The sequence below is a fragment of the Salvia hispanica genome, chromosome 3, assembly GCF_023119035.1.
Source record: "Salvia hispanica cultivar TCC Black 2014 chromosome 3, UniMelb_Shisp_WGS_1.0, whole genome shotgun sequence".
Taxonomy (NCBI): domain Eukaryota; kingdom Viridiplantae; phylum Streptophyta; class Magnoliopsida; order Lamiales; family Lamiaceae; genus Salvia; species Salvia hispanica.
In genome coordinates this window covers 42925295-43030571 of record NC_062967.1, presented here as the reverse complement: position 1 = coordinate 43030571, position 105277 = coordinate 42925295, and the positions used below count along the sequence as shown (strand labels likewise).

At 35.0% G+C, this 105277-nt stretch overlaps 14 protein-coding genes and 1 pseudogene across 15 annotated transcripts; 4 read left to right on the top strand and 11 right to left on the bottom strand.

Annotated features, from left to right (window-relative positions):
* Nucleotides 1–4199: 4199 nt before the first annotated feature.
* On the bottom strand, nucleotides 4200–6464 carry LOC125212278 (UDP-glycosyltransferase 83A1-like). The gene is made up of 2 exons (XM_048112389.1): nucleotides 5938–6464; nucleotides 4200–5197 (listed from the first exon to the last, which is right to left on the bottom strand). The coding sequence occupies exons 1-2, from the start codon at nucleotides 6443–6445 to the stop codon at nucleotides 4317–4319; spliced, it is 1389 nt and encodes a 462-aa protein (XP_047968346.1). The 5' UTR covers nucleotides 6446–6464; the 3' UTR covers nucleotides 4200–4316.
* A 7778-nt stretch (nucleotides 6465–14242) lies between these two features.
* On the bottom strand, nucleotides 14243–16205 carry LOC125213144 (UDP-glycosyltransferase 83A1-like). The gene is made up of 2 exons (XM_048113522.1): nucleotides 15398–16205; nucleotides 14243–15231 (listed from the first exon to the last, which is right to left on the bottom strand). Exons 1-2 carry the CDS (start codon nucleotides 15957–15959, stop codon nucleotides 14360–14362), a joined length of 1434 nt encoding a protein of 477 aa, XP_047969479.1. The 5' UTR covers nucleotides 15960–16205; the 3' UTR covers nucleotides 14243–14359.
* A 251-nt stretch (nucleotides 16206–16456) lies between these two features.
* On the bottom strand, nucleotides 16457–18635 carry LOC125213145 (reticulon-like protein B2). Its single transcript, XM_048113523.1, has 5 exons — nucleotides 18275–18635; nucleotides 17647–17827; nucleotides 17416–17557; nucleotides 16903–16972; nucleotides 16457–16826 (listed from the first exon to the last, which is right to left on the bottom strand). Exons 1-5 carry the CDS (start codon nucleotides 18477–18479, stop codon nucleotides 16660–16662), a joined length of 765 nt encoding a protein of 254 aa, XP_047969480.1. The 5' UTR covers nucleotides 18480–18635; the 3' UTR covers nucleotides 16457–16659.
* A 4184-nt stretch (nucleotides 18636–22819) lies between these two features.
* Nucleotides 22820–27586, bottom strand: LOC125210241 (protein PECTIC ARABINOGALACTAN SYNTHESIS-RELATED-like; the record flags this gene model as incomplete). Its single annotated transcript, XM_048109806.1, has 11 exons — nucleotides 22820–23607; nucleotides 23678–23869; nucleotides 23961–24084; nucleotides 24226–24369; nucleotides 24478–24594; nucleotides 25036–25155; nucleotides 25567–25655; nucleotides 25929–26005; nucleotides 26647–26737; nucleotides 26826–26876; nucleotides 27140–27586. Coding segments are annotated over 11 exons (1812 nt in total), but the record flags the coding sequence as incomplete, so codon positions are not given.
* Nucleotides 27587–27662: 76 nt separating this feature from the next.
* LOC125214422 (50S ribosomal protein L25-like) lies at nucleotides 27663–29641 on the top strand. The gene is made up of 3 exons (XM_048115445.1): nucleotides 27663–28155; nucleotides 28494–28623; nucleotides 29265–29641. The coding sequence occupies exons 1-3, from the start codon at nucleotides 27736–27738 to the stop codon at nucleotides 29483–29485; spliced, it is 771 nt and encodes a 256-aa protein (XP_047971402.1). The 5' UTR covers nucleotides 27663–27735; the 3' UTR covers nucleotides 29486–29641.
* Nucleotides 29642–29850: 209 nt separating this feature from the next.
* On the bottom strand, nucleotides 29851–32447 carry LOC125210240 (annotated as a pseudogene).
* Nucleotides 32448–34364: 1917 nt separating this feature from the next.
* LOC125210239 lies at nucleotides 34365–34991 on the bottom strand. The gene has a single exon (XM_048109804.1). The coding sequence runs from the start codon at nucleotides 34989–34991 to the stop codon at nucleotides 34365–34367; it is 627 nt and encodes a 208-aa protein (XP_047965761.1).
* Nucleotides 34992–36906: 1915 nt separating this feature from the next.
* Nucleotides 36907–37651, bottom strand: LOC125209754 (late embryogenesis abundant protein At1g64065-like). The gene has a single exon (XM_048109337.1). The coding sequence runs from the start codon at nucleotides 37641–37643 to the stop codon at nucleotides 37026–37028; it is 618 nt and encodes a 205-aa protein (XP_047965294.1). The 5' UTR covers nucleotides 37644–37651; the 3' UTR covers nucleotides 36907–37025.
* A 9166-nt stretch (nucleotides 37652–46817) lies between these two features.
* LOC125209013 (protein LURP-one-related 17-like) lies at nucleotides 46818–48104 on the top strand. Its single transcript, XM_048108583.1, has 2 exons — nucleotides 46818–47096; nucleotides 47680–48104. Exons 1-2 carry the CDS (start codon nucleotides 46842–46844, stop codon nucleotides 48046–48048), a joined length of 624 nt encoding a protein of 207 aa, XP_047964540.1. The 5' UTR covers nucleotides 46818–46841; the 3' UTR covers nucleotides 48049–48104.
* Nucleotides 48105–49401: 1297 nt separating this feature from the next.
* On the top strand, nucleotides 49402–52791 carry LOC125215799. Its single transcript, XM_048117350.1, has 6 exons — nucleotides 49402–49467; nucleotides 50335–50777; nucleotides 51170–51468; nucleotides 51547–51594; nucleotides 51745–52172; nucleotides 52263–52791. The coding sequence occupies exons 2-6, from the start codon at nucleotides 50518–50520 to the stop codon at nucleotides 52524–52526; spliced, it is 1299 nt and encodes a 432-aa protein (XP_047973307.1). The 5' UTR covers nucleotides 49402–49467; nucleotides 50335–50517; the 3' UTR covers nucleotides 52527–52791.
* A 999-nt stretch (nucleotides 52792–53790) lies between these two features.
* LOC125216843 (probable WRKY transcription factor 43) lies at nucleotides 53791–54824 on the bottom strand. Its single transcript, XM_048118619.1, has 2 exons — nucleotides 54399–54824; nucleotides 53791–54072 (listed from the first exon to the last, which is right to left on the bottom strand). Exons 1-2 carry the CDS (start codon nucleotides 54752–54754, stop codon nucleotides 53895–53897), a joined length of 534 nt encoding a protein of 177 aa, XP_047974576.1. The 5' UTR covers nucleotides 54755–54824; the 3' UTR covers nucleotides 53791–53894.
* A 5044-nt stretch (nucleotides 54825–59868) lies between these two features.
* On the bottom strand, nucleotides 59869–61059 carry LOC125216250 (WRKY transcription factor 22-like). The gene is made up of 3 exons (XM_048117907.1): nucleotides 60632–61059; nucleotides 60455–60568; nucleotides 59869–60368 (listed from the first exon to the last, which is right to left on the bottom strand). Exons 1-3 carry the CDS (start codon nucleotides 60970–60972, stop codon nucleotides 60014–60016), a joined length of 810 nt encoding a protein of 269 aa, XP_047973864.1. The 5' UTR covers nucleotides 60973–61059; the 3' UTR covers nucleotides 59869–60013.
* A 16195-nt stretch (nucleotides 61060–77254) lies between these two features.
* LOC125214827 (meiotic recombination protein SPO11-2) lies at nucleotides 77255–79311 on the top strand. The gene is made up of 10 exons (XM_048115996.1): nucleotides 77255–77332; nucleotides 77418–77501; nucleotides 77643–77772; nucleotides 77847–77984; nucleotides 78169–78257; nucleotides 78361–78489; nucleotides 78564–78658; nucleotides 78735–78797; nucleotides 78873–78949; nucleotides 79029–79311. Exons 1-10 carry the CDS (start codon nucleotides 77255–77257, stop codon nucleotides 79292–79294), a joined length of 1149 nt encoding a protein of 382 aa, XP_047971953.1. The 3' UTR covers nucleotides 79295–79311.
* Nucleotides 79312–79397: 86 nt separating this feature from the next.
* Nucleotides 79398–83898, bottom strand: LOC125214826 (G-patch domain-containing protein 1-like). Of its 2 annotated transcripts, XM_048115994.1 has the most exons (12): nucleotides 83738–83898; nucleotides 83339–83423; nucleotides 83180–83256; nucleotides 83052–83079; nucleotides 82873–82966; nucleotides 82701–82767; nucleotides 81932–82022; nucleotides 80670–80821; nucleotides 80124–80348; nucleotides 79936–80049; nucleotides 79755–79825; nucleotides 79398–79675 (listed from the first exon to the last, which is right to left on the bottom strand). In XM_048115994.1, exons 1-11 carry the CDS (start codon nucleotides 83813–83815, stop codon nucleotides 79763–79765), a joined length of 1074 nt encoding a protein of 357 aa, XP_047971951.1. In that variant the 5' UTR covers nucleotides 83816–83898; the 3' UTR covers nucleotides 79398–79675; nucleotides 79755–79762. The 2 variants fall into 2 exon arrangements, with proteins under 2 accessions (XP_047971951.1, XP_047971950.1); XM_048115993.1 differs by having other exon boundaries at nucleotides 79398–79825.
* A 3744-nt stretch (nucleotides 83899–87642) lies between these two features.
* Nucleotides 87643–89780, bottom strand: LOC125211868 (1-aminocyclopropane-1-carboxylate synthase-like). Its single transcript, XM_048111814.1, has 4 exons — nucleotides 89541–89780; nucleotides 89330–89461; nucleotides 89076–89236; nucleotides 87643–88908 (listed from the first exon to the last, which is right to left on the bottom strand). Exons 1-4 carry the CDS (start codon nucleotides 89700–89702, stop codon nucleotides 87927–87929), a joined length of 1437 nt encoding a protein of 478 aa, XP_047967771.1. The 5' UTR covers nucleotides 89703–89780; the 3' UTR covers nucleotides 87643–87926.
* Between the last annotated feature and the right edge of the window lie 15497 nt (nucleotides 89781–105277).

The following is a 105277-nucleotide window of genomic DNA, read 5'->3' as shown; positions in this document are numbered from 1 at the left end:
TATAAATTGTGTAACTCATCCAAGTAGTGTTAAGTGAGCAATTGGATGAAATTCATATTGATGAACTTGGTTTGTTGGTTGATACACCTTCTTGCAAACTTGATGTGAATTGTGATGAACCTACTCAATGTGTTAAATATGGGATTGTCAATTTGTGGAGTATTTCTCATGTGAGCAAGAATGATGTATCAATGGTTCCTTATGATCTTTTGTTGCTTAATCTTGAGAATGAAAATCTTGTGAATAGACCTTGTTTGATTACTTTTGAATATACACCATATGAGGATCCATTCTTGTATATGCCTAGTCTTGTTGGGAATGCCAAATCTTTTGTAAAGATGTTCAAGAATTTGGGCATCATTTGTATGGGGATGGTCAAACCAAATAGAAACAAGGTGCTTGGGGCATGTGTGTTTTGGCATGTTGATTGCTTTTATTGCATGTCCATCAAACCATGCAATGGAGTTGGGATGTTTTATGGTCTATTTGTGAAGAACTTCATGTCTAATGGCTTTGTTTGGGACTACATTATGAAGGAATGCCTATGTTTATTTGCACTTACATCTTGTACCTATATTGTGAGATTGTTTGAGTTTTGGTATGAAGGGTATCTTGATGAGTTTGTCTTGATTCCTTATGGGTGGGATTTGGACATGAAAGGATTCATTAATTTGTACTCTCATATTTATTCTGACTTGGCCTTGAGCTTGAGGGAACATGAATTTGGAAGTCCATACAACGTCTTTGGTGTAGTATTGTCTCTTAGAGTCGTTAGTGGTCTCAATCTTTATCGTCGTACTTTGATATTTGATTTGCTCTCATTCTATTTTGTAGTTGTGCGTAACCCGGATTTGAGGGCAAATCCTTTCCAAGGAGGGGAGGATGATATGACCACGGTTGCTAGACGTCAAGAGTGTCCCTCTCGGCGTGAGCCATGGATCGATTGGGGTCCAAGGATAAGAGGGAAGTCATGCCACATACTCAATACAGCTCGAGGGATGGCCAGGAATGCGAGGAAGAGGGAAGACTCAGATTTGAGGACAAATCCTTTCCAAGAAGGGGAGGATGATATGACCATGGAAGCCGTGCACCAAAGCTTGTACCTGCAGCTGTCTTCAATCAGTATTATGCCCATCAAGATGACTTCCAAATGCTTTGAAACTGCCACAATTATCTTCGCCTTTGAGAGAGCTTCGCATGGGTATCTTACACGCCCCAATCGGAGTTCGGGGAGAGAGTTATGGACGATTTACTAAAGCCGCGCAAAACAGGCAGAGAGCTCCAGAAGGAACACCCGGGCGGGTGTTTTCACCATGAAAATCACCCCGACCGGGTGAAAGTGTTGTGAAGCATTTCTAGATTCCAGAAGAAACACCCGGGCGGGTGTTTTGGACCGCACAATTCACCCGACCGGGTGAATCATCCGAGACTTAGATTTTGTGGGTCTTTTTCCACATTTTGGACCCTTAGTATAAATACCTTTTGATGTCATTTTCATTCTAGATAAGATTGTGATTAAGATATCTCCTTTGTGAGTTTTTCCTCTTTGAGGAATGTATCCAATTCCTTCCTTAAAGGTTGCTTGTCTCAATTTCATAGATTGATTCAAGTAGAGGTATGCATCAATGGAGTGTATCCATTGAGTAGTGGAGCCAAGGGGTGATAGAGCTAATGAAAGTTGCCTAGGGTTGTCTCCATCCTTTTGGTTAAGGTCCTATGGTTGTAGCTCTCTTATCTCATCTTTATACACATGCTTTTCATTCCTAATCTACCATCCTTTCTTGTTTAGATTCAATTTTTGTTGGTTGGATCATCTATTATCCTTTGTTTTATTAATAAATTGAAAATCAATCTCACAAAAATAGTTAGATCAAGCATCATCAATGGATAATCCTTGGAAAATGGATCATAAAATACATGGATCCTTATCAAGTATATATTAAACAAAATATAATTTATAAATATTATTATTTGTTGCCCTTTATAACTTCTAAAGTCAAGCTATATTGACATCCCCAAAATTTAGTAATTACTACGTTCCATAATATCCATACAATATATTTATAATTTGAAGGATAATAAAATGTGCAAATATATGCAATATAATATACATGTTTTGGGTCATGGATGTTACAAAGTGGATCTAACTCGCCAATCTCCTCTTGCCAACCTCCTCTCACGATTATATAGCTAGTTATATTAAATCAACCAAGATTGTGTCACTCAATTATGAAGCATTATACAACAACTTAGGAAAGAAACAAAGTAAAAACAAAACGAATATTAAATAGAAAATGAATTGTACAACCAAAGTCGTTACTAACACATCCCTAGAATCCTATGAATTTAGTTAGACATAATGTAATAATCTAAAGATATAGATTGAAGGGGAAAAAATTGGAACATAAAACTAAAACAAATAAAACCCAAAGGTTGAATCCTTGAAGCTTTGATGCTCTTGACTCCTTCTTCAACTCCTTGCACCTGAAGCACTCTAACTTTTAATCTCTAGAAAATATGTTGCAAAATGAGGATTATTTTGATGAAGCTTGAGGGCCTATTTATAGAGGAGAATTCGAATTCTTTAAATAAGGCAAATGATTGTAAAATATGGTAAATCTTGGAGAGGAATCTAGGGCAAATCTAATAACCACTATTCAGTGGCGGACAGCCGCACCTCAGCCGGCGGTCTCCAGACAATGGTCCGAAACTCTCTGACTCTTGGGTGGCGATCGCCACGCCTTTCCCGGCAGTCGCCGGGCGTGTCTTCATTCCATGCACAAATTTTCCGAAACGGACCGCTGCAGAAGTGTTGGTCGCCGAGCCCCGGCGGTTGCCGGAAGTGTTGCGGCGGTCGCCAGACGCCACCTGAAACTCCATATCTCCCTTTTTAGGATCAAATATGCACATTTCACACAAAACATGTTAAAATACTAAAATGTACTCCCACCGTCCCTCAAAAGATGTCACACTTTCCTTTTTAGTTTATCCCACAAAAGATGTCACATTTCCCTTTTTGGAAAAAGTTCTCTCACATGAAAAATTATATTTTCTCTCTCTATTGAACACACAAAATAAAACCTCCTAAAATCTCGTGCCGTCACACAAGTGTGACATCTTTTGTGGGACAGAGGGAGTATATAATATGCAAATAATGGACATGTAATGCAACTTTGACATTAAAAATGGACCAAATAATGGTCTTAAAACAGTAAAAAATCCGAGCGTATCATATAACCGAAAGAAAAATAGTAACGATAAGTGGAATGAAGATTGCAACGAAATAATAAAAGAAAGCAACAATAAGTCGAATTGACCCTTTTTTCTGCAAGAAAAATTATGCCATGACTAGTGCTCACGGGTTGACATATTGCCCATAAAGATAAAACAACTTCCTCTTAGAGTGTAGAAATACCTCAAATCCACTAGATACCCACTAATTTGTTGGAATTCTAAGAATCAACTAGACAATGCACCTAAGATACATACAAAAACATAGAGAGCTAGAGAATAAATGAAGATTGCTTTATGGTGTGGTCTCCTATAGTCCAAACTCCTCACCTATTTAAACTACAAAATACCAAATAGAAACTCTTGCAATTAAAGCACCTCATAGAGTATTTGTAGGTTACACTAGGCGAAAGCGAAAAGACCACATGGAAAAGCCTAAAGCCCTCCACTACCTCACTACCTCACGATTCCTACAATAGCATTATTTAGTGAACTCCAAAATAATGAAATGTGTATTATGTCGTAGGACAAGCTATAACATTTTTTAACCAAATACAAATACACTCAATGGTGAGGATGGATTACATTTGATAAGTATTGATAAAACATGATTAATAAAATAATTTAATAAGTATTCAACTCCGTTTTAGTTAAGATGACACACTTTTCTTTTTGATTTGTCCTAACCGAGATGACACATTTGTATAATTTTCTATCTACAATTAATACACTCGATCACTTTTTTCTCACTCCAATTAAATATTCAACTCTTTTTCTCACTTCATTTTAACACATTAACCAACAATTCCCAAAATCCATTGCCGACTAAAAATTGTGTCATTTTGCATACTAAATTGATATTTAAATATTGTTGCAATTCAATAATAGACACCATAAAAAGTTTATCGATTTCATTTATCAAATCAAACACTCTTATAAGGTAATCTCATTGATACTAGTTCCACACGTACATACACAAGCATTTTTATACTTATTTCATAAAAAGAAGTACTAGTACATATCAGAAATCATTAGTACATAGCAGTGAACACACAAATTTTTGGAATAAGAAAAACCCATACCCTTCATGCCCTATAAAGATGACCAATAAATTTCTTCAGATTGTTGCAAGACGTCCCACCTTCGCCAACACTCTTGCCACACATTTCCTTCAGTTTCAGTGCATTTTCCCTAAACTTATTATCAGAAAACAACGTATCAATTTTGTTCTTAATTTCATATCTTGATCTAACAATCCCCTCTTCATCAAAATCAATTTTTAATCCAATCCCCCATTTTTCACAAATGTACCTCTCATCATGGAACTGGTCAGAAAAATAGGGCCAACATAGGAAAGGGACCCCATTGGTCACGCCTTCGATAGTCGAGTTCCATCCACAATGAGACACGAAACAACCAATAGATGGATGCGACAAGACTCTATTTTGAGGTGCCCATTCCACAATTTTCCCGAGCCCAGTCCCGAACCCGGGAGGGTAAACGACTGGCGACCCATTGGCGAGGTCAGGTCGGACAACCCATAGAAAAGCCCGGCCTGATAGCTCGAGCCCGAGAGCCAACTCATCCAACTGGTGCTGAGAGAAAACTCCAGAGCTTCCGAAAGAAACATACACCACAGATCCATCCGGTTGGGTATCCAACCAACGTAAACAGGATGAATCTTCAGAGAAGAAATTGGTGGATCTGACATTGTTGGAGTCAAGTAAATTTAAGGGCCCGATTGGCAAGGCGTTTGGGAGCAACTCAGTAGCTGCCGGTTCGAGCTCACGACAAGAGTTGCAAAGCCACCACTTTGCTTTACTAGCTTCTTTTGATATATTTTGTGTAGTTTCGAAGAGAACCTTTTCTAATTTCGGGTCGCTGGATAAACTCCAAGGAAGCTCATCTTTCCTCCAAGAAGGTATATCGTTTGAAAGACTAATTACAACCCCATTTTTGAGAGATCCTGCACTTAATTTGTTAGTATATATTGTTGACTTGATATTGTCCACTTTGAGTTAAGCCGCACGAATTTTTTTTTTTTTGACATTCAAATATTCACACAAACCAAATGGCAAACATAACACAGTTTTTGCATTATCACTACTTATATTCAAACATACGTAATCGAATACAGAATAAGAACTCCAAACCATACAACGACGAAAACAACAACAATAACAATTCTTGAACAGAAATTTCTTCAAATTTCCAATTTTCTGAGTTCTGGTCATTTTAGCCACCAATGCTAGCTTTCAAACAAAACTAAATGAAGAGATACAGCAAAGCAAAGAAAGAAAGGAGACAAGATTGGTTCAATTGGATAAAGATAACCTCAATGTTTCCACACACAAGCATCCAATTTCAGCAATTTCAAAGTGGGCCCCGCACAAATTATCCTCACATTCATCACTAGCAAAAAGAGCGCAATTTTTATTTATTTTTTTAAAAACACATTTTTTTTAAGAAGAACCCATCAACAAATTCAAGAATTCAGGAACAAAAGAAATTAAGAAACACATTTGACAAATCAAAACCAAAATATAAAATTCTAAGGTGCATTTAAGCGAATTACTCACAGCAAATAATATTTATTTCATTTATTAATTAAAAAAGCAATTTCATCATCAACTATTCCACCAACAAATTCACACAAGAGAGTAATACAGAATGATATAAAAAACTAAAGGGATGATTATATATTACCATTTATATTGAGATTTCCTTGCTCTAAGAGTTTGGGAATGTGAAGCACGATGGCCAAGCTAGCGACAGAAGACGTCAAGAAGCCGACAGGCTCGGCTCCCATCTTATCTGCAATTTCGAAAATCCATGAAAATGAGAGGTCAGCAATTACACAGGTAACCTTCTCGTTAGGATTGGAGGTGTTGATTCTTTGAATCAAATCTGTTAAGTTTTGCGGCATTGTCTTTGGGAGTGTTTCGAGCAGCGTAAAGAGGCTGTTCGGATCGTCTTCAGGAGTGAGACCGTCAGGGACAGTTTCCATCACTATATTGTGGCAGGAATCATCATCTTCTTCTTCGTCTTCATGTTTTTTAGATGCAGAGAGTATTTTGTGATGAATAGAATGGGCATTGACAAAGGTTACTTTAATGCCGTGTTTGGCTATTTGGCGACAGAGGCTCATCAGCGGCTTCACGTGGCCTTGAGCAGGGACTGCAACGGCCAACACATGAGGTCTTTTGCCGGCCATTGGAGCTCCTTCTTTTCAATTCTACCGACTTGTTGGACATGGATGCAAAGACGCATAATGTAGTATATATAGAGTAAATATTATTTAGGGGTGGGGAAACGGTCGGTTCGGTTCTAACCGAACCGATTAGTCGGTTAACCGATCCCTATTTTTTCAAATACAAGAACCGTAATCGAACCTTTAGTCGATTCGGTTCCTTGAGGAACCGACCGGTTCTTCGGTTCCACCGAAGGAACCGAAGGAGAGAGTTCACGAGATATTTGAATTGACATTGCAAACACTAGGTAATTTTTTCATGGAAGATAAGTTAATGTACCTATATCAGTATGGGAATTAAGTTATTTGCTAATGATCCATATTTATCTAATACATTGAAGTTCCAAATTTAATAAATAAAGTAGCTGTCATGAATTTTTGGTTATTGAATCAGAGAGATGATTTGTGTTTTCTTTTGTTTGAAATGAAGACAAATTATAGGGATATAGAGTTTGGTTTTTATCACATCATTGTTTTTTGAAACTGGAAATGCGTAAGGATTATGAAATTAAAATGAATCTAAAAAAAATTAAAATTAAACTCACTAATCGGTTCTTTGGTTCTAACCTTTCGGTTCTCGGTTAGAACCGAGAACCGCCTAAATCCTAAATCCACTAACCGGAACTGAACCTTAACCTTATTTTTTCGGTTCTTAGTTAACCGAAAAAATAAGATTCAATTCTTGGTTAACCAAGAACCGAGAACCGTTTCCCCACCCCTACATATTAAATTTCAACCACCTATTTCTCTCCATTTTGAAGTGGTGTGCCATGAATTAATTTTTGACAAATGCAATATAAATGAACTAGACAACTAATAGAATTAATTTTAAAAACCACTTTTGAAAAATATATTCAGTAAATCATTTTGTAGAATATTTATATATTTAAATATAAAAATTATCAATAACTTTTGCCTCCTACATATAGTAGATACATGCTTATATATACATGATATCTAGGATGTATTTATATTCATATGATAAATATTGTTCAATAACAAAACACTTGTAGTCCATTGGATCTTGTGATCTAACGGTTAGATTAATGTCACGTGTCATCTAATAATGTAGATTATTAACTTAATAATAATATATTATATAAATTCATCATCTTTTTAGCAAGACAACAAATAATATAATCACTCAACACTTTGTTAGTATTGTTTCAGATTTGACCGTTGTAATTTTATTTATTTATATATAATATATAACTGAAAATATACACAAATAAAAAGTAATGCCATAATTTCATTTTTCATATTTCTATTGCATTAAATGGTTATATGTTTAGTAACTTAATATGAAAATAAAAATTAAATTTATATAAGTATGTAAATATAGATACAACGATGTTGAGGGTCATGGGTTGATTGGGGTCCGAGAAGAGGGTGGAGACACGACAAGAAGAAAGCCGAATTCGAAGGTCTGATTCAAACTGGAATTTCACTATTAAGATAAAGTTCAAATGCTCTCATTAGACCACCATTGTCTTCATCGTCGAAAGAACTTCGCGTGAGTATCTTGCATGCCTCAATCGGAGCTCGGATGAGGAAGTTATGATCGTTTTAAGAAAGTCGCGTAATGCAGAAAGAAACACGCGGACGGGTGTTTTGCCAACCCGAAAAATACCCGGTCAGACGTTTTTGTCGAGAGGTCAATTTTTGTCCAGAAACTTCACGCGGGTAGGTGAAATGAGCCGTGGGAAACAACCGGTCGGGTGTTTTGTCCGGAATGTAACTTTTTGACCAAGAATTGTTTTATGTTGCTCATTTTTCACTTCTAGTATAAATACTACACTAGGGTTTGTTCTTGGGCAACTTTGAACTCATTTGTAAACAAACCAAGTCTCAACATTGAGCATCCTTCTTCTTTTTGAAGATCTATCCAAAATCCCTTGTGGTTGCATTTCAATCTATTGTCGGGCTTAGATTAAATGTTAAGGTATGCAATTCTAGTTCTTATGTTACTAGTTTTGTGGAGTCATTAGATTTTTGCTTTGATGAAAGTTGCTTTGGGTTGTCTTCATTGTTTTGTAAAAGGTCCATAGGTTCTAAGCATCTATTTAAATCATAACACCTTCATCATCTTCCTTTTCCACTATTTTTATTGTTTCATTTTCTTGTTGGGTTTGTTTGGTTGTTGAAATATTTACAAGAGCAAGTCTTTGGCAAACATATGTGTCTTGAATCCCTAAGATTCACATTATAGTTATATATAGGAGAAAAAAATATTGGCAAATTTGCATATTTTAAGATTATGCAATATTCCATAAAAGTGGTTATATGAATATCTTCTAAAAGAACTCTATTATTAGGCATGTGAGCTATTTATATTTCTATTGGTCAGAGCTTAATTAATTGGGCACTCCACCTCATAATGTCATTTTGATATGAAAAGTCTACCGAATATTTTCTCTAAAAGAACCACTTACAATCTTACATCATAATATCTTTTTTTGGCTTCCTAGTTATTTTTATTGTAAAATTAATTCTCAATGTAAAAAAATTAGACTCACGTATAATTAAATTTTTCTAATCACTTTACCTTACATTTTCTCAAAACCTGAGCAGGTAATTTGTGATAATTAATGGCGGACAAAGGGAATTACTCCATCTGTCCATAAAAAATAGTCTCATTTGTGGAATGCTCCAGTTTTACTGAAAATTTGATAAAGTAAGAGAAAAGAAGAAAAAATTAAGTGAAGAAAGAGAAATATGGAAAAAAAGTGAGTTAACTGTGAGAGAGTGGAGCAAAAGTGGATAAAGTATAGAAGAGAAACTGTCAATTTATTGAAATGGAACTATTTTTTGTGAAGATACCAAAATAGTAAAGTGAGACTATTTTCATGAATGAAGAGAGTATAAGTAACTTTTTAATTATAAACGTACTCATGACGTCTTCAAAAGGGAAAGTTTTAAACCAATACTAAGCATACACATCATTCTAACTGCAGACCGCATAATCCATTAATACTACTTCTACCATATTCTTCCTCCATCTCTCGACCAATTATGTATTGTAACTCGTGTCATTTACAATTTTGTCCATTTTTTTTTTGGAAGGGGGAAGTATAAATAAATAATAACTATTATTATTGTTGTTATTTTAGTATAAATTAAAAATTAATCAAGATTGTCTTAATGATATATTGGAATTGTCGAATTACATTCAATTATAATATCAATAAATAATTATAATTACAACAAATAAATACAAATTAACGATTGCACCACAATGACCTTAAAGTTGATATCTTTATTTTTTATATCAACCATTCTACCAATTGATTAACTCACACACGCTAACATGAGATGAAAACTAGGTAGCTTATATATAATTTTATAAAATATGAGCATTATTTGTTTGTATTATATTAAAAGAGTTATTTATTCATTATGTACATATAGTACTCCCTCCGTTGCATGTTAATGGAGTTATTTTTTTTTTAGGAAGTTCTAATATAATTGGATCATTTCTATTTTTGCCAAAAAAGTAATTCCCTTCTTACTTTATTCTCTTTTCATCTCTCTTCCGTTATTCCCTGTTACTTTATTCACTATCCACTTAACACACTATTCTTAAACTCCTTGCCGAAAAGAAATGTCTCAAGTAACAAGGAATGGAGTGGCGTAGTCGAAAATTCTAGAGATTAATAAAGAACTAAAAATGGAATTTTATAGAATAGGTGGTGTTGTATACAAATCTATTAAGTACATTGGGATTGAGACATGCTAGTCTCAGCAACCGTTCCATAATTGGGGTAATGAAATTCGGAGAAACCATCACTGACCCTTGCATAGAGTTGTTCCTCAAAAAAAATAGGAAGGAGTAAGATAAGTAGAATAATAATAAAAATTTATGATAGATTTGATAGAAAATAAAACTCAATCCGGATTTCAGGATGGAGTAAAAATACATGACTTGATAAAGGGTTGGGATTGATTCCCAAATCCCACATCAAATCAAAATCCTTTGAAGGACCATAACAAGTGGGTAATTTAATGTTATGGTAAAGAATCAATGACTCATGTCTCCCCACCAAATTGCATGGAATACCCTTGACCATAGGATTTGCAAATGAGGATATACACTTCTGACAATAATTATGAAGAGTATAGTTATCAATTTATCATAGACAATACCCAAATTTTAGCAGTGATAGTAATTGCCACTGTGGGATGGGGAGGATCAGCAGCCCATACTGTGCCATAAAACGCATAAATTTCCTAATAAAACGGCAGCAAACATTTAATTATTCAATTCATCCCACCACCCCCACCCTAGGATTTCTTTGTTGTATAGTATTTGTATATAAAGGTTTTTTTTATTCTAATTTTAGTTATAAATCATTTTGATATTTAAATTAGATTTTGATATTAAAAAGATAAAAGATGTTCCATAAAAAATATTAAAAGAAAAAAAAGTGTATGTTGTGGTTTAACAGAAATATACTTCTTTTCCTTAATATTTTTATTCTTTTTTATGGTATATTTTTATTTGTTTATTTAATAAAAAAACACCTTAAATTTAATTATCAAAATGAAAAAATTAAAATGTCTAGCAAAAAAATTACTTACTTTTATTTTGGTTAAAATTAAAATGATTAAGTACGGTCTAATGGTTAATATGAAAGCCACTTGGACTTAAATAAATTAATAAAAAAGGCAAAAAGGGTAAGAATGGGAGATAAAAAAAATCGCAAGTTATGCCCAACTCATGGTTCACGTTCTGTTATTATTCTGGAGATTTCTTTTCCTTAATTATGAAACAATTACCGTGAATACACTTCTCTTCTCCGCGCCGGTTCTGAAAAGATAATTACAATGTTATTGCTTCCAACAAATCAAACAACTATTGTTCTTCACCGCCTTTGTGAGTTTGATTAGTAGGTCGTTATTAAATATGCCAAATCATCTCGTGTTATCAATGATGGAAGAAGGTATTTATTTTTTTTTAAATATGATTTGTTAATACTACTTAGATTCCTCTTATTGCTTGCATTTTTTTCCAAATTTCGGTTGCCGAAATTTGGAAGACAACCATAATTTGTTTGGCTTTGAGTAAATTCTTATTTATTGCGTTTTTGTTGATTGTGTTTGGTATTACACGTGAATGTAGGAAGTTGCAGCAACCGAATGTATGTGCCTCTCCTTAGTATTGTACGAAAGAAGTAGTTTAATGTTTTTCGGGATGTTGAATCCAAATTTATGATAATTTCTGAACCACAAAACTTCTTGCTATCTTAATCGTGAACTAATCATAACTGACCAACAATCTTATCCTAAAACTTTTTAACTGTGAATGATTGAGTTCTCCTTATAATTCGAGTATTTTTATCTTTACAATGGAAATATAGATAATTTTATATTTGTTTATTTTACTCAAGTCTATTACTATATGAAAGTATCCTTCTATCCACTACTCAAAGCTCACCTGGGACCCGGATCCTCTGCTGTGGCTTAAGCCACAGCACAACATGCTGTGCTAAAAACGGCGACGTATTGATATGCACTCATCTCCATTTTTTAATTCCTTTTATTTTCTTTCCTTGACAGTGGAGCAAATTTCCATATGCAAAATAAATTTATTAAAAAACTCTTTCTTGCCACTCTTTTGGTAGTATAAGTTAATGTAAATATTAAAATTAGTTCAAATTTCGAGGAAATATTAATTAATTATTAGTATTGGATTATACTCCTCATAATAAGTATTTAAAATAACTACGAAAGAAAAAATGCTACGAAGACTACACACGTCTTAATTTTTAATTCGCTCTTCCCATTTCTTTTATTTATATTTTTGCAATTTTTTCTTTTAGTTAAATACTAAACTGAACTTAAAATTAATTAAATTTATAAGTTTCTAGTCTTAATTTATCAATATTAAAATATAACTATTTCAATTTCTAATTTTAATTAATTTATGTTTCTAGTATTTAAAAAATAATTCGCATGTAAATTAAAGAAATGAGAAGAGTGAGAGATAAGAATTGTGTGGAGTATTCTTAGCTATTTTTCTCTTCTTTTTTTTTCTTTTTCATAGTTCTGTTTTTTATGATTAAAATAATCAATACTAATATTTCCTCCGTACGCGAATAAGAGTCCTATTTTTCTCCGTTTTAGTCTATTTGCGAATAGGAGTCCCGATTCATTTTTTATCATAAATGGTAATAAGATTTCACATTACTAACTCATTTCACTTCCATTTCATTTAAAACTAATACTCCCTCTGTCCGCAAATAGAAGTTTCAGTTCACTTTTACCATAAATAATAATAAGGTCTTACATTCCCCTTACCCATTCCACTCACATTTCATTTGAAACTAATACTCCCTCCGTCCCATGTTACTTGCACTTTTACTTTTCGGCACGTCACAAACTCCTTACATTATTTATAGTTTAAGTTAGAATTAATGCATTTAATTAATATGTTAGTTTAAGTTAAGAGGTCTTTTATTAAGTGACGTCTCATTACACTTAAAATTCTAATTTAATTACACAAAAAAATCAATCTCAAATTTACGGCCTAAAATGAAAAGTGCGAGTAGCATGGGACGGAGGGAGTATATACAAGTAGAACTCATATTCCACTACCTCTTTTTCACCCACTTTTCTTAATATTCTTAAAACTCGTGCTGCCAAAGAATGGAATTTATAATAGTGGACGAAGGGAGTATTTATAATTATAAGTGAGACTTATAACTCTCAACCTTTTTTCCATCCATTTTTCTAATATTTTTTAAATTTTGTACTGATAAAAAATAAGACTCCTAATAATTGATAACGGAGTGAGTAGTAGTTAATGAATGCTTCCTCAAAGTTTGAATTAATTATGTTATGTACCGTAAGAGTTGCAAGAAAGAGTTTTTTAATAAATTTATTTTGTATATGGAAATTTGCTCCACTGTCGAGGAAAGAAAATAAAAGGAATTAAAAAATGGAGATGAGTACATATCAATACGTCGCCGTTTTTAGCACAGCATACTGTGCTGTGGCTTAAGCCACAGCAGAGGATCCGGGTCCGCTCACCTGCCATCTTATTACAAAATCTCGTTATAAATATAACTAACTTCATTTAACTGAAGTTTACTGATAGTACTGTTAACAGAAAAACATTGTGGGGTTTATTCTGTAGTCACTACTCCCTCTCTCCACGAAAAATAATCTCATTTTTTTCCATTTTGAAATGTCCACCAAAAATAGCCTCATTTCTAAAAATAGAAAATTTCTTTCTACTCCCTCTGTTCCTGAAAATTCGTCACCTATTTCATTTTTAAAATTTATCACTTTTCACTTTTACCATATTTGGTAATGGATTCACATTCCACTAACTCATTCTCACTCACATTTTATTTTACAATAAATATATAAAAGTAGGATTCACATGGCACTAACTTTTTCAACTCACTTTCTATTACATTTCTTAAAACTCGTGCCGGGTCAAATGGTGACGAATTTTGGGGACGGAGGGAGTAATATTTTTTCCACTTTTTCTAGTATCTCACGTTTTATCCACTTTTTCTCTTCATCTCTCTTACTTTATCAATTTCTTATTAAAACTCATGTCGTCCATAAATTAGACTATTTTTTGTAGATGGGGAGTATATAAATATTGCTTTTTTAGTTTGATTTTTTCGTAAATATGTGTACAAAACAAGAGTACTATACAAAAAAGATGTTAAAAACTAAGAAGCGTGACCTATTACATGGATACAACCTAATAATGAAATGTATATTATGTTGTGGGACATTGAAGTAATCTTATTATAGAACCAAATACCGAACATATACTCAAAATGGTGAAGACAGATTACATTTAAATAGGGTTGATAAAATATGAGTATTAAAATAATTTCAGGAATAAATAAAAACCATCCTTCATTTCCTATGAAGATGATCGATAAATTTTTTTAGGTTGTTGCAAGACGTTCCACCATCAGCAACACTCTTGCTACACAATTCCTTCAATTTCAATGCGTTTTCCTTGAACTTCTTATCAGAAAAAAGCATGTCAATTTTGTTCTTAATTTCATATCTGGATCTAATCCCCTTTTCATCAAAATCAATTTTCAATCCAATCCCCCACTTTTCACAAATGTACCTCTCATTATGCAACTGGTCAGCAAAATAGGACCAACAAATGAAAGGGACCCCATTGCTCACCCCTTCAATAGTCGAGTTCCATCCGCAGTGTGACACGAAACATCCAATGGATGGATGCGAAAGGACTCTATTTTGAGGTGCCCATTCCACTATCTTCCCGAGCCCAATCCCGAACCCGGGAGGATAAACGACCCGCGACCCATTGGCGAGATCGGGTCTGACGACCCATAGAAAAGCCCGGCCCGATAGCTCAAGCCCGAGAGCCAACTCATCCAACTGCTGCTGAGAGAAAACTGCTAAACTTCCGAAAGAAACATATACCACAGATCCATCTGCTTGGGCATTCAACCAGCATAAACTGGATAAATCTTCAGAGAAGAAATTGGTTGATTTGACATTGTTGTCAAGTAAATTTAAGGGCCCGATTGTCAAGACGTTCGGGAGCAACTCAGTAGCTGCGGGTTCGAGCTCATGACAGGAGTTGCAAAGCCACCACTTTGCTTTGCTAGCTTCTTTGTATCCTTTCACAATTTCGAAGAAGACCTTTTCCGTTTTCGGGTCGCCAGAGAAACTCCATGGAAGGTCATCTTTCCTCCAAGAAGGTATATCGTTTGAAAGACTAATTGCATCTCCATTATGGAGAGATCCTGCACTTAATTTGTTAAGATCGTCGACTATCATTAATTTGATATTAGTTTGATATATAGTCTAGCTCTGAGCTAAGCGCAAAAACTAATTGGGATTGGACAACACTTTATTGCATTCAAGATAATAATAATATTAATGTTATAACAATAAAAGGGATGATTTTACCATTTATATTGAGATTTCCTTGCTCCAAGAGTTTGGGAGCGTGAAGCAAGAAAGCCAAGCAAGCAACGGAAGGCGGCGAGAAGCCGACAGGCTCAACTCCCATCTTATCTGCAGTGTCGAAAATCCAATAAAATGAGAGGTCAGCAATTAGACAGGTAACCTTCTCGTTAGGATTGGAGGAGTTGATCCTTTGAATCAAATCTGTTAAGGATTGCGGCATTGTCTTTGGGAGAGTCTCGAGCAGCGTAAAGGGGTTGTTTGGATCATCTTCGGGAGTGAAACCGTCGGGGACAGTTTCCATCACAATGGAATCATCTTCATCTTGTTGAGGAGACGCGGAAAGTATTTTGTGATGGATAGACTCTGCATTGACAAAGGTAACTTTAATGCCGTGTTTGGCTATTTGGCGACAGAGGCTCATGAGCGGCTTCACATGGCCTTGGGCCGGGAGTGGAACGGCCAACACATGAGGTCTGTTGCCAGCCATCGGAGCTCCTTCTTTCACTTCCTGCCGACTAGTCGGACATGGATGTAAAGAGGCATAATGTGGTTCAAAATTCATATCAACTTTTAACCACAAAAAAAAAAATGAAAGCCAATCATTTTGTGATACCACTGTCCATTCTTGTTATCTTCTGCAAATAGATGAGTATCATATCGCTTTGGCTTCTTTGTTTTTATTACGAAGTGTGTCATCTTGCGAAAAAAATATTGGGGAAAATTATGGATATAATTTTCCTATTTAACTGTAAATTCAATATGTATGACAAATTATGTTTTAGCTAGAGTCAACAATAAAATTCATTTTTTCATCTCCTAAGATGATCAATAAATTTCTGCATAGACTTTTTCATTTATCTTAATTACTAGTTATAGATATAGTTCAAATTTACTACTCCATGTCCCACTTTAGAGTCCCAGTCACTTTTCTGCAGCATGGAATTTTATTGCTTTCAAATTCAATGAACTTATTTTTGTTAAATCACTTCTCCAGACCTTGTAAACTCAGCCAAACACAATTCTAAGTAGCTTAATTTCAATAAAAACAAAACCATGAAAAACAGAAATAACTACCGCTTCTTCCAGACATCAAGAAAAAAACAAACATCACAATTTACAAAGATGAAGTCAAGCTATAACCATGTATTCAGCGTAATCATATCAACATAGGATTAGATATATGATAATCCATACCCAATTATCCATTAACTGATGATTTGAGGAAAAACTTCTTATAGACAAACCTACTTCAGAAATCTTCTTCAGTCTTTCTTCTTATCTTTCAGCGCCCTCGGAATCTTGCTCAAGACTTTAGCATCAAATAATGCATACTGTTTCTTGAGCTCAGCCAACGCCTTCTCACCATAAAAGTCCACCTTGTCCTCGTACTTCTCGTACAAGATAGGCACGCTGAATGCTGTTACAGTAACTGTGAACGAGCAAAAATTGCATGAAAAACCAACTCAATATGCAAGAGAAACTTTCATGAGAGCTTCAGTTATTACTTGTGTAAAGAAGTGTCAAGAAGTCGCAGCAATCACCCACCAAGGACAGAACCCACAAGCCAGCAATTACCTGCTTGACAAAAACCATAAAGAATAGCAGTCGATCAATACAAAATCCTCTGAGAACAAATGAGCTTTACACAAGTTACCTTTTGCGGCTTAATTGTCTATGGAACACATTAAGTAGCTCCAATGAACTAACAAAAATATCCAACAAGCATGTATATATACACCTTATCGCAGATCATTCTCTACCTAAACATTGTATATAAAACGCGTTAAGAAGCTTCAACAAAGATACTTAAATATTTGACCGAATGTATGTAGCCTATAGCTTATAGCAGATCATTCTCAACCTAAATTTAGTATATCTAAAACAGCTGGCAATTTGTTACTCGGATATGGTAAGAAATAGACTTCCTATCTTGAATGAAGAGTATAAAAGTATCGCGATAGAAATTAAACTAGGAAGGAAACTAAGCCTCTAGTTTCATGCATTTGAACGGTACACACCGATAGGAACTTCTTCAAATCCTTTCCAGATGCAATGTCCCTCAGAACTGCAAAGCCTCGATTGATTTCAATCCGCAGTGCAGAGGCACACTTCATTACAGGCTCCGCTGGGATAATCACCTGAGGAATATGCGGTGCAGATCTACAGAAACAACGCAAAGTAAGAAACAGAATGCAGATAACACCAATTCAGCCCTACCATGTTAAAAAGGATTGCTTGCAGCAGCTCACTTCTTTATGAAGGTGTTCGCGCTCGACCACAAGAAGAGACCCACGAGACCAAGCATCAATCCGTGACAGAGCAACGTGAGAAAATGGTACTCGAGGACATCAAACAAGACATAAGAAGCAGTAGCTCCACCAAGCACTCCAGCTGAAACCTTCTTGTCCCTCCATAGGAAAACATCAGCAGCTGCCCACCCATTGAGGCTCAAGTCATAATGCATGATGATTATCTTAGAAGAAATCACATAATGTGTGCAAACTCATGATGATATAAAGTTATTAGCAAGGATAAAGCTGTGCAACCAAATCTGTCATCCCCAGCAATAAAATTCTCAATACACTACCAAAATTGTAGTAGTAACCATAAAAAGGCAAGCTTGAACTTCACATCTCAGAATAGGGCGAAAACCCCCAAATTTTAACAGAATAAAAAACTAAAAACCTAAAATCTCGAGGAGTAACACTAACAGTAGGCCTTCTTCATCCCCAATTAAGAAGAAGAAATGTAAATTTTAGAAAGGTGAAATTTCAGCAGAAACCTAGAAACGTAAATAATGAAATTACTAGATACTCATTTATATCAACAACAAAACAGAGAAAAAAGAAGCTAAAATTGTGGAGTTGGAATAGATACGTTGGCCGCCGCCAAGGACTTTGTGAACAGGCTTCTCCCGGCCGAAGAGGCGGTAGACCTTATCTTTCAACGACTTCGTCTTCTTCTTGGCGTCGCCGGAATCAGAGGACGCCGAAGACGAATCGCGATTATGAATTTTGTCGGCGATTTTTTCCATGAGAGACTCCTCCTCCTCCTCTTCCTTGTGATGTTCATGATCCCCCATCGCAGCTGAAGCAGAATCAGAGCCTGAAGATTCAAGTAGATTCCAATTGGTTGTTCCTGGTAAACTTAGCTATAGGCTATAGCTGAAAAGAAAAATGTTGAAAATGAGAGGAGTTTGGAAGAAAGGGCGTGCATCGTATGTGCTGAAATTGTGGGGCCACAACATTAATTCTAGAACAATATTCATATACTTCTCCCGAAGATGATCCACTCATTAAACCACACGGGATTTTTCGTAGTTTACTTTTTTTGCCATGAGCCCAAAAATGTTGTTTTACATTTTAATTTAACTCTATTTCTTTCAATTTCGTCTCTTTGTCCGCTAATTGTAATTTCTTTCCATAATGAGTTTAAGAAATATTAAGAAAAGTGAGGTTAAAAAAATTTGCAATGTAGGAATCCACTTGTATATATTAGTTTTAAGAGATATTGGCCTCTAATATTATGAAACTTTCAAAAAGTTGAGTTTTTCCCACGAATTTTCAAATTAGCAAATAATATCACGAACTTTACCTGAGTTTATTATTTCTCAACGGAGAAAAATTTTGGCAAATAATATCATGATGCAGATTTTTTTCATAACTTCTCTACTACACATTCGAGAACTTCAAGTTTTTCAATCTTTGAGTATAGTTTTTCTTGAAACACACCCTCCAAAATTGTTCATAAATCCATTAATATAGCCAAAATTTATTAATGGGTGGGAAATAACAAACTCAGGTAAAGTTTGTGATATTATTTGTCAATTTAAAAGTTTGTGGGAAAAACCCAACTTTTTAAAACTTCCGTGATATTAGATGTCAATATCCCTAGTTTTAAATGTAACTAGTATCTCACCCGTGCTATGCACGAAACATTGAACTATTTAACAAAATAATATGGTGGTAAAATTTATCTAACATGGATAACATTTCTAATTATTTACTAAAGCTTATGCATAAATTGTGGGTAAAAAAGAAATTGTAATTATATATTGACAGCATGGGAAAAAAAGTCATATATAGTTCAACAGTAAAACATAATTGGTAAAATATAACTAAATTATTAAATTACAAAACAATAATTTCTTTGTAAACAACATTTACAGTAGAAGACAGAACGATTAAGTTCATCATTCCAAACTAAAATTTTCAATCTTGCACGACTTGTAACTTTAGACACAGCAACATACAACATTTTTATTATAAAATTGATCCACTCATATCACTATAAAATACGAATAAATTTGCATAAATTTAAATTGATTTTTGGTATTTTTCTCACTCTTTGACGTTTTTTTTCAATTTTAGAGTTTTTTTTCTTCCCTTCTACCCAACGTTTCAATATTCGGAAAAGAATTGATCTTGAAGGTACATGTACGTAAACCGTACCAACCCATTACCCATCTATCATGTCTCTGATTTTCTTGCCGGAATCACGACGAAGGACTCCAGCAACAATGGCAAGGAGAACTGCGACGAACTTAGTGGAGAAATTCATGAAAATTTATAGAGAGGGAAAGAAGTTGGAAGGAGTAGGTCATACGGTAAAGCTACCGTCCATAAACAAAATTCAAATTCGGGCGCTCCCTCCCATTCTTTCAGTAATTTCTTGACAACTTTCTTGTCATCGGTGACACTGGAAACTGTCTTCCACAATACCAGTTCGAGGTCAATAGCCAGTGTGGCATTCGGTGGAACAGCTCCTTCATCACCGCAAGCGCGCTTGCCCTTCTCACTGATCCCATCTGCATCAAAGATCATAACATAAACATGAACAATCAGAACTGTATAGAAGTTAGAGAGATAAAATTATCAACTTAGAATCTTGGGTAACAGCCATAGATCATCTTACATTGAGCTTTCACTGTAAGGAGGACCTTCTCGCCCTTCTTCATCGTCTGACCTAAACATGCCAAGACCGTCAGTATAGGAGTATGCGAATAACACTAACATTTTGTCAATCAATATTCTCCAACACACCTTCTTGAACAGTGAACTCAACTCCATCGGATTTGGCAACGACAGCCCCACCTTCTAGCCGTGCTTTATACTTGACTGCATCATTACACACGACCACGTCAGTTACTAACAATTCAATATACATTTGATTGAAGGCGAGAGCTTACGCACCAAACACCTCATCAGGATTGAAATTACTTTCATATTAAAATTAATGTTATATACATGGGGCATGCATCGCGGGCATGCAAAACTAATCTAAGTAAAAGCAGTGTCTCTCATGTAGAACACATATCCATTCATACTATTTGGATCATCGTTGTCTCCAACCCAATCACCATCATTATAACCGCATGCCTATAATTATTACTTCCTCCGTCCCACTTTAGGAGTTCCGGTTGAGTTCGGCACGAGTTTTAAGAAATGTAAAGGAAAATTGGTGAAAAAAGATAGTGGAATGTGGATCCTAATTTTTTATATTAGTTTTATAATAAAATGTGAGAGAAAAAAGGTTAGTAGAATGTGGGACCTAATACCATTTATGGAATATTCCAACCAGGACTTCTAAAGTGAGACACTAAAAAGTGGTAAACCGGGACTCCTAAAATGAGACGGAGGGAGTACTAGTATTTAAATAAAATATGGTGTAATCAATGTTACATTTAGAATGTCGAAGATTGTATAGGTAGTAGTTGGATTCTCCAAATAACATACACAAATATTTGGTCTTGTATAAGTATAGTAATCATCCAACCAAGCTCTTGTATAATCTTGTATAATGTTAAATCCACCTTTTTCGCTCCATCGTTCTTGGTTAGATTGATCCTGCAATCGTCCATTTTGCCTCCAAAATCTCTTTTGTATACTGTTATTTCATCTGTTGAATACTCCCTCTTCAAGTTATTTTACATCCACACCGAGGTAGTATGCCATCAATATGATATCTATCATCTCAAATTCTTCAAATATTTTCGTTGCCTTTCACTCCTTTCCAATTTTTCTTTTCCTCCGTTGCATAGTAATAGAGGCAAAACTTTTCGGCATGGAAATTAAGAAAAATTGTGTTAGGTGAGTTAAGTAAAGAGAGAATAAAGTGGAAAATGAAAAAGACAGAGAGATGAAGATAAAAAAAGTAAGAGAGAGTAAAGTAGTTGTGGAAAAATGTGTTGACTTTTACTAAAAAGGGAAATGACTCTATTACTATTGAACAGACGGAAATGGAAAAACGCTCCTATTACTATGGAACGGAGGGAGTATTTTATTTTCATTCCCTTCCATTCTTTTCGTTGTTTGGTCATATTTTATTAAAATAAATTTTGCATGTTTTAATTGAATTATCAATGTTTAATTTACATGTTTTATTTTTAGCAAAATTAAAGTACTACCTACGTCACACATTAAGAGTCACCTTTTGTGTGAGCACGAGTTTTAAAAAATGTAAAGAATAGTAGGTTGAAAAAGTTAGTGAGATATATGGTCCACTTTTTAATATTAGTTTTATAATAGAACGTGAGTGAAGTTAGTTAGTGAAATATGAGGCCTACTTATCATTTATGGTAAAAGTGAAATGTGACTCTTATTATGGGATGAACCAAAATGACAAAATGTGACTCTTATTGTGAGACGTAAGTAGTACTCCCTCCGTCCGCGATTAGGAGTTTCGATCACTTTTGCGCACTCATTTTATAAAAATAATAAAAAATAGTTAAAGTGGAGAAATGGTAAAATAAGAGAGAAAATAATGTTGACAAGAGTCTTGTCAACATTATTCTCTCTCTTACTTTACCATTTCTCTACTTTAACTATTTGTTACTCCCCCCGTCCCGCTTAAGATGACACGTTTTCCTTTTTAGTTTGTCCCAACTAAGATGACACATTTCTTTTTTTGGTAACTTTATCTCTCCAATTAATACACTCAACCACTTTTTCTCACTCCTATTAAAATATCATTCTTTCTTTATCTCTCTACTTTAATACTTACACCCACCTTCTCTCTCTCCAATTAAACACTTTAACCAATAACTCCTAAAATCTCGTGCCGGCTAAGCAATGTGTCATCTTAGCCGGGACGGAGGGAGTATTATTTTTATAAAATGAGTGCGCAAAAGTGACCGGGACTCCTAATCGCGGACGGAGGCAATAATATTTTAATAATATAATCCCTTCATCCCATTAAATATAAAACGTTTGATTTTCAGTACGAGATTTGATGTAGTGTTGTTTTATGAATTAATAAAAAAGAATAAAGTAAAAGAGAAGAAAAAAAAATAAAGGTAGGGGAATTTTCATTTTAGGAACCTTTTTCTTTTCATTGAGACAACCAAAAAAGGATAACATTTCATTTTTAATGATACTATGAGTGCCTAAACGGTTCTTCGGTTCTCGGTTAACAAATGAAAAGTTATGAGCAAATGAAAAAGGACTAGGATTTATGAAAAATTGAAACTGTTTAACCGGTCAACCAGTTCAGGTTAAAATTGAAATGGTTAACCGGTCAATCGGTCCGGTTAGAATCGGAAGTTTCTCAATGCAAACTAGTGAACTACACTCCAATTTACACATGAAAAATTATGATCTAAAACATCAATATTTCAATACAAACATGTCGTCTCTTTGCACCCCAGCACGAAAGATAACATTTCTGATCCAAGTAGAGCGAAAAATCTGAAGCCCTTGTTTGGCAGCAAGAGACCTCTCATCACAGCCACACAGGTTCAGACATAAAATTTCATCACCTGCAGCTCTATAGCTTTTACCTCATCTTTTTATGGACCAAAATTTTCCATCATATTCCCTATGGTATGCACTACGCTGTAAGAAGTATATTAATCAGGTTCTACACATACAAGGTGTCAAGGGGTTCTCCCAGATGTCATAGTTGGGGAAAGTTTCTTCCGGTAGTGCAGTTCGAGTCTGGTGGGTTGTGATCACATCTTCGACAAATGTGGCCCAGCCCATGTAAGGGTCTCCTAAAGATTTGGACATCAGACCCTTGTCTGGTTTTATGGATTTTAGGTGGTGACCTAGATACCTCCGGTTCCCTATAATTAGTTTAGCAAAGTTTCCACCATGTGTCATGACAAAGACATCAGACTTTAAACAGACCAAAAAGTCTAGAGCCGCCAAACTGGTCACGTGCTTTCTAAATCCATCCAACTCCAACTTGGTCGTTAATTCCTCCTTTGTGACCTGTAAGGGATCCTTAATGAAACTAAAACTAAGATCTCATAGTATCTTGTTTCTTTAGAATGGAACTTACAAGATTGGGGAACATGTTCCTCAATGGTGCCAAGCGGTTTTGTCCACCATACACCTGCCCAGAAGCCACATATATTTGTGTTTCTTTAGGATAGCCCATAGCACGAAGCATCACTGCTACCTCACCGGGTTCAAGAGGGCAACGTCCTTCCTTTCGCTTCTGCAGAGCCAGTGCCCAAAGATGGGAACCATCCTGTAATGCCAAGCCCAAGAAAGATATATCACACTACTTGCCTGAATTTAAATCTAAATTAGAAAAAAACTCAACTTGAGGAAAACAATACCTTGAAGCGTCGGGGCCATTCTTTGAGTCTGTAAAGAGCCATCAGAGCTTTCTCTACCCTAGTCCCCACAAAATCACAGAAAGAGAGACCCACCATACCTTTCTCAAACCTTAAATGAAGAGCCCTGATATACAAGCGGAAATAGGTACAAATAAATGAAAAGATTCTGAAGACCTTGCAACTGAAAGGTCAAATCTATAACAATTACTATTACTTAAATATACTGGTTTTGGGAACTAGCAATTGGATAGTGCACATCACTTACATGAAAGGATTAGAATTGCCTGTCCGATTTCTCATTCTTGATACAAGTGAATCAGCCATATTTTCAATTTTGGGAAGAAACTTCAAAGCATGGTAATTCACTCTGCACCTTAGCCTGTTGATTTCTTGAGGAACATTATCATACCTTGTGAGCAAGAAAGGTAGGTCATGTCAACACTAACACAAATACTGTCTTTGATGTACATGAAGTAGGAAAGATGTAAAAACACGTCAATTGAAACAAAGAACTCACCCCAGTCGATCAACAAAAGGTTTCAAGGCCATTATCTTCTTTTCTTTGACCCGCGGCAAAACATTGTCAATGTAGAACTGAGCGGGAGCATACTTTGGAATGTTCTTTACAGTACGTCTGTTATGAGTATATGCCAATAAAGTAAGACCCACAAGCAACAAAACTGTCACTTTGAATGATATTACATTCAAAAGGATCAGTGAAGTACATCAAATGCTAAAGTTTTTGCTTCTAGTTACAATGAATTACTGAAAAACCTTGGTGCATATATAAAACACCATTGCTAAGCATCTCAATTTAACTCCTTTTTGCATCCTAGACAACACAGCCGATGCTAACAATGGACAAAAATACACAGTACAAATTTTTAACAAAGCACTAAGTGTATGATTTCGAGCAACTACTGGATAAGAATAACTCCATAGTTATACATATGGAAAAACTAAGATTACATTTACTTATCAGATGTTTGAAGAAGAGAGCCAGGTGGGGCCATTTTTTAATCTTTCAAAGGTCAGTAACATATTTACAGAATTCGTAAGCAATTAAAAACCAAACCTTATACTAGAAAACAGCTCTGCTTTATCTGAAAACCATTCCGGGATATCTCTGACAATTGTAACATCATCTTTCAAGTAGTCAATAAAATGATCTACATCAAATATATCTTCGAATTTCCTGCAGTCAAAAGGTTAACAATAAGTGACCCTATGTAGTAATAGAATAATGTATATCGAATATGTCCTGAAGTTTTCCACAAACAGCTGTGCATTATAAACATAGAATCCTACTATAGAATTCCATGGAAAGATTCAGAAACCAGAATACAGCATAGCCAGTACAATAGAGGAAGCATTTTTGGAAAGGGCTAATTTTGTGTTCTTGTTATTTTCTGCCCAGTCCCAGAAAGAAAGCCAAAGAAAGAGCTAGGATAAATTTATTGGTAGCTGGCTGGCAGCATAACACAAAGTTATCTTTAGTATTTCAGTAATCTGGCAGTCATTATTGCAGTATACAGATAAGTGGACAATCAATGCTAAGGCAATACAGATAGAAACACATTGTGTATCTTAAGGATAGCTCACCCACGTTTGATCTTTCCATATCTGGTCTTGCTTCAGCACAGGCAAAATAAGAGTAGCATTCATGATCTTTGCCACAGCAACAGCATTGCATATCTGTTAAAATAATTATGAATCTAAGGCAAGTATTTGAAATCAAAGAGTACTCCACGATCCATGCAATATCAAGATAAATGACGAAATTTCTAAAACAATCTTAACAGCATAAAATTGACTGCTATCAAATGGGGGAAATCAGCTGCATGGTCAACAATTTTTTTAAGTCAAACAATTAAATGTGGCATCTGAACTTATAGATCCAAATAATGTCTTTCATAACAAAAACTTGATGCAAAAGATGATTTAAAATTTTCTACAAGTATCGCTTACAGCAATTCTTTGCTGGTTAAGACCGCCCTCCGCATGAATAAATATATAACCACTTGTTGAATTCTCAGATGGAAGATCTGCAAGGGAAAGAAAAAGGTTATTGTATGTGCTAATATTGACAAATGCACATTCCGAAAAGTTTATCTTAGCAAATGCCATACTATATATATTCTACAAAATGAGATAAGTACACAGTTTACTGTTAAAGTTTCACTTAAGCAGCTAGAATATTATTTTACAGTTGGAGAAGATACCATAGTTTTCTGCTTTTACTAACCATCAAGAAAGAGCTGTAAACTAATCCCCGAACCATAACAAATGGCATAAAATCATTGGAAAGATGCACATGGTAGAATTCATGAATTATGTAGAAACAAAGCATTGAAGTGGCATCACTACATTCTGTGACATAAGTCTACATAGTTATCAGTACACAGCCACCCACCCACACTTCCATAATTCATTTATCCCAAGGCTAAGTCTTCTAATGTGATATTTAAAGTTCACATCAAACATACTGATATTCAATTTGTTAAATCATCACATCAGTAGTCATATGCGCCAATGAGTTGAGGTTTTAAAAAATGAGTTTAGTAAAATATCATTAAACAATTTAGCCATAAAATTTGAAAAAGGGTTTTATTCGTTGCTGCTGTCTAAGGGTAATCGCACCAATTTTATGATTTTTGTTCATACATCCATCCACATATTTGAGTACCTAAAATAACACCCTCGCGTCTTTCTGCACAAGGTTTCCATGATGTAGTGGCTGAATAAGGATTTTCCCAGAGTGAGGGTGGCTCCTTAACCTGCTTATAATGAAAGTAATGATACTAAGAAAACAAAAAATGTAAAGAAGATGAAATGACAAAGAAGTGGATAACCATTTTAGCTTACACGAGGGCACTGAAGAGTAATGCCATCTTTTTTGCACAAATAAGGGGCATTCTGCAACCAATGCAGAAAGCAGAGTGATTAGAGCTTGAAGGAAAGCATGGAATCATAAAGTGCGAAAACTTCTAGAAACAGAATAAAAGCAAATGAGATAAGAAGCTAGCATCCCCAGTTGAGTTCATAAAACTACTAGAAACAACGAAAAATAGCAATGAACTTCAAGCCACAATGCCAGAGAGAATATGGAGTCCGAAACCCCAAGACAAAATTCGCACAAACAAATAGGCAACTCACGAAGAGGGCATTTCGGCATATACCAATCGTTGAACGAGGGACAAAACTGTAATTACACCGGCGAAAACGATAGCGACGAGTACAATAGTCGAGATCTTAGATCTATGGGAATGCGCCCTATGGAGATCGTCGTTGGGAGAAAAGAAGTGCGGGAGGAAAGGCTGGAAATAGGAGCAGAATGAGCGATCCCTGGGATGCCGATCGCGTCCGTCATGATCGTCGCCGGAGGCAGTGGCGGAGCTGTGGTCGGACGAAAATGGGGATGAGGCCACAGCGGAGGCGGAGGGGGACGAGGCGGCGCGATTGCCGATGGAGCTCGAGTGGCGGAGCTCCGCCGTCGCTCTCTTCGGGCTGAACGCCAGCTTGGAAATCGGGATGCTGCTCCAATCCAATTGGCCTTCGCCTTCGATTTTGTTCCAGTGAACTCTCGAGTGTTTCCGTGTGTGTCTGTGTGAGAGAGAAAGGATTGATTAGGTAATGCTGACTCAGCTCACAAAGTTTTCTGTAGAATTGAAATTCTGATTAACTTGATTAATTATTAATTAGGGCCACAATTAAGAGCCCAAACTATTTGGAAATGGAATCATCTTCTCTCTCCAAAAACCCCTGATCCAATCCGATGCTGATTCGCAGAGCAGCAGCGCTGAGCGCCGCCACAATCCACCATCTCCGGCGCTTCTCCACCGCCGCGCTCCTCCAGGAAATTGACGCTCCTCCTATCTTCACCTACCTGGAAGGATTCCCCCGCCCCGACCCGAAATACGACGAGACGATCCACGCGATCCCGCGCGACGCCTCCGGCAAGAGCATCGCGGCCAAGGAGAGGAAGGCCGGCCGCGTTCCGAGCATCGTATTCGAGGCGGAGGATGGCCAGCACGGCGGCAACAAGCGCATCATTTCAGTTCAGAGTAATCAGGTTAAGAAGCTCGTGAATCATTTAGGGCAATCCTTTTTCCTCTCCAGGCTCTTTGATCTCGAGGTCCGCCCGGAGTTCGGTTCTTCTGAGGTCGTCGAGAAAGTACGGGTTCTGCCTCGTAAGGTCTGTATTTTGCCGCCTTGCGATGCACAAACTTGAAAATGTCTTCTACTTGAATTCTTATACTGTTGAAACATTGGATTGATTTGTTTTGATTTTGTGAAATGTTGAGATTTCTGTGCAGCTAATGAACCTTTTAGCAATGAGCTTGAGTTCTGAATTTAGGTAGATATGATTCTGGTGAAATTATCGATGGTTTGGATGGATAGAAAGGATTATGAGTTGGATTACACAAATTTAGAACATGTTTATCATCTCTATAATGCTATTGAGTTTTCATACTGCACTGGTTGGAAATTCTTGGGTTATGCACTGATATAGTGTTTCTTGATAAATATCAGATCCATCTTCATCCGAGCACGGATGCTGTGCTTAATGTTACGTTCATAAGAGCACCATCAAGTGCATGGTTGAAGGTTGATGTTCCTCTAGTATTTAGAGGAGATGATGTTTCCCCTGGGTTGAAAAAAGGTACGTTTAAAATCTTATCCCGTGATTTATTTCCATTTTATTCAAAGTTCACATTTCTCTTCGTTTTTCACGTTTCAATAATTTTTGGGTTAAATAGATAAAAGCTAGAATCAATTGGACTCCAGGTGCTAGTCACAGTATATAAAAAGCAGCATGTAGCCTTGACACGCATGTTTGGGTTGGCATTTTTTGGTTGTTTCTTGCTTACAGTCATAAGCTAGCTGCAGCCGTATCTGTCCTAGCGAAAGACCCTTAACCATTAGATTTTTCCCATGCTGATCTTGCCCTGACTTTCTTGATTCAGGAATAATTCTTTTTTCCCTTCAAAATGATTGAATAAAAGAGTATTAGGAACTAGAAGAACTAAAGTGAATTTGAACTTGGAAAGACCTCAAACTCAAACCTTAAAACATGTTGATGGAGGAAGAAGTTGGAGACATGATTAGATTTCAGAATAACAAGGAAACATACGAAAAAGTAATTTACTGATATGTGTTTATGCGCAAGAATGTCATAGCTTTTCTGATTCAAGTCTCAGTTTTGTTTCACTCCCTCACGTTGAAGCTTGTTAGACTGATAAATTTCTGCCACGACATTTCTGCATTTCTACTTACGCCTTGCCAATTGTTCTTCTTCTGCAGGATCGTCTCTAAACATTATCAAGAGAACTGTTAAGTTTCTCTGTCCTGCAGATATAATACCTCCTTTCATAGACGTTGATTTAAGTGAGCTCGATGTAGGCCAGAAGATCATTTCTGGTAACCTTAACATTCATCCTGCTCTCAAGTTGCTAAGATCGAAGGATGAAGCTGTTGTCAAGATAATGGGCGCCAGGGTTTCTGACCAAAGGAAATCCAAGTAGGTTATGAGGTTCCAAATTTTGTGTTGGTAGAAAAATCTTTGATTGGAGAGAATCCATTAATTGTACAAGGCAACTCTGCTGATTGATCTTTCCATTTTTGGGTTTTAGAAGAGTTGTTTTAGTTCAACTCTATCTAGCAGCAATGATTATCTATCATCTACAGAGCTGCAGTCACGTCCCCTCGAGACAGAATACTCGTGCAATGTGTTGCAAGCTCCTTGGGGAGATGGGATTCACTTGTTAAAGTTTAATGAAAATTGAATTGGAATATATAGATGTAAACCAACTTGCAATATATAGATATAGACCAACAAAGGATATATTGATGATGCATTCAACCTCACTTTTGAGGAGGAAAAAATGGTTTAGAAAAACATTTCATCAAACATTTGCAGGAACAAGTTTAAACCTTGATCAGCGCATGGATCTTGATCAGCGCAAGTAGGTTAATCAGCAAGATCATTTCCAACACACATATATTTCTTAGTCACAAGCTTAGAATCTGAAGCATTCACTTCCAAGCACAAATATTCCCCTTTCCCATCTTGGGCAGCTAAATGAAGACCAGAACTTGCTACAATCTTCCACCTGCTCGAACAGTCCTCCGAAACACTAGCCACCGCCCCTTCTCCGGCCACCCCGAGGCACCCTGAACTCCCCGCCAACTTGATAGGGCCACCATCTTGGTGTTCATCCCATCGGCTCGCATTTTTGCAGCTAGCTAGAACTATATCATTCCCCACAATTTGCACGCATTGCCCACTCAAGGGATGGAACATTTTGTAATATGTTGCTTGCTTCGACTCGAAATCTAAATAACACACAACAATACTAGTATTACATAAAATGTGATATGAGGCTTGAGAAATAGCGAGTGTTTTTGTTTTGAACGCAGTTTTTATAAGATTATTTACATTTCAAGAAACTAGAGGTTCTCTAATTACTCACCAGTTTAGTCATTATGTATACGTTTTATGCATCAGAAAGTGAAGTTCAAGATTAACGTAACAAGAATTACATACCTTGATTGATCTGCTGAAGGATTTGCAACCTATTAAGGAAAGTAAGGTTTCTTGGATGATCCCAGTTGATATCAACCACTCCATAAGACTCATCAAGGTTAAGTTTGCCTTGTCTGAGTATGTAGCTGCCTTGTAAAGCCCAAATAGCCTAGTTGACATCGGTCTCAGACAAGTGATGTACCTATTTCCTGCGACGTTATCACCACTTTCGCTTGCACCGAATTCACTTAGAAAAAGGGGGAAGGAGTTGTTCCCTTGAGTCAAGTAGAGGTAATTGTTTTGTGCACTTTTGGTGACAGCAGCACATAGATTGTTGGTTTGGTTAATCCATCTCTGGGCAGGGATGCCAAATGTGTACCAGTGTGCTTCGAAGACTAATTTGTTGGTGAAATTAACTTCCAAAGGTTTGGACTTGATAAATCCGAGGTTGAGGACGTAGTTCAATCCTGAGACAATGACTAGAAAGTTTGGGCTTTGTGTGTTAATTGTGTTGGCTCCTTGTTGCATGTATTTGTACCAGTCTGCTTCATTTTGTTTGCTGCCTCTTAACTCATTCCTCATGCTCATACCTACAACCTGTTTTATGTATATTTTACAATTAGTTAAAGTACTTTAATTGTCCCATTTAAATTGATAATATCGACTATTTATTTTAATAAGCCACTATTTAAATTAAAAATTTATTGCATAACAAATACACCAACATAACTCATTATTTACACCACGTACATGCTATTGAGCTCATATGATTTCTCTTCCTATTACTTTATTACAGTACGTATTAGTAATTAATATCTCTCTCATATTTTTTGGACAAATACACCTTCAAAAACTATATAGCATGTCCTATATTGTAAATTATTTGTTTCTTAGCATTATATATCGACTTTAGGGCCTGTTAAAATTTATTTTAACACTATGAATCATAATTAATTTTATTTTAAAAAATTAAAGCTAATCAAAATCCTTAACACTGAATATATTATCCTTAATAAATTGTTAGTTAATAAAACTGTAATTAAATGATCGAATATAATTATATACCCTAATCGGATCGAATAAATCCCTAACTGATTATTACAAAATTATACTAAAGCATACAGACATTATATATAATTCAAGAAACACACTCAAAGTTATGATACTACAAATTTTGAAACACTGGACCCCTAGTGAACCTTTTGCATTTTAAAGAGTATATACTCTCAGTTTGATTAAAAATCCCTAAGTGAAAAAGAAAGTGTCATTTCCTAATTTGATTAAAATCCAAACAAACACTAGACTCAAAACATATAAGGAATCAGAATCCTGACAAACAAACATAGTCTAAGAGTAACAATAGTGATTTACTCACCGCAGGATGATCCTTGTATGTGGTCGCCACTTGAGCTAGTCCTTGCAACCACTCCATCGGGTAGAAATCCGCATCCCCGAAAAATCCGTTCCCGTCATTGTCCCCGCAGCACCAATCCGGTCGGCTAACATGGTTATCCAGCACCACCATCACCCCATTCTTCCCAAGCTCATCAACCACAGCCCTATGGGCTATGAAGCTCAAGCACCGTCATGTTCAAAACCTGAGGATTATTCTTAGCAATGCCGTCTCTCGCCGCCGCCAGCTCGTACTTATCCAACGATTCCGAAACCCTAAGGCTTCCATAATCGGGCCTCGTAAACATATACGTAGCCCAAGTAAACCTCACGCAGTTAAACCCATATTCACTTATCTTCTTAATTATATCATCAAGTGGTTGCTTTTCTAGGCCTTCCGCGATCATCGGTTGCAAGTGCGCGGCCCAGCTCACGCACGCGAACTTCACGCGCTGTCCAGTCGCGTCGTCGACTATCCATCGTGAGTTCGTCGACAGCGTGGCTGAATTGGACAAGGCAACGGCTTGCAGAAATAAAATTGCCACTAAAATGGCAATTTTTGTCACCATTTTTTTTTAATGTTTGAATTAACGTGATTTGACTGTGTTGAGGTTGTTCTTAATTATACAGAATTAACGAGGTTTGTTTGAACTGAATGCAGACAATCGGATCTGCTTGTTATTGTGGAAACTCGGTTAACAAGATTACTGTAAGAGTTGAATGAATTTACAGATTACAGATTTCCGAATGAGGTAATATTATATGCTATTATTACCATTAATTTAGCTAACAATATATCTGGAATTCTAATTATATGCATTACGTGGATGAAATCTAGGTTTAGGATTATATCCATAATATCATTGGTTTGAATACGAATTGATCGTGTGATATTAACTATGAGTTGCTTTGAAAAAGTGCGGATTTTTCGTAATCCTATATTGCTGGTATGGTGGATATATAGTATTCGAGAAGGATTAGTATTATTACTTTACCGAGTCATCTTGACGCGTCAATGCATATAAGATCCCCAATAGATATTTTGAAAATAATTTACAATACGAAATCTAGCTAATTGGAATTTATTGTAATATGATAAATAACATTTAAAAATACTACTAGTACTCTTAAAAATCTTAATTAATTAATGAATAGATAGAAATATCTTAAACATGATGAATAGATTCAACTAAAAAGAAGCATGACTTATTTGTAATTGGAATTTTGGTGTTTAAGTCGATATTAATGGAGTAGTACTTGTGATAGACACTAATTGAAATTCTAATGAATTTTAATTATATTGCACTTAATTTAATTTAATTTTGAATCCATTAAGGGAGACATAGTCCAAATCTACTAAGATCCCGAGTTCAAGCCATCATAAGTAGAGGAAGGAGAATTAGATCACGATATCACACACTATAAAATTCCTCTATAAGATTTCAAAATATTTGTTCTATCTATCTATGATATTTTCTAATTTCTTGGATTTGAGAATTTGATAAAAAAAAAATTCACGCATTATTCAACTCAAAAAAAAAAGTAATTGACTATAGATCTGAGGCTCATAGTTATTGGTGGAGTGAATGGAATTGAAAGCACTCGTCTATAAGAAAAAATCAGTAAGACTAATATTCTCCTTTCAGATTAATTTGCGTTATAATTTAAATTAATTTGAGAATAAAAATATACTCCGTACTCTCCCTTTGTCTTCTAAAAGTAGAAACATTTGAAATGACACAAATTTTAATGCAAAATTTGTGAAAATAAGAAATAGATAGAAAGAAAAGTACTGTGTTAGTGGAAAATGAGTCCCACCTTATTAGTGAGAAAGAAATTTCTTAAAAACGAATGATTTTATTTTTAGGAGACGGACCGAAAAGGAAAGAATTTCTCTTTTTAAGGAATGGATAGTATAAAATTTTGAAATTCTTTAAGATCTTCTAGGAAAGTTGGGGATCATCATAGCATGTTTAATTATGTACACATCTTTTATTTTTAATTATTTTTAAAAAATTTATATAAATATATATTTATATATCAGAGAGAATAAAAGTTATAAAGCGACAATAATGAGAAAAAGTAAAAACTAAAAACTAAAAAATCAAAGCAACATTAAACAAAAAAAATCAAAGAAACATTAAAATCATAAAAAGAAAAAAACATTTTAATTTGGGGCCGCCGGCAAGTGCATAAAACAACCAATTCTGCCACTTGGATACCCCAATTTTATGTGTATTAATTCAGTTCACGAATTCATAATAAAGCAAAAATTCAGAACAAAAGAAAAATTAAGGCACTTGCGGTCACATATAACACTCATGCCACAACCAAAATTTTCTTCTATTTTCCAAGTAATAAAAATACATACTCTATTCACAACCTTTTTTCTACAACCACCACCACCAAGAAAATGAAAAAAAGAAAAAGAAATGGAAACACACCAAAATAAACCAAAAAAAAAATGTAAAAGAGAAAAAAATGAATCACAAAGTGCAACTCCTATCTTGGACAACCTTGCTTCTGAGATCAACATTCATACCACATGTGATATTCACCACAAAACTCCTCTTTATAACATTTGTAACCTTAACCACCCCTTTCACTCTTGTATACACACTGATCTCCAAACCCCCTCTCTCAAAATCACTCTCAAATCTCGACACTCCCACCAATCTACCAACCACCAAATCAACCAAAACATCCACCCTCCGCGTCCTCCTCGGCCCCGCCTCCCCTGCGGGCGCCCTGCCCTCTCCCACCAGCGTGCCGTCGAAGTACACCTCCGTGGCCGCCTCGTGGAACTTGAACGACGCCGCATTGGGGTTCTTGATCGAGACGCCGGCCGCCAGCGTCGGGTTGGTGTTGTTGTTGTTGTTATTGGTGTCGTTGGATAACGAATCGAGGCCGTCGATTTTGACCGAGGTGATCTCGAGCGTTGGATGCTTCACGTTGAAGATGGTGAGCATGAGGATGAGAATTGTGACGGCTAGGATTAGGAGAAGCGCGGCGGAGCAGCCGCAGCACTTGAGGCAACGCTGGCGGCGGTGTGATATGAGCTCCTCCGGTGGAAAAGGGCTGAGCGGCTTCTCTTGCTCTCTTCTCTCTTCCATGGCTGAAGAAAATTTAGTAGTAGCACTTAGTTTTCTTCTGCCTTTATTTTACCGGAATTTTTTTGTCAATTTAAAAATTAAAAATTGTATTATTTGACCAAGTCATGTTTATTTTATTTACTCGTAAGCTAGCTTGTCGTAAGCTATGGTCGAAAATTTGGAGACGGGATATAATTAATTGGTTTTTCAAAATTTGGGACATAATATAAAATGAATTATGTATTACTGTTCAAAATATATGAATGTATTCCTATGACTAGAACAATGTAATGAAACATTGTTTTAGAACGGATGGAAAAGCCTTTTTTTTTAATATTGACTAGGATTGGGGAGATCAACTAAGCTATACAGTATGAAACTAAAATGCAGATCGCGCAAGAATAATATATTGTTTAAAAGAATTTTAGTTATTTGGAAAGGAATCTAAGGCAGCCACCAAAGTCAAATGTGGTCAAGCAAATTAATAAGAAAATTGAAATATTGACAAACACTAAGAAACGAGGCAACAGCTATATATGAGTAATGACTCGGTCTTTCTTATTTATTTTCTGTTTACGGCACGTATATAGGGTGCGTTATATTGCTAACTATTTAAATTGTTAACTGTGCTAACTCATCAATGTTGTGCATTAAGGGTTGTTGTATATTAAAAATGTCAACACAATGACATTAAACATTTTAATGTCATCGTGTTGACATTTTTAATACACTGCGTTGATGAGTTAGCAAGTTAGCAACTTAAGAAAGTTAGCAATTGATCACACCTCTATATGAGTATATATAAAATATGCATTTCATATATGGGAAATTATATATTTCCACATTTTTTAAATTGCCTACGATTTACATAGATACGAAATTTCTTAACGATTTACGTAGATAATGCTAACAATTTTGTCTCTGGCTTAACGTTTCAGCTCCGTCGATTCTGGTCCGACTTTGTTTTCTTGATGTGAGAACAAGTTAGTTCTAATTAATATATATTTAAAGAAATAATTAGAAAATTTTCTATTGTAACTCTACAATTACTACAAAAAAAAATTATCTTTTAAGAAAACAAAAATTGAGATGCGATTACCTGCGTTAAATTTTTTTTAAAAGTAGCAACAATTTAGGACGCAAAAGAAAGCATTCCTAAGTTAATGACAAATTAATTTAATCTTTGATTTTTTGGAACGCTTCCATTTACGTCCTCTAATTTTAGGTGGGACACTAACAATAAGAACTTTTTTGAAGAGTTGATGGCATATTTAGAAATACAAATTAGCGTCTTTAATTGCATTAAAAATGTCTTCAACGTTTTTTTTTGCAGTGAATAATCAATCAAAACTAATGTTTATAATTAAAAAAACAAATTAAATAAAAATAATTAAAATCCTTAATTAATTGGACTAACAAATCTAAGTATTGAAGTATGGAAATCGAACGAAATTAACGAAAAATAACGAATCCATGCATTGGAGTGTTAAAAAAGTTGATAATGGGACACAAATTTAGTGAAACACCAAACTAGAGACCATGGATCCTAAATAAGCTTCTTCTCTTTAAAATAAATCATTTTCTCAAAGTTCATACTCAAATAATCTGAAATATAGTTATAATCTAAATCCAAAACCTGATCATAACTCATTAAATAACAGGTCCAGGTAATGCATCGAATTAAATTAATTTTCATACCATAGACTAATTCATCGCAACTAGAATGGCGGAAGGTTCCAACATCAATCATACTCCATTGTCAAATAAAATAAACCACTTTTGTCATTTTTGTTTATCTAAAAAAAATGGATACTTTGATTTTTGATAACATGTTTTCTCAAGATGGACCATTCTCAACTAAAAAATAATCAGTTTTTTTTTATCTCATTTTAAAGTACATTAAAACTCGTATTATTTCAAAGTTTGTTACTAATATACCGACAAAGAAAAATCTGGATTTAAATAAACATAATGCTAGATAAATTACATTAAAAAAAAAAGAAAAAGAAAATAAATATGAGATATGTATCTAGATCAAGATGGTTAATAATATGTTCATTGACATGATAAATTCTGAACTTGTTGGCCCCTCAAATTAACATCCATGCTACAATTCATCGAAGCAGTTCTATGCCTATTAACAATCTTCATCACTCTAATCTCACCTCGCAATTCCGCCACCGTCGTTAATCTCACCAAATTCAATTCAATATCTCTGCTAATATTCATATAATTCTCCGACGGCCCGCCGCTCACCTCCACGGCCGCGCCGATCCGTCCCCTCTCCCGGCCGCCAACTCTTCCGCCGTGGATGCTCGCCGCCCCAAACGTGGCGTTGCCGTACAACAAAGCGACGCTTCCGCCGCGAAAGTCGAAGCGGCCGAAATTCGTGTTGTGGAGGGTGAGATCGGCGATCACGGTCATGTTTAGCGAGGAGGCATTGTAGCGGAGGCCCTGTACGACGACGTTTGATAGGCGGAGAGACGGAGGCTTGATTCGGAGCACGACGAGGCCGAATATTAAGAAGGCGATGCTTAGTAGAACGACGGCGATGAGGATGTAAACTAGGGTTTTGCTCGCGCCTTCTTGTTTGGGTGCTGGTTTATTGGTTTCGAATTCGTGGATTTTGTGATGAGTTTTTTGTGGTGGATTGAGGTGGTTTTCCTCCTCCATTTTGTTCATATTTGGTGTAAAATAGTAGGAATGCATTAAAGGCGGCAGCTAATTATATTTATACTCCCTTAAGTCCGTCCGAGAAATGTAGTCCACATTTGATTCGGTGCAGGTTTAAGGAATGTGAAGAAAAATGACTGGAAAAAGTTAGTGAAATCTGAGTTCTACATCTATATATTAGTTTTATAATAGAACGTGGGCGTAATGAGTTAGTTTTATTAAAAATGGTGCGACCGAAATGGAAAAGTGGACAACATTTCGTGAATAGTCCGAAATGGTAAAAGTGGACAATATTTAGCGAGACAGGCCGAAATAGAAAAAATGGACAGTATTCCACGGAGGGAATAAATATTAAGTAGAAGTTTGTTTAATTCGTTGAATGGGAAATGGAGATAAGTTCAAGGTGGTCCATCCTGTCGCGCTCGTTACCATCACTATAACTTATTAGAATCGTTTAATATAGTTATAGCTAGAATTCAGTTTCCATTCATTTGAGTGAGATAGTGATAAAAGCGACCCCTAAGGTTTAAATATTTTGGAAAAGTTTCATTTTAAGTTGGCAAGTATGAACGTTTCCATGAGATTATTACAAATGTTTCTGAATAAACTTATTTTCGTTTCAGAGATAAATTAATCTTCTAAGAATTTTCCTAATTTTACTAATTAGGAAAATTCACTTGAAACAATTATTTTGAGGAAAATAAGATATTTTCTGTCTCATCTAAAGTGATTGACTGATTTTCGACATGTGTTTGAGGAAAAATGATAATAAATAGTTAAAGTAGCGAGAAAGTAAAATAATTAATAAAATAATGTATATACGACTTTCTTCTATATTATTCTATCTCTTACTTTACTTTCTTTCAACTTTAACTATTTATTATCATCTTTGCAAAACAACGGCCAAAAAGAAATTAATCACTTGAGCTAAGACGGAGGAAGTATATATACTCCCTCCGTCCACGATTTAAAGAACCCTTTTGCCATTTTGGTTTGTCCACAATTTATAGAATCATTTACTTTATTTCACTTTTTAGTATGTGGATCCAACATCACACCAACTTTTTACACTCACAATCCAATGTAAAACTAATACTCCCTCTGTCCCAAGGAAGATGACCCCTTCCTTGGGCAACACGGGATTTTATGCAGTTATATTTTGTGCGGTAAGAGGAGAGAGTAAAGTAAGGGCATTCGCATCGCTGACTCGATGCTGCCTCGGTCTCGTCTCGACGAGACGCGACATCTCGTCGCGCGACGCGTGCCGGCGAGGCCGGCCTCGAGCTGGCGAGACGACGCGCGTGCCCCACGTGGCGCGCGCTGGAGGATGGCGTGACGCCCACTCGCCGGCCCGCGAGTGGGCGTCGGAATTATGACGCAATATTTTTTTTTTTATAAATTCGAAAAATTTGAATTTAATAAAAAAAAATTTAAAACGGTCAAATGACCGTTGGCCCCAAACGGTCGTTTTTTTAAAAATTTTCTTTTCTTTTCTTTTATTATTCTATAAATATACTCCATACTCCATTCACCATTTTACACACAAACACTACTCTCATTTCTCTTCCATTCACTACACTCATCTATTCCTTTCTCTCAAATTGTTGAAAAAATGTCCGGCGATGGAAACTCCAGCGGCGCACGGCGCGGCGGCTCCAGGCGGCGCTCCGGCGGGTTCGACTTGAACTCGTTCGACGATTGGGCGAGCATGTACAACTTTTTGGGTACTCCCGGTTCGTCGCCGGGCACCCAAGCCTCGACCACTCCGCCGGCGTACCAAACACCACATTTTGATGTGGATGCATACTATCGTCCCTCCCCCCAGAGGTACGGGCAATCGCCGGGATTATCCCAAATTCCGGAGAATTTTTTGGCGCCTGAACGCACTTTGCCCGACTGGCCAATAGGTGGAGGCTCCGACTCCGGCTCCGGCAGGATCGGCCTTAGGCTCGGCGTCAATGCCGAGGGAGGAAGAGGCCACGAGGGAGAGACGGCACCCGTCATCCATACAGCCAAGACGAGACGTTGGCTCTGTACGACGCTTGGATCAGCGTCTCGTACGATCCTGTCGTCGGGAATCAACAAACCAACAAGTGTTTTTGGAAAAAAGTCACCGAAGTTTACAACGCACGAAGGCCGAAGAACACCTTTGCCCGCAACGTGAAGATGCTCCGCAGTCATTGGGACCGATGCGACAAAGATGTCAAAAAATTTTACGCGATATACAGGGCAGAAGAGGCGAATTATCAAAGCGGAGCCAGTGGAGCCGACATTCTGAGAGCGGCGTTGCGGGTCTTCAAAGACGACGTCGGTAAAGATTTCAAGTTTGTCGATGTTTGGTCGCAAGTCCACCACCTTGAAAGGTGGGCTGGCGGTGTCGAGTCGGGCTCGAAACGCACGAAGCACACGGCGCGTGGCCACTACTCGTCTAGTGATGGCGGGGAAGGCAACACCTCACGTGAGGGCACGCCAACCGATGATGCAGGGGGGTCTTCTTCCGGTTCACGGCGTCGGCCGCAAGGGACCAAGGCGGCGAGAGCGAGAGGGAGAGGGAGAGGGAGGGGCCGCGGCGAATCAAGCCAGGCGGGCGAGGGCTCGGGCTCCGGCACGGGCACGGGCTCGAACACCCTAATGTCCATGTACCTGGTCGCCACGATGGCTGACCTTTCAAAAATGACTCCTGCCCAAGTTTCAGCCCATATGGACGGAATTGAGTTTATGAAAGCTCAACTTGGTATAGGGAATCAATCTAACTTGGGTGCACCGCCGACTTCGGGGGATGATGATTCGCCGGCGGAGTAGTTTTTATAGTTTAATTTAGAGTATTTTAATTATGTATATTTTTTTTTTTTTTAGGATTTTAAACTATGTATGTATTTTTTTTTTTTTTTTTTTTTTAGGTTTTTAAATTGTAATTTTTATTTTATTTAATGAAGTGTGTTTTTATTAAATGAATTTGTTGGAATTAAAAATAAAAAATGAAATTGAATGAATAGTTAAGAGATGGTTAAGAGATGGAGGGATGCAGGTGTTGTCTCTTAGTTAAGAGATGAGCTGAAAAGTACAGTGGGGCCCATGAATAGTTAAGAGATGAGACGGTTAAGAGACGGATAAGAGACAGGGATGCGGATGGCCTAAGAGAGAGGGAATAAAGTAGAGATAAAAGTGTTTCTATTTTAAGTAATGAGTCATTTTGATAGGACAAAGCAAAAAGGAAAGTGGGTCATCTTCAATGACAGGGAGTACTTTAAATGAGTCTTATATTCCACTCACTTTCTCCCTTTATATTTTTCACAAAGTCAACTTAAACCTCGTGTCAAGTTAAAATGGCTCTTTAAATGGTGGACGGGGGGAGTATAATGCACTGGGAAGGAAGTAAAAAAATGTAAGGGGACTACGTAATCTGCATTCATCAGGTGAGCTTAAATTGTGGTTTTATGTAAAATCGGGACTCATCTGGGCCCAGGCTTGTTAGAAGTTCAGCTCAGCTCAGCCCAGCCAATAATTAACCCAAGCCCAGACCAACAAAGGCCCAACTGAATAATTAGTTCTAGCCATCTCTTTTCAATACTTGTCGCATTCAAATTTATTTTGATTAACCTTATCAACTAACTATTGAAATCATTTTGATTTTTACAACTTATACAAATATAGGTTTAAACCAACTCATATTTTAATTGGGTCAGCATCAAAAATTTCTACCTCAGGTTAAATGTTTGAATTAGGATGGCGACGACTGCGATTATGGCCAGATTGAATAAGATTAGGCTTTTATTATACATAAACTCTGGTCTATTGAAATCTAATATAGTACAACATATAATTATCTTCAACTAGAAAACTCTTGGTAAATTAGTTAGTTAAATTAAATCAACAACATGCATAACTAATTAATTAATAGTATTGGATATTTTAAACACAAGCACTCCATCCGTTCAAAAAAAATAGATCAATTTTGCCATTTTAGGACGTCCACAAAAAATAGATCACTTTCTAAAAATAAAAAGTTTAACTCTCATACTTTTCCCACTTTTTCTTCACTCTCTCATGCTTTACTCACTTTTTCCCCCTATCTCTCTTACTTTACCAACTTTTTCTCTTCACCTCTCTTACTTTACCAATTCTACATTAAAACTCGTGCCGAACAACAATAGATCTATTGTTTGTGGACGGAGGGAGTAGTAATTAATAAAAAGGGAGCCCAGATTTCTCAAAATTTTGGATCGTGATATCAATATTAACTTTCACAGTGACATAAGTTAATACTATTACTTGAACTAAAATTAAATTATAGTTTAATCCGTAGTTTAATCGACGGATAAGCCTAAGTTCAAACTTTTAAATCTTGTAAATGCTGGTGACCAAAGTGGTTTTCGGTAACCACGGCCACCATCATTAAGAGCATCTACAGTAGTGGATGGACGGACGGACCAGCGACCGACTAGCGGTTCGTCCGTCGCATTCGTCCACTATTAGGCGTGGCTAACGGGTGACGGAAGAACGCGACAAACGAGCGTTCATCCGTGGTGAGGAAGCGTTAGCCGATTGCTCGTCCGTCTGTTCGTCCGCTATTGCGCTGATGCGACGGACAGGCGCTATTTTTAATTTTATAATTTTTTTTTTATTTCAACTCTATATATACGGCTCATCTGCTATTTTTAATTTTTAATTCCGTATTTATGTGGCAGTACAGTGGTTAGTCTTAGTGACGTGATAGAAAGTGTTTTTGGTTAATCCTAGTGCTAGACTATTGGGATGTCCACACTATCGTGGATGCTCACAATTCACCATTCAATTTGTAACCCCGTGTCTTCATTTCTCCATTAAAAATGAGGCTTAAAAATAAGCTTTTGATAGAAAAAAAAAGCACCTCAAAAACAGAAAATAAAATATATACACAAGAAAAATAGAAGAAAGATAAGAAGAAATGCACCTCAAAAGCACCTAAATATTTTATACTTTCTCCTAAAAAAACACTGATCATGATACCAACCCAAAATGATTGTCTTGATTTGATAATAAAATTTCTTAGTATATTCTTGCCCTTTTTCTCCAACAGTTTTCGATCCCCACTATCTTTTACTCCTCTATTTTTTTCTAAGATATTCTTGCTCACGTTGATTGAAATGAATTGACTAGTGGATAAGGCGCAAACAATCATCAAGTCCAGATATAAAATCCATATTATAGTGAGCTTGTTCTAGGATCATTTTATCCATTTTATTGCTTGCTATTTGAGTATCTTGGTATATATGATTGCAATGAATGAATTCTAAAATTCATGATGTCTACAACCTTCTAGTCTCTAGAATCGAATTTTGGTGTTGAAGTGTTCTTTATTGAACATTCCCTTCCCCTACCACTACCACACACATATAACAAAATTAGTTTACAAAATATAAACTCAGAACAATTTACAGCCTTTAGATTGGGAATAGCTATTGATGATTCATCACTTTGCTCTACGAATTAATCTCGCATAGCATGTATGAAATTTTTGAGAAATTGTACATTGTACGCATTCAAAAAATAAAATTGTCACCTTCGTGATTCAATTTCAAACCTAATTAATACATTAAACTAAGTGATGAATCCCGTATATGTATATCTTCAAAATTCAAGGATTAAAAATAATATATAGATGTATCAATCGTAGTCGTATATATAAACTTCTTACAAAAATAAAATTGAGTATAAAGTTCTGAATTTTAAATATTTACTCATATTTTATTTGTAACTAAATTAAAAAGCATATAATTTTACAAAACGCCATAAAAGTAGAGATAAATTCCACGATTTACCAAACAATTATTCGCTTTTAAGTATGCCCTCGTTGTTTTGCTTTATGCTAACATTATTACCAAGCCACTAAATTCTTATAATAATCAAAATATCTAACCATTATTTGGGGGATAATATTATGCTCAATCAAAAAGTTAAATCTTAATAGTTTCAATGTCGGGAATATTGATCTACATCAAGATTACTGTTACAATAATTTCTTATTTCTTCTTTTTTATTGAGAGGGACTATGCCATCAATAATGAACAATGATAGTCCATTAAATTCAACGTGGTCGGTCAGTCTACGTTTCAAATTGATGTATGATAGTTGTTCTCGAATCACACACGACACCCAAATGAATTTTGAAAAGTGACGATAAAGAAAAAAGTTAGGAAAATAATAAGACCAAATACATTGGTAGGCCAAAGGAGCACATCAGCACAGTCCCTAAGAATGGACATGGTTGATGCGCTGTTCGTTTATAAATGGAAATGCAGGGAATAATATGGTGGGAATAATAAGATAAACTAACTAATTTAATGTGATAGACCTTCTTGTCACTTCAACGTTTGCCCCACTATTCATTGATGAGGGCAAACTTTTGTCTCTGAATAGGGAAAGGATCTTGCTTTTGAGATTTTTTAGTTGCACTTTTTCCATGTTTTTTTTGCACTTTTAGAAGTGATCAAAGTGTCTATATCTTCCCACGAAAAAGGAAAGATTAACTAAGTGAAGTTAGTCAATTCAATTGTCTGAGACGTTCCTAGTAATTGAAGTTTAATCACCATTGTTATTTTCGTATGAGAAATCAATCATGGACTCATAAAAGAAATATTAGAGCATGTCCAACGGTGCCGTTGGCAAGTGCACGCCTGTGCTTGCCGCTATGCTCTTGCCGAAGAGCACCGCCGTGCCGAAGAGCAGGCCGACGTGGCGCCTCCTAATTAGGCGGTGATGCCCAATTGCCCCATGAGCGATTTGGATCGTTTTTATTCCGTTAAATTTTTATTTTTTTTATAAAATTCATAAAAAAACGAAAATAACCCGGAAGAAAAAATATTTTTGAATTCCCATAAATGTAGCCATCTTTTGACCTTTTGTAAATTTTATTTTTATTTTTATTTTTATTTTTATTTTTATCCCAAAATCATTTATAAATACCCACATTCATCATCCATTTTTTACATCAAATTATCTCTCATTCATACTTCTCTCATATTTTTTTCATACAACTCACCTTCTTCATCTTTCTCTTTTTAATATTATGAATTTAATTATATAATTTTTAATTTTTATGATTTTAATTTCGTAATTTTAATTTTTTTAGTAATTTGTAATAGTATTTCGGGTATTTTGAATGCATTTTAATATTATGAAAATGTTTTTAGTAATTGAAGTATTTAAATTGGATAATAAAATGGTGAGACTCTTGAAATAGTGTAAAAGAATGTTCTTGGCAAGAGTATGGATGTGGATGTTGTGCTCTTGCGGAAGAGCAGAAATTTAAAAATGAATAAATGTGGATCCAGACCCACATCCGTGCTCATCCGTGACAAGAGCACGGAGATAAATGCTCTTACTATTACGTAAAAGCATTATAATGTAAGCACTCTAAATGTCCTCATTTGGTGCTTAGAGACCACATCTGACTCATGTACATAACAAGATCCACAGAAGAGAACATTCAAAATTGAGGTGTCATCTAAAGTTTGAAAGATCACCTACGACTTTACATAATTCGTATAATTTCAACTGCCACTTGTGAATGTACTACCTCCGTCTCATCCTCCGTCTCATGGAAGACATCTCATTTTCTTTTTAATCATGTCTCACTAAGGATGTCACATTTCCATTTTCAGAAAAAGTTCTCTCTCATAATAATATAAATATTATATTTTCTCTTTTCATCTAACACGTAAAATAAAATTTTTTAAAATCTCTTGACATCCCACAGGTGTGATATCTTTATGAGACAAAGACAGTATGGAGTAGTATTTTAGCACCGTCGATATCATTGATACGGTTGATTCATTGGAGTAATTATTTAGTTAAACATTTGTAGTTGATTTCTGTATAAGGCAACCCAAATTTCACATGTTTATACAAATGTCCACCTAAGGCAACCCAACTATAAAATTTACCGTACAGCTTATCTTTTAAGGACATAGAATAGAAATGCAATTGAAAATTTTAAAAATAACAATAATTTAGGGCACAAAAGAAATCGTCACTAAATTCAGGACCAATTAACTTAATTTGTTGCTTTTCTAGGATTGTTCTATTTATGTCTCATAATTTTTATCGAGACACCAACAATAAGGATGTTTTTTTATGTATTTATGGTATATTTAGAAAAATAAATTAGCGTCCTTAATTGCATTAAAAAAATGTCCTTATCTATTTTCTTTATCGTAGTGTTATTATATACTTCATCTATCCCGACTAAGTTGATTCATATTCGTTTTTGGGATGTTCCGACTAAATTGAGTCATTTCCTTTTTTTTATCAAATAACAAGACATCCATTTACTTTTACTTTATTCCATCACATGCTTTATTCTTTGTTTATCTTTACTACTTTATTACCCTCTCATATTTTTCAATATAATTTCTCAATCTATGTGTCCAAAAATTTTGGCTCAAATTAGTTGAGACGGAGGGAGTACGAATTTATAATGCAATTTGACTGAAATATAAGAGCAGATAACTAGATTACCTTTTTACTTCCCTCATCCACGATTTAGTGTAATTAAATCTTACTTTATACATTGATTTTATAATAAAATGTGAATGAGTTAGTGGAAAGTGGAGTCCCTTTACCAAAAATGAAAAAAGTAAATGTGGAAATTATTTTACTGACGGACCAAAATAGCAAATATGGATATTATTTCGTGATGGACGGAAGGAGTATGCTGGAATTTTTTAGCCGTTAACCTTACTTAAAAGTTCAAATATTGCATGTGTAATAATACTTTCTACGTCTCACAATAGATGTCACATTTCTTTTTATAAAAAAATTTTCTTTCTTATTAATATAAATATATTATTTTCTCTTTCCAATTGATATACAAAACAATTTCTCCCAAAGTTTTATGTCAATCATCAAATGTGAGCTATTATTGGACGGATGGAGTACGTACTACTACCAAACTTCTAGAGGGAAGGAGAAGGGAATTTTTTATACCTTTTGTCTAATTAAATTTTACTATTACCTATTTAGATTCAATGAAAGCTTTAAAAGAATTTGATTCAATGAAAGAATTCCAAGGGTGCACACGTCAAAGGTGTTGGCCCCAAAACAGTAGAAAGCATAAATGTATCTTTTCACTTTCTAGCCTTTTATATATATACACATAGAAATCAAACTCGTTGTCTCACTTCCACACAATCACACAGAGACAGATAACAAAAAAAGATGATGTTCTTATCGAAATCCAAATCAAGAACAGTTCACCACTATCACGATGAGAGTGGAGACGACGGTGAACGTGAAGCATCCACTTCTTTAACAGTTTGGACAAAATCGCTCGTTTACAGCTGCAGCGGCTTCACCGTCATCCGCTCCGACGGCGGTTTGGCCTATCGGGTCGACAACTACACCAATCGACCTGATCAAACCATCCTCATGGACGGCTCCGGCAATCCCATTTTCACCATCTGCCGTCGCAAGGTATTAATCTTGCTGCATATGTAAAATTGTACACCCTCGGTTTTCCAATAATTGTCCATTTTGATTTTGGCACGAATCTAAAGAAAAGTGAGTTGAAAAAATTAGTGGAATATAATTTTCACTTTTATATTACTAGTTTTATGGAGTTTTAAAATATGAGTGGAATGGTTTAGCGGACTATGAATACTACTTAATTACTCCCTCCGTCCCCGATTAAGAGTCATACTTTTCCATTTCGGTTCGTCCCCAATTAAGAGTCACACTTCATTTTTATCATAAATAGTAAGTAGGTCTCACATTCCATTAACTCAATTCACTCACATTTTACTATAAAACTAATATAAAAAGGGTCACACATTCACTAACTTTTTCAATCAACTTTTCTTTTACATTTCTTAAAACTCGTGCTCGGTCAAAGTGTGATTCTTAATCGGGGACGGAGGGAGTACTATTTATGGTACAAGAGGAAAATGGACAATTAATAGGGCACAGTAAAAAATGACAAAAGTGAACAATTAATGGATAAAGGGAATAGTTTTATATTTAATTAAGTTGTAAATAGTTTGATTTTGATAATCTGCAGAAGCTAAGGCTGTTGGATTACTGGCTTGTCTACGAAGGAGAATTTGACATGAAATCATCGCAGAAGCCTATGTTTTGTGTGAGGAAAAATATGAGGCTGAGGCAAACAAAAATGGATGATGTGGTAGCCTATGTATATTGTGGGATTTTGGAAAATAGATGCATGTATGTGGTCGAAGGATCCTTTACGCATAGATCGTGTAAGATTTTGGATGAATCGAGGAGGGTTGTTGCAGAGATTAAGAAGAAAGAAGCCATGCCAAAAGGTGCATCATTTGGTTTAGAGGTGTTTCATTTAATCATTACGGCAGGTTTCCATTGCAAATTTGCCATGGCTATTGTTTTATTACTTGACCAGATGTACTCCTAAATAGTGCTCATGTGCAAAATCAATGATAAATATATATTGTTGGATTGGGTGGATTCGATTCGGTATAGTTTAGTTTCGAGGATTGAGTTGTGAAATTCAATCTCATGAATAAAAAATAAAGTACATAGACGTTAATAATGAGAAATAATAATTCGAACTGCACCTTCTATTACAAAGTTAATCTCTGAGTAACCAAACGTCTGCATAGAGTACTTATAGAATGTTGGTGCAATTATAGTTAATAAGATACATAATACATCCTTAATTGCAGTTTAACATTGTAAGCAAGCCTAATACCTGCACAAGATTTGACACTAACTTCATTTGCTGCAGAAGTGTATTATGTATACATTGAACAATTATTGTAGATTTGTCGTTGATCCTATACATGTAGCCGACTTCGCTTGACTATATTACTGCAGGTTTTGTCGTTTATTAACTCTAACATAGAATTCGATAATATATATGCATGATCCCATTAATTATTGTAGGCGTACGTGTGTTATGTCCGAAGATATGAGTTGAGATTCATTTTTCATTAACACATTTTTCTTTCTTACTAAATTTTGCATTAGAATTTGTGTTATTTTAAAAGTTTTTATTTTTAAGATTAGAATTTGTGTTATTTCAAAAGTTTTTATTTTTAAGAGGCGGAGGGAGTATTTTGTTGCAACTATAAACAATAAATGTGAGAAAATTGGTATTTGAGGAAGCCTGGTGTACTATGTTATGAGTTTGAGACATTTTTATTTTTATTTCATTTTCTATGATTGTTTTACTACATCGATTCTTATTTTCCATTTCCGTTTCTCGACACCATCGATTCTTTTGACGCTGGCATTTCATTTCTCCCAACAGTCATTGTATCTATTCTATTTTTTAATCAACAATTCTCTAATTCATTTTCTATCATTACTTATCTATAATCTCTCTCATAAAAATCCTATTGTTAATGCTGCAATTGTCTTTGCCTGCTTACATCGAAAAATATCTCAAATTATGAATTGTAGTTTGGGCCTCTAATATTTTAATTCATGGTTTCACCTCGGCCCATATCTATCTAGGTCTTAAATTTTGATAAAGCTAGAAAAAATCCAATTTTTTAGTTTTAAATTTGTCATTCTACGCCATCACCACTCACTAAATTCCGTTGTGTAATTGGTTCTTGTAAGGAAAAAATTCAAAAAATTTAACTGGGGTAAAAGCGCAACAGTGACTCTATGCCGGAATGGAAAAAGCGCGGAAATGCATTAAGTTGCTACTATACTTAGGTCACAGCCTCACAATCATATCATAACATAAAAATAATAATAATAAATGAAAAACTATATAAACTCAGACTATGAAATCACAAAAAACGTAAAGTTGTTAGTCTGCACACTCAAAAACATTCGCCGCCAACCTCTATTCTTTGCTGTGGTACATTTGCATCTCTTCCCCCTTTTCATGATGCATGATTATATCTATGCACTGAAACTTCTGTTTTAGTTTTTATTGTTTCCTTGTGACTGAGCAAAAGTGTTTTTTTTTCTTGTTTAATTATGATTCTTGAAGCTGATGGGAATTTGGATCTATCTTCTGTAGTTGTTGGTTGTGTTATTGTGTTACTTCTTCGGCTTGTATTTAAGTATTGGTCTCTTTTGTCACTTCAGTAAGCTTTTTTAAAGTTTTGTTTACTGTTTTCTTATGATTAGCAAGAACTTGTTTAATTGGTTTAATTAATACTGTGATTGTGTTTCTTGTAGTGGGAACTAGGAAGGTTTTTGGATGATAATTTGGGTGTCTTTTGAGTTTGCTTGTTTTTCCGTATAATTTGTGTAGTTTTGCTGAGCTGAAACTTGATAATTAGCTGAGTATATGGTTTGGTTTTAGTAATTCAGACGTTTATAATTAGATGGGATTGTGGATTGTTTGAATTGGTGATTAACCTTTCAATTTGCTAAAATCTTTTGATTTTTTGGTTTGATATGTGCTGTACTCATGGATATAGGTATTGTTTTATTAGTTTAGGTAATAAATCTTGAAGGTAAGTAGAATTGTAGGTCATCACATTGTATTTCCTTTATTTGTTCTTAGACTTCTAGGTTGAAAATGAGTAGTCATCAACATGTCATGAATCATGATGGTGATTTCTCTATTCCTACTTGTGTTTTTCAAATAATCTGGATGTCTTTGAGCCTGATTCTCCATTGAGAACAGCTCTGATGCTCTAAAACTTCTGCACGTACAAAACAAATTCATGTAGCGACTGAATTATTGTCTTCATGATTTTTGGTGTAATTATAGAGGAAGAGACAACCGAACAAGCTGGATAGTAAATCGCGTAGTTCCATTTTAAACAATCCATGGAGATGAACTTTGACGGAGCTGATTTTGTGATAATGTTCAAAACGTTCAGACACCAGTTGAAGAGCTTGGTGAGAATTGCCTGAACTGCACAAGTATAGGAGCATCTATCGAGTGCAGAAAATGTTGGTTGAGGGTTACGAATCTTTGAAAGCTGCAGACAATGTTTCAGTTGACATACTTGAAGTTTCACGAAGCAGGGATCTCAAGGTGGAGGCCAAAGAGGACCCTGATGCCACTGAGAATTCTAGCTCATTTGCTGACACATTTTCTGGAGATGAAAATGCTTCTAGTTTTAGCGATACTGAAGTCGAATCACACTTCATTCCTGACATTGGTTTGGACCCTACATTTGACGGATTTGGCAGCGTCTTCCCAATAAGGTTTGGTTTGGTTTTCCTTTGGATATCATTCAGTATGAACTTTTATTGCTATCACACGCATTTATCTTCTTCTTCTATAAGAGAATCAAAAATAACCGTGGCAGTTGAGCAGATTTAGCTCGTTTTATTTGTGTTCTGGTAATGCCTATGTCTAACTAAGCGTATGACAGTCTCAATTATGTAGAAAAAGATTTTTACTGCATTAGTCGAAAAGCTGTTGTACCTAGCTTGTTATGCACTTTATAATGTGAATCATGTTATTATCTTAGTATGGTTAGTTTCCTGCTGCGGTGACTGGTGATCGCGTTTAGATTTTGATTTGCGTGCATTGCAAGAACAAGTTTGTGAGCAGTTATAGTGACCTTATCTCTTCAACAAACTTATTTTCTCAGGAAGAAAAAATTGACTGCTCACTGGAGAAACTTCATACATCCTCTAATGTGGCGATGCAAATGGACAGAGCTGAGGATAAAGCAATTAGAGTCACAAGCATCGAAATATGCCAGACAGGACAGCGGGAAACATATGGCGCAAGATAAAACAACTGTGGAGCAGTTTGGATCGAACTCTCTGCCAATTTCAATTCAAAGTCATAGAAATAGGCTCATGAAGAGGAGGAAAAGAAGAAGAGTGGAGAATACAAGTGATATTGCATCATACATGTCAAATCATATCATTTTCTCTGATCGAGGTTCGATCTTCTTTCTTCTGCTATGTTATTATAATTTTTCACTACAACTAAACCATTCAACCGTTGGTCTTACTGCAGAAAATAAGAGACATGATCTGGATGGAGTTCCTACATGGGAGAATAGTGGTAATTCAGCGTTGATCGAGTCCCAAACGAGCTAACAATATCTGTTTTCTTAATATATATATCTACATCTGGCTATTGAGGTTATGTCAAATTGCATTTACATTCTATACTTGTATGTTTTCTTAGTTGCTTCTTGGTTTCTATATGCAGGCAACCGTGATGAGTTTGGCCTTAACGGTGATTATTCAATTCATGAAGAAGATGATAATCTTCTACATCATATGCTCAGGAAAATCGAGCTTGTGCATTCCCGGGTTCAGAAGTTGAGGAATCAACTTGATGTAGTTTTGATAAACAATGCTAGCAGGTTTTCTTCCTCGGAGGATTTGAGCCAGCTCGTGGGAGGTGACATACATAGCCCTACATTCTCTGCTTGCAACGGAGATGCAGGCCTCTATGCATCATCTCCGTATATAGGGGACTATGATATCGAGGATTTTGATTTACTCGACTGCGAAGAAGTTTCTAGTTTTGGAGAGCCTTTTTCGATTCCTGATATCATTGAAAGCAGTGTTGGCCTTCTGTACTCGGCAGATGTCACGCAGCATCAAAACCAAATCGGAGACTCATCAGAAAAGGTAAGACATAATGCAATCTTCCCCTTGACCTCGTTCATTTATCGAGCATAGTTTGTAAGATGAGGAGATACTCTGTTTGTCTCATTTCAGATTGTGGACAACATCCTCATACAAAACGAGGCCGCTGAAGTTGAGGGCGCCAACCAATTCGCTGACAAGGCTCAAGACGTGGAACACAGTGGAGAGGAAGAGAGCAATAACAAGGCCTCCATTTTGGGTGATGTGGAGGCAAACACCTTGAAGCCGAGTATAACCTCGCAGATACACTTCCCGAAGAATAAGAGGAAGCGGGGAGAGCGCAAAGCTGCTTCTGGGAATTGGAGTCGCCAATGGCCCGCTGAACCTTGCAGCTAACGAGAAACAGCACAGTTATTAGAGCCTCGATTATCTCTACTCTGCTCCAGAAGGATTGTTTTTTACGATGCAGGCGCGCTTCAAATGGCCTAATGAGGCTTCTTTCATTAATTACTAGCCTTGTTTTCTTATTCATTGGGTTCTTTGAGCCATGTTTTTAGTTCAGTTTAGGAAATGCAGCAAAATGCTGCAATGTATTTTTGTATCTGCAGTCTTCAAATCACTGCTGGATTCCAGTATTGTTGTTTCATTTGATGGCTTCAAATCCTTAATTGTCATCTACAAGTTTAATATATATCAACCCACAGATTCAACTTGTGTCCGATAATTTGTTCGACTTCAAATATTTTTGCCACACTACTTGTGCATGTCATATAGTACTATTACATATATATTCACCAGGTTGGATGAAACATATTCGAGGTTGAAAATTAAAATAATCTTTAGTCTCAATCGCAAATCGAAAAATAAATCTACCCACTTGGTGTATAGGTTATATAAACGAATTATTAGCATGGCTAGATATAATAATTAAGCTAAATAATACGCTGCCTACAATATCACTATTTTTCTACATCTATTAAGAGCAATTGACTTTTGATCAAATCATATTCGAACTATGTGAATCAACTATTGAATTAATCTACGAATATTGAAATTATCGCAAAGTTGATGTCGACTAACAAACAATTATTAACGGTCCATTTGGTATCATAGAATTGGAATTTTATAAAATTAAATTTTAAAAGAATTCTAATCATTTATTTAATAGAATTAATTATATGTGAAATCGATATGAATTTGTAATGTTATTCTTATTTATTTGTTTAGTCTGTCAAAAAATCAAACAAAATTTGACATTGATTTTCGCTGATTTTTTTAATAAATAAATTATATATATAAATTATATATCCTGCATTATTTTTAGAGGCAAATTGTCAAATAAATAATAAAAGATGTAAAATTCTACTAGTAGTTTATTTCACTCATTTCGAAACTGAAAAATAAATCACGAAGTTTGAGATTTTCGAAATTATCCCATCTTTCCTTTTTCCGGCGAATCACATCCGAATATTAATTTGCAGCCCCAACTTTATTTTATTTTTTGTATGTTCTGAAATTGTTTACTTATAGATAGGAACAACAAAGACACTATCAAATTTATAACCAATTTTTGGTTGTTACAGAACAAGATTGGTTCAATCGATGCTTGAGATTTGTAAACCATAACAAGATTATAAAAAAAAAAACAATTCATTTTTCTTGTAAGTAAACAGAAGTGAATATATTCTGAAGTTGAAAGGAAGTAAGATAGATACATAAAGTCAGGTGCAGTATGTCATTGATTTCTATACAGTTGTGTGTTATTCAGAATGTTGAGAGGAACTGAAGCTGTTTGAGCAGAGGGCTCAACGTTTCCATTAGCTTCTCGCAGGGATGGTTGTGAATTCCTTCATACGTTGTCACCACCACACTGTTGTCTTTCGAAAGCCTCTGTATCTGTTTCTTCACATTGCACGTATGATGCGTGCACCGGTAGTAGCTCCTTCCCCATCATATACAGATACAAATTATCAACCATCAAATAATCATATTGAACTGAATAGCTAGGTAAGCATGCATAATTTAATCTATTTTGAGTTGATATTTATAGTCATGTTTAAGTTGAATTTAATAACTATATGTCTATTTGTATATATCTTAGTTTCGTTAGTATTGTTTCATCTACTTTCCATACATATAATTTTTACAATTAGAAAAGTTTTTAATTTATTGTCGTTCACCTTCCTTAAAGTTGATAACCAGTTTTTTGACTAACCAATTTATTGTAAGTACATTGAAATAAATAAATAAATAAATAACAAAATATACCTTGGATGAACACTATTTTTGACAGATTTCTGTCCATATTTTCTCCATTTGAAGCCATCATCAAGAATGTCTTCTTCACTTCTTGTATGAAACGCCACTCTCTGCGGTATGCTCTTCTTTTTCTTCCCAAATTTCGATTTACTTCTGATACCGCTTTGATCTACTTCCCTCGAAGCCATTGAGCTGGGGTTCTGTTCGATCGACCCGGATGACAAAAGGCTAGCCAAATCCATCTGATCAGAAGAAGATGCAAAATTAGGGTTTTGCATAGATTGTTCTAGAACATTCGTAGACGAACCACTCAACGGGAACGCTGGCGACGAGGTAAAGTAGTAGGGGAAGTTTCCGCCTTCCATGCAAACTTAATATGGGGCTAAAGGAAAAATTTTCTTGAAAATATTGAATCTAGATTAATGGATCCCACATTATATTTATAGAGGGTTAGGTGGGAAAATTATTTGGATAAAGAGATTATATCCATAAAAAGAAAAGGAGGGGAGAAATGAATCATGATTCTAAGTGTGGGGGAAATTAAAGGCCTTGTTAATTTGGCTTGTAATATTTGAGAAAGCCAACCATAATTCACCTAACTAAAAGATGATCTGTTCAACCTCCTCAAAGTAGACGTGTCGAAGTGGATATAATGTTAAAAGTGTCACAAGTAATGTAGGAATAATTAGGGTCAAAAAGGGGTGTTAGAAAAGTACAAATGGATTAATTAGAGTGTTGTTAGGCAACTACCCTAGAGTTAAGATCAAAATGCAGATATATTTTGTTGTTAGGGTTGTTCGGAAATTGATGGATCTAAAACTTCTTAGCGGCATAACCATATTCAAGACTTTGTCAACCATATATATGTATATATAAATAGAAACACACACACACACACATCTATCAAATATACACAAACACACGTTAATTTTCACAAACACACATACACGCGTCTATAAATTATGCTTATGTACATGCAACAAGTTTGTAGTGTAGTATTATACTACTCCAACATATACGTAATTTAAGATGTTTAATAGACCATCTGCATATGTCATGTACTACTATTTAATAGTGTATGTACACGAAATTTATAATTTTTTTAGTTTTTGGTTTAGATTAGTATTTTTCCTAACATATCATATTGTAATATTGGATAAATGTAAGGTGCAGGTGCGGGTGCGATTTGCATAAGATGTACATACGCCACTTGACGGAAAAAACTTGGACACGCGTATCGGGTGCGTTTAGGGTGCATTTTGGATTGGTTTTTACTTCTTTTCGGGAGTTCCTTTTGACTATTTTAATTGAAGTTTTCATTCTAGCATATACCACTATCTTCGTCGATCTATGTAATGAACGATACAAGTTTTAATGTAAAATTAGTGAAATAATAAAAAAAAATAAAAGTGATTATAATATAGGAACTGAGAGAAAAAAATAACAGTACTCCACTAACTTATTTTACCAAAAAATAGAAGCTGGGAATTAATTTTTTACACGGATCAAAATTAATGATAGTATGAGTTTTAATTTCTAAATTTATTTATTTTTATAAATTAGGTACAGTATAAAAAATATAGTAATTAACAAAAATTCTAATGCACATATCCTACCGTTTACCCCTGACACACATCACGTCACCCATGCAACATGCCATTCAATATAAGGAATCCTTAGATTGTGTATGACTTGGTGTTTTTGGAAGTACGTGATTTCAACTCATGTATATAAACTGTTTTTTTTAGAATAATCAGCAATTTTTTTTACCATTTCTCATGTTTTAGAAAGTGTTTTTACTTGGTTTATGATCCCCTATGAGCCATAAATTCTGCTGAGGTTGTTTAACTAAAACTTAGCACTTCATGGTTTGATGAGTCGTTGCAAGGATTTAGTCAAAGATTAATTTCTGACATATGCATATGGTCGATTAATTGCATTAATTTTGGGTAAATAATGATAGATATTTATGGGTTCCATCCTAAAATTAATTGGTGACAGGAGGAGGAGGAGTCCATGAGATTTATATAGTGATTTTAGTTCTCTTTGTACACCGATGTGGGATAGTTGTAATATATTTTTTCAATTTTAATTGTCAACACCCTCCCTCAAACCCTTCAAGGTGAACCTTGGAGGGGTTGGACTTTTTTCTAACCGATTGGATAACTGACCCATTTTTTTTTTCGATCGGTTGGACCATTTGGCCCAAATTTGAAGTCCAGATATACTGTCGGGTCAGTCATCTTTTCCAGTTTCGGCCCAGATATACTGCTGGGTCAGTTAAATTTGACCCACAGTCGGCGATCTGCTTTAATACCATGATAGAAATCCATAAGTTCCATCCTAAAAACAATTGGTGATAGGAGGAGAGACCCATGAGATTTATATAGTGATTTCAGTACATTCTCTTTGTACACCGATGTGGGATAGTTGTAGTATATTTTTTCAGTTTCAATTGCCAACAAATAATACTATCACCTCCATAAAAAATAGACTTATTTTTCATTTTTGATCGTCCATTAAAATTAGTTTCTATCTATTTATTGTAAAACTTTCTATCTAATACAATGTGTCTCATTTTATACTAACAAAATTTCAACATCTTCTTTAAATCTATATATCAATTTTGTATTAAAACTCATAATATCTGCTCCTAATACTCCATACGAACATTAATTATTAGCCTTTTCCTTTCTGGTTAATTATACCCCATATATTATTATTATAAGTATAACACAACACTAATTTAATTCATTAGATTAAAGAATGAATAAACAAGATTGCATATTTCGGATTCCATTACGTAACGTATCAATAAAAAAAAATCGTTAAGGATATTTTTATGCAATTAAGGATGCTAATTTGTGTTTCTAAATATACCAACAACGTTTCAAAAAGCATCCTTATCGTTAGTTTCCCAACTAAAATTAGATGACGCAAATGGAAGCGTTCTAAACAAGCAAAAGATTAAATTAATTTGTTCTTAATTTAAGGATATTTTCTTTTGCGTCCTAAATTGTTAATATTTTTTTTTTAATGTTAAAGCAAGTAATTGCTGTCTAAATTTTTGTATCCTTAATAAATACTCCTTCCGTCCTGGCTAAAATGACACATTTCTTGGCCGACACGAGATTTTAGGAGTTATTGATTAATGTGTTTAATTGGAGCATGAAAAGGTGGGTGTAAGTATTAGAATAGAGAGAGAAAGAAAGATGAATATTTAAATAGGAGTGAGAAAAAGTGGTTGAGTGTATTAATTGGACAGAGAAGGTTTCTAATAAAGGAAATATATCATCTTATTTGGAACAAACTAAAAAAGAAAACGTTTCATTTTAAAAGGAACTAAGGGAATAATACGTTTTTTTTAGTCTATAGATCTCCATTCCTGGGGTTTTCTTATCTAAACTTTTCTAACGAAATATTAAATTTGGGTGCTGCGGGATTTAAGGGGGTGATATCTCCACACTTGTATTTCTATGTTGTATACAATATGTCAAAGTTTGTATATACAATATGTCAAAATTTGGCTGATGCAGCCCTTTTCCTCTCGCATGATGCACGGAATATTAATACTCCGAAGAATGTTTACGCAATTGCAGTAATAATTTATCTCTGTCTTTTTTTGTCACGATATAAAATTAAAATTAAATTCAAGGGGTGCGGTCGAGTGACATGTGACTCATCCATACTTAGTCAAATGTAAGGGGATCGATCTCTACCTTTGGGTATGGAGCAACTTAAAATCTTTGGGCCAACAGTCCCACCTTCTAAGGTGCCTACAAATCAGCGTGAGAAATAATCACTGGATCAACCGATGGATATCCTTAGTCTAATAAAGAAAAAAAATAATTAAAAAATAATTTGAGAAATAATTTGATTTGTAGAAAACAGTTGGATCTTCTTCCAAAGATTAAAGCTTTTGCAACAAACACTACATCCTTCCAAAAAAAATAGTATTAGCAGTAAATTAATATAATGATCAGTTTAAATGTAAAAATTTATAAAATAAGATAAAGATAGAGATAGAGTGGTTAAACTATTACCAGTGGAAAATAAGACCCCACTGCATTAGATAGAAGACTTATTACAAATAAATAGGAATTAATTTTGAAGGACGGCTTGAAATGGAAAATAAGACTATTTTTCATGGACGACGGTATTATTTACACAAAATTAATGTTGTTATTAATTTTGGATAACATAATACTTTATAGCTAAAATGGGATGTGGTCTATCTAGCTTAGAGGTCCTAGTGAAAATTTAATTTATTTAAGTAGTAAATTTTGGTTCCTTTATTTGTACGATTTTTAATAACTGGAAAAAAGCATGCGGCAAAATGGGCCTGCCTATTTTTATTTTGGTGTGCGTTTTTGCTTCAGGTTGGTCCCATCTCCTAGCATACTCCAAATATATGTAGTTTTCACATTTTGAGGAAGATTCGGCAACCATTAAATTCATGTGAAGTATTTAATAAATTTTTTGTGATGGGGACGTGTGAGACTTAATTAGTTACCCAAATTTCAATTTTAGGCATTGTACTTTACTAGTGGCGGCAGTAACGTACGATTATATAGTGACCTCGTGCATTAGATAAGAAAATATAAATTAATTATCAATTAATGCAAATTTTTATTCATTTGCAATTTTAACATGTTTTTTACACAGTGTAATTATGCCATCATGCTTAATTTGTTCCAAAAATTAACACCTCGAATTTTTCTGCAAGAAGCGTGTCAATCCCCTCTATCGAACCCGGCTGGCCAAGGTCGGCCACAACGGCGTGCTTTTTTTTTTTTTTACACCAAAGACCTAATCCCAACACTCATACTGGTACAATTGTTGGAGGGACCGATTCAGGGACGGATCTAGCGCTAATCTAGAAGGTGCAGATGCCCCTGCTCATATTTCACTCTTTATATAACCTATTATAGAAATTTTTGTATTAATCTTTCACTAATTGCCCTTTCTTTAATTTTAAAATTTCTCCATGTATATTTTTTCCCCTCTTTGCTAAGAATTCTTGGCTCCATCCTGGGACTAATTTAAACGATGAATTGAATGACTCAATCGGATCACTCACACAGTATATAAAAGGTGCAGCTGCTTTTGTTGCCTAAAACAACCGTTCATACATATAATTCAATATAATGGGTCGTGTTTGGCCAAAAATTATGGAAAGAAATGAGGAAAAATACAGAAATGGATCCTTGTTAGGCATACTATTATACTGGCCATCAATTATTAAATCCTTATCACTAACTAGTTGTTTAATTACATCTGCAAAGTCGTGGGAGTTGTTAAATTACTACTATAGCATAAATGCATCACTTATTCAACATGTTTTGGTAAAAATTAAGGCGTCTGTGCCGCCATTTTTCCCCATTTTTCTCCCTTTTCAACAATGCATCTCATGATTCATACAATTACACTAATCATAAAAATGCATAGCTAATATTAGTAATTCCAAAATAAGCAAAAATAGCAGTAATAATGTTTGAATGATGCATGTAAAGATTAAAGTTTATAATTACATCCCCTTTCTCTTATACTGAAACCGTAACATACACAGCTGCATACATGTTAATATGCAAATATTTCAACCAATTATGTTTAATGAGCAAGTCCTACGCCCAGCTACAAGGCCTCGAACGAAATGGCTGCGCGAACTCATCAAACTCTTCTAGCCCGGAAAAGAAATCCTCGTTGAAAACAAAATCGTCGGAGCTGTGAGCCTTCTCCTCCACTTTGACCCTCGGCTTCATGTTCATTTCAGTTTGCTGCTGCAGCTGAGATTTCTCCGCTTGCTTGGGAGATGGGAACTTCTGCCTGACGGTGCCTGCTAAGGAATTCCGGCGCGTGGGTTGGCTGTGGCTGTGCTCCGCCGTGTAGGTGATTATGAACATCCCTGGGTCCGTACAGCTTTGCTCCACTTGTTTTCTTGCCAAACACCCCTTTGAACTGCTACATCTGTAATAGCTTCTGTTCCCACAATAAATGAACATAAATTTAAAGTCTGTGTCAAGATTAACCAGTATTCTATTAGGCCAACACACGCACACGCTCACCTTGGATAAGGCGATCCCTTGATGGGTTTTTGGCCGTATTTGCGCCAAGCCCACATGTCCGAAGACAGATTCTCAGCTGAAACTTGAATCACAACTCTCTTATGCTGATTCTTCCTGAAAATTCAAACAAAAATCATTATTTATTAATTAAAATACATCTATACAAGATTTACCGACCTTTTCTTGTACTTGGGCGTGTAAACGGGGTTGGCGCCAGCAACGGGGCTGGAGACCGACGACTGATCGGATTGGTCAGCATTTTGTGGCTGAGACTCGGCGGCCGTGTGATCGGGAAGAGAAGTTGCCGGATAAAACGGCTTGTAAAGCTCCTCAAGCTCGTCGCCGGACGAGCCCGGGAAGCTCTCGAAGATATCGGGAAAACTGGCGCGAAAATTATGATCGAATAATTGGTGATCGGAGGTCAAGAATGAATCTGGACCGTCCACTTCCATGTCGCCGATCATCCCGAACTCGCCGCTCGATCCTCGGACTATGGCCTGCAAACTCCAATCTTCCATGTTATATTGAACTCAATGGCTTAATTTCATTTGACTTTGTCAAATATATATAAAGTTTTGATTAGAGAAAAGAAATTTGAATTGGTGAATGAAGCTGCAAAATGGGGTGGCTTTGCCTTTATATATAATAAATAAAATGCTAGTAATTAATGGTGATGAAGCCCCCTCCTAGCAACTTCTTATTTTTCAATTTTGGATTTTTATATATTTGGATTGGGTTTGACTTTGGGTTAATGTCAAAGGGGGTGTGGCTCGATCACACGCTTTCATTGCGGCGCTCACAACCCTCGTTTTGAAATGAGTTCTCATTAGTGATTGTGATTAGGATTTGATGAGAAGGAATATTTGGAAAGTTGGACTGAAAAGTTGTTGAAATAAAAAGTTTAAAGGGGATATTCGAAAAGGATGTCATAGTTTTGTGAAACTAACTTTATTTGCTTGTGTCATCAACACGTTAGTATTACATACTCTTGACCTTGAAGAATTGGTATTTGGTTTTGGAACAAGGCTTTAGGTGGTCGGTTTCTTGTGATCATATTCCGAAACATTCGAGAACTATATTTCATCCGATGTGTGGACAGAAATTGTTTGGTATGGATATTTCGTTTGGAGGTGTTATCTTTGATATATTCCTTTCGTTCTTCATGTGTGTCCCATCGTGACTTAGCATAAATTTTAAGGAATATAGAAAAAAAGTGTATTAACAAAATTAGTGGAAAAGTATTAGTTTTATATATTAATATTATAATAAAATAGGAGTAAAATGAGTTAATAAAATGTGAGATTCATTACTAAAAATAACAAATATAAAATGGGACAATTTTTAAGAAATGGGACAAAATAGAAAATTGAGACACATAATAAAGGACGGAGGAGTATTTTTCATTTATATTACCAAATTAACATGGAATCTTAATGTGTTAACTGACAATATCTTGTTTTTCAGCCGAGTATTCTTTGTTAATTTTCTTATTTTATTTTTAAGTAATAAATTTCACTCTGCTTTAATTCAATTGACTTCAATTTTTATTATAAAATGAATATATAAAGATAGGTTCTATACCATGTGTTAATATTTTTCATTCATTTTTTTCTACTTATGTTAAGTCAAAATGAAACATGTATACCCTCCGTGCGCGAAATGGGGCTCTGTGTGAATTTTAAGAAATATAAAGAAAGGTGAGTGGAAAAAGTAAGTGGAATGTAGATCTCACATAATAGAATGTCAGAGTAATGAGTTAGTGGGAAGTGGAGTCCATTTACCAAAAATAAAAAAAAAAGGAAAGTGGACAATATTTCACGGATGGACCAAAAACAAAAGTGGATAACATTTCATGAACGCATGGAGTAATTGAGTACACAGGAAGTGAAAGCTGTCTTGAACGCATGGTCTAAATTAATACAGTAAAAAAAGCTGAGTGAAAAGAACCATTTTAAAGAAAGCTGTCTTGTTAAGATCGTTGTAGTGACGGAATATCTGTAACTATTAAGTGACTGACGCTATTCCATCACTATGCCGTTACTAGTTACTAAAGAAATCCACCACCGTCACTAATTCCCACACTAATTAGCATTTTTTTTGTGACATAGGCCGGAGCCCTATGTACTTGGTACTCCCTCCGTTCCTTCATAGTTAATTCACTTTTCCATCTTAGAAAATTCCTTTTTCCATATATGGGTAGTAATAATTAAGTCACTTTATTCACTTTTCTATTTATTTCTTTGCATTTTTCTTTCTCTTACTTTATCTACTTTTTTACCTACCCGCTTAACACACTAAATATTCACTTATTAAACTTCGTGCCAAAAAAAAGTTACTTAAAAGAAACGCATGGAGTACTACCTAGTACGTAGTCCACATGAAGGATTCGTCCCCAATAGTAAATACTCCATACATTTAGGCTAGAATTTGGACCATCTTTTATCCTAGTTTAATGGTCGCTAAACTATGCGTCTCGCAGCAAATGGTCCCTAAATTTTAAAATTATCATGGGTAGTCTTTGGTCTAAGGTGTAATCACATTTTTGTTACTTTTTCATTATTCATCACAATTTGGTACCAAAAATTCCCCCCAAGGCATAAAGGGCATTTTTTTGGACCTAGATATGATATTTTCTCTATTCTCTCTTTAGTATTGATTGGAAATTATATTTTCTTATAGTTTGAGTGCGTGAAATGATGTTTTTCACTTAATTTTTCAATCATGTCAGATTCTCTTTCAATCTCTTTCTCTTAAACTATTATAAAGTAGTAAAAAATTAAAACAAAAAATACTATGAAATTCTTATTATTATAAAAATTAAAATTATAAATTTAATTATCAAAATAATTTGTAGCTAAATTTATTTTTTCTTTTAATTTGATTATTTTTTAATCTTAAAATTTAATTTTTTTTAACTAACCCTAAATTTTTATTTTTTAATTAACCATAAATTTTTTATTTCTAATATTAAAAAAATAATTTAATCTCAATCAAAAAATAAATTTAGCTATAAATTATTTTGAGAAATAAATTATTTATGAATTTCATAGTTTTTCATATTATTTTTATTTTTATTTTTTACTTTCTAAAAATTTTAGAGAAAGAGATTCTGACATAAAGTGATTGAAAAGTGAAGTGAAAAATATCATTTCATGCACTCAAACTATAAGAATATATCATATCCAATATACTAAAGAGAGATAGAAAAAATATCATATCCTGTACCTAGATGTGAAATTCCAAAAATGTCCTCCATGCATTGTGGGCATTTTTTGTGCAAAATTATGATGAATTATGAAAAAGTACCATGAATGTAATTACACCTTAGTTCATGGACTACTCATGATATTTTTAAAGTTTAGGAGCCGTTTGCGTTCGAAACGGATAGTTAGGGTCCATTTGTGTAGTTCACTCTATTTTTCATATGAAGAAATCATGGTGGGTCTTCAAGCAAGGAATACAAGAAGAGATTCAGTAATACGACAATTCTACCTTCCAAGTTTTATGTGTTGGGATTAGATTGGATTATGCTTCCTACTCTCTCCGTCCCATAATAGATGTCACACTTTCCTTTTTAGTTTGTCTCTAAAAAATGTCATATTTTCATTTCTGGAAAAAGTACTCTCTCACAATAATAAAAACATTATATTTTCTCTCCATTTAACACAAAACAAAGCCTCATAAAATCTTTTGCCGTCCTACATGTGTGACATCTTTTGTGGGACGGAGGGAGTACTGTACTTTTGTTTAATTTATTTGTGTATAGATAACTAAAGTTCTAGTCTTCTAGAATCCTGAGACTAGAGATTAGTTTGCAATAATATTTGTTTTGATTTTATATTATATGTTCAAGCCATGTTTTATTACAATTATTCTTGTGCCATGGGTTACGAATTTATCGTTGATTCATGTGTTTATATGATGTGCACCGTTATTCAATAATGTGCACCATAATTCATCATAGAATTAATATAATTGATTCACAAAGTAGTCAATGAATTGTTTTATCACAATTTTCTTCCATTTTTGGTATGAGAAAATATTGCATCGCGATATCCCAAGGTAAATTTTAGGGTAATAATTAAAACATTATTTTATTGAGCAAATCGCATCTATACATATATAAAAAGAAGACAAAGAACAGTAATTAATGTATATCTTGTAGAAAGGGTTTGTTGTAGAAAGAATAGATTTGAATAACAATAAAAGTATTCCCTCCTTTCCATAATAAGAGTCATACTTTTACTATTTTGGTCTGTCCCACAATAAGAGTTATACTTCATTTTTGTCATAAATGATAAATAGGTCTTATATTCCACTAACTCACTTCATTTATATTTTATTATAAAATCAATATAAGTGGGTCTCATATTTCACTAACCTTTTCAGCTTAGTATTCTTTACATTTCTAAAAACTCATGCTCATAATAAGAGTGACTATTATTATGGGACGAATGAGAGTATAATCTATTTTCTATACAGTGAACACATTCAATTGAGGTATTAAAGTGTTAACTGACTAATTAACTGTGTAATTTTAGTCATGGTGCCATTAAACTGCATTATTCGAGTCTTGTCATAGCTTAATTAATCTGCCCTCTTTCCAAGGATATATTTTTTCCTTGCTATTTAATGCAAATATAGATATTTTGGAGCATAACATCAATATAACTGTACGGAGAATTATATACTTAGCTGCTGGGCAATGGACTTATGGTTAGGTAAACTAAAGTGAATATTAATATTATAATAGTATTAAATAATATAGTATGCCTAACGTGAAAAGGCTACAAGACTACCTATTATAAGTCCAAAAAGAAAATACAGTGTTCGATTGCGCGTGAATGGATTCATAGATCCCATACTGCTGTATTTCCAATATTGCTCATAAAATAAAATGTCTACATGTCTTTTAGTTTCCAAAATTGTCTCAATTCGTGAAATAAAATAAAATTATCTCTTAGGCAAGGATGGTACTGTACCTACTTTGCCCGTACTCTATTGCTAACTCCTCTTAATTATAACTAATAACTTAAAAAAAAATTATACTACAAGCTAGACGCGTACAAAACCTTCTATTTCTTCAATTTGTTAACGTTCTATTAGTAGTATTGTTTTAAATAACATACAGTAAATAGTTGGAATATAGAACATTGGATTGAAATATATTAAAAGTAAAATCTTAATATACTCACTCTGATTTTTAAAAATAGACAACATGTGTTATTTTAGAATGTCCCTCAAAAATAGATCAATTCTATTTAAGGAAATTTTTTCTCTTTAATGAGATGAGTTCTATCTTTCAGTAACAATACTCCAACTACTGTTTCTTTCTACCTATCTCTTACTTTACCAATTGTGTATTAAAATTTATGTTATTTCAAACATTGTCTATTTATAAGGATGGAGGTAGTATATGCTATAGATTTATGCATTTTAATTAAACATCACGATCCAGCCTCCACTAAAAAAATGGCTAACGACATTTTTAATGCAGTTAATGATGTTAATTTGTATTTGTAAATAATCTTTAAAAGTGTTTTCATTGTCAGTGTTCCAAAAAAAAGTTAAGACTAATTATGCCATACATATACAATGTCAGGATCATAATTTTCTAAGACAATTATTTATATGAGAATTAAGAACCACTTTGGTCCTTTAGATCGTAAAATAGATAGTTGATTTTCATGGCTTTAATATTAGATTATTGATTCATGAATATCAGCTGGGATAAAAATGAATTTTGCAATATACAAACTGATAGTATAATCTAATAATATTATAGTATTAAAGAGAATTAATATGTTCTGAGATGAAAATTTATATAGTTTGCATTGTAAATTGATATGTCATTGTTAATGTAAAAGTACGATAAAATTGTTATTGAAGAGAACCAATGTGTTTTGAGATGCAAATTGCTATGTTTATTGATATTAACGAATCAACAAACTGATATAATTCTCAATTCTCATTTTAGATATTGGTCTCATTTAATCACATCTCTATATTCTCATATTGATAAATGTTTCACACTTTCACCCATTTGTTGCAACTAGGCAGCCATAGATAGATCATAGATTGATTCACTTGGATTTTACATGATTTTAGAGGATAAATTTACTTGGATTTGATCGTATATTGTGTATTTTGAAATATAGTAATAGCTACTTCTCTATGATATTGGTATTTTGATCATTTTGTGAAGAATGTATAGAAAAAGGGTTGAAAATGAGCTTAAATGGCGAAAGGAGACAGCCGAGATGAAAAAGGACGAAACTGCAATACGCAGCTGGCGAACCACCAGCTTCGAAGATGCCCAACCTGGCGACTCGCCAGGACAACAGCCAAAAATCGCCGAGAGCAGCTGGCGATCCGCTAGCTTCACCATACAACGAACCTGGCGACCCGCCAGGTTTGGCCGACAGTTCAAAACAAGGAAATTTCGAGCCCTATTTAACCTAATATGCATGAGACGCCTCCTACACCATTCTACACGTCTTCTACCCCAAAAATACCACTTTTTCACCTAGGAAGAAGAGAAGAACGAGCAGAGGACGAGTATTCATCGCAAGATTGAAGACAAGGCCTCCAATCCGCCCAATCCAATTCTAGGAGTTTCTACTTTTAGTTTTATTCTTATTCAAACAATGTTTTTGAATATTTCTTTGAATATTTCTATGACTTTTGTGTTGAACATGAGTAGCTAAATCCTTCGTAGAGTTCTACGGGGGAGATACAATGATTCTTATGTTTAATTGATTTCCTTTTTCTATGCCTTGGCTCATGTGGTTATTTTGACTTCTTTTGTGCTTATACATTTATTTGACTGATCACCTTATAAATGCATGTGGATTTTACTACAATACTCGGGAGATGAGTAGTTTAATTTGAAAGAAGAGAAGTTGACGTCTTTGCCAATATAATCGAAAGATTTGAGCCTTTGAATGAAGTTAAGTATCTTACGAGCTTTTAGGAGTTGTTACCTTAGTTCTAGCAAGGACATTTTGGTTCTAGGTAGCAAACTACAAATTATATGCTTTGAGAAAAGATATAGTTTTACCTTAGTGATAGCTTAATAACCCTTGAGACCCTTTGTTGGCATAGTTAGGAAGTTAGTTGAGCATAGGATAGTTGTTATCGATCCCGTAGGATTCTACTCTTCTCATCCTTGATCTACATCCGTTTTCTTATTTGCTTTTAGTTCTCTAGTTGTTTTTATTTGTTTTTACCTTGCTTTTAAGTAGATTTAGAAAACCCCAAACTTTCCGATTCATCTAGATAGTAGTTGAGCTTGGTTCGTGGTAATTAGGTTGACACTGATTGTCTCTGTGGATACGATACTCTTTGCTTACTATTTGCTACATTAGCCCCGTACACTTGCGGGTATACTTGTGTTGAAAATAAGTTGAGTCAAATTTTTGGCGCCGTTGCCAAGGACATTAACGAATTAACAAACTGATATAATTCTCAATTCTCATTTTAGATATTGTTCTCATTTAATCACATCTCTATATTCTCATATTGATAAATGTTTCACACTTTCACCCATTTGTTGCAACTAGGCAGCCATAGATAGATCATAGATATATCAATTTAAGTAGTGAGGGTGTAGCTATAGGAATAGGAGGTTTAAATTTCAACGCATGATCATCAAAGGGTGAATGAATTGGGATTTTAGGACCCTTGAAAAATTGATCCCAGCAGTGCAACTTGTGCATTAACGTGTAGTTTAGGGAGAATGGACCTTTTTTTGGGGACCATTACACCCTCCTTCCCATTTCCCATGCCTAATTATTCATTTTCCTATTTGGCGTATATTACTACTGCTCCCTCACTAATAAATATCCCACACAAGATTTTTCCATTCAATTTATATTCCGGATATAATATATATATATATATAGGGGAGCACTAGGGCGCATCCTTAATTAGAGTGCTAACATACATCCAACCACGTGCTGCCATGTGGCACGAAAAATGCAATATTGTATATATAAAAATGCAATACACATTTGTGAAGTTGTTCATGCATTTCCGCAGATTGCATTTTAGTTATAGGAAAATTGCATTTTTAATTGTTAAGTTTTGCATTTTCACAAAATTGCATTTTATATTGTTAAGTTTTGCATTTTCACATATATAAATGCAATCCGTATAGATATAAAATGCAAATTAAACAGTCAATATCGAAAATGCAAAACTCAACAATAAAAAATGCAATCTTCATATAACAAAAATGCAATCTGTCGAAATTCATATTGCATTTTTCTGTATATAATATTGCATTTTTCGTGCCACATGGCAGCACGTGATTGGATGTACGTTAGCACTTTAAAATTAGTTAGCATATTAGTACATCCCTATATATATATATATATATATATATATATAGGGGTGTATTCAGATGAAAACCATAATGTATATTAAAACATCAAACCATGTAAATAATGTACATTATACACACTAATAATGTACATTTTATTCATGTATAATGTACTGTTCTAAATATTGTACACACTAATAATGTACATTTACATTATATGAATTCTGTACATTATGCTGACAGTACATTATACATGAATAAAATGTACATTATTAGTGTGTATAATGTACATTATTTTACATGGTTTGATGTTTTAATATACATTATGGTTTTCATCTGAATACATTATAGGGGCGCACTATGGTCCATAAGGCAAATTCTGTCAAAAATCAAAGCAAATCTCAGCCCTTGGATCCTCAGATTAGATGGTTGTGATCATAATACCCGAGATACATTATTACACTAAAAGCATTACATTATTAACTAGGCTACATTATTAGACTGCACAATCTACATTATTAGACTACAGCGTGTTACATTATTAGCCAAGCTACATTATTAGACTACACAATCTACATTATTAGGTGACACGTGACATTAATCTAACGGTTACATTACATGATCCAATGGCTGAGATTTGCTTTGATTTTTGACAGAATTTCACTTATGGACCTGATCACATCCCTATATATATATATATATATATATATATATATATATATATATATATATATATATATGGGCATGTTAGGGTGCCACCACCCCTTAAAATAACACCATACCACCATTCCTAGCCAATCATTTGTACACGTGGACGAATAATAAGCTTGCCACGTGGTAAAAAAAAAAACTCCCAAAAAGACGGGCAGCAATCTGCTGGCCTTTAAACAAAGCAATTTTGAACAAGGCAATATTCAACACGTTAGACAATTTATATAAATTGTTGTCTAACGTGTTGGATATTGCTGTGTAGCGTTTATAATATTGTTGTATAAGCGTTGTCACGTTGTCATTTTATAATATTATACAATTGGTAATAATGTTCTAATAGATTATACTCCCTTCATTCATAATCAATCCATTTTCTTCACTCATTTTTTTAAAAAAATAATAATTTGAATAAAAATATTCTCTAGATTATTCTCTTGTACTTTACTCTTTATTCATTTTAACTATTTATTATCATTTTTTAAAACGAGTGCAAAAAATAAAATGACTACACTAAATGTATGGAGTATTTCTACTTTATATATGGTGCTTTTGACATATATACAAAGTATAAACATCCCTTAGGGTGTCCACAATAGGAGAGCCGGTGGCTCTGCCCAAGCCACAAAAACTTGGCCTAGGCCAAGAAACTTGGCCGGCCACCAAAAAACTTGTCCACCCTAATAGTGGACATGCTCAAGCCACCAATTAATAATTTTTTTCATTTTTTGAACTATTTTAGTTTAAGTAGAATAAAAATTATCGGATTATAAAAATTTAATAAAAATTGTAGAGAATGGTGTAAAATGTGTGTGAGGTAAAAATGTGTTAAATGAGGTGTTTATAAATAATTTTTGAAATTATTTAAAAATAAAAAATAAAAATCGAAAAAGGGGTGCTACAATAGGGAGCTGCGGCTCACGCTCAAGAGGCACGGCCGAGCCGCCGTCGTGGCTCTCCCATGGGCACCCCCCCTCCCGCAGCCCTTGGTGGTGCTAGCAATAGGGAGCCACGGCCGAACCACCCGCGAGCCGGCAGCCGCGGCTCCCCTATTGTGGTTACTCTTAGTGGTTGCTCTTAGTGCTTACTATAATAATAATTCAATTCAAGGTTTATACGATCTAGACCGGATTACACTCATTTCATTAATCAATATTTAGTTCTCCTTATAGAGATATTATTTGTTCTACAAACGGAAAGTTCGAAAACTAAAAATAGATCTCAGCATATATTACAACTGAGTTGAGAAGAAAATTTTGAGATTAACAATACAAAGGAATAATAATACCTAATTTGTTTTGGATCGCTTTTATAATGTTCTATTTTCTAGATGAGTTTTTGTGTTCTATGTTGTTTTACATTCATTCGCACATGATAATTTATTAGAGAGTAGTACACCCAGAATAAGCTGCTTACATCTCATATGCTCTACTTATTAATGTATTACCCGCGCTAGGTAGCGCAGAATTAGCTTCTAAATCAGTTCAACGTCCACCCTTTAAACTATAATCTCACACATTAAACTAAAGGCCAATACTGAATGAATTTGTTCGACCCAAATTACCTCCGAAGTATTTAAGCACTATAGAAAAAAACTAATCTACAGATTTAACACATAATAACTCAATTTATTCAATAAATGGAAAACATGTTTTAAAAAATCCTACTACAAACTAAGGGTATTCCGAATATCAAGCCACTCATGGTAGTTACATATACAACATTAATTTATCGAAATACCATAGTGGACAAGTCTCTGGTAGATGGGAGCTTCAATGCTTTCTACAACTCTCGATCATCTCTTTCTTTTACGTTTTCTATTATTCAGGGTGGCAAAAAGTCATATCTAACTAGGGTGGGTCGGTACGGTAGAACGCCATACCTACCTTACCGAAAACTGCGATATAACAAAATATCATACTGATACCATACCGAATTTTCGGTATACCGAAAATTCAATATCGTTATTTTTTTATACCGTTACCCATTATTGCGGTATGTACGGTACAGTATACCGTAGCACCGTTATGAAAAAAAAATCTCTTTTACAAACAAAGTATTTAAAAGTAGGATTTTCGGAGATTTTTTCTTTTTAGTTCTATTTTATATTATATAAATATATTAAATATAATGTAATATCTATAATATTTCAGTATTTATCGATTTTTCGGTATGCACCGCGGATTCGGTATACTGCGGTATACCGATTCGGTATATCACGGTATACCGCAGTATAAGATACCGTTATCGTACCGAAAGATTTCGGTACGGTATCATACCTTACCGAAAATTGTTGTATACCGAAAGACCGGTATTTTCGGTAATTATTTGGTACGATAAGTGTGGTATTTTGGTATTTCGGTATTTTTGCCCAGCCCTATATCTAACATTTTGAACACTTATTTATACTTGGGGCTAATGGTGGCAAATCATGCGTGTTGTGTCTTTATCGTGTCGACACGATAACGACACGACACGATAATAACAAACACGAACACGACCCATTAAGAAAACTCCAAACACGAACACGAACACGGCTCGTTACCCTCAGACATGAACACGACACGAACCCATTACAAACCACTTTGGGTCAACACGACACGATAACAACACATATATGGCACGACACAATAATGACACTATACTAATAATATTATAATATATTAATATTATTTCTAATATTAAATTTTAAATTTTAATTTTAAAATTTTAAAATAAATAAAAAACAATAATAATGTTATAATATGTTAATATTATTTCTTAACATGTAACACGAACACGAACACGAACACGACACGCAGTTTTCGTGTCATTATCGTGTCAACACGATAAGGACATGAACCCAATAAGCTTTGACACATATACCTATTACTTTCGTGCGGGTTCGTGTCGTGTTATTGTGTCATGCCAAAAATTGTCAGCCCTACTTGGGGCTACTACTCCATGGGCTTTAGGTAAAAAAAAATACTTCATCTGTCCAGTTAAAAATGAAACATTTTCTTTTTTTGATTGTCACATTAAAAATGAAACGTTTCCTAAAATGGAAACATCCATATCTCTACTTTTTATCTCTCTTATTTTACTCTCTCTTCATTAACTCACAAAACAATACCCCCTCCGTCCCAACTAGGTTAAGTCGTATTCCTCTTTGGGATGTCCCAACTAAATTGAGTCATTTTTTTTAATAAAAAACAAAACATTCAATCACTTTTACTTTACTCCACCGTCTACTTCTCTCTTTATCTTTCGTACTTTATTCATCTCTCCTACTTTTCAACACAATTTCTTAATCTCTGTGCCCAAAAGATTTATCTCAACTTAGTTGGGATGGAGGGAGTATTATATAAAAACCCGTGTCAATTCTCAAATGTTGCATATTTAATGGGACGGATGGAGTAGGTGGCATTTAGGAAAAACACGTCCTCAGTGGCCAGCTGACTTTGCAGGGTACGACCTAGCTAGCGATCCGCTGGGACTTCTAGTCAAGGGTTGTCTTCAGAGTTCGCAAGCTGCAAACCCAACCGTCCGCCGGATATGTTCTGGACGGGGTTGCACTTATACTCAGCAGTACACTCATGACTTGGTGGTACGTCGGACTCAGCGGTCCACTGACCATTGAGTTCGATACAGGTGAACCAAACAATCTATTGACTTCTCCTGCAATGGATTCAGGGGCGAATCTACAAAGGGAGGGTAGGGGGCATTTGCCCCTCCTCAATATTTTCCATTTATACTAAGTTGTTAATCAATTTTTAAGAAAAAAGTAATTTTCTTTATAAATGCCCCACCTCAAACTTCTAAAATTTCTTCATATAAATATTTTTGCCCCTGCTGAATTGAATTTCTAGCTCCCCTGAATGGATTGGCTCTACTCATTGGTCTACCGACGCAAAGTGTTAACTCAACGGCCCACCGAGAATTTATTTTCTCTAGGCGATTAATTCCATTTTTCTTTTTGAATCCACGTTTTATCTTTTTGCTCATTTTCTTTGAATTTAGTTTTTGATTCGGAAATAATGTTAAAATTAGTCTAAATTTTATAAATCTTTTGGAAGATTAGGATAACAATCACTTAGGAGAGGACACCAAGAGCTACAACACTCTTGTGTCGTACACATAAAAAAAATGTTGTAGATCCGCTAATGGTTACAAGTTTAAATATAGTTTAACATCAATGTTTTTTTTAATGATACTTAGCGTTAATATAGTTTATACAAGGCACATCAGCACCTCTGCATCTTAATCCATCTAATTAAAATGTTCTTTTGTGTGAATTGATACGAGAGTTTCAGCTTTCAAGCGTGTGCATATAAAATTGCTTGCTCGTAAGGGCACTAGCAATGGTGGCCTATCTACGGAGTTCATCTTAGGGTCTATCTTCATTTTCTCCTGCCATGTTAGCAAACTCATATCAAAGCTTATCTCCCTAAAATGAGAGTCCATTCCAAAGCCTATCTCATTTCCACATCAACACTATTTTCTTTTATTTTTAATGTCAATGTGTAAATAATTTAAATTAAAATGCATAATAAATTAATTCTCTACTCACATTTTTCTCTCACACATAATTAAAGATAAAGTATTTATAGGGAAAGAAATTTAATAAATTAAATTTTTTTATAAAAAAAATATTGAAAATCAGCCCCGGCTCCCGCAATGAGGGCCTATCTCAGGGCCCATGGGAGCCGATGGTGGATTGGCTGAGGCAATCACTCGGCCTTGGGGTGGAGCCTTTGGTGAGTGGAGATAGGCCCCCTCTCCACAATGGGGGCCTTTGAGAGCCCATTGGGTGGCTGATCGCTCAACCCTTGTGATCGGCCACCATTGCTAATGCTTTAACTAAATCCAAAAGTGGGAAAATGATGCTTAATTTTGACTATAAGTTAAAGTACTCATTTTAAAGTAGATGTCATATTTTTAATTTATCTTATTAAAAGATAATTTTAAAAAAATATCACTTTCTCATGGCATAAAAATATAATTTTTCACTCAACTTAACAACAAACATAGTACAAAATAATAGTATTTTCTAAAATAATTGATTTAGGACCAACCAAAAATATCCAGTTCAATTTTTCTCTAGTAGGTATATGATACTAATAGTATTTTTATTTTATTTCTCTCTATGTTCCATAGCTCCGATCAACAATTTAATAGGAGAATAATTTCGCTCTTGGCCGCCTTTAGAGACTTGGTCTTATCTAATATTGACATAATGGTGCCGTTATAACATGGTGTTACTATAGTTAAGGTGGCGTTCGGTTTCCAAGATAAAATAATATCAAGATACAATCTAGGATTGAGTTGTGAGATTATTTTAGTCATAGGGAGTTAGCTATGACTAATTATCCATGATTATCCATCTAAGATTGAATTGTGAGGTTGAATCTCATGAACCAAACACACTACAAATTTAATCTCGGATACAATCTTGCAAACCGAACACCCCTTACGTCCAAGTTTGATTAATGCATCATTATATTAAATTATTAGTAAGATATATCATCTATATGGATTATGGACCATTGATCATTATATGATCCGCAATATTCTGAAAAAAAATTTGTAATATATAAAAATCATTACAAATAAGCATAATTATATATCGTGATAAAATTTTGATTGATCTATATAAATAACAAAAAGAAATTATTATATACCTCTTTAGTCTTTAGTACCATGTAACTTCAAGTTTGAATTTGAGTCTTCTAATTCAGAGATTTGAAATTAAATTTGAATTTAAAATCTCTTAATTTTAGATTTTGAATTGATCTAAAGAAGAAGTATACTTTTAAATTTTAAATAATTATAAAAAGAAGAAGTATACTTTTAAATTTTAAAAGGTTATAAATTGAGTAGTTCCCAACCCACTTTGCATAGGCAACTACACACAATGCAACACCCACAATACAAATCCTCACACATACAATTTAAAAAAACATACTCTTTCTGGCTATAATTTTTTTTTTTTTTAACATTTAGGTTTGTGAATTAGTCAATTTCTATTTTTACAAGTTTTTTCACCGTTTTGAGATGAGTATCATTCTTAACTAACGATACTTCAATCACTTTTCTTTTTATTTTTCTCATATTTTATCAATTCCGTATTGTGATTTTCTTAAATCCCTATTTTTATAAGACGAAGATAGTAAAAAATAGCACTCCCTCCGTCCCCATTAAAGATGACCCACTTTCATTTTTGTTTTTTCCCCACTAAGATGACACATTACTAAAAATGAAAACACATTTCTCTCTACTTTATTCCATCTCTCTTGCTTTACTCTCTTCATTTCGCACACAAAATAAAATTACATAAATTCTCGTGCTACTCAAAAAAGGGGTCATCTTCCTTGGGACGGAGGAAGTACTCCATAGAATTACGTAGTACTCCCTCTGTCCCTGAAAAGTATGAGCATTTAGTTTGACATGGATTTTAATGTATAATTGGTAAAGTAGGAGAGATATATATTACTCCCTCCGTCCCGCTTTAGTAGTCCCATTGACTTTTCTGCCATCTTTTTGTAAAAATGATAAAAAATAGTTTAAGTGGAAAAATGGTAAAGTAAGCGAGACAATAATTTAGATAAGACTCTTCTCTATATTATTATCTCTTTTAATTTACCATTTCTCCTCTTTAATTATTTTTTATCATTTTTACAAAAAAAGGACAGAAAAGTCAATGGGACTGCTAAAGCGGGATAGAGGGAGTAAAAGGTAGTGTAAACAGTGTTATTGGGTGGTGAGCTCCACGTCATTAGTGGTATAGTATAATGGTATAAGAGCATCTTCAAATATCACACTAAATTTTGATTTTACTCAAACATTTATACAAAACTCAAACTTAAAGGAATATTCTTCACTCACTTACTTTTAATCCTTTTTAATCAAACCTATATTTTATCTAAATTACACTAACCCCATAATACTGTCAATAACTTAAATTAAATAAAATAATAAGATTTATTAATTAATATAAATAAATATGAAATCTCTTTTTTACTAAATAAAAAATTAACATAATTTAGAAAATTAAATTAATCAATATTATATATTTGTTATTTTAAAAATGTGTAGTAGTATTAATCAATATTATATAAGTTAGACATAATATTAATTTAACTAATCAATAAAAAATTATGTGTTAATGTGGACCATTTTACCAATTAATAACTAACCAAGTATAATTAAAATTAAATTGGATTATTATTTCATGTCTTCTTGTTCTCCGGTAAGTTTTTTTGTTTATTTGTATTTTGATTTCTTATCCTTCCCTTTTCCTATTTTGATAAATATAAAATGATTTGGTCTTGAATACAATAAATCAAAATTTGAAAAGGAGTTTTAGTGTTAACCTAAAGATAAGTATATTTCTTCAAAAACATATATGTGATTGGTTTTGCAGTACCACTAGAGATGGTCATTTATAAATAAAATTATGTGTAGGGGTAATGTGTTGTTTAACTATTCTAAAATTATAAAATTCATACTTTTTAGGGACAGACTAACAAGGATTAGTTCATACTTTTCAAAGACGGAGGGAGTACTAGTAGATAAAGATTAAAGAAAAAATCAATCAATACCAAATTCTGATTAATATTTTCTTATCAAATAAAGAATTTCAAATCATTTAATTTTAAATTCTATTCATACAAGAATATCCGAGGCCGAGTCGGAACCAGGGCCCAAATTATAAAAACATCACTCATTCAAAAACTGAAATTACCCCGCGAAAACATAAATCACAAATCTCCCACCTTCGCATCGAGAAAATGGGAGACCTGTTACAGAACTCCATATTTTTTTCAGATCAACACATTTGCTACGCCGATATCCTTCCTCCTTCTGAGGTGCTTTGCTTTTAATTTCTGTATTCATTCAATTTATATTGTGATTCTTCATTTTATTTTTCGCATTGTTTGGTACAAAATTCAGGTTCGACTCAGGATCGAAGTTGCAATCCTTAGTTTCCTAAAAAATCTCAGTTCCTCAACTCCATCAGTATCAGATCTACCTCTGGTTCGTAATTTGTTTCTCAATTCCCGCTAAATTCAATGTTTTTTGGAGTTATAATGTTAGTAGGTTTTGGGGGAGAAAATAGAACACAGTGAAATCAATTAAGTACGCAGTTAACAATTCTAGTTGTAAATCTGCAAGCAGATTAGCAGGAGGATGAGCAATAGCAGAGTTAGTCGAGGATTACTGACCGAAAACACGAGGATTTTTCTTTCTGATTCGTTTTCTACAAAGTCGTTGATGAATGAGAACAGTGCTAATTCATTGATCAGAGGTATCGTAAAATTGCTCAGTCGTATTCAACAATAGTTAGTCTTGTTGTTTGATTCTAATATTTTTGGCTGGAAGTGTGGAAGGTGATGGAAATGTGTTATCAGATTCTGGGTCAAGAGAAGAAAGTAACTCAGAGGGAGTTGTTTTACAAATTGCTAAGCGATTCGCCGCAATATTTCACCTCTCAGTTACAGGCTAACCGTAGCATCCAAGGTCAGCATTAGTAATATTTCAATTGTTTGCTAATCATGGTTGAACGAATCATATTGGAGTAAAATCGTGCGAAATTAGTAGCTGGATCAATATTCTAGTACACTAAGTTTCAGTTTGCTCAGTTCTATTGTTCACTGCTGCAAAGATTAATGAAATTTCGATCTCATTTTCATGCGATAAAAAGATTTGGTGGCATTGCTGAGATGCAGCCGTTATAGCCTAGGCATCATGGCTACGAGCAGAGGAGTAGTTGCTGGGCGCCTTATGCTGCAGGCATGTAGTAACATTTTATTGAGTACACACAAATAATATGCACCACCTTGATGCTGCTGCTACTTTCCACAAAATCTAAATATTGTTTTATTTAATCGCGAAGGAGCCAAATCGAGATGTTATTGACTGTTCTGTTTGTGGATCATCTGGCTATGCCATCTCCGGAGACCTCAATTTCCTAGAAAATTTGGTTATGAAGAGTGATGCTAGATATATCATTGTGGTGGAGAAGGTGTGTAAATTCCATTTTTCTGGACTTTGTGATCCTTCTCTTGCAACAAGTTATTGAAATATGGATACGGACAGCATGCTGTATTTCAGAGGTTAGCCGAGGATCGCTTCTTCAACCAAATTCCGTGCATTCTCATCACGGCCAAAGGATATCCAGACATCGGGACCAGGTACATTGGCATTGTGATAAGTGTCATGCTATTCAGATATTAGCCCAATGTCATGAAGTTTTGCATTGCCAAATAGATTTCTTCTGCACCGGATGAGCCGAGAGTTCCCTCAACTACCGATTCTAGCCCTGGTTGACTGGTACAAGTGCCCATCTAAAGATATGGAGTATCAAAGTTGTTGCAGGTGTTCACCATTCTGTATTTGGTTATTCAGGAATCCAGCTGGATTGGCAATATTGTGCACATTCAAGTATGGGAGTGTAACAATGGGGCTGGAAGCATACCGATATGGTATTAATTACTCCATGATGCGGTAATACCATTTTGGAAAATCCTTGTAGCTGAAAACCCCACTCATTTCCTGCTTTAGCTTGCAATGTCAAATGGCTTGGGCTGCGGAAAGATGACATCGACCAACTCATACCAGAAGAATCTTTGATTCCATTGAAGCCCCGAGATCATCAAATCGCCAAAAGCTTAGAGTCCTCGGAGATCTTGCAGGATATGTACAAGGAAGAGCTTGCCGCAATGATTCATAGTGGTTGTAGAGCAGAAATAGAAGCACTTTACTTCAATGGATATGATTTTTTGGGCAAGTATATAGGAAAGAAAATTGTACAAGCCAGTTACATATAATTCAGACCTAGTTCAGAAAACTGGCTTGTGTTTACAACGCTAATTGTTGTTTTTTCAGTTATAAGAATAGAGATGTAAAAAATATATGATGCAAGAAAACACATGTTACTACGACATTATTCTATTAATCAGAAATGGGAACTTGTCCTACACAAAATTGTTTCAAACAAAATTATAACAGAGACAAATTCCTCTGCTATAGTAATAAATTTATGATGCAATACACCTTCACTGTTACTCAATTACTCAAATAAACAACTCTTTGACTTTCTTTAACACGGCCTATCCTCTCATTGACTCTTCTCCAGTGGTGGACGTATAGTAAAACCCACAGGATTATGCGACCCCGATACTTCATTGACAAATATTGTTATCTGATATCTGTAAATACTATATTTCTATCATTTACGCTCAGCAGCAATGTACACATCGTTGCAGGTAGGTAAACTTCCATACATACAGATTATATCAAGTTCTTTTCACCAGCAAGACTTTCTTCCCCTTCACTGAAAACCTGTCACTGCATTCAAGCTGCAACACAAACCAGTAAGTGATCCTTGCTCGACAGGGACTGGGAGATTTCTCCATCAAAAACAGAGTATGGCCAAGAGAATCACAATTCTAAAGAAACAATGTTATACCTTCTCCTTTAAAGAGGTAAGAGCCTCTTCTTTTGATAAGTTGGAAAACGTCAAAGGTGAATGTTCATCAACAAGTACTTTTAGCTGCTTCAGCTTCAACGACTCGCCAGGTGCCTGCAGCAAGAAGCGATTCAGCAGAGAATATGCAGATTAGGTCAAAAGCAGCTTCACAATATAACGGATGATACCTGTCCAAGAAGTCGTCTACACAGTTTCTTGAGTTTTGGCCTTGGTGCAGGATCCAAATCCACCTCCAAATTTTCGTGTTTCCTTTTTACTCCACTATGTGAATCAGAAGAATCCTCCCCGTCGCTATCACCAAAAGTAGTCTTTTTCCCTTCAAAGAAGCAGCCTGCAATTTTCTTTTTACGATCCTTGATACCAAGCCCTTGTTTACCAGATGTCTTTGTGCCCTGTAAATGCAGGTCCAGAGAATTTATTCCTTGCACTCATAAGCAGAATCCACTTCTGAAGTCCTCATGAAAACAGTATGATGTAATAGAGGTGACGACAAGTGATTATATATTCTGACTTTCAGATTGCTGAAAAGACTACTTCCTAGCGTACAAATTCCAATTCAAGGTTTATACTGAAATCAAGAATTGGACCAATTACCCAATCATTCATGGTCCTAAATGGAGAACTGGCTTTACAGGGTTGCCAAGCAGTTCAAGCACTAGAGCCTTGAAGTTCAGATATCTACAGAATAATCAGCTACAAACATAAGAGCATACCTGAGCAAGGTTGTAAAGATTTTCTTGATCATCCTCATTGAACATGGTCCTCTCAAGGGACTTCTTTCTCCGAGATTCAGCACCAAGCATACCTCCAACGACAAACCCAAGTTTGAAGCCCCACCAATCTAACGGAACATCTTGATTTTTTCCTGAAATTTTGTAATAAGAGATCATAACATGAGGTTTGGGAGTGTTGAGATATGCACCAAATATAATTCTTGACCAAACAACAGTGCAAGTTTAAGACACGGTTAGAAAGGAAAATCCAATTTCTAAAACAACAAGCAATATAAGTTTTGACTGTTAACTAGAATTAGGTTGAAGTCAACAAAATAACAAGTAGCATAATCAGCAAGTTTAAATGATTCTCACAGTTAAACTATACGCAGCTTAAGCTTGACAAGGCTGAAAAACTGAACATTAGAAGAGAATGAGGCTACTTAGCCAATATACTTCATCAATATGCAATGCAAGTTTGATTTAATCTACTTTCTTTACAAACAAGAAAGAAAGTGGGCATTGCCAAAGCCAGTTCAGATAATTAATGCGAAATACCAGAATATAAAGGATATATTACAACTAATCACAGCTCAACAGTTCAGCACCCCAGGCGGGGACTAAGAAAAATAGAAAAACATGCATCTCGACAGTACTGCTATGAGATACCAATATGAGAGCATCAACAAAAGCAGGCAATTCAACTTTCGCAGAGAGCACACAGCATTATGGGAGGCGAGCCTCCATGATTGGCTGCAACTTGGGCCAAATGCCCGCGGAAATCATGCCGAGGTTTTCAATTTATTATACTCCATAAATTAGTATTGAATTAATACACAAGTGAGCTTGGCCTAGTGGGAGACGATGTCTCTCTTTCTCGCCACCCATGTTCGAAACTCAGCAGTCCAATGTTCATTGTTGTATTATTTTTATTTTTCTTCGAATTTTCATTTTTGTTTTTTAAAATGGTATGTTCAAACTTATTTCTGTCAATTTTCAATATCTTTGGATTAATGTGATTGATTTACTTTTCACTTTTCAAATTTGCCTAGACTCCAAAATGAGCAAATATTGTGTGAATTTTTTACTTTATAATAAAATTCGTATTTTATATCATTCATATATCAATGTAATTGGAATATATAAAAGAGTATTCACATCCAAGGCATTTTATCACAGTAGAAAGGAAGCTACGCATAGAATGTTTCATTCAATAAACCCCATCCAAGGCATTACTTTTAACAAAATGAATCAAAGCTTACCTTCTTCATCTGGAACACTGGTTTCAATTGACTTTTCGTCCTCTGATACTTCTGGAGCATTACAGGTCTCTGTAGCCTTAGACTTGTTCACCTAAGGCAATAATTTCATTTAATATGTTAGTGAGAAAGGTTAAAGATATTTTAGACATTCGTGATTCACCAATCATAGGTATAGGTCATTAAGTTTATGACATTCAAAAAGGCTTTATAAAGTCAAAATCAGATCTATTCCAACTTAATCAAAAGAGAGTTCAACTACAGCGCCAAGCTGAGACTGGTAACCATTAACCAACGATTATTACCAAAACCCCAGAGCTAGTCAACTATGGAATTGCAGAAGTCGGGTCACTCGAAAAGGTATATACAATTGATCATATCTTCTTCTAGTACATCAGTTTCCTTTAAAACCCCATGGTATCAACAAGTAACTTGTATCTTGTTTCTAACCATCCCAAACCACAAAATTTATTAAGACATGACATCACCCGATAACTCACTCACCAAGCTTAGTAGTTAAAAGCTCTTTGATTTAGCTCAACTAAAAATTGTGCTTTTAAGCCTATATTTCAGCACATAGCACTAAATCTCCAGCAATATGAACAGGAAGAATTCCAGGAACTTAGAAATAAAATCAAAATGAAAAATTAGATGAAATGCACATCCCAGTTCCGAATATAAAATGGATGCAGTAATGCCACTAATAAGTTATCTAAACATATTTTTTTGCATAATAACAGAAACTGGAAAGCTGCATTCAAACTATACTTACAAGAATTCCTTCAAGATCTTGAGAGGAATATGCACGAACAGTCTTTCCCTTCTCTCTTTTCTTATACCTGGATATTTGATATCCGAAATCACATTATCATGCACATCTGAATCAATATAATATATATTAGGTATAGAAAAAAGAAAATCAGCATTTTTCAAGAGAGCCTGACCTCCCTTGAGGTCGAGTAACCTTAGCAACTGCCTCCTTTTTTTCTTTAGAAGGGCTGGGTTTTTCAGCATCTTCATTTCTATCTATCTCATCATCTATTAAACACATTGGAATCACATGTCATGTACCTAGCATTACTATACAGACCCAATAACCAGGTCAAATTTCATTTTCATGTACCTTCATCCTTTGTTTTTTCAATCACTTGCTGCCAAAGTATACAATGAAGAGTTAATCAATTATGAGTCGTGATATGGGACAAAGTACATCGAATAAATACAATAAACGAAATAAGATGCAGAACTTACCACTTTCAGTTTCTTGAGGATACTGTCAAACTGAGTGGTATCAAAAGCCCACGCATTTGGTATATCTGTTCCTATACCTGTATAAACCAAATCAAAATCATCCATTAGTTTATAAATCAAAAGAATTTCAGAGCTTAAGTGGTGCAAAAAATGGCAGACCTAAAGTATCCTGCTTGTTCTTCACCCTTACATATCCTTTGATTCCTTGCTTTTCTTTTCCAAGCCCTTCGCCTTCTTCCCATCCCTAAACAACCATTACATTAAGCAACAAAATTTGTGAACATTTTAACAATCTTGTCAAATGTCGCCAAAAAGTTCTCATCATTCCACAAAAAAAACTTGCTTTTCAATCAGATGTCAATTAGATATATAGTTCATAAAAACTAGAGCGCATCCTAAAAACAATGTCGGTGTAATTCAACAACCTCAATTTGATCGGAACTACAAAATTCACATTGATTTTCAGCTAACTCATGTGATTCGGAGAAAATCAATGATGAAGTAACACGAATAACATAAATAAATAGAAATAATGAGAGAATGAAGCGGAAGGATTACCATTTGTTTCATGAGGCGGAAGGCGGCAGAGCTCCGATCGACTCCGACGTAGCGGAGTGGAACTTCCGGCGTTGCCATATTACGGTCCTTTACTCTCTCCCTCCCACTGATATTGGAGAGAATTCAAAGAGCTAGAGAGAGAGGCAGAGGCGGTGGCTCTGAAACAGCGGCAGACACCTTTAAAACCTAAATTGAAGGGGACGCGATTTACGGTTAGGATCTCACGTTCCAGTGGATCGACGGCAGATAATAAATGTTCTTAATTCTGTCCACGGCGAGGGTATTGTAGTAAATACCTACATTTTGATTTTTTATAAATAGTCCCATAAAATTTGGAACATGTACAATAATATTAAATTATGAAATATTACGGCCTTATTTGGTTGCTAGAAAGTAAAGTTAACAAATAAAATGATACTCCCTTCATCCCGAATAATTCGGGTCACTTTGACCGGGCACGGGTTTTAAGAATTGTAATGAAAAGTGGGTTGAAAAAATTAGTGGAATGTGGGTCCTACCTTTATATATTAGTTTTATAATAAAATGTGAGTAGGAATGAGTTAGTAGAATATGAGGTCCACTACCAAAAATGGTAAAAGTGAAATGGGACAAATTATGTGGGACGAACCGAAATGAAAAATTGGGACGAATTATCCGGGACGGAGGGAGTACCAAGAACTTACAATATAATTCCTAACTACTTTACTATATCGTGTTAAAAAAAAATATAAGATTTTAACTTTTATATTTGATTTAATAAAAATATTAATAATGTTAATATTATATTACAAAAATTTATATAAATTATTAATTAAAAATAATTATAATAATATACTAATTTATTATTTTATTTATTATTATAATGATAATATAAATAATTTAATTAAGATATTCATAATTTATTAGTTTATATTATTATAATGATAAATAAATATATACTTATAATTATAATTATTTATTGATATTATAATTGAATAAAATTTATAATTTCAAAATTCCATTAAGTCTTTGTTGGTTAATTATTAATTTATAAAATAATAATAATACTATTATAATATATGATACATAAATAAATAATTATATTATAATTAATTAATAAGATAACAATTATAATAACAATTATGAACATAATAATAATAATAATAATAATAATAGTGTAATTATAGTTATTTATTATAATGAAATTGTGTAGAGTATGATTCATAATTTGAATTTTTTTTTAAATATTTATTTAATAATAATAATAATAGTTGTATATGATGTACTCTACTCTATTTCTTAAATACGTAAGAATACTAAAATTGGGAAAAAGAATACCTAAGAAAAGCTATGATTCAGAATCCAGGAAAGCTGTACTCCATCCGTCTCATAAAAGATTTCTGATAAGACTCGTTTCATGCATTGGTTTTCCGTGATATAACATGCTTTTTGCTTATGAGAGCTTAACGCCACTGCTCTCTTAGCTTGGTTTAGATAGTTAACTGCTTTCTTAGCTTAGTTCAATGGTTTCGACGGGGAAATTGACGACTCCGATATTGGATCATTGCTTTCTTATCGCTTTTGAGACGTTGTAGTTAGATCTCGAGTTTCATCGGAGGAATTGACGACTCCGCCTTTAAATCTCGACTTATTTCCAGTTTTATGAAGCTTTGGTGTTTATTTTCGTGTTGATGATGCTATTTAGTCATGTTTCTCGGATGCTTTTCGCAATTGGTGGCTTAGATGTTTAGATCCATGTTGTTTACGTGATTTCCAATAGTTTAGAAGTTGAGATCTAATTATTCACGTGCTCGATTTTCTGAGATCTGTTAATTTTGGTGATGCATGCAAGGTTAATGTATATGTTTATTCCGCTTTCTGCTTGACCCAAGAGAGTAGATCTGGTAGTTCTAGCTTGAATTTTGTCTTTACACCTTGTTTTGAAGCATGCTCTGTTTTATTTCGTCAATGGTGTTGAAGTTCTGTCCCATGCTCTGGTTTCACTTGGTTGTTTGGAGAAGACGAAGTAGAAGTTAGTTACAAAATCAGATCTGTTTTTTGCTTTTGCTTTTTTGCTTTTCACAGCTTTTGTGCCAGCCCCAGTCAGTTTAGGAAAAATGGTCCCCACTTGCTTTTGCATCTTTGTTTGCCTATTTTGGGAAAGTTTCAGCATGTTCCTTCAGTTACAGGTGTTCAAGTTAGTTTAACTCCAGTTTACAAATTGCCATGAGTTTAGTTATCATGTAAGTGTCCGTACTTTTCCCTTGTCAAGCCAAATCTCGTCTATTCCTTGTAGGATTCAATTCTTACCATGTTTTAAACCTTTTTGAAGCATATAGATACCCCGTGACCTAATTCATATCAGCTTATAGCCTACAATGCTTCTCCTTCTTTATACATAAATTCTTTCAACTCATATTTCACACATAATTCCTCTATTATCCATCTTCCACTGGAGCAGATCTTTCAAGATCCTGACAAGAACAGACTGAAGACTTCAAGATTCAAACGACGGGTTTTATGTGTTTTACTTCATGTCTAGTTATTTAATTTACTGTTTTACTACTTGTCGATATGTAGCTAAACAGTAAAATTTTGGGTGTTTGAAAGTAGCGCTTATGTTTATTTAACTCAGTTTTTACAATCCAAAGACTTTATTTATTTCATTCACATTTATATGATAATGCTTGTAGTTGAGTGACACAACCTATGTACTACCTCTGTCCCATTAGAAATGAAACATTTGATTTTCGGCACGAGATTTTATGTAGTGTTGTTACCATTTTAGAAAAAGTTTCATTTTTAATGGGATAATTCGAAAAGGAAAACGTTTCATTTTTAACGGGATATAGAGAGTATGATTTAATGGCATATAGGGAATCGAGAGATGATCCATATGTTAGACTAGAATTGACGACACTATAGTTAATATTCCCAAAAGGTTAAACCAAAGAGTTATGCATTTACAAGGGTCTAATCAATCTATTGGGAGTTGCAACTAAGATTAACAGCCTTAATGCTAGTAATCGATGTTGTCCAGTCAAAGACGATAATTAGGTGACTCGCCCTAGTAACCCTATAGTCGTGAGATTGTATGATAAGTGGTTAATTAGTAGACTGAATTGTGAAATCAATATTCCTTGAATTCCTTTCTTTGCCCGATTTTTATTAATCCTCCGTCCCAGTTTAGGTGACACATTTTTTTTTTCCCACGTATTTTGGGGAAATGATAATAAATAGTTAAAGTGAAGAAAAATTAAAGTAAGAGAGAGAATAAGATAAGTGACGCCAAGAAAGTAATCCATTCATATTCAACAAAAAGAGTGAGTGTAGGGACTGCCCACTTGAAGGAAAAGTTAGATGAAAAATAGGAAAGCTAGAAATGATCACTTCAGTTGTAGAGAATGTGGAAGTCACACCTCTACCCGAGCCAGTTTGGGGTGCTTGTGGACTGCACATCTCGAATTATTGTCAAATGAAAGATCCCGAGCAGATGGGACATATGTATACAGAAAGATAAGAAGCGCTTCGTGATGAGTTATGCTTTCAAAACTTTCATCACGCCCATGCGAACTATGTTACTACTGAGTTGTGTTTTATTGTCAAACATGTCGCACTTGTTTCTAGAAGTCCACAATTTTCAACCAAAATTTAGATTATTGTGTTACTCCTATAAAAAACCATATACGATGTTTACGGTAAATTTCCATTCGTGAACATTGTTAGTTGACCAAATAAAACTTTAGCACTAGTGCAAACAACTATCGAACACCCTCGAAACTAATACTCCTAAGTCATTTTATAAAATTAAATAAAATTCTGAAATTTTTTAAATAATCTCTTTTACGTGATTTTGAGTCTTAGACCGAACAATTTGAAGAGTTATTATTTCTATCACACAATTCACAAATATCAAATGTAGGCGGTGAGAGTCATAACTGGCATGCTAGTTACTCATTACAAAAAAAACGATCAAACATTTATCAGACACATTATGCCATGTCCCATAAGGACAAAAAACCTGATACTATTGCAGGAGTCGTTAAGATCACATAATCCCCAAAGCCAAACACTCCAAGAAATAAAAAATAAACCAAAAATCACACACATAAGGAAGATCAAACCCTAATTAATCCTCTTCCTTTTATTCACCACCAAAGCAACGAAATTCTTGTCATCTTCGACAACAGTCCAATCCCACAAAATCCATCTAAGTCCTCGCCCGGACAAGAGGCGATGTCATCGGAGAGTGAGGCGACATCATAATCTCGTCCAGCCTCCTGAACGACAAGCTGATCTCTAGCTTGCTCCTCCTTCTGCACGGCTTCCTGCTCTCAGAGTTCTTGTTACTTTGCATAACAAGTTTTGAGATCCTACCGAGAGCCACGCGCATGGTCTCATCGTCCATGTTCGCGAAGCAGACTCTAAACCACCCAGGCTCTGAGCAGTGGAACGACGCGCCAGGAGAGACGTTGATCCTGACATCGTTAACAATGACGCGCCACAGCTCCATCTCGGCCTCGAACGTGGCCGCCTTGAGCAGCCGCCGCAGGTCCATCCAGCAGTAGAGCCCGGCGCTGCCCTTCAGGCTGCCGACCCCCATCTGCGCCAGGCCCTGGCACAGCATGCTGCGCCTGGCGCAGAGGCGGGCCGCGCTCTCGGCGAGGAATTTCTCCAGAAATTCCTCGTCCGACAGCATGGACGCCAGGAGCAGCTGCGTCTGAGTCGAGACGAGGCCGAAGCTCGACATCTTGCGCGCGCAGGAGACAACGGCGTCGTTGTAAGAGTACAGGATCCCAACGCGGAACCCGGGGAAGCCGAGGTCCTTGGAGAGGCTGTAGATGATGTGGATGAGTTCCGGGTTGGTTTGTGGGGATTCCTGCAAGATTTCGGCGATGCTGATGAAGCCAGGCTCGTCGAAGACAGTGGCCGAGTAGATCTCGTCGCAGATTAGGTGGATGTTCTTGTCGTTGATGAAGTTTATCGCCATTGATAAAGCTTCTCTGTCGAGCACTGTTCCTAGTGGGTTTGAGGGGTTGTTGAGAAGTAGGCCTTTCACTTTGGTGTTTGATTCTTGAGCCTTGTTGAATGCGGTTTCGAGGGCGTCGCGGGTAAACTTGAAGTCGTTGGAGCTGTCGCAGACGACGGGGATGAGCTCGATGCCCGTGCGCCACGTCAGATCGCGGTCGTTTCTGCATGCCAGAAATATATTAGTCCGGATGGTGCCATATATAATGATCCTTATGTTCGTGAATAAAAGACACATTTGGATTGACACGTGTTTTAATAAATAGTTTGACCTTACAAAGAAAATTCGAAAAAAATTAGTGAAATGCGAGTGTTATTAACAAATGGTTACCCAGGGTAATATGGAGTGGGCACCAAGAGTGCTTCGCCCGGGTCGGCCAGACAGAAGGCCAGTGTTTCTTGAGCTCCGGTGGCGCCACCACTCATTACTATGCGGTCTGGGTCGAACCGGACTCTGTTCCCCCGCACTTTCTCCATGAATCTTGCAACAGCCTGCATATGAATTCATGTTATTTCAATTTCATGGATCTTTAATGATATATATTTAGTTGATGATAAATAATAAGTATGACATTAATAAACTACATTTCTGAATTCTGGCAAGCCATGATAATCTTGATAAATTGCTATATCCTTGAATTGGCTCGCCCCTTTTGGGGTGCAAATGGAGGCCTGTGGGTTGTTCCTCACCCACTCCTCCACTAAATCCATGGAAAGCTGCAGAAAAAAAATAATTATATTAGAACATACTCCTATATTACTAAAAGAGAAACGATATGAGTATAATTAATGTTACCTGGTTTTCTGCTAATCCCATTTGAATAACTCCATTAGGATTCTGGGTGGGATGATAAGGGTCGGAGTCGTAGGCCTTCCAACCGTCGAAAAACGCAGAGTTTTCGCCATGGCCGTCGTTGCTAGCAATCTTGGATAGAAGCTGCTCCTGGTTTGTCAACATTGTTTTTCAGTCCAATGTCAAAAGGAATGATAGAAAAGAAATAATGAACTGGAGTAAGTTTGTGAACTATGAGATATGTTTGTGAGTAGAATGTGTACGTACTAAGATACGTGAATAGGGTCTATATATAGTTGTAGGAATTGTGATAGAATATGTAGTGATAATATTAAATTGAAGCTTCCTATGAAGGATACGCGAAGGGACTTGCAGATAGAAAACAAAGAAAATTGGAGTATATATTTACTACTACCAATAGATCCAATATTATATCAATGTCATCCATATAAAATAAAAAGTACTCATAAGGGGTGTTCGGTTTGCATTTTGCAAGATTGTATCCTATAATTAAATTTGTAGGGTGTTTGGTTCAAGAGATTCAATCCCATAACTCAATCCTAGATAGATAATCATGGGTTAATTAGTCATAGCTAACCTCCTATGATTAAAATAATCTCACAACTCAATCCTAGATTATATCCTAATATTATTTTATCTTTGAAATCGAACACTAACATAAGAGATTAATTAATCCTAATGTTGCGTTCAACTAAAGGTTTCTGCATGCACATTATCATTTTTTTCTTTCACTAAAAAATACGTAATTATTTTTATATATTGGTAACGTCTTTGAACTTGAATCTAAAATGCCTTTGATACACACATTATTTTGGCTATACTTTGAAGGCAACACATGAGATAAATTCTAACAGTCTCTGTTCGCGAATAGGAGTTTTATTTCATAATTACTAATAAATAGTAAAGCGATCTCATATTATACTAACACATTTCACTCATATATCATTCAAAACTAATGTATATAATGAGATTCCATATTCCATTAACTTTTTTTCACCCATTTTAACATATCTTAAAATCTGCACTGAAAAAAAATGAGACTCCTGTTCGCGGACGAAGGGAATAACTCTTATATTGTCAAACCGCCAGCTCACTGTCATTAAGTTTATTTTAAAATAATTTCGGATACTAAATGACAAGACAACGTGTGCAAGGTAGGTTCCAAAATGAGAACGAACCCGAGTTGTCCCGCAGAGGTTCACCTAATGCTTATAACGTCACATGACCTAGCATCTTTAGCAAATTCAATTATTTTAATTTATTTAAGGTCTTAATATTTATCTCATTATTATTTAATTTTATAGTCCGAAGACTATCTTGATCGGTTTATAATTTATAAAGGTTAAGCTAATTGGTTGGTAAATTATACTTCCTCCGTCTCCTAATATATATCCCACTTTGACTTGATACGGATTTTACGATGTTATATACAAAATTTATACAATATAATATTCCATCCGTCTACGAAAAATAGGGCACTTTGTAAATGACACGGGTTTTAATTTAGAATTGGCAAAGTAAGAGAAAAAAAAAAGTATAATAAGAGAAAAATGTAAGAGACAAGTAGTGTTAGTGAGATGTGGGATCCATATTATTAGTAAGAGAGAAGTTGTTGAAAACTTTCCTTTTTTAAATGTCATATTTTTCGTGAACGGAGGGAGAAGTTATAAAATGGAGTTTTGGCTTAAAATTTGGGACGAGTGGACGATAGCAATAAGGAGTAAAGTAGAATTTCTGTGATTTTTTGAATTTTCGGGTACATAATTTGGTAGTATAAGATTAACACTACATATTTCAATTAAATATAAAACCGTTACACCGTCGGATAGTTCCAGAAATCCATGCTGACTTGTAATTTTATTTTTGAAATAAAAACGTAGAGATAATTAATTTTATGTAATATCAAACCAACCGGAAATTAAATAAAAGGGCACGCTTAGATTAATACTCATTATAATCGAAAACGTGTGGATCCCCTTGTCCCCGTTTGAGCAATTGCATACGTGTGTTTCGATCGATCTTATAATGACGTTTCAACTCTCGAATCTTGATTGTGGACAAGTGTGTTATTCTATAGCTTGATTTTGAACTACTAAGTATCACATTATTATTTATTTATTTTAAGAAAAATCTTCGGTTTCAATTAATCTGGAACCACTCGCTTGATGATTACTCATATTCTGCAAATATATTTTCTAAAAAGTATAGGACCGACTGTCCAAATACAAAAGGAGATAAACTTATGAGTTAGCATAATGGTAATACTCTCTTACTTTTTTCAATATATTAAAAAAAGCTCAAATAAAAAATTGAGTAAACATGTTGATACGAGTATTTTTAAGTTTAGATATTTTAAGAATTAACATCTTTTCATAGTGTCTAAGCGAGTAGTGATATGGGGCAAATGCCCCTTAAGTATATAACTAGAGAACAAATTTCAGCCACAAGATAAAAAAATCAAGGACTAAGATTACTTTTAGCATTCTAGCATTATATTCAGGTTTTGAATTACTATATGAATAATTTAGTTCACTCGGGGTTATATTGGTCATTTTACTGAATTAAAATGAGAAGGGTTTTCTTTTCCCCTCATTTGAACATTTCATTTCCCTCTGTCTCTTCTCTATTCTCCCTCCGTCGATTCCTCGTCGTCATCAAAATTAGCAAAGAAGAGAAGGGATTCCACCCAACTCATCTCCATGCAATCATCTTCGGTCAATCACAGCCCGGGAAACTGCTCTTCCATTACAGGGAGGAGGTCGTGGACCCCACCAAGGTACAGGGACGTGAATGAGGCGGCGACTGTTAGGTTTCCAGTCGCCGGAGGGTTGGTAGGGTTTAGGAATAGTATGAGGAGGAGATTATTGTCGGCGATGTGTTGTCATTTATCGACAAGCTCCATCACGTTTTCCTCCAGCGTTCATGTCACGTTGAAGACGGTGATTGAAAACTATTTTCAATCATTTTTTTATATTTGTGGTCGTTTCTAATCTTGCTTTTATTTGATTTTCTATATGGTTAAGCATTTCGGTTTTGCTTAATCCAAATCGATTTGAAAATTCAAATTTTGAGATATGTATCTGGATCGAACCAAAATATTTTAAAAAATGAATGTGAAAATTCAGAACTTTTATAACCATGGTTAGAGTGAAGTGTTTGTGATCCATGCTTAATGTACACTGTTTTTTTCATTTCTGTGAAGTAAAATGTGCTTAGAGTGAAGTATTACATGCTTAGAGTGAAGTGTTTGTGATCCCTGCTTATAGTGCACTGTTTTTTCATTTCAGTGAAGTAAAATGTGCTTAAAGTGAAGTATTTCATGGTTAGAGTGAAGTGTTTGTAATTCATGCTTATAGTGCATTGTTTTTTCATTTTAGTGAAGTAAAACGCGCTTAGAGTGAAGTATTCCATGGTTAGAGTGAAGTGTTTGTGATGCATAAAATTTGCATAAAGTGAAGTATTTCATGGTTAGAGTGAAGTGTTTGTGATGCACGCTTATTGTGATCTGGTTTTTCATCTCAGTGAATTAAAACGTGCTTAGAGTGAAGTATTACATGGTTAGAGTGAAATGTTTGTGATCCGTGCTTAGAGTGAAGTGTTTGTGATTCGTGCTTATATTGATCTATTTTTTTCATCTCAGTGAAGTAAAATATGCATAAAGTGAAGTATTTCATTCTTAGAGTGAAGTGTATGTGATCCATTCTTAAAGTGCATTGTTTTTTAATTCCAGTGAAGTAAAACATGCGTAGAATAAAGTATTTCATGGTTAGAGTGAAAAGTTTGTGATGCATGTTATCAGTGATATGTTTTTTCATCTCAGTGGAGTAAAATGTGCTTAATGTGAAGTATTCCATGGTTAGAGTGAAGTGTTTGTGATCCATGCTTATAGTGCACTATTTTTTCATTTTAGTGAAGTAAAATGTGCTTAAAGTGAAGTATTCTATGATTAAAGTGAAGTGTGTGATCCATGTTATTAGTAGTGTGTTAAAATGTGCTTAGAGAGAAGTATTTCATGGTTAAAGTAAAGTGTTTGTGATCCATGCTTATAGTGCATTGATTTTTCATCTCAGTGAAGTAAAGTGTGCTTAAAGTGAAGTATTTCATGGTTAGAGTGAAGTATTTGTGATGCATGTTATTAGTGATCTGTTTTTCATCTCAGTTAAGTAAAATGTGCTTAGAGTGATATATTTTATGATTAGAGTGAAGTGTTTGTGATCCATGTTATTAGTGATCTATTTTTTCAACTCAGTGAAGTAAAATGTGCTTAAAGTGAAGTATTTCATGGTTAGAGTGAAGTGTTTGTGATCTATACTTATAGTGCACTGTTTTTCATCTTAGAGAAGTAAAATGTGTTTAAAGTGAAGCATTCATTGGTTAGATTAAAGTGTTTGTGATGCATGTTATTAGTGATCTGTTTTTCATCTCAGTGAAGTAAAATGTGCTTACAGTGAAGTATTTCATGATTAGAGTGAAGTGTTTCTGATGCATGTTATTAGTGATCTTTTTGTGTTTGAATGTTGTTATGTCCAAGTATATTGTGTTTGAATGTTGTTATTAATCATTTTTTACTTTCTTTATATGATAGGATAACCAATGAATCTTTCAGAAGCTGCTGATATACGTAAAGAAAGACGAAAGACGAAGAAAAAATAAACAGTAGGGGAAGCTTATGCATGTATGGAGAATGAAACAATTGTAGAAACTTATATAGTTCATAACATGATTCAGTTCATTGTAATACCTATTCGGTTCATTTACATTCAACAGTTTCATAACTTACATTAATATTTTGTTCAAAATTTTTATTTATGTAGTTCATAGATATAGATTCAATTGATTTTTAATAGCTCTTTTGTTCACAAATGATATTTAACAAAATATAGTTCACAAATAAACTAATTAATTGTTGATACGAAGTAAACAACTAAAAAAGTGAATCAATTCGCAATCACAGTGAACTAAAATAAGTACACAGTGAACTAAAAACATGTAAGCAGTGAACTAATTCACACTTCTACTGAACTAAAAAATAGGTACGCAACGAAATAAGTATGTTGAACCAAGAAGTTTTCAAACGAAACAAAACTCACTTACAGTGAAGTAATATTGTTTATAGTGAACTAAATATGTGTTTGATATTTCAGTGAAGAGTATTATTTATAGTGTACTAATTTTCATTTCCGTTAAGTATAATGAGCATATAGAGTGATGTATATTGTGCGTATAGTGAAGTATATTCAGCATTCTTTATAGCATACTGTTTTTTCATTTTGGTGAAGTATATTGAGCATAGAGTGATGCATATGACGTTTATAGTGAAGTAAATGTTGTTTTCATTTCGGTGAAGTATAATGAACGTATAGTGACGTATATAATGCATATAGTGAAGTAAAAACATATTTAGAGTGAAGTATTCCCTGGTTAGAGTGAACTGTTTGTGATGCATGCTTATATTGGCTATATTGCGTTTATAGTGAACTATATTGGCTTTATAGTGAAGTATATTTTGTGTACAGTGAATTGTATTGCCTTTGTAGTGAAGTGCACAAATGAACACATATTTGACAAAATATAGCTCACTACATTAAAAATGAGTTCAAAGTGATCTAATTATGTTTTAAAGTGCTCAATCTTCGATCAACAACACCACAATACATAGATCTGCATCTCCGTTACAACAATTCATCCCACGGAAAATCCTAAAAATCCAAATGATTTCAAATTCAAACGAAACTACAAAATATAAATCTGTTCATAGATCTGCATCACACGCATAGAACTACAAAGATAGAGATAGATTATTCAGTGTGAGGACATTATTGAGTGAGAGAGATTATTGAGCGAGAGAGATTGAAGAAGTTTTTCAGAAGCAAAAAGCTTCTCCATAAGAAGCGTGATCTGAGCCCTAGATTCCATGGCGTGATCGACAGCCTCCGCCTCCAGCTCGTCAAGCTCGTTGCAGATCCGCTCCTCCACCAACCGTACATGCTGCCACGTCACCGCAACTCCTCCTCCACTCTCTTCTCTCCCTCCAGGCTGCTCTGGAGCTCCCTCTCTAGCTCCACGTTCCTCCGCCGAAGCGCCTCCGACGCATCACGGTGGCGGCCAAAGATTGGCACACAGAGAAAGAGAGAGATAATGATAATAGAAATAGAGAGAGATAATGCGTGAATGGAATGCGTATGTTAGAATATAGAACAAAGTTGATTTCCCAAACTACCCCCTTCAATTTTTATTAATAGAAATTGAATACTTCATTTAGTCATTAGATTAAGATAATGAGTGGCTGAGATTTATTCTCTAGTTATACACTTAAAATTAGTTAGACCTTGATCACTCCTCTTGTCTAAGATATGATTTGATATTTCCACATATTATAAATTAGGATCATATTTGATTGACAACTATTTTAAATTAATAACTGACAATTATGTCAACAATTTATGTTACTGATGTCAACACAAGATGTACATTTAGTTAGACATGCATATAAACAGAAGATATATGTATGTCAACTACGTTTAGTTGACATATGAATGTCTTCATGTTGATATCCATAACATAGGTTGTTGACATAATTGGCAGTTATAAATTTAACGTAGTTATCAACCTATCATATCCCTATTATAAATATATGTGGATCATTTCATATTATTCATTCAAGAAATAACAAATTATATTTTTCCTTCACTTTATTTCAACGTTTAGTTGACATAAAAATGTCTTCATGTTGACATCCATAACATAGGTTGTTGACATAATTGTTAGTTATCAATTTAAGATAGTTAGCAACCTATCATATCCCTATTATAAATATATGTGGATCATTTCATATTATTCATTCAAGAAATAACAAATTATATTTTTCTTCACTTTATTTCAATTGCAATTTTCGGTTGGTCGACGGACTTTACTTCCGCGACTTCCTTTCTTCATTCTAGATTCTTTTTATCCCCTGACTGTACTGATTGTGGTCGAACCTGTCTAATGGGCGTATGTAATGGTTGCGCGGGTTGAGGGAGGTCGTATTGGTGATACGCTTGGATTTTGCATTGTTTTAAGGCTAATATTTGATCTGTTTTGAGTGCCAAAGTTGCATTACATGTCATTTATTTGCATGTTTTATCTATTTTAGTATTTTGACGTGTTTTGTGATAAATGCGCAAAATAGACCTGAAAAGATAGCAAAAAGTCGAAGATGGAATCTAGAGTATTTGAGCCAGCCAACGGTCTGCTGCACCTAAGCCAGCGACTGCTGGCCGCCATTGACCGCTGCCCCTGTAGTGGCCCGCTTCGAAAAATAGAGCTGTAAAGATGAACACATCAGTTAGATCCAGTAGCTACGGAGTGATTGCCAGCACCTCTGAAACAAGTGCAATAACCGCTGATCGAGATACAGGAGCTACGAGATAATTTGCAGCGACCGCTGGACCAAGTGCAGTGGCCTGCTGGAAAAATGCGGCGCACAAATTAACCCTATTTTCTCTCCAAAACTTACCATACTGTGCTGAAGATTTCCCATATCACGAGGCACGATTTTTAGAGCTATAAATACCCCATCAAGCTTCATCAAAGGAACTTTTTGCTGCATAATTTTCAGAGTATAATATTTGAGAGTTTCGTCCACTGTGATCATTGCTTAAGGAGTGTGAAGAGTGGATTCAAGATTACAAGATTCAACCTTTGGGTTCTATTGCTTTAGTTTTTTTATGTTTTCCCTTCAATCTATGTGTTTTAGATTATTTCATTATGTGTAACTAAACTCATAGAATTATAGGGATGTATTAATAACGACTTTGGTTTGTACAGTTCCTATTTATTTAATATCAATTTTGTTCATTACTTTGCTTCTCTTCTAAGTGTTGGGCAATGTTTCATGTTTGAGTGACACATCCTATGATGATTTATTGATGTACAATATAATCGTGAGAGGAGGTTTGCATGTTAGAAGAGCTTAGTTGACGTTACAATTAGCTCCGCTTAAAGCAGTTATGTTAATTGAGAGCGAGTGCATTAGGTATATTAGAAGCCTTTAGGATTTACAAATCTAGGATTGATTGTAACAGCCCGCTTTCCTAGGGTACAATAAATGCGGCGACTGCTACCAAAACGGACTTAAAAGAGTTTTGACCAAAAATTTAATGGAACTAACAGAGCATTTAAAACAACAATTTAACCTAGAAGCTTAAATAAGAAAAAGGAAGGTATCATAAATTACGATCAAAAATCTCAAGAGTATGACATAGTTTTCAAGATAAAAACCACAAGATAGTCTAAGACCTCTAAACCGAAAGGAGAGTGCAAAATATTCAAAGTGTTTCAAAATAATTTCAGCGGAAATGACCAAGAGAAAGAGCAGCTATGTATGAAGACACAACTACGCTTGAAGTTCAAAACGTCCATCTTAATTAGTTACCATGCTCAACACCCGCCACCGCTCGTCATCGTTCAACCTGCATATAAGGAAAATACATGCGAGGGCTGAGTATTTTGAAATACTCGAGTGAGCTCATTGCCAAAACTTTTTATAAGTTATGCCACCCTTACCAAGTGAACTCGAGTTTTAAGCGGTTATAAGAGTATATCACGAGTATCACAAAATATATTTTCCAATAGACTGGCCAGTCAATTAACTCCCCACTTTTCTCATCAAATTCCACAATCACAATCTTTCCATGGTGCGACGAAAGTGTGGCCACACTTTTCGCCCACGAGACCGGCCGACTAGCAAGGATGGCTCCCGATCCCCTCGTGTACACAGCACTGGCGGGGTTTGCGGCCCATACCGGACCCGAATTCGTTTAACATATCTATAGCCCTATAGCCCAATGGAGCGAACTCTCAAACTGGGCATCAGGCGCACAATATCGCAACAAAATAGACATAGGCATGGCATAACAGTTAAACCACCCTTATTTCTCCACATTCATATATTTGCACATAAAAGAGTTTAAGAGTAAAGCCCACCTCGACTGCTTAGATTTCAAGTAAGTTCTTTCCCTTGTTATCCGGCTTCGCAACCGAGGTTTCACCTTTTTATTCACATAGGCACATATCACAAATCAGATTCAATACAAACTCTTAACTCATGCATGTCTCAACGTTTTTCCCTTTTCCCACCGATCTATTCTAGCATCATTAATCAATCAAGGTCACGTTCATCGCATAAGTTCCATTCGCATCTCAAATCTAGATCTAACATAAACATATGTCATACAAGAGTATTTAGCCATCAAACACACACCACACAAACACAACACACACACACGACACGCACACACACATGCCACACACACACACGCCACACACATGTATACATATTTCCATATCCCCTTTATCCCACTTTCACTCAAACAAGATGCATGATGGTTCAAGAATACCGATTAATCGATTAGAAAGAAGAGGAATCGAGTAGGAACGAAGAAGATGAATAGAAAAGTAGAAGAAAATTGAGAGAGTGTGGAGAAGAGAGAGGGGGCGTGTAGTATGGGTGGGGGGCAAAAATTATGGGGCTAGGTTTAGGGGTTTCTCTTATTTATAGAGTTCAATAAGATCTTTAGAATATTTGGTAAGATTCCATTCTCCACAATTAAATAAAACAATATTATGGAGTAGGGAAGAAGAAATACCAAAAATAAGCTCTAGGGCAAAATCCCATTAAGTTTTCGAAAATTAGGCTCTTAATTAGCCAAGATTTTGTTTTGAATATTTTACGAAGTAGAATAAAATATCACGGAGCAAAATAAAAATAAGAATTCTCCCAACTTGGGATTGAAATAGGCGTGTAGTAGCCTTTTTAAATAAGACATGGATTTTGAATATTAACTAAAATAAGATATGGCAAGATCTCTTGAGGTATGGAAAGATTTGGTAGAATATTTTAATTCTAGGTATGGAAGGAAATCAAATAAGGGATCAACTAAAAATAAAATAATTCTTTCCTTCCCAAAATAGGTGATTTTCGAAAATCACCAAGAAATAAGGGGGGGCGATTTTTCCCTCTTTAAAATAATTGGGTCTTGGATTTAATTTGGATAAATATCCCAAGAATTAGATTAAATTCGGAAAAATAGAATTTCTTCTTCAAAAATCAAGGGGTTCGAAAATGGCTAGTATTTATGGAAATTTTCTCTAATATTCTCACTCACCCTTAAACAATTAATTCACCTCATAATTTAATAAATCACATGCCACATCACATAGTCAACAATTTTGACTTTTCAAACTTCCCGGTCAAAGAAACTCATGCAATAAATTCACTTATCAAATAATTCACATCTCCCACGTCATCAATTATAAATTCTAGGGCTCTAAAATTAGGGTTCGGAAATTCGGGATGTTACATTGATGCCCTAGTGTTCGTGATCTACTTTGTGCCGCATGGACAATATTTACGTGACTTATTCTAGTAAAGTATGAACATGTATAAACCATAATTGTGAAAGCACATCCCTGGATTTATCTCATCTCTTTGATTTTATCTACAATTGTGTTTTTGTTTTCTTTATTTTACAAATTTTACTTTTCAAAACCAAAAATCTTTGTTTTTCCAAATAGTAGAAGAAGCTTTGTAGAAGGTAGACAATATGTGATTGTTTTCCCTGTGTTCGATATCCAATACTGATCTTTAGTTATATTATATATACTTTGTACACTTGCAGATTTATTTAGTGCTAATAAAAAGTGCATTAATTGGTGATGTTGGCAACCGGCGTAGTCGTAGGACATGATGAGATGGTAATTCAGAGGAAAAGATCATAATGAAAGCACCAATTGATAAGGGGGGTGTTTACCCTTATCAAGGATCAGCGGCGAGGATCTCGCTCGACGATCGAAAGATGGCAGTCACAGGAAACAAGCCCATTGATCAAACCGCAAAAACAATACATAATTGAAAGAAACCGTGAAAATAAAATAGAAGGATAATTGATATTTCTTGACTGAATGAAAATAATAACAATGTCTCCTATTTATAATACTAGTATCCTAACTTAATCAATAAGAAAATAAATATATGAGAAAGATATGGTAAATCAATAATAGCCTAAGTAGAAGATATGGAAGATATGGTTTCGTATCACATGTCCACAGCATAAAATTAATAAACCAAAAAAAAGTCAAACAACAACAACCATTATTAAACAATCTACCAACAAAATACGTTAGCACCTAAAAAAAAACAAAAACTAACCCAGACACAACAACGCCTCACAAACAAAGTCAAAAGGGGAAATATCAAAGCAAGAAGAAGGAAGATACAACAAAAACACTCGCATAACTAGATATCTGGTCTATCAAGTTCAGAGTTTCTAACCTTTTGTGTTTTCATATCTCTCGCCCAATTCGTAATGCAGCTCAACATACCATGCGCTTGGCCAAGAGAGAAAGGAAAGATTAGGGGACCAACTTGTGATCCAAGCTCTTAAGTGCCAAAAGATAAGTTTTTTCTCGATATTAAAATTGGCTACAAAGCCTTGAAATACGGTTTAGTTTCTAATGTCTCAAATCAACCACGCAGTCACATAGAAGAGGGCGATCCACATCCTCTTTCCAAAATTTTAGAACGGGCCACCGATATGGGAAAGGAGGCAAGATGTCTGATCTTTGGGAAGGCAAGTGAAGAGCTTCCATCTATGATGACTGTAGGGATCAGATCACTCGGGATTCACTAATTACCGGGACCTCTTTTATTGATTGTGGTCTGAGATGGCTAATCTCAGAAATACAAGCCAGTTACAAATGCTACTTCCACGATTACAAGTTAACAAAGTACAAGATTTACAATCGGAAACCCTAGACTACTCTGAAGGACTCCACTGGTCTTTAGATTCCATCTCTTCCAGTAACACCTGCATACTTAGCAAACTGTTGGGACTACCGCAGCAGAAGACACGGAAACCAAACAGGTCCTAGAACGGATCTATTTAGGTGATTATGCATTCGACTCCAATTTCATGCAATTTACATAGATCTATAGATATAACATCAAATAAACACATAATCATGCATATTCGATGTAGATTCGATTGTTACCTCATAATCCATCATTGGATTGACGTTGCTAGCTGCACCACCCGGAGATCCTTGGTTTATCGACCGTGAATCTTCCAACCTATTCCCTAGTCCTTGATTCTCCATCCGTGTGGGCGGATCTTAGATAATCAATAATAGTATTGAAGAGATCTAGGGAAACCCAATCACAAACTCAATATTGTCTTGATCTAATCCTATGAATTAGGATAGAACAAGAACAAAATAAAACCCTAATTCTCCCACGTGCCAAGGCACGAAAACCGAGGCAATGAGAGAGAGAGAGAGCCGGCGACGGCTACTAGGGTTTAGGAGAGGAGTGTTGTGAATAATGGTGTGCTAGGGTTTCCTCATCTCATCACTATTTATAATAGACTTGTTGGGCTAGGTTGGGGATCCATGGAATGACTTAAGTGTTGGGCTCACCCATTAGATAAATTGCTAATTAAATCAAATGACCCATGATTTAATATATTATCAATGGAATATTATTTTATTCCACTAAAGAATAATATTGCACTCCCACTTAAATCACCAAATTACAAATAACTTGGGTCCATTTTATTTTATAATATTTCCCGCGTTTAAGATTATCTTGATCCATCAATTTAATTCTTTTGTCTGCTATGTGACTAGAATTAAATTAATTCTCCAAAGAGTTTTTCTAGTTTGAAACTTTATTTATTATTCGTGGAATAAATTCCAACTGCGCAGTTTTCTGAATAATAAATTCCTCTTTCAAACACCTCTTGGGGATCACCCCTTAGGGATTTAATCATACCACACTGGGCACGCGAATTCTATGAAATAATATTCCAATACCTTCATGTTATTCAATTACTACCACCCAAGATATCATGAACTTGAGTTACGTACAAACTCTCACATATTGATAAGTCAAAGTGGCGTTTGATTGAATAAACAATATTGATATTAATATCATAGACTAGAAAATACTAAACTTTCTTGAAATATATTCTTTCAGTAGATAGCAATAAAGAATACATTTCGGATTAGATCCTTTCAGTGCTTTACCACACCGGTGTTACTAATCTCATCTTAGGTAAGAGAGAATTATCACAAACACCGCAACCGTTCCAATAGGTAGCCAAAGCCTATCTAGGTTGTGAATACGTTTTTCTTCTTACTAGATCTGGCCAAGTCCCCTACTGGAAAACTCATGAGGAGATTCATCGAATTTCCCTACTTGACCTTCTTAGTAAAAAGCCTTAGACTTGTTTATCATATTTCAATAATAAACCATTATATTATATTATTTATTCTCATAATTAGGTAAACAAGTGGACGTGGCGTTTCTTGTATACATGCACAAGCTGACTGTACAAAGGCATGTACGCTCGAATCATCTTTTAGTATACAAACTCCAACAATTTACTATTTATCATAAACTTATGTAAGGAAATTGAGTAGATTAACAATAAAACTTTTCAAAATCTTACAACAACAAAATTAAAATTTGTACCCTCCAGATGAGGTTAATACGCATTAAAATTTTGGCAATTTTACTGGTCACAACACCGACGAATAGTCCAGAGACCACAAAATGGCACGGCGGTCTAATGTTGCCTAAGCGCACGACCATCATATTTAGCATTACCAGAATTTTAATTTCTACAACACACTCCCATGACAATGTTCATGTGCGATAACAAAATCAAGCTATCTCGTAAATTCCGATTGAACCCCGAAACTCGTAGTTCCTTAGAATTATTGTCCCTACAGAGCAGGTGGCGATAATATTAGGAACCACTTTCTAAATCATTCTATTTATTATGTGGAGAAATCCGCCAACTCACCGTTTCATAGGATTATTGTCCCCACAGAGTGGGTAGCGATAATATTAGAAACTAGCTTCACAAAATTTGCAGTCCAACCAACGGAGACCATATATAAACTTTAAGTTCATAATTATCGCTTAGATAAGTGGGTTATGGTTTTTCATTAATTACCCTTTAGCCTTAAGGCAGATTAAGACTAATTAAATTCTGTTAGTATTTAATTGACTGGATAATTAAATCTTTTATTATCTTTAAGTATCTTAGTTTAGGAATTAATTAATTCTAGAATTTAATTCTTATTCATGTCTTACTATAAAGATATATCTAAACTAAAGTACATTATTTAAATCTTAATTAGACATGAAAATTAAATTCAAATTAAATCCAAATTCAAGATTAGGAAGAAAAATAATTATATTATTTAATGTAATCTTATATATCTATCCTTATTAGGATTCTAGATATATAATATTTAGGAAATTATAAAATTATTCTTATCTATATCATCTAGGATATAAAATATTCATAGATATAGAAAATAATCAAAATATTCCTAAAATCTTGGGAAATCTTCCCAAAATATTTTATTTCATTAAATAATATTATTTTTAATGATATCTTTTAATTAAGGAATTAGATAATCATTAAAATAATCTTTCGTCGATACCTCATCGTTCGAGATTTGCACGAACGATGAACGACGAAGATTTGCCGGCGACACGCTCGCCGGAACGACGAGTTCGCCGTCCAGCCGCCGCCGGCAGCACGCGCAAAAAGCGCGATCGCTTCCTCCTTCCTCTGCCGCGCAAACACACCGCGATCTGCCTCCGGCAAATTCGCTCAGGCGCGTAACGACGGGCACACGGCTTCTGGCGGATTCCTATCGCCGCCATCGAGCTCGCGTGAGCCGGCATCCACTGCGCACGGCGGTGTTGCCCCTGGTTCAGCGTCGCATGGCTAGGGATTCAATTAGGGTTAGGGTTATTCTAGGGTAAGGGTTTTGCGATTTCCGGTGGAATCGCCACCTTGTCGCAACGTCGACAGCCGTGTTTGGTGAAGAAGATCGATGCCACGGTCTTAGCCGGTGGCGTGGACGAGTCCCTTCTCGTTTTCACGTCGCCGCAAGATCGCTCCGACCCTCCCACTGAATAGGCGCAATTTTTGAGGCTGCTCCGGGACCGACGGTCTTCATCGGCAGCGTGCACGAGCCCATGCTCGTTTGCGCGTCGCTGGTTGATCGCCTCCCAAGCTCCCACTCAATTCGACAACCCTTTCTCGATCACGCGTAGCGCGATCCGTCTTTGCGCGAGCGCCGACGGATCGCACATCTCGTATAATCGTATAATTCAAGTTCTATTCATTCGAATGTTCTTGAGTTCATCACGCATAAAATTAAACAATAAAATACAAGAACATGCTTCGTAATCAAATAACACATGCATACATGAATTTCACGAAATTTAAATCCAAATAATCAGAGCCAAAGACTGGCTCGATACCAATCAGCGAATCAACAAGATCATGATAACTTCGAATTTCAATAATTTAATAATTATTAATCAACAAATAAATCACATAATACTCAGATCTATTTAGCAGATTATTTCACGTAATTCTTACATGTATCATGCTCATAACTTGAATTAATCATGCTTTAAGTATAATTGAAACCTAAAATATGCTTTTCGGAGAAGAATAATACCTAATTAATTCTCCAAAAAATTGAAGATGGCTAGCGACTTCTCAAACGTGACGCTTTGAATACTTTAGACCACAGAATCTTTCTCTCGGTTCCCAAACTGCATACTCAAATATTAGTGTGGGCTGATCTCACCGGAATACTAGGACTTAAATAAAGAAGACGAAGAAGATCCTTCTTCTCCAATTAGG

Bases quoted from the DNA above. Each gene is read 5' to 3' on its own strand.
- LOC125213145 (XM_048113523.1), bottom strand. From the start codon at position 18,479: ATGGGGGATCATGAACATCACAAGGAAGAGGAGGAGGAGGAGTCTCTC. The intron at 17,828-18,274 runs GTATCTATTCCA...ATGGGTGGGCAG, and splicing joins AGTCCTTGGCGGCGGCCAAC to CTGCTGATGTTTTCCTATGG. The intron at 16,827-16,902 runs GTAATAACTGAA...GCTCGTTCACAG, and splicing joins CTTGACACTTCTTTACACAA to TTACTGTAACAGCATTCAGC.
- LOC125214422 (XM_048115445.1), top strand. From the start codon at position 27,736: ATGCTGATTCGCAGAGCAGCAGCGCTGAGCGCCGCCACAATCCACCAT. The intron at 28,156-28,493 runs GTCTGTATTTTG...GATAAATATCAG, and splicing joins TACGGGTTCTGCCTCGTAAG to ATCCATCTTCATCCGAGCAC. The intron at 28,624-29,264 runs GTACGTTTAAAA...CTTCTTCTGCAG, and splicing joins TTCCCCTGGGTTGAAAAAAG to GATCGTCTCTAAACATTATC.
- LOC125216250 (XM_048117907.1), bottom strand. From the start codon at position 60,972: ATGGAAGATTGGAGTTTGCAGGCCATAGTCCGAGGATCGAGCGGCGAG. The intron at 60,569-60,631 runs GTCGGTAAATCT...TTGAATTTTCAG, and splicing joins ACGCCCAAGTACAAGAAAAG to GAAGAATCAGCATAAGAGAG. The intron at 60,369-60,454 runs GTGAGCGTGTGC...TTGTGGGAACAG, and splicing joins AAGGGATCGCCTTATCCAAG to AAGCTATTACAGATGTAGCA.
- LOC125211868 (XM_048111814.1), bottom strand. From the start codon at position 89,702: ATGTTGACAAACCAGGAGCAGCTTCTATCCAAGATTGCTAGCAACGAC. The intron at 89,462-89,540 runs GTAACATTAATT...TTTTTTCTGCAG, and splicing joins TGGGATTAGCAGAAAACCAG to CTTTCCATGGATTTAGTGGA. The intron at 88,909-89,075 runs GTAACCATTTGT...TCTGGCATGCAG, and splicing joins CCCACTCCATATTACCCTGG to AAACGACCGCGATCTGACGT.
- LOC125209754 (XM_048109337.1), bottom strand. From the start codon at position 37,643: ATGGAGGAGGAAAACCACCTCAATCCACCACAAAAAACTCATCACAAA.
- LOC125214826 (XM_048115993.1), bottom strand. From the start codon at position 83,815: ATGGCAACGCCGGAAGTTCCACTCCGCTACGTCGGAGTCGATCGGAGC. The intron at 82,023-82,700 runs GTAAGTATAGTT...TTATTGCCTTAG, and splicing joins AAGATCTTGAAGGAATTCTT to GTGAACAAGTCTAAGGCTAC. The intron at 80,050-80,123 runs GTATCATCCGTT...TTCTTGCTGCAG, and splicing joins GTAGACGACTTCTTGGACAG to GCACCTGGCGAGTCGTTGAA.
- LOC125210239 (XM_048109804.1), bottom strand. From the start codon at position 34,991: ATGGAAGAGAGAAGAGAGCAAGAGAAGCCGCTCAGCCCTTTTCCACCG.
- LOC125216843 (XM_048118619.1), bottom strand. From the start codon at position 54,754: ATGGAAGGCGGAAACTTCCCCTACTACTTTACCTCGTCGCCAGCGTTC. The intron at 54,073-54,398 runs GTATATTTTGTT...ATGATGGGGAAG, and splicing joins AAAAATAGTGTTCATCCAAG to GAGCTACTACCGGTGCACGC.
- LOC125209013 (XM_048108583.1), top strand. From the start codon at position 46,842: ATGATGTTCTTATCGAAATCCAAATCAAGAACAGTTCACCACTATCAC. The intron at 47,097-47,679 runs GTATTAATCTTG...GATAATCTGCAG, and splicing joins TCACCATCTGCCGTCGCAAG to AAGCTAAGGCTGTTGGATTA.
- LOC125212278 (XM_048112389.1), bottom strand. From the start codon at position 6,445: ATGGCCGGCAAAAGACCTCATGTGTTGGCCGTTGCAGTCCCTGCTCAA. The intron at 5,198-5,937 runs GTAATATATAAT...AATTAAGTGCAG, and splicing joins AGGAAATCTCAATATAAATG to GATCTCTCAAAAATGGGGTT.
- LOC125213144 (XM_048113522.1), bottom strand. From the start codon at position 15,959: ATGAATTTTGAACCACATTATGCCTCTTTACATCCATGTCCGACTAGT. The intron at 15,232-15,397 runs GTAAAATCATCC...AATTAAGTGCAG, and splicing joins AGGAAATCTCAATATAAATG to GATCTCTCCATAATGGAGAT.
- LOC125215799 (XM_048117350.1), top strand. From the start codon at position 50,518: ATGTTGGTTGAGGGTTACGAATCTTTGAAAGCTGCAGACAATGTTTCA. The intron at 50,778-51,169 runs GTTTGGTTTGGT...TTATTTTCTCAG, and splicing joins GGCAGCGTCTTCCCAATAAG to GAAGAAAAAATTGACTGCTC. The intron at 52,173-52,262 runs GTAAGACATAAT...GTCTCATTTCAG, and splicing joins TCGGAGACTCATCAGAAAAG to ATTGTGGACAACATCCTCAT.
- LOC125214827 (XM_048115996.1), top strand. From the start codon at position 77,255: ATGGGAGACCTGTTACAGAACTCCATATTTTTTTCAGATCAACACATT. The intron at 77,502-77,642 runs GTTCGTAATTTG...ATCTGCAAGCAG, and splicing joins CAGTATCAGATCTACCTCTG to ATTAGCAGGAGGATGAGCAA. The intron at 78,490-78,563 runs GTGTGTAAATTC...GGATACGGACAG, and splicing joins ATATCATTGTGGTGGAGAAG to CATGCTGTATTTCAGAGGTT.